Genomic DNA, 107,689 nt, shown 5'->3' with positions numbered 1-107,689 from the left:
TTTTTTTAATAAATAAAGTTCAAGCCACAAAGTCCTATACAACCCAGGCCCAGCCCACCTTCCCATCTTCGCTTTATCGTACTCACCCTGGTTATCTCTGCCCACATCTGCCAATCCTCATCCCTACAGCTGACTCACTACTAGTTATCCAGTCTTCCTTCTGTGTCTAGGGCCTGCCTCTCAGCCTTCCACTTACTAACCCTTTTTCTTGGAAGGCTGTCCCCAGAGCTGGATATTCCCAAAGCCAGCTCCTCGGCATTCAGATTGCAGTTCAGGCATCTTCTCCGAAGCCTTTCTGGAACACTCCATCAAATGTTACATGCCTTAAGTCACCCTTGATCACATGCCTCTCTCTTATTTTCTTCATGGGAGCTGGGACTTTCTTTCCTATTCACTATTGTAGCTCCAGTGCCCAGCACTGGCAAGTGCCAATTATTTCCATGAATTCAACCAACATGAAAGCACGTGCTGTGTGCCAGGCCCTACTCTAGGTAACAAAGATGGTGGTAAATAAGTCAGGGGTCTGGCTCTCGTGCAGCCTTCTTTACTGAAGGGGGGCAGGCTAACCAATGCCAACAGGGGATATGTAGCAAGTAAAATTAAGCGTAAGGAGTGAAGGAGGGGTACTCTTTTTTTTTTAATTTTTTAACGTTTATTATTTTTGAGAGAGAGAGAGAGAGACAGCGTGAGCAGGGAGGGTCAGAGAGAGAGGGAGATACAGAATCTGGAGCAGCTCCAGGGTCTGAGCTAGCTGTCAGCACAGAGCCGGACGTGGGGCTCGAACCCACAAACCGTGAGATCATGACCTGAGCCGAAGTCGGATGCTTAACTGACTGGGCCACCCTGGCGCCCCGAGGGGTACTCTTTTATGTAGGGCAATCCATAATACCTTGCCAATAAGGTGGCACTGGGGAAGAGACTTGAAGAAGTTAAGGAAATAAATCAAGTAAATCAACAGGGAAACAACATGTGCTGGCAACGTGAGGAGTCAGCTGCTGCAGGAACAGCAAGAATTCCATGTGAAGCTTACGGTGCAAGGTGGACAGTAGCAGCAGGTAAGCTCAGAGCAGCAGTAGGGAACTTTGCAGGCCATTGAGAGGACATACATTTTATACATCTGATTTGAGAAGACACTGGAAGGTTCAGGGCAGAGGACAGATGGACTTGGTTTGTATTTTAAAAGGATCACTCCAGCTGTCTACAGGAAAGATGGAAAGGAACTGAGCTGGAATGATAATGGCTTGCAGTGGAGAATGAAAAGGGACCTGGACTCTGGACATATGTCCAAAGCAGAGCAAACAAGTAGCTGGCAAATTACGAGATGTGGGAGAAAGAGAAGGCAAAGATGACTCCACAGCTGGTAGCCTGAGCTCTTGTAATAATGGAATTGCTCTTTACTTCTAGGGCAAAAGGAAAGGGTAACCAGTTTGGGACGTGTTTAATTTGGGATGTCTATTAGCCATCCAAGGGGTAATTTCAAACAGACGGCTGGATATCAGGAGACAGATCTGGCCTGAAAATATGTGTATTTGTATTTGAGAGTCCTCAGTTTATAGAAAGTATTTAAAGCTATGAAGCTAAATGAGATCCCCTATAGCTGGGGACCAGTGTAGAGAAAAGGTCCTATAACTGATCCCTGGGGCACATCACAACATTTAAAGGTCAGGACAATGAGGAACAAGCAAAAGAGACTAAGAATTCGTCAGTAAAGTGGGGGAAGTCAGGCAAGTTATCCACATGTTAATCAATGTGCTCAAATTAATGTCAGATCTTAGTATCTGATCTGCCACTGAGTAAAGATCTAAATCACAAAATCCTGTGAATAAAGATAATCTCCGGGAAACTAATATTCTCTTGCCAAAAATACTCCGGACAGTTTCCTTCATGCTTAAATAAAAAGGCCTTCTATTTTGAGAACAATTTCCTCTTTACTCATCCCTTCATACATTCTACTACTACATGTCACATACTAGGTCGGGGCTGGGTGAAACGCAGATAAATAAACTCACTCCCGCAAAGAAAAAAAAATTGTATCCACATACGAAGAACTCGGCTGGATGTTGAGTAAGTTGACATCCACATGGCACCCACGTGAGTGGCAGAAGGAGGTCAGAGGGCACCTGCTCCGGGTGGAACCAGGCTGCTAATTACCGGGGTCCAAAAGATTAACAACGATCACAGAATTACCCACCCACTGGCTCCTTCTCTGAATGCAGTGGGCGGGGAACATAATCTTAATAGAAGAGGAAAATCAGTCCCTTCCCAATGGGCCCAAGCCCTTCTCCAACCATCGGGGCCCGAGCTCCAGACCCCTTTTTGCCTCCACCCCGCCCCCAAACCACAGGGCCCCGCCCTAAACCGGTAGAGCCGTCGCACTACAAATCCCACCAGGCACCGCGCTCCCACAACAAGCTGGTCTACGCTCCACTGCCGCCGCGCCTCCTGGGACCTGTAGTCTCCACTCCCCTCCGCGCTGGTCAGTACCTGGAAGCGATAAAGGAAGGCTTCGGGCCAGAGGAAGAAGTAGGCCGGGCTGATGAGACCGAGTTTGCCGACCAAGGGCACCGCGACAGTGGCGGCGAACCAATAGCGCGTGATGGCCGGAATGCTCCTGAACCAGTCCCCGATGTCCGACATCTTCGCCTTTTAGGTGGCCAGGATGCGCACAGCCGCCGACTCCCAATCCCTGGCCCCTCACGACACGGCCCGCTTCTCGAGTGGAAGGTGTCGAGGCGGAAGCTGCCCAAGCCGCCGATAAGAAGGCGGAGATCGGCGGACGTGGCGCCACCGAATTCGGACGAGCGAGGGAGCGTTCGGCGGCGAAACTTCCCCTTCCGGCGGCCGCGGAAGACGTTGACCAGAAGTCCCGCCGCTTAAAGGGCAAGCACTTTTACGACTGAGTCGCGGTTTGGCGTTAGGAGGCGGGGCGGCATGGGGCGGGGCCAAGCGGAACGAAGGCGCGACTGGTGGGAAACAGTGGTTGCCAGGGGCAACAGCAAATATTCCAGCCAATGGCGAGGCTGAACGCCTGCTGCCTCGTTCAAGCTTGAGCTGTAATCCAGGTGGGTTCTCTTGGACCCCGTTTAAGAAGGAAGGAGGAAAATAAAGTACATAGTTCCTCATCTGGTCTTTCATTTGACAAACGTTTGTTCAGGACTTAGTAAGCGCCAGGGTTCTAGGTAGGGCTCTAGACATCGGGGGTCCTGCGACTATCAGAGCCGTTGTGGTACCTTCTCTCCCGGAGCTTACATTCTAATGGGGATAGTCAACTAAGTGAAAAAGATCATTTCAGAGAGTGAAAAAAATAAGGGATATAAAATAGGGTGATGCGGTAGAGTGATGGTGTGGGAGCGGGGAAATGTGGGGAAAGATGGCTACGTTAGATGAGAATAGTCAGGGAGAACTTCGTGGGCGAGGTGTCCTTTGAGCTGAAACCCACCCCAGGCAAGGAACTGGGGAGTTTTCCTCGCAGAGAAAACAGCGACTCCAGCTAGCTTGAAATGTTGGAGGAACTGTAAGCAAAAATGAACTTAGCTATGAATGTAGTTCCTCAAGTAGGATTTAAATTACAGATAGATGAGAATCCACCTTGTTCTTTAAAAAAATCTGTAAAAAGAGAGCTAGAACTGTTCCTATTATTTTCAGGTGTAAGTCCTACAGTTTAAGCTTGTCTAAGCCAAAAGAAAAAAAAATCAATAAAGCCATCCAATAAAAACCATTAGGAACACCCCACTAGCCCAGAGTTAGCTTTATTTACTTTCTGCAATAAGGGATACTGGACTCCAGAGGAACCTGGACCATCTCATCAAGCAAAAAAGAATAGGGTCACTATTGGATTATGAGGAAGGATGAAGTAAAATTTTGGTGAAATTTAAATGAAGCACTGTTTTGATAGGCTCAAAGCAAAGCAAGGCTGTGTGTAAAACTTAAGCCTAGGCCTGAGGGGCACCTGGGTGCCACAGTCAGTTGGGCTTCTGACTTCCACTCTGGTCATGATCACACAGTTCGTGAGTTCGAGCCCCACTTTGGGCTCACCGCTATCAGCCCGTCAGGACAGAGCTCACTTTAGATCCTCTGACCCCCTCTCACTGCCCCTTCCCTGCTAGCACTCCCTCAAAAAGTAAATATTAAAAAAATAGGCTTAGGTTAAACTCCGTTAAAAAAAAAAAAAAAAAGCCTAGGCCTGAGCTGAAAAGCAGGCTCAGGGTCCTCTTCCCTTTGAAATCTCAAATTTAGGCTAGACATGGAATGTTGGGTGTAAAACCTCCTTATTTAAAGTTTTGCAACTAGATTGAAAATCATGTGTCAAGATGACCCATCTAGCTCAGATCCTTCAGGCAAGAATGGGATTTTCCATCCACACCAAAAAAATTTCAAACCATGAAGTGTGTACAACAATGTATTATTTTAGAGACTATTTCTCAGCACAACATCCCTGATGTTAATTAACAGAAACCATATTTATGGAATAAAAAGGCATTAAATATTCCACAGACTGATAAAAGTATAGATTTGGGAACCTAATGGATAGCAGGCATAATGAATATAGAAAGAAACCTCTCATTTGCACAAAGCTGGTGGGAATATAAATTAGTACAACCTTATAAGATAATTTTGATATAAAAGCTAGAGGGGCTCCTGGGTGGCTCAGTCAGTTAAGCATCTGACTCTTGATTTCCGCTCAGGTCATGATTTCATGGTTCATGAGTTCGAGCCCTGAGTTGGGCTCTGTGCTGACAGCATGGAGTCTGGTTGGGATTCTCTCTTTCCCTCTCTCTCTGTCCATATCCTGCTCTCTCTCTCTCTCTGTCTCTCAAAATAAATAAATGAACATTTAAAAATACATAAAATAAAAGCTAGAGCATTGTATAAATAACATAATATTTGGAGATACTGCCTGAGGTCCATTCTCTGCATCTCCCTATCTTCTTGTACCAACTACCTACTATATCCAAGCTACGATAAGAGAAAATGGGTTATCTAGTTTAGGTGCAAAGCTAAAGAAGGTTTCTCTGATGAAATTGTAAATACAGCTGCCGACCCTGCCCCCCCCCCCAAAAAAAACCCCACCAAGAACAAAACAACATACAATGTTTGGCAATATTTACTTCTAGGTTGTGGTCTAGAATTCAGAGTTCATGCTCTGACATTCAACTTCAGGCTTTAGAAATGCTAAAGTTTAAGCTGTGGCTACACCACTTACTAGCAATATCCTGTTATAAAAATGACAACCTCGTGGTGCCTCAATTTCTTCATCTATAAAATGGGAGGAGGAAGAGTAATAGCAATACTGCATTCAGAGGATTGTGAAGATTTAAATCAGATAAATTCAGGTTTACCACTTAGAGCAGCATCAATATTATTGCTATTCTCTTTTTGCTTCTTTTTTTGAAATGTTTTACAATGAAAATATATCGCTTTTATAAATAGAAATCTGCATTTTCTTTTTTTTAATATTTTTATTTATTTCTAGGAGAGAGAGAGAGACCGCGTGAGCAGGGGAGGGTCAGAGAGAGAGGGAGACACAGACTCTGAAACAGGCTCCAGGCTCTGAGCTGGCAGTCAACACAGAGCCCGACGCAGGGCTCGAACCCACGAACCGCGAGATCATGACCCAAGCGAAGTCGGACACTTAACCCTTCTAAGCCACCCAGGCGCCCCTAGAAATCTGCATTTTCAAAAGCCCTGTCCCTTCCCACCAGGTAATTCTGATCCAAGTTATCTGCAGACTGTTCTTTGAGAACCATCAGACCAGATAGACATTCAGGATCTTTCTGTTTCTCTTGATAAAATCACTATATATTGTGATAAACTATTCTGAGCATAAAACACAAAGGTGGTTTATTCTTAGCCATCTTCAGTAGAGGATTTCCCCAATGCTCCCAAATAGGTTGCTCTAGAATTTAATTGCTTAGCTTGGAAGGAAATCTCTGTGTTACTGCCATCAACACAAGTCATCATTTAAAAACATGCAGGTTACAATTGTGCTAAGTTCTAGGAAAAATTGTGGAGGTGTAGGGGAAATAGGCGATCTCATGAATTATTGACAAGAATATATAAATGTTGGTACAGCCTCTCCAGCAAGCAATGACAATATTCAAATGCATTTCTAGGAATGTAAGCTTTAGATAGACTCCAACATTTTTAAAATGTACAAGGAGAGTCATTGCCATATTTTTTGAAATAGCAAGAGATTGGAAATAGCTGAATACGTGTCAATAAGAAACTGATTAAACTATGGCTTATCCATATGGTCAAATACTATCAACCTTCATTAGAAAAAACTTTGTACACTCCAAAATGGAATGCTCTCTAATAACATATAGCATTAAGGACACAAGAGTTAGAGTACAAAGTGCACACTATGCTATTACACAGTTGTATTGTGCAGAAAGCACACACACAAACATACACATAGTATTTGCTTGAAATACCAGTTATCTCGGGAAATGGAAACTCAGAGGACGGGAGACAGGTGTAGGAAGGAGACGTGTTATTGCACGTTCTTTTATCTTTTTAAATTTTGTTCCAACTATGTGTACTACATTTTCAAAATACGTAGAAAGGAGGTTTGTTCGAAAAGGAACAGGTTCCGTGTCAAAAAACTTTAGGAAGATGGAGAGGTAGAAAAGATGACCTTAACTCTTTCTTTCCTGCCATATTGATGTATATTTCCAATTGTTTCTGTAAAAAAAAAAAAAGGGTGGGGCGTTAAGGAAACTGGCAAGAGACAGACATTGAGAGCACAATATTGCCTATAGCGCTGAAGATTGGTGCCGCGCCGCAGAGTGATGCTGACAGACAGGGGGCTGACAACTCAAATATCATCTGTCACAACAGTCATGCAGGAACACCATCCTCATGGGCTGCCTGCCACATAAGTGGCATCTTCAAGAAATTCAAAGCACATTGCAAAGATGTAATTAATTCTTACATTACCTAGTAGGCAGTTTCATTAGCCCCATCTTGCAGGTGAAGCTATGGCAAGAATAATAATTTATCTCTGTCATGCCTGGCAGAACCAGTCCTCTATTTTTAGTCACAAGTCTGGGAAATTTTAAAGATTTTGGCACACAGGGCTGGGAAACAAGGCAGTTACTAAACACCATAGAGAGCATTACTCATTTGTTATTTTGATGCATGTGTGTGTGTGTGTGTGTGTGTGTGTGTTCTAAATAAAGTCAGCCTTAGGGTCGCCTCAGTGGCTTAGTTGGTTCAGTCTCCACCTTCAGCTCAGGTTATGATCTCACTGTTCATGGGTTTGAGCCCCATGTCGGGCTCTCTGCTGTCAGCACAGAGCCAGCTTTGGATCCTCTGTCTTCCTCTCTTTCTGCCCCTCCCTTACTTATTCTCTCTCCCTCTCAAAATTAAATAAATAAATACATACATACATAAATACATAAATAAATATAAAGTCAGTCTTTTATATACCATAAGGAACGAATCTGGATTCCAGGCTTGCCTCTGTCTTTTGCTGATTGTGTGACCTTTGCTGATTGTATGTGACCGTGGGCAGGTCACTAAAAACAATTACACTATTACCTGTAACTACATCAAAGCTGTTTGTTGTTTGTCTGAATTGAGAGCCTGCTGTTTACCAAGCTCTGGGCTCGAGGTTTCCATGCATCATCTCCCTTAATGGGCACATTATTATTATCATTATTGTTACAGAAACTGAGAAACAGATATCATCTAACTCATCCAAGATCCCATAACTGCAAGTGGTGATTCCAATCCAGGTCTGTCTGACCTGAGTCCATCTTTTAACTGCTCTGCTGTACCTCTGTGACAAATGTGAAAGTTCTTTATAAACTCAAAAGCATCTCACAGATACTAGTTTTACTCTAGTAACTAACACAAAGAATCAGCACATGGGAGGCATTCAATATTTTATTTTATTATTTTTTTAAATGTTTATTCATTTTTGAGAGACAGAGCATGAACCGGGGAGGGGCAGAGAGAGAGGGAGACACAGAATCTGAAACAGGCTACAGGCTCCAAGCTGTCAGCACAGAGCCCAATGTGGGGCAGGGCTTCAACCCAATTGACCTGAGCCCAAGTCAGAGGCTCAACCGGCGGAGCCACCCAGATGCCCCTCAATGTTTTATAGATGAGTAAAGCAGGCTGGCTGAACCAGAGTTTATGCAGGAATTATTTGGAAGAAAATAATCCCTTTAATATCAAACTTATCTTAAGTAATAATTCCACATGCCAAAATCATCAGAGAACAATAATCCAAGCACTAATTATAGCTATTCATAATTTATATTCATCAGTCATTGTTTATATTCATAATCAGAACAATAGTGAATGATATTCATTCACGATATGCCGTGGGGAAGGCCTGCAAGGATCTGACATACTTTCCTTCTAAACCAAAGAAAAAACTCCTCAAGCTAATGTCCATGTTAGAATGTGAGTTATATTTAAATACAGGATTCTTATCACTTGGTCTTGGATCCAAGTCATCACCCATGGTGTAGACATTCCACTAGAATTAAGCAGCAAGCAAAACTCTCAAAAGCCTTTAACTGAAGACACCTCCAGAGAAAGGCATACTAGCCAGGGCCCTTAGTCATTGCAAAGACTTGGAGGCCTGACCCATCACTTTCAGGAAACAGCTTGTTACCAGTTTATGATAAAGGATACAACACAGGAAAAGCCAAATGGAAGAAATGCATAGGGCAAAACAGGCATCAAAAATAGGAAAATGGTCAAAGGATTATGCTACATTGCTAGTAGAATATTATTTAGCCATCAGAATGATAATAATGAAGACTTGAAACAGGGAAAGCCTCTTTTATCTTCTTAAATTATTTTTTATTTTTAAGTAATCTCTACACCCAACACCAGGCTCAAACTCATGACCCTGAGATGAAGAGATCAATTGGCTCTACCAATTGAGCCAGGCCAGCACCCCAGGAAAGACTCTTTTTATGAAAAAGTTAGTGAAAAGAACAGACAACAGTATGATATAGAGAAAAAAACCCTAGAAGATAGTAAATTTTTATATCCCTCCTCTTATTTTTTTAAAAGTTTATTTATTTATTTTGAAAGAGAGAGAGACAGAGAGAGAAAGTGGATGAGGGGAAGAGAGAGGGAGAAAGAGAATCCCAGGCTAGCCCTAACAGTCCACACAGAGCGTGATGTGGGGCTTGAACTCACAAACCGTGAGATCATGACATGAGCCAAAATCAAGAGTCCCGTGCTTAACTGACTGAGCCACCCAGGTACCTCTCTCTCTCTCTTCTTTTCAATAAGCATCCTCTCTCCCCTACATTCTGTTCTGCTTATTCCTTCCTACTAAAGCAACCTACCCTTACATTGTTAACTGCAAAACTCATAGTCTTAGTTACATTTTGGTTAACAGCTGGATGATACCGTGGTACAATGAGAAACATCTATTCACTTCCCAAGTGCTAGGATGAAAGGAGCATCTTTTGTTATCCAGAATCCCTTTCTAACAGACCTGAGTTTATGCTAATGAGGTGGGTCTCCGAGGCCTGGTTGCAGAACCTACCTTTGATTAGAGGAACTTTCAGCCACACCCATCTGACCTTCCGGGGGGAGGAGGTGGCTGGGAATTTATTTCGTTAACAGTGGCTAATGATCGCAAAGGGATCGCATCTGGCTCTCAGCACATCCATGGACCAGATGCCCGGCACTCTTCACATCCACTGGTAAACCATGAGCTTTAGGACACCTGCAAAGCAGGGGCTGTGAACTTATCTAGAATTTCCCAGTCCAATCATCTAGAATAAACTTTGTTTTCTTTGGATTTAAGTTTTTGCATTGTTTCTGATTTTGAGTTACAAATAAGGATAGGTACCTTCCTGGTTTTGATTAGGGCCTGCCTCTGTATGTCAGTCGAGCCTCATCTGCCCTTCTTCCCCTTCCAGCCAAAGCCCCCCCCCTTCCCTTTTCTTTCCATCTGTAAACATTTCAGATGCCTTGAGGGAATGGCCTTACAGAATCCTATGACTATATACAGTTTTACAACATCAGTGAACTGTGTTACATATGCACTAACAAGTACTGACTGCTTCCACTAAGAAGAGGCTCTCAGATTGTGACTTCTAGCTGTGAGATCAACAAGGACAGGAACTTGGTTTTGTTCACTTCTGTATCCCTGCTGCCTGCAACCTCACCTAATACATAGTAGATGCTCAAGAAATACTTGTCGAAAGGATGAATTACTCATTTCAGAAATTGTCCCTGACCCCCTCCCCCACTTCCCATCAGCACCCTCCAAGCCTAGGTTAATGCTCCCCCACTTCTTCTATATCCCTAGAACACGTCACACAAATCACATCATTGCCCTTAGCACATTGTTTTATAATTACTTGTGCATGTGGAATAGACATCTCCTCTAGAGTATAAACCCCTTGAGGTGGAAACTGCCTGGTATAACTCTTCATACAAGACTGAATAAATTTCATGAGGGAAAGCAGCCCTCTCCACATTCAAAATATATCCACAATGCAACCCCTCTGCAACACCTCCACTTCCTACCCTCTGGCCCAGCCTACCACCACTTAGTGCCCGGGCTTCTAAAACTCACTCATGATGGGTCTCTGGGCTCCCGGGGTGCCCTCTGCATTCTCTTCTCCCACAGGAGCCTCAATCAGCTTCTGCCACTCCCTTGCTCAAAGCTCCACTGAATTTTATTCTAATAAATTTATTCTAATAAATTTCTGTGATGGAAAGTTCTTACCATGACCTTCAAGGCCCCAGATGATCTGAACCCTGGCTACTTCTATGGTCATTTCTCCCACTTTCCTGCTCGTCAACAGTGTTTCAGCCTCACGGAGTTCCCAGCACTGGAAAAGCCAAGGCAGCACACATGCTTGCTGAACCCTTAGCTGGAAACATGCTTCCCCAGAGGAGTGGTGCTCAATCCTATCAGACCAAATGTCCTCTTTTAAAACATATTTGCTCCCAAGATGGAAACCATAGGTTATAAATTATAGTTCCAAAAGACACATGAAACAATGCTCAGCATCCCTCCTCATCAGGGAAATACAAATCAAAACCACATTTAGATACGACCTCACACCAGCCAGAGTGGCTAAAACGAGAAATCAGAGAACTCTAGATGCGGGTGAGGATGTGGAAAAACGGGCCCCCTCCTACACTGTNAAAACAGTTGAAAATATAATAATTAAAATAAAAACTAAATAAAAAAATGAATGGAGGGATACTGAAGTATATGTACTTTGAGAGAAATAAATATCAAGTCAAATGAAAAAATAAATAAATAAATAAATAAAACATATTTGCTCCCAAAATGAAAACCATAGGTTATAAATTATAGTTCCAATAAAATAAATGTAATGCCTAATTATCATATGAATGATCAATAAAAGGAAGTGAATTTATACCATAATGTGCCTTTTACTATATAAATGCTCAGGCCCAACTACTTTAGGAGATGTAATGAAATAGTCTGGTGCTTGCAGTTACAGTCATGTGAGTGAAGAGCTACAAAAGCAGACACCCCTGTGTTGTGTTTGTAACTCAAACACCACCATAGCCTAGCATCAGTTTGTGATTATCCATAATGGTGGATGACTGTTGGGAAAGTTCCAAATAAGGAAAGTACATCAAAATTCATATGTAACCAAATAACAGATTGAACGGGTTGAACTATGTAAAACTAAAATATATTTGCGTGACAAAAAAAATCACCAAGTTCAAAAGGTGAATGACAAAGTGGCAGAAAATAGTTTCAAGATTTATCACAGATAAAAGGCTAATATCCCCAAATATGTAAAGAACTTGTTTTAAAACAATGAGAGGAGGGGCACCTGGCTGGCTCAGTCAGTAGAGCAAGAGACTCTTGATCTTGGGGTCATAAGTTCAAGTCCCACATTGGGTACAGAGAATACTTAAAAATAAAATCTTTTTTAAAAATGAGAGGAGGGGGTGACTGGGTGGCTCAGTCAGTTAAGTGTCTGACTCTTTGTTTCAGCTCAGGTCATGATCTCACAGTTTGTGAGTCCGAGCCCTACATCGGACTCTTTGCTGACAGCTCAGAACCTGGAACCTGCTTCAGATTCTGTCTCTCTCTCCTCTCTCTCTCTCTCTCTCTCTGTGTCCCTCCTCCACTATTGCTCTGTTTTTTTTAATTTTTTTTTTATTCTTGAGAGAGAGAGAGAGAGAAAGAGCCAGAGTGGGGGAGGGGCAGAGAGAGCAAGAGGAAGACACAGAGACGGAAACAGTTTCCAGGCTCTGAGCTGTCAGCAAAGATTCTGACACGGGGCTCGAACTCACAAACTGTGAGATCACGACCTGAGCTAAAGTCAGATGCTTAACTGACTCAGCCGCCCAGACATCCCTAAAAAAAATTTTTTTTAAAGGAAAGAAACAGTACCCCAGCTGTAGGTAGCTGCCTAGGTTGCTGTGCACCTAGGCAAGTGTTATGCGGCCAGGAGAACAGCAGCCACAATGACTGGTTGGCATTCTGGGCCTGGTTCATGCCAGCTCTGTTGTTAACTCTACCAGGATGCCAGCATAATTGTTAAAAAAGAGAAGAGAAGAGAAGAGAAGAAAAGAAACAGTAAGCATATACACCTTAAATTTCCACAATGTTATATGTCAAATATATTTAAATTAAAAAACAAAATCAAACAAACAAACAAAAAAACCCAAGTATAATCTTGTCTCAATTAGTACAGCAGCTACATTCCAGGAAAAGCCAGAGTATATTAAATCCCTGTAGATATTCTTCATGTTTATATGTAAAGCAGAATTAGGTTCTAGTTCAGCTATTACAAACAAGATTTTCACTTAAAGGAATGTATTGGAAATGTTCAAAAGGATGCAGGACCATTTTATACATTGTAGGATGTCTGCCTAACATCCCTGATCCTCTTTCCTAAATTCCTGTTGTGCCCTTAGTTATTGTGATAATCCAAAACAATCATGTTATGAGTTGAATTGTGTTCCCCAAATAGAGATATTAAAATCCTAACACCTGGTCCCAGTGAATGTGACATTATTTGAAAATACTGTTTGCAGATGTAATCAAGCTTAAATGAGGTCATACTTGATTAGGATGAGCTAGTCCATTGGATTAACGATGACTTGATATAAAAGGAGAAAATGCAGACATGGACACAGGGGGAGAAGCCCATGCGAAGACAAGGGCATAGATTGGAGTGACGCATCTATAAGCCAAGGATTGCCGACGGGTACCAGGAGCTAGGAGAGAAGCATTGGAACAGACTCTCCCTCAGAGCCTCCAGACTGATTTCAGACTTCTGGCCCCTGGAACCATGAGAGAATGAATTTCACTATTTTAAGCCACCTAGTTTGCAATACTTTGTTACAGCATCTCTGGGAAACCAATATGAATGTCTTACACGGCACAATTAAGACACTGTTGAAACCCTGTCTTCGTGCCTCCTTCCTGCATAACACCCAAGTCTCTGCTCACATAAAACTTGCCAGCACTGCCTTCCCTGAACACCTTAATCCAGGCACCACCCTCCCATCCTGCTCATTCCTTTACTCTGCTTACATTTTTCTTCACTTTTCATTAACTGACATGATACAATTTATTTATTTTCTTAGCCATTGTCTGTCTTCCCAACTAGAATGCAAGTTCCAGGCAAGGGCCATTCTGTCTTGTTCACTCCCACTCCCCAGCACCCAGAACAGCCCTTTCCCACACGGGAGCTCCACTGACATTTATTGAACTAGCAAATGAGAATCTCCTTTGCAGAGAAAGGCCAAATGCAATCTTAGTATAATGAGGAATAGAACAGAATAGCTTACCTGACAAAGCAAAGAGACATAGCAGGAGCACCTGAGAGCTAGAAGACTTAGCAGAAAAGTCATTCAATGTTATAGTGAAAGTTGGATGTACAACCTCTTTTAATCACAGGATGTTATTGCTGATGCCGCAGATGTAATGTGCAAACATGCATATGCTTGACTGGCAAGGCATTGGAGCCAAAAAAGCTACATCTGTCACATTTGTTTGAAGCCAGTCCAAGTAGGCTGAACATGCATTTAGAGAGCTCTGAAAGCATTTTAGATCCGGTACGTGCTGTCAAAGGCAGTAGGAAAAAATATGTTGGCAAGGGACAGTACGTACTAAGCAGCCAAACTTGTGCGTGCATTAGGTTACATGCAGGTTTCACAGCCTCAGCACTGTTGACACACTTTGGGTCCAACAGTTATTTGTTGGTGGGGGCGTCCCTGTGCATGCGAGGATGATTAGCAGCATCCTTGGCACCACGTGACAGTAGCACCCACCTTCTCAGTTATGACAACCAAAAACATCTGCAGACATATCCAATTGTCCTCTGGGGGCAGTCACCCTTGGTTGAGATGTGATGTTTATCCACTCTCCCTCCTTCTTTTGCAACTCCCCTATGTCCCCAACACACACACACACACACACACACACACACACACACACACACACACGGTGAGACTACCCTCCCAACCCCCTAGAGGCTGGTTTATTCCTATGTGTACTCCCACCAAATGTGCCTCTGGGATTTCCTGATGTCATCTGTGGTTGACCATGACATTAGAAGCCTCTAACAAAACACATCTCTCAACGTCATGCGTGTGTCTAGTTCCGTTCTACATTGAGTCTAGCTCAGGCTAGACTACTGAATGATGAGAGGTCATGTGGACAGAGGCATGGGTAGATGAGAAGCCATCCTGGATGTTTCAGCCCCAGGTGAGCTTCAGCTGCACATGACCATGAGTGACCATGGCTATACCATGGTGAGTGGAACTGGTCAGCTGAGTCCAGTCAGCTCACAGAATTGTGAAACTTAGGAAATCATTTTTGCTCAAAGCCAATAAATTTTGAGGTAAATTTTACCCAGCAACAGACAACAAACATCAAATGTCTAAGTTGACGTCAAATGTCTAGACATTGAGTCTAGACTTGACCGTGAGACTTGCGTTAGCCAATGGGACATAGGCTGGCATGGTGATGCAAGCAGCAGCGTGTGAAACACACATTCAGGCTTGTCCTACTGGAGCATTCCTTTCTAAGAGCCCAGGGTCATGTAAAGAAGCTCAGGCTAGGGGCGCCTGGGTGGCTCAGTTGGTTCAGCGTCGACTTCGGCTCAGGTTATGATCTCACAGTTTGTGGGTTCAGGCCCACATCAGGCTCTGTGTTAACAGCTTAGATCCTGGAGCCAGTCTTTGGATTCTGTATCTCCCTCTCTTTTTGACCCTCCCCTGTTCACACTGTTTCTCTCTCTCTCTCTCTCTGTCTCTCTCTCCTTCTCTCAAAAATAACTAAAACATTAACAAAAAAAAATTTTTTTTTTTAAAAAGAAGCTCAGGCTAGACTACTGAATGACGAGAGGTCATGTGGACAGAGCCATGGGTAGATGAGAAGCCATCTTGGATGTTTCAGCCCCAGGTGAGCTTCAGCTGCACGTGACCATGAGTGACCATGGCTATACCACAGTGAGTGGAACTGGTCATCTGAGTCCAGTCAGCTCACAGAATTGTGAAACTTAGGAAATCATTTTTGCTCAAAGCCAATAAATTTTGAGGTAATTTTTACCCAGCAACAGACAACAAACATCAAATGTCTAAGTTGTTGAAATGAGTAAGGAGCGGTGCAGTATTGGAGCAGGCCCATCTTATCTCATAAGAGCCAATTGTTTAATTTTCAGGATTTTTCTGAGATAATTATTAAATACAGCCATTATTAAAAATCAAATTTTATAAACTTAGATTGAAATAAATTATATTTTAAAGGTAATAAATACTCAAAACATATCATTTTTTTAGAAAACAGATCATTTCTTAATTACTATACCAAATTCTACTATTATCAATGCTCTTGAAGTTTTCTGTGTCCATTGTATCTGTATGGTGACCATACTATGTAATAGTGTACTTTTGCTCACCTCTTTCCAATGATATCATACTCATAGCTTGAAATTGGCCTTGAATAGTAGGAGTGTTTACACCACAGAAATTACCAAGTGCTACAAACCGGGGTGGGTTTTTTTTGTTTTTGGTTTTGTTTTTTTTGTCCAGAGAGCCAGTTGTTAAATTTATCAGCACATCACTGGTACTCTCCTTAGAGGGGCTTAAATAATAGCAATAATACAATGTTTAGGGCATGTATGCATGTGTTTGTGTGTGTGTGTGTGTGTGTGTGTGTGTGTGTGTGTGTGATGTGTTAAGGGGGAATAAATAGGATTATCATGCAAATAATGAATTCCCTTCATAGCTTAGCAGAATATGCTATGAGAATACAGATGAAGACAGCACCAGAGACTTTCTGGGGGTACAAGTTTTTATTGGATTATTGTTTCTTGTGTATCTGTAGTGCTAAGTGATGGCCATGGAGCCCTGCAAGCAATTGCTGTGTGCTGTACTGCCAGTGAGAAAAGCATAATGAGGTTGCCTATTTCTTGTTTGTGGGGAAAAATCAGCAAAGTCTGTGGCACTCTGAATGGTTGAATAAAGAAAAATATGAGAAATAATAATAATAAATAAAAACAGCATTCACTGAGGACTTCTGTGTGCCAATGTTGTTCTAAACTCTTCACAGTTCTTTGGGGTTGCTCCTATTATTATCCCAATTTTACAGGTGGAGAAATCAAGGCACAGAGAAGTTAAATACTGTGCCCAAGTTTAGAGTACTAGTGAACGATGGAGCCAATGGACTCAAGCATTTATGGAGCGAACAGAGTGGACTATGTGAAATTAGGACTCCGTGTTCACAGTACAATTAGAGTCAAATTTATTTGTCCTATGGGAGATATTCTCAGCATTCTCTGACTCCACAGCCCTGTACTCAGGGAGGCCTTTGGAATAAGCCAGCATGGGCAGAGCAACACACTTCTAGGGTCTACAGGTGAAGGAGGCAATCCCATTGTGCGAACCCTCTCTCATCTTTCTCCTTCCTCATGTAGAAAGTTGCTTGCACAGGGACATCTGGCTGGCTCAGTGGGTATAACATGTGATTCTTGATCTTGAGGTTCTGAGTTTGAGCTCCATATTGGGTGTAGAGATTACTCAAAAATAAAGTCTTTGGGGAAAAAATTTTTTTAAAGAAAGAAAGAAAGAAAGTTGCTTGCAATATTTTTCAAAGCCATCAGTATAATGAAACCCAACCCACTTGGGTAAAGGGGAGAAGGGAGNGTCCTCCTCCATGCCCATCCCCCCCTCCCCTCCACATCCATCAGTCCTCAGTTTTTGTCAGCATTCAAGAGTCTCTCATGGTTTGCCTCTCTCCCTTTCCCCCACCATTTCCACCCTTCTTCTCCCCCTTGTTCCTCTGTCAAGTTCCTCCTAATCCTCCTATACGTGCAAACATATGATATTTGTCCTTCTCTGCCTGGCTTGCAATATTTTTCAAAGCCATCAGTATAATGAAACCCAAACCACTTGGGTAAAGGGGAGAAGGGAGGGAGGGATGAGCAGAGCACGGTTTTTAGGGCAATGAAAGTATTCTGTACGGTATTATAATGTCCACAGCCACAGAATATGCAACACCAAGAGTGAACCATAATGTAAACCGTGGGCTCTGGGAAGTTATGCTGTAGTTTCATCAGCTGTAATGGAGGAATCAGTCTGGTGGGGACGTTGATATTGGGTAGGCTGTGTATGTGTGGCGGCAGGAGGCATGTGGGAAAATCCCTATACCTTTCTCTTAGTTTTTCTGTACTTAAAACTTCTTAAAAAATTCTTTTATTTTTTTAAATGTTTATTTATTTTTGAGAGAGAGACATACACACAGAGTGTGAGTCAGGGAGGGCCAGAGAGAGAGACACAGAATCTGAAGCAGGCTCCGGGCTCCCAGCTGCCAGCACAGAACCCAATGCGGGGTTCGAACTCACATGACCACGAGATCATGACCTGAGCTGAAGTCAGACGCTTAACCAACTGAGCCACTCAGGTGCTCCTAAAAAATTTCTTAAAAAAAAAATAGTTGGGGAAGATGGTTTTTACTGTTGAGTAAGGCCACATAAAAATCAGAAGAGAACAAAACACTTGGTCTATTAGGTGCAGATTTCTTGCCGGTCATCTTCACTCGGCTCTGTGGCCTCTTTCCTCCAGTGCCCACTCTGGGCAGTGTGTGGAAAGAGGCCACGCTGCCCTTGAATACTTTAATGGACAATAAATGCTTTGCTCAGTCTGCCTTCCTCCCTTACAACAATTAGAGGCATTTTACTCACAGTTTATGGCATCCGGTCACACTTGATTGATAGCCTGTCCTCTGAGCCCATAAATGTTACCAGGAGCCTGTGAACTGAAGCTAGTTAACCAGTCCTGTGGGAGATAGTCCCAGCATTCCCTGACTCCACAGTCCTCTGCCCAGGGAGGCCTTTGGAATAGGCCCCCACCGACAGAGCATAATTTTAAAGGTTTAAGCTTCCAATAGAACCTTCCCAAGCTGCCTTACACTAGTTCCTACAATAGTACGCTTAGGTATTAATTTCTCCAGAAGAAAGTTTGCAATAGTACACTGAGGTATTAACTTCTCTAGCATCGAGTTTGCAAGTAATTTTTTTAAACCCAACTGCCACCAACAGAGAGATTATAAAACCATGCCAAGCCACCGCCGTATGATGGGATATGGTGCAGTTGTGGCTAAGACAGAGGTAGCTATAGGCTGTCCTTCTTGGGACAGCTGTGGCCGTGATGGGGGCCGAGATTTCCACACCCTCCTCCTCTCCTCGCCACAGGGAAGGGCTGTAAAGACTGAAAACTTGCAGCCACTGCCCATTCTGTCGTGTTATGGTCTCCTCCTTCCTGTGGCTTGCAGGAGGCCTTTTTAAAAAACCACAGTCTATGTCAGCATAAAAAATTTCTTAGCAGGAATGATCTCGCTGCAGGAATGATCTCGCTGCCTGTCAAAATCAACATCACCACCTCCCCCCCACCCCCCATCCCCGCTTTGATACTGTACAATTCCAGCTATGGTTGTCAAATCCTTTTGATTACACACGAAACACTGCCCTTGGTTGCTTTCATGTATGTTTTATGAGGACTCCTAGGCATGAATATTTATTTAAGCTACTTGGAGCATGTCTCTTTGATTTTCTTCTTCTGTTCTGAGTCATGTTAAAAGGGTGGGGCAGGTGCACCATGTCATAGTTCACCTGTTATGGCTTTTGCTGTACCCCCTTCCCCCTTCCCTACCACACCAAACAGCTGAGTCATCTACGAAATGGAAAATATTGCCCCGGTTTGCATCTGTTAGCAGCATGACACGCATTTCTGTGTTATCCATGAAACACAACTCTTTCCTTTGCAGTGTCAGCTTTCCCACACAGTATGTCAATATACCCTTGTCATTTAACTGTCACCTGCTTGGATTTCTTTTATGGTGGCTGCCTTGGTCAACCCTTCATCACTTTTGTCTCAAGTGGAATAACAGCTCCCGCCCTCTTTCTGCCTCAAGCTTCAAACTCTTTTTTTTTTTTTTAATGTTTATTTATTTTTGAGGGAGAGAGAGAGAGAGAGCAGGGGCAGAGAGAGAGGAAGACACAGAATCTGAAGCGGGCTCCAGGCTCTGAGCTGTCAGCACAGAGCCCGCTGCGGGTTTTGAATACATGAACTACAAGATCATGACCTGAGCCAAAGTCAGATGCTTAACAAACTAAGCCATCCAGGTGCCTTCAAGCTTTGAACTCTTTTTAATGATTTTTCTACTGCAGTCAGAGGGATGCGTCTAGAAACCACCAGTTTTCCTAGAACCCTTTAAATTTTTTTGGGGGGGGGGGCGCCTGGGGGGCTCAGTTGGTTAAGCATCCAACTTTGGCTCAGGTCATGATCTTGTAGTTCATGTATTCAAAACCCGCAGCGGGCTCTGTGCTGACAGCTCAGAGCCTGGAGCCCGCTTCAGATTCTGTGTCTCCCTCTCTGTCTGCCCCTCCCCCACTCATGCTCTGTCTCTCTCTGTCTCAAAAATAAATAAACTATAAAAAAGAAATTTAGAACCCTTTAGAATAAGATCCAAACTCCTTAGAATGGCATATGGGACCTTTATATTCTCAGTTTTACAGTGTCTCAGCCTTCTGCCTTTTACCCCCACAATAATAATAATAATAATATTACTTGTTATTGTTATTATTATTGAAGGCCTTCCTAGGTGCTAAGCATGCTACATGCATAATAACTCCTGTACATCCTGTGCTTTCATTACACTCAGCATTTCTAATTTCTAGAAGGTTCCATGTTGTTTCACAGATGCCCCTGCCTTTCTGCAGATGCTGTTTCCTTCCCTAACTTCTCTGTCTTATAACCCCTATTTATCCTTCCAGACTCAGCTCAAGTATCATCACCTCCTGAAGCCTTCTCTGACTCATTTTTCTTCCAATTACCTTTACTTTAGAAATAGAAGGCAATGTCCTTGCTCAAATATCCAGAGTAAAGGAAGGACAGGAGTCCAGATAAGCTTCTAGGACAATTAGAACAAGGGACATAAATTTAGAACAAGGGACATAAATGCTGCCAGAATGTTCTTTTACTATTTCTTTTTTTTTCTGCCTTTTTTAAAATTAAATTTAATTTTTTTTTAGTTTTAGCTACCCTCTCTCATATTAGCTCTCACCACGATGTTGGAGGTACTGTCTTTGGCAGCTCCCAGTCTACCAGAAAGGGAGGAAACTTGCTGTCTTTGGTCTCAACTTTAAAAATCCCCCAAAAGGACTCGGATTGGCTCAGCTGAGTCAGGCCCCACCCTTGAGCCAATCATTTGACCAGTGAGGGGTGGTCTAGAAGCATTTCTCAGAAGCCTATGTGATGGTACATTGGAGGAGCTTGGAGGTGGTGGGGGACAGGGTGGGGACAGTGCTGAAGAGACATGGATATCCATGTCTACCATCTTACCGTACCCTTCCCCAGCCCCACCTCCTCAGTGCTTTATTTGTTTTTTAAGCGCTGTCAACATCTTTGTTTACCAACACTCCTTTTAATGTGCAAATAAACCCTTTTTCCAAGGAGATAAAACAGAATCTTGTTATAATAGTTCCCAGGGTTTTTCAACCCAGGCTAGCAATACACTATTTTCTGGTCCATGGGATAGGTCTTTTGGAAGAATTCAGAACCACACCAATGTGGCGCAGGAAAGGCAGAGTAAGATAATGGAGCCAGATAGGTCTACATCTGAATCTTGACTTAATAACTGCATGGCCTTAGACCAGTAAATAAGCACGCCAAGCCTGAGTTTCCTCCTCTGCAAAACGGAAACAAAATTACTCTATTAGCCAGGATGGGCTACCTTATGCTAACAGTAACAGCCTGGCTGATCCCAGGTGAGTGAGCAGTAAATGCTTATTGTGGCAAGCCACAGAGGTTTGGTGGGTTGCTTTTTCACAGCATTATTGCAGCTACAGGTAACTGATTTGGTAGAATTGCACTTCTGGCCCCTTATGTTTGGATGGAACCACAGTTCTGGTAGTGAGTTGAGAGTAAAAGTTATAGTTATATGAGACCCTCTAGAACTCTAGAACTCTCTTTTCGACAGCAACCCAAAACTTTTGTCATGGTGGTTTCTCCATCAGCCTGGCTCCCCTAGAAACTAATATGAGCTAAACAGCTAAATACACCAATGAGTTCTTTTAAGCCACCGAGTTTTGGAGTGGCTAGTTACTGTGGCATAACTTAGTCTAACCTAACTGAACAAGGTGAGAAAGGGCACTTGAAGAAATTTGCTAAAGGTTATCTATTGCTTTCTACTTGGCGCTCTTTGAGTAATTGCAATAAATACCTGAATTGCATTTTCAGTTGTATTTTGGTTATCATCCTGGTTTGATTTGCTTGCTCACTCCTTGACTAGCTTTGGGTTGGGCGTGTTCGAGAACTGGTTGCCAAGAAACCGGGAAAGAGAAGAGCTGCCCCTCAACTTCTAAATATCTTGGGATTTTTCCCAAACAGAAAAGGCTTGCAGATGTTGAGCATTCCAAACGTCCACTAAATTCCCTCTAGCAAAGTAGATAAAGTGGGGGTGCCTGGGTGGCTCAGTCAGTTGAGCGTCCAACTCTTGATTTCAGCTCAGGTAGCCCCACATCAGTGCTCTGTGCTGACCATACTCAGAGTCTCCTTGGAATTCTCCCTCTCTCTCTCTCTGCCCCTGCCCTGCTCACGCTCTCTCTGTCTCTCTCCAAATAAATAAATAAACTTAAAAAAAAAAAAAAGGTAGACACAGTGGCATTTCTGTTTCTAGATTATATATTATCACAGCAAAAAAGAAGTCATCCTTCAACAGTGGAAGCAGGATATGCAAGAAGGCAAAAAGAAAAGACTTTGCAAAGCAAAATCCAAAGTTCCCCTGGACATACATAACTTTCCATTCCTCTGAGAATGTACCTGAAATACATACAAAGAAGAAAACAGGAGGAAATCTTTGTGATGTTGGGTTAGGTAAAGATTTCTTAGATATGACACCAAAAACACCAAAACACTGTGGGGTTGATCTTCAACATTAACATTATCTACTCATTGAAAGACATTGTTATGAAAATGAAAAAACAAGCCACAAACTGGGAGAAAATACAGGCAAAGTGTATGTATGATAAAAGGATTGTATCCACAATACGTAAAGAACTCTCAAAACTCAATAAGAAAACAAACAGACCAATTAAACAATAGATAAAATACTTGAACATATACTTCAACAAAAATATATCCAGAAGGCAAATAATCACAAGAAAAGATGCTGGTCATATCATTTATCATTCCAGAAAAGGAAAGTAAAATCACCAGGAAGTACCACACTACTCCTAGTACGGCTGCAATCACAAAGTTTCGTCATAGATGTGGAACACCTGGACCTGTCCCACACTGTTGATGGGGATGTAAAATGGCACAACTATTCTGAAAACACTTCACGCTTTCTTAAAAAGTTAAGCCTACACCTGCCATATGGTCCAGTCATTCTACTTTTAAGAATTTACCCAACAGAACTGAGAACATATGTTTACACAAAGACTTGTACGGGAATGTTCACAACAGCTGTCTTTGTAATAGCCCCAAGCTGGAAACAATCCAAATGTTCACCAAAGGTGACTAGATACATTAACTGTGTTATATCAATACCCTAGAATACCACTCCATGATAAAAACACATCAACTGTCGATATCCCCAATAACATAGCTGATTCGCAAAATAATTATGCTGATTGAAAGAAGACAGGCCAAAAGAAAGAAAAAAGAGTACATAGTTCAGGACCTATTTATATCAATTTCTAGAAAATATTAACTAAGAGACAGAAAGCAGATTAGTAGTTGCGTGTAGGCAAGGTGGGTGGGGATATAAAGGACTGAATTACAAACGGGCAAGGGGAAACTTTTGGGCCCGATGGCTCTGTTCATTATCTTGATTACGATGATGGTTTCATAGGAGTATACTTATGTCAAATCATAAAATTATACAACTTAAATATGTGCAGTTTATTAAATGTCAATTACCCCTCAATTAAGCTGAAAAATAGATGTATAGGATGCATCAGTTATTGACTGAGTGATGATTCAGGAAGGAACTAGCAAATGGCCTACAACTTGGGTTATACACATTGGGAAATTTACAGTAAGTACAAAGTTGGCAGCCATGGGTGCGTGTTTCTTCAGTTGCCAGCCTGACCTTCAGACTTGGCTCAACTAAATCCAAAGACATATGCAAAGTGGGAGTCGAGAAGATCTGTAATAGGAAAACCTCTTTGTCACGTACCTGAAATTGAGTAGGATGGTCACATGGGCTGTGACAGCCCCCATAAGCTGAACTACAGGCTTCATAGTTCAGGAAATCATTCAGCACATTTGTCTCTGCTACGGATAAAAATGTTGCTTGGTTACCTGCGTGGGATAGAAATGTGAGAAATAACCTGTGTTTCAAGTTAAGCACCCATCAGCTTAACACCCTAAGTTTCCTGAATAATAATGCAAACATTCATACACATAATGTATTATCATCTCAAATCCGATAAATAAAAATGAGGAATGTAATACTCTCTTCTGCAAAAGGTTATTAAAAGTTGTACGGTCTAAGGACGCCTGGGTGGCTCAATTGGTTAAGTGTCCCACTTCGGCTCAGGTCATGATCTCCCGATTTGTGAGTTACAGCCCCAAGTCAGGCTCTGTGCTGACAACTCAGAGCCTGGAGCCTGCTTCGGATTCTGTGTCTGTCTCTGTCTGCCCCTCCCCAGCTCGTGCTCTCTCTCTCTTTCTCTCTCTCTCTCTCTCTTAAAAATAAATAAACATTAAAAAAATTTTTTTAAGCTGTATGGTCTCCCAGAGCCACCCTTGGTAACAACACAAAAGGTTTTAAATTCTACATTGGAAATTTTTTGTGAGAGATTTGCTTTTCTGGTAAAGTTCGAGCTTTTCAAATGTGATGGTCATATAATTTGTAAAAATTCATTCTTCTGTTGTAGAAAAATATGGGGACCGAGAATGAAAAGACTAACAATCTAATTCTGGCTCTCCTAAGAACTCAATTTCCTTGTCTGCAAAACAGAGATAAAAGAAGTACCTACCTGTACTAGGTTTAACAGCGGGCCCCCAAACTCTATATCCATGACCTAATCCCCAGAACATGTGAATGTTACCTTATTTGGGAAAACAGTCTTTGAAGGGATAATTAAGGATCTTGGAAAGAAGAAATCATCCTGGATTATCTGGATGGGCCTTAAATCCAATGACAGGTGTTCTTATAAGAGAAAAGCAAGAGAGATATGAGACTGAGGTGGAAAAGATAAGGCAATGTGAAAATGGACGTAGAGAACGGAAGGACGAAGTGGAATGATGTGGTCCCAAGCCAAGGAAGCCAGCAGCTACCAGAAGCTGGAAAAGGCAGGGAACGGAATCTTCTCTAGATCTGCTGGATTGAGCGACTCTGCCAACACCTTGATTTCTGACTCTGTCCTCCAGAACCATGAAATAGTAACTTTTTTTTAAAACCAAATTTGTGGTAATTTATTACTGCAGCCTCAGAAAACCAATATATTATCTCACAGAGCACAAAAAAAATGGGAATAATAGTACTACCAATATTGTAGTTTTGCTATGAGGATTAAATGACCACTTAGAAGAATGCTTGACGCCTCGCAGGCACGATAGAATTGTTAAGTGAGATTTTACAAAAAAGAACTCTGGTGTCAATGCAACTGATTGTTGATGACATTGCTTTTCTGGTCGGTGACTGGTGGTCAGGACTCCATAATACTGGTGCCTCTTGTTAGATTACAGAATTGAAAAACTAATCATGGCGTTGGTGAAAAGGACAAGAAGAACGTACACTATAGAGGTTCTTTTAAAAGGAACACTTCTGTGGCGCCTGGGTGGCTCAGTCGGCTAAGCAACTGACGTCAGTTCAGGTCATGATCTCCTGGTTCATGGGTTCGAACCCTGTGTCTGGTTCCGTGCTGACAGCTCGGAGCCTGGAGCCTGCATCGGATTCTGTGCCTCCCTCTCTCCCTGCTCATGCTCTGTCTCTCTCTCTCTCAGAAATAAACAAACATTAAAATTTTTTAAAAAATAAATAAAAGAACACTCTATAAAAGGAACACTTCAATTCTCAATGCATACGGGTCCTTCTCTTTAGTTGTCTCTACAACCCCTTAATCCCTAAACGCAATGTTGAAAGGAATGCAGAGAAGCACAGGAGAAAATCATTTTTATTGCTTCCACCGGGAGCCTAAAGCCCCAGGACGCCCTCGAGTGCAGAATTCCCAAGCCAATTGCTGATGCCGCTGTTCCACTAGCAGAAAACTACAATTCCCAGAAGGCGTTGGGTCCCGCGACTGATAGGGTGAACCTCTAAAAGGGGCGGAATCTAAGAGAAGGTCGTTGGCCGGTTCCATCGTCCAGAGCGGCAGGGGTCGCCTGGGCGGAGTTGGGAGGAAACGCGCCTCCATATTGGCTGTGACTAGAAAGGGTGGCGTCCCGCACGCGGTTGGTCGGGTGGCGGGGATCCCGGGCGCCCGGGCCGGAGCTCAAATTTCCCGGGCCGGGAGCGCGGGGCCTGCCGGGAAGGCGCCGGGTCGGTTGTGCACCGGGCTGGCGGCGGCGGCCGCGGGGGGCTTCGCCATGCAGAGCACAGACCTGGGCAACAAGGAGAGCGGCAAGTTGTGGCACCGCAAGCCCTCCCCGGCCGCTCGCGACGGGTAAAGGCGACGGGCTGCCCAGGGGCCTGGAGGCCGCGAGGGGCGGGGCCGCGTCCTCGGGGAGGCGTTGGAGGCGCTGTTGGGGAGGGTCCCGGGAAGGGGTGGAGGGCGCCGGGTGGAGAGGCGGGTTCTGCCTCTGTCTGACCCTGCCCCAGATCCCTGGCCTGGGTGACCTGTTGAAAGGCTGGTAGCCTGACTCTCACTGTGCCCCGGACCCGAAGTCGTCAGAGACCCAGGTCCTGGGGGCGGGGGTCTGGACAGGCTTAGCGTGGATCAGGGCGCGCCTGGTTGGTGATGTGCCCCAGACTTTGTGCCAGGACCCTGCCTGCCTTAATTACCGCAGGAGCCCTGTAGCATTCCCTGCGCGCAGTAGCTGCTCATTAAATACTTGTTAACTATTACAGCTGGAAAAGAACTCAGGAAGAATGATGGAGGGGAAGGGGAACAGTGCGCTTTGACCCCTTTCAAGTGCCGCAACTTACCCATCTTATATCGTTGTATGTATTCAGACAGGCATGCATTCGTCAGCTGTTTGTTAAGCACCTATTCTGCGCCAAACTTCGAAGCTCTGGGGGCCGGCAGGGGAACAAAACAAACATCCGGTGTCCTGGAGTTTACACGTTAGTGTGTCTGGCAGGGACGACAGGGGATTACATACTACCAGTGCAAGGCGACCTTCTAGTATGGCCAGCCCTGCTGCTGCTGCTGCTGGGTGTTTGTACGTTTGTTTGTTTGTTTGTTTTATAGACTTTCATTTAAGACAATTTTAGGTTCACAGCTAAATTGAGAGGAAGGGACAGAGATTTCCTATATACCCCCTGCACTCAGACATGCATTGTCTCCCCATTATCATCCATATTCCCCATCAGAGAGGTGTTGCGGTTGATGACCCTAGATGGACACGTCATTATCACCCAAAGGCCACGGTTTATGCTAGGATTCACTCCTGGGTGTTGTATGTTCTGCGGGTTTGGGTAGATGTACAATGACATGGCCTCTACCCTTAGAGAATCACAGAAAGTAATTGCACTGCCCTAAAAATCCTCTGTGCGCTGCCTGTTTTTGCCTCCCCAGCCTTTCTTTGCACATTGGTTCCAAATACTTGGACCGTTTGAGTCCTAACCACGCCTGCCTAGCTCAGCCACACCGGTGTGACTTTAATGGAAACCTTTGTTACAAGCGGTGCCATCTTGGTTTCAATGTTCGCACACAGATTGATCGTACTGCTTTTAAGGTCCCGGGATTTCATAGCCTTTGCTGTATCACTTGGATTCACGTTTCTTGTTGTAGTAACTTTGCTGTCGACGCTTTGATTGCCCTTCAACAGATTAACAGACTTTAAGTGCCAACCATGTTTGCTGGAAGCGCGGGGCTGGCCGTTGCACTGGCCCCTCTTTTGGTTTCCGATTGCTGGAAGCCTCCTAGTGATGCTGCCTTCCCATCAACTCCATTGAAAGCAATTTTTGTTTACAGTAGGGATTATTCAGTAGGGATTTTCATTTCCAAACTTGGAGTTTACATAAAGACTCCCCCTACTTCTTATATTCTCTAAATGTTCTGGGAATTATTGCCAGCCCATAGTAATTCTGTTTCTTTCTGTTAAATATCTGGATATACACACAAGATTCAAAAAAGAAAAGAAACTAGTTTTATGGAAATGTTATTTGTTGCTTCCACGAAAATGTAGCTTTCTTTTTGTTCATTAAAGCTCATTGTTATCGTGTGGAGTGAGATGGACTTTAGTTGAAGTAAATGTCCATTTACTAGCTCTGGGGCCTTGGGCAAGTTCATCACTAACACTTTAAGTGAAGCTAATGCCTACCAGACAGAGTTGTGTTCGGGCGTTATGAAGACTTTAAAATAGGGTCCCAAGCATCTTGGTGTTTGGTAAATATTTGATTTTTCAATTGTGTTTAAGGACTGAGAAACTGTCAGGCAATTTATGAGCAATGGAAAGGCAGTTCTAAAGTAAATACTTGTCTGAGTGAGTTATATGAAAAATCAAAAGGGCAGAATGTTCCTGTTAATTGTGATTATATCTAGATGGTAGGGTTATAATCAGATTTATTTATTTGTGTTTTTCTTTACCTTCCTTATTTTTAACAACAAGCATGTAATTTTGTGGTCCCAACCCATAATAAATGTGACAGAAAAAAGAGTGGAGAGAAAAGTCATTGGCTCTGACTTTAATTGCCAGGGAATATTTTGATGTTATTACTCATTTCAATATATCTATTCTCCCTCTCTCCCCTTTGGGAGAGATGTCAAAGGAAAACCTAATCTGAACAGTAGTTAAAGTGGTAAAAACAGATTTTATTCAGGAACCATTGCAGTAGAGGAGAGGATACCTCAGTATGGAAATGGGCCCAGCTCTGAATACAGCCTGCGCAAGTGAGAATGTGCAGCCAAGGGGCAGGGTAGGAGTCAGTGGATGGAAAATTACTAAGATGAAACATCTAGGATAATGGGGGCTCTGGGTAACCCAGCCTCTAAGGAGATTCTTGATGAAGATAGGCCAGGGTGACCAGATTGATCAGGGATGATCAGGTTTTGAGGTCAGGGGTTATTTTATTTTATTTTGAGAGAGAGCGTAAGCAGGGGAGGGGCAGAGAGAGAGAGAGAAGGAATCCCAAGCAGGCTCCGTAGTGTCAGCACAGAGCCCAGTGAAGGGCTCGAACCCACGAACCACAAGATTGTGACCTGAGATGAAATCCAGTCGGACACCCAACGGTCTGAACCACCAGGAGCCCCGACGGGTCAGGGGTTCTAATTAAACTGAGCAGGGTTCTTGCTAAAATTAGATTTTACAAGGAAGTACACAGATGGAGGAGTGCCCCTGAGAAGGTTCCGGGGGGGCAGACTAAAGTTTGGGCAAGCAAAGAATCATTGTCAGAGACTAGATGAAAATAAGACCGTAAGAATTTTGCTGTTTCATCCAATGAAAAAAAATTATGTTTACACTAATTCGACTTAGTATTATACTTAATTCAATTTAGTTTTTTTTTTAATCTAAGTTAACATATAGTTTAATAATGATTTCAGGAGTAGAATTTAGTGACTCATCACTTACATATACATAACACTCGGTGCTCATCCCAACAAGTGCCCTCTTCAATGTAGTATTTTTTAATGAAGCGATAATGAGGAAGACAAATGTTTCTAATATTTACGTTCACACACAGTCAATTAAGATAAAAATTTTCATGATCATAAAACTCTTCCAATACAGAAGGGAGTTATTCTGATCTTCGTGGCCTGAATAGGCACACTTCTGTTATTTTAAGAAGTTAGTTCTTCTGCGCTGCAAGTTTTATAACAAGTTTCTTTTCAGCAGATATATGGCACATGATCTCAAAAAATGGTAACTTTAGATAAATGGAGCTGAAAATACAACTCGTGTATGCTTAATTCACTTTGGAGCACTTTATATTAAACAATCTCTTAAGATATCTTAAAATTAGGATATTGAATTGAAATTGTTCTTACATGTGGCAGCTTGTAATTTATATGAAACTACTTTTTCACTAGTTACATCTTTGCATTACATGTGTTTATTGCTTAATGTAACGGTTTGACTGTTCAATCAAAAATACATTCTCGTATCTTGTTATCTGTCAGTTAATCACAATTTATGAATCTGTTCATAAGTGTGCTTATTTAAAAATTTAAAGAAAAAAATTTTTAACATTTATTCATTTTTGAGAGGCAGAGAGACAGCATGAGCTGGGGAAGGGGAGAGGGAGAGTGAGACACAGAATCTGAAACAGGCTGCAGGCTCTGAGCTGTCAGCACAGAGTCCAGTGCGAGGCTGGAACCCACAAACCGTGAGATCATGACCTGAGCCGCAACTGGGCACTGAGCCGACTGAGCCACCCAGACGCCCCTAAAATTTTTTACTTCTAAACCTAACGCTCCATGTGGGCAGGGCTCGTGTTTATCAACTGCTTTTAGGTCCCAGCTTGTTCAGTGTCTGGCACATAGTGAGTTTCCAAGTATTCGATGAATATATGAACAGCAGCCACTTTGATAACGAATAACTTTCTGAACTGCTTTTAGAAATCACCGTAGGATTGCTTCTAGGAGAGGAGATGGAAGAGAGGGAGGAATGGGTAGGCAGGAAACTTCAAAGTGAGTGAAGTATGTTATAAAACCCATGTTTTTCATGATAACAAGTAATGCTTGCTATTACTTAGAATAGAATTAAATGTTTGTTTGTTTTTGACAGAATTATAGTGAACATCATTCACAGCACTTCTGATTACCTTCCCAAAGTCTTGCGATTTTTGAACGTGGCTTTTGATAGCTCGGGTGACTGCTTAATTGCCGGGGACCATCAAGGAAATATCTATGTTTTTGACTTGTATGGAAACAGGTGAGCAGACTTTTGATATATACCTTACTTAACAAGTTATTCACTGCCAGTTTTAGTACCTGCTATTAATTATTCATTCAGCAAGGTTCATTAAGTTCTGACTATATTTCAGGTACCTTGTAAAACACTGTCACCAGTGCTGACAGAAGAAAGTGGGAAGGCTAGAAAATACATTTAGAATTTTTTTTTTTTTTTTAGAGAATTAAAGTTCTGGTTTGAGCAGTATCTCTAGTAGCATGTTTTTCCTTAAATTTAAAAATTTACTGTTGCTAACTTATCAACATCCGGTACTTTATCAGGCAATTTAGGAAGGATGTACTTTCCTTTGTACATTATTGTCACAGTTTATACATGTAGCAGTTTTAAAGAACTGCTCCTCACTCTTCTATCTCCTCTTCCTTTGCTGAACAAGTGAGTACAGAAGCAGTTAGGTGGGATTGATCAGCTCAGAGCCTGGAGCCTGCTTCTGGCCAGAGTCAGAAGGTATCCGCGAGGGGGATGGGGCAATCATGGGAAAGGCAGAGGGCTTTGGTGGAGTGAGTAAATATGTTGAGGATAATGGGGGCCAGGTTTCTAACAATTGGAAAGGGGGGGTTACAAATATGGGAAGGTAGAAAACTAGAATGGACCCCATGGCACTGGATTGGAATTGAATATATCTCTTTGCACTGCTGGTTTTGAATATATAGGCATAGAAATGGAAATGTAGGGGCGCCTGGGTGGCTTAGTCGGTTAAGCGTCCGACTTTCGCTTAGGTCANTTAAAAAAAAAAAAAAAAAAAGAAATGGAAATGTATATGAGAGAGTGAACAAATTGTTATTTTTTGGGGTGGGGGAGGTGTGCGAGAGAGGGGGAGAGAGAGCATCCCAAGCAGGCTCCATGCTGCAGCACAGAACCTGACATGGGACTCGAGCTCACAAACCGTGAGATCGTGACCTGAGCCCAGATCAAGAGTTGGACTCTTAACTGACTGAGCCACCCAGGCGCCTCTGGATTATTATTTTTAATATATTTTTTGAGAAATGGGAGAGGGGCATAGAGCGAGGGAGAGAGAGAATTCACGCTGAACATGGAGATGGGCTTGATCCCACGACCATGAGATCATGAGCTGAGCCAAAATCAAGAGTCAGATGCTTAATTGACTGAGCCACTCAGGCGCCCCAAGAGTGCATGGATTATAGCGCTTTCCTAGCTTTGCTCATAGGACCAGGGAGCAACACCCAGCAGCAAAGAATATATATATCCAGTACTTTTGTAAATATCACATTCTGCTAAAAGTAACTGGATCCTTGTAGAAACGGCCAGTTTCAGGATGGAGGCAGGGAAAGTACAAGGTGAGCCTGGGACATTTTGTAGCCAGAAAGAAGGAATTATTTAAAGAAAGAGTATCAAAAGGACGTAACTATCAGCTTAAAAGAGCTCCTTCTTGCCATACTAGAGACACTTCAAGTATCAAAACAAAAAATGATAGTAATGGGTCATAACCCATTGAGTAAAATAGAAATCTATAAATTCATGCTATAATCAATAAACCGTTTCATGAGAAGGGATATTTGCATAGTCACGAAACACCTCCCCACAAAGTGCTTACTAATTATAGAGGAGAAAAAGGTTAAAGTGAATGAGTGGAGGGACCAATCACTGATGAGGTGCAGGGAACGCAACACAGTATCACTTCTATGGTATTCCTGTCAAAGAAGTGTAACCTGCATCTAATCAGCGGAATCAGAGAACGCTAAATTAAGGGATTGTGTAACAAGATGGCCTGTAATCTCCCCAAGGGTCGTGGTCATGAAAGTTGTAGAAAGACCGGAGGATTGTTCCAGTCTGGGGAAGACTAGAGACATGACAAGACATGACATGACATGACAAGACCTGAATCTGGACTGATCTTTTTGCGGTTAAGGACATTACTGGGGACGACTGGCAAAACTCAATGGGGTCTGAGGATTGGGTGGTGGTAACATATAAATGTGAGTTTCTTATAGTTGAATTGTGATTCTATGGGAGAATTTCCTTGTTTGTAGGAAACATGATCTTGGTAACTTATTCTCAAATAGCTCAGGAAAGGAAGAAGTCGTATATAATTAACTTACCTGTGATTTATTAGGTAGAAATCTGTTGATCATTGTTTTTGCTCTTTACCAAAAAAGTCACAGTCACTATTCTCCCACCCTTTACTCTTGCCTAATCTACCTACCCTGCCAGTTGTCAAACTTAAATCAATACAGCTGTCTCTTCTTTGCTCCCACTGCTGAAGAAAACAAAAATAGCTGTTGATTGATTCCATTACAGAATAATGGACTTGAGCTTCAGTGATGCTTTCACTTCATTTGCTCGTCCATGGTTATTCCTTCTCCCACTCTCCTCCAGGATTCCAAACCTTTGTCTGCTTCCTTGTCTCCTTGGTTTTGACCCTGCGCTTACTCGACTACCTGGGCTCCTACTCATGAGAAAACAGACACTTTCAAGCTTCCTTTCCTCCTCCCCAGAGCAGCCTCTGATGTATAACCATCCATATCTCTTTGTCAGTTTATTCATAAAAATAAGTGAACCTAATTTCTTCCAGTGCTAAATTTTGATCTTCTGTTGGCACGCCCCCGCCGGGACTTTGCACCATGAGTAGTGTTCCTCTCTTTTATTTTGTCCACTGTCCCTTTTCTGTCCATCTGGAAAGCAGAGAGGTTAAGTGGAAGATCTGGGGCTTGAAATTGGGCTTGTCTGATTCTAACACCCACTACACGGGGGTCCCTCAGAAATCTTACTTGCCTAATCTACTGGTCTCTTTTCAATTCTCATACTATATACTTTTTTTTAAGACCTTATTTTGAAATAATTTCTACACCCAACATGGGGCTCAAACACATGACCCTAAGATCATAAGTCACCATCCAGGCGCCCCCTCATCTTACTAAACATCTTCCCCTTCTCCCTGGAATTTCTTTTCTTTTGCTTCAAGGGACAACTCTTTCCTGATTTTTCTACTTGTCTGATCATCTTTGCCCTTGTTCTGCTGAATTTTGCCAGTGGCTGCCCCTTAACTGCTGCTCAGGCATCTGTCCTTGGCCTGCTTCCTTCCACGGTCCACGTATTCTCATTCATAATCTCAGCAGCAGCAAGCTCAAGCTTTCAGCTGCTGAGCAGATACTGTTAACCCAGATCTGCTTCTACTGCCTGCTGGAAAGCTTCTATGGCAGGCTGTCCTGTGCAGGAGCCATGAGCTACATCGAGCTCTGGAGCCCTTGGAAGTTGGCTACTGCAGGGGCACTCGGGTGGCTCGGTCAGTTAGCATCCGCCTCTTGATTTTGGCCCAAGTTATGATCTAACAGTTTGTAAGATTGAGTCCCGTGTCAGGCTCTGTGCTGACATCAGGAAGCCTGCTTGGGATTGTCTCTCTTCCTCTCTCTCTGCCCCTCACCCCAGTCTCTCTGTCTCTTAAAATAACTAACTAAACATTTAAAAAAAAAAAAAAAAGAAAGAAAGTTGGCTAGTCCAAATTGAGATGTGTTGTTAGTGTAAGATACACACTGGGTTTGGAAGACTTAGTATGAAAAACATAATGCAAAATATCTTAATAATTTTTTATTGATTAAATGTTGAAATGGTAATAATTAAATACATATGAAGTAAAAAATGTTACTAAGATTAATTTTACCTTTTTCTTTTTATTTCTTCAATGTGGCTCCTAGAACATTCTAAATTACACCTGTGACCTGCATTGCATTTCTTGGACAGCATAGCTCTAAATGTTTTTGCAAAGGCCTTAAACTCAACATGTTTAAAACCAAGCTTATTTCCTACCCCTGGACTTGTCCCTCTTTTGCTCAACCTTGAAAACTTGATTTTCTAGTAAATTAAACTCTAGCTATGTGCCAAGTACTCTGCTAAGCACTTAGCATATGTTATTTCATTCAATCAGCATATTCTCTCACTTAATCATCACAACAACCTTATGAGATCTCTTTTCTCACCTTCATTTTGCACTTGAGGAATTCCTGATTCCTCCGCCTTCGCCTCGTGTTTGCGGCATCACCAAGCCTCTCTCCCATCTTGACTCCTGACACTTGGGCTATTTGTCCTTTCCGTTATATCCCTGTAACTCGGACTGAGATGCTCTCTAGTGGCTCCCTTCTTTTTCGTTTTTATTATTCCTTTTGAAGTTTATTTATTTTGAGAGAGAGAATGTGCAGGAGGGGCAGAGAGACAGACAGACAGAATCCCAAGCAGGTTCCAGCTGTCAGTTGGGGCTTGAACTCATGAACTGTGAGATCATGATCTGAAACCAAGAGTCGGATGTTTAACCGACTGAGCCACCCAGGCGCCTCCTTAGTAGCTTTCTTCATGGTCTCCTTTTGTCCCTCTCTCCGTTTGCCATGGCGGCCAGAATCTTCTTCCTAAAAGCCATGCCTTTCATAATTCTGCTAGGCTTAAAACCTGGTAAGTAGAACTNATCATGATCTGAAACCAAGAGTCGGATGTTTAACCGACTGAGCCACCCAGGTGCCTCCTTAGTAGCTTTCTTCATGGTCTCCTTTTGTCCCTCTCTCGGTTTGCCATGGCGGCCAGAATCTTCTTCCTAAAAGCCATGCCTGGTCATAATTCTGCTAGGCTTAAAACCTGGTAAGTAGAACCCAGATTCCTTTTCATGGCTGATCGCACTCTTCATAATCTACTTTTGACCTACCAGAATGAGCGTTTCATTTTCTTCATCTCTAAGGACTCCTGCAACGTAAAATGTGTGATTGTTGAAAGAATTTCTGATACTAATGCAGTAATCTCTTAATAGGTTTAATCTTGTTCAGCGAACGGCACAAGCTTGCACAGCTCTGGCCTTTAACCTCCGTAGGAAGTCTGAGTTCCTTGTGGCATTAGCTGATTACTCTATTAAATGTTTCGATACAGGTAAGAAGTCCTCCTATTTATCTTCTGAGTAAGAGTAGAATTGAGACTGAAGCACTGCTTGGAATTTGCCAGTCTGTACCATCCTGGGGGCAGTCCCCACAAGGCAGCCCTCACTTCAGACATTAGCCACAAGTTTGGGGGTCCCGGGACCACCCTCACATCAGATCAGCTGGCTACAGATTCAGAGTTCACAACTATCCTCAGGTTTGATCCTTCACTGGGATGACTCGCCAGAACTCCGGCGCACACTCCACTTACGATAATAGTTTTAATGCAGCGGAAGGATACAAATTAGAACAGGCAAAGGTGGAACGCATAGGGTAGAAGGTGGGAGGCTCCCAGAAGAGAAGCTACTGCTATCCTTAGGGACATAGTCCCCCCCACCAGCATCAANTTAAATGTTTCGATACAGGTAAGAAGTCCTCCTATTTATCTTCTGAGTAAGAGTAGAATTGAGACTGAAGCACTGCTTGGAATTTGCCAGTCTGTACCATCCTGGGGGCAGTCCCCACAAGGCAGCCCTCACTTCAGACATTAGCCACAAGTTTGGGGGTCCCGGGACCACCCTCACATCAGATCAGCTGGCTACAGATTCAGAGTTCACAACTATCCTCAGGTTTGATCCTTCACTGGGATGACTCGCCAGAACTCCAGCGCACACTCCACTTACGATAATAGTTTTAATGCAGCGGAAGGATACAAATTAGAACAGGCAAAGTTGGAACGCATAGGGTAGAAGGTGGGAGGCTCCCAGAAGAGAAGCTGCTGCTATTCTTAGGGACATAGTCCACCCCCCACCCCAGCATCAGTATGTGGCCATCCACACTGAGCATTGCCAAACCAAACGTATACCTTGGCTTTCATGTCCAGGGCTTTTCTTTAGGCTCCGTTAGGTAGGGTTATTGCCCACCTCTTTGAACTCAAATTTCCAGCCCTCGTCCTCTCTCTGGAGGGGGTTCACGGTTCACATGGCCAAACGCCCCAACCTTCTAGTCACTCACGTGATTGGTCTTCCCCGTGTGGCCAGCCCAGGCTCTGAGGTTCTCTCCTCTAGCCATCTGCTGTTGTCTGAGGCACCTGCCATGAATAACAGAGACACCCTATCACTGGGGAAATTTTAGGGGTTTATAGAGTGCCTCCTAGGAACCTGGACAAAGGCCATACCTCTCTTTGAAGCCCCAGTTCCTTACTATGTAGGTCCAAGGATAATAATTTTCTTAATATAACCTATGTATTTTATACCAGATTGTATATTTTTAGAAAATTTAGAGTTCTGCAAACTGAACCTCTTATTAAGAGAAAAAGATATCTGAACTGTATTTTTTTTTCTTGTTATTAAAATACTTGATGGACATCTGGGTGGCTCCATTGAGTGTCCGACTTTGGGTCAGGTCATGATCTTGAGGTTCGTGAGTTTGAACCCCAGATCAGGCTCTCTACTATCAGCACAGANTTAAAATAATTGCTAGAGGGACATCTGGGTGGCTCCATTGAGTGTCCGACTTTGGCTCAGGTCATGATCTTGAGGTTTGTGAGTTTGAACCCCAGATCAGGCTCTCTGCTATCAGCACAGAGTCCTCTTTGTGTCCTTTGTACCCCCCTCCCTCTGCCCCTTCCTGGCTCACATTGCCTCAAAAGTAAACATTACAAAATCAGTAAAGTAATTGATAGAATATTTTAAAAGATAGTAATAACCATAGTAGTAACAGTGATAGCTAACACTTCCATAGTGTTTACTCTTTGACAGATACTGTTCTATGACTTTATACATATTAATTTTAATCATCATAGAACCCATGGAGATCAATACTCCTCTCCACTTGCAGATGAGCAGACTGAGGCACAGAAGTAACCTAACCAGGGTCCCACAACTTGTCAGCAGTGAAGCCAGGGTTCCCAGCCTGGAAGCCAAGCTCCAGGGTCCCTGCTCTTAATCCCTGCTGCACTGTCATTGTGCACGTAAGAAGACAAACTAGTCATCCTTCAGTAACGCCCAGACGCGGTCCGCGTTTCTCCAGCAGGGACCTATCTCTCTGGTCTGCTTTCTCTGCATGTGCCTCTCTTACATTCTAACAAATACATGATCATCTTCTCTATATTGTTTTGTGGAGTCATTTTTTTTTTTACCTCATTAAAAATATTCATATAGGATTTTAAAATCAGTACAGAGTATTATACTCTGTAGATGTTTGCTACGCCATGATTATTAAACCTGTGCTGTATCAGTGGACTTTAAACTGTCTCCAATTTTTGGTGTTAAAAAAACACTCCTGCCACAGAAAACCTAAATGTTTATACTCATCTGTGATTGCTTCCCTTGGATTCCACCCATTCCCGTTTTCTCTTTTAGTTCCATCTGTTTACAGTCTGTTCTATCTGTTGAACCCCCACCCCCACCAATGAAGCCCCTTCCTTCAGATGTCATCTCCACCTCCCCAGCTACCTCCCTCTTCACTGCTAAGTCCACTGGCACCCACTGGTGGATTCTGACTCTTGCTCCCCACCACCCCATGCTGCTTAGACTTCGCTAAGGCCATTAGTAACCTCTGATTGTTTAAATGCTTATTTATTTATTTTAAGAGAGAGGGAGAGCTTGTGTATATATGAGTAGGAAAAGGGGAGAGAGAGAATCCCACGCAGGCTCCACACTCAGCACAGAACCCGACATGGGGCTCGATCCCACGACCCTGGGATCACGACCTGAGCCAAAATCAGGATTTGGATGCTTAGCCGACTGAGCCACCCAGGCGCCCCAGTAACCTGGTTGTTTAAACCCTCTTTATACTTTTCACTCTGCCCCTTAGTAGCACGTAACACTTTGCTTTACGATAAGACCTTAGTTCTCATACTCTTCTCTCTCTTGGTTCTCTTCCTACCATTCTGACTGTTTCTCCACAGTCTCCCCTGTGTTCTTTCAGTGGTCCCTAGACTTGTGGAGTTTTGACCCAATTAAAAAGTAGAGGAACGACAACCCACATGGGTTGTCAACTTTTAATTTTGCCGACATTGCAAAAAACAATAGAACTTCATTCTGTAAAACAAGAGATTGTTTTTTAACATAAAGAAACTGAGAAGGACAGAATGCTAGATTAGAAGGTAGTACTTTCAATTTAGCTTTATGAAAACGTCCTGTCGTTGTCCTTATTTTTCCTCATTTCACTGAAGACCAATGAAAACTTGATCATTAACTAATGCCAGACTTCAGACTGTGTTTGGAAACCACTGCTGTCTCCCCACGGGTTTCTCTTTCCTTTGTTTTCAGTTTTGACCTACTTTGTGTCTTAATGCCTCCCAGATTTACCTCTTGCTTTCTGACTCTTCTCCTCAATTTCATCTTGCTGGAAGAAACAATTCTGTTCATAAAAGTAAAACATGTTCACCACAGCAAACTAGGAAATAGGAAAATGTAAGAGAACATAAAAATCACTTATAATTCCATGACCCAATGATAATTATGAAGTTTTTGGTGTTTTCCCTGCAGGGCTGTTTTCTCTGCTTCTGTCTCTCACATGCACACTTGCACCTCAGGATCCATTTTAAAAACCAGATTCACGATCTCTTCTTCCTGCACTGCTGAGTCTGTTTCTCCTTACGTGTTTCTTAAATCAGCTAATAGTGTCGTCATCTAGTTATATAACTAGAGCCATTAAAGTCTTAACTCGCTTTTATTTCAGTACATCTGTTTAATCACAGAGCCCTTTGAATTTCTCCTTCATAGCTGTTGAATCTGTTCCCTTCTCCATTGCCACATCTGTAGTGTAGACCTTCCTTCTCGCCTCTTTGGATTATTGTAGCAAAAATAAATTAGTTGTCTCATCTCTTCCTTCTTTCCAATGTATCCCCCATGTATCTCCAGAGTGCTCGTTCTGAAATGCACACCAGATATGATACTCTTCTGTATAGAACTGTTACTCACAAGAGAAGGCCCAAACTCCCTACCATCACATTTAAGGCTGTTCTTAAACTCCTTTTCGTTTGGCCTCATCTCCTCACATGTCCGTGACATTCATGTTACTAACCTGTTCCATTATGCATTTTATCTGCTGGCCAGCTTCCATTGTTGTACATGTTAATGAAGGTGTCTCATATAAACACCTAGCCATCAATTGAATCAGTTCTTGGACGATATATAGTGTTTTCCCTATATGACTATGTCACTTTTTACCGCAGTTACCAAGGAGTTGGTTAGCTGGATGAGAGGACATGAATCATCAGTATTTTCGATCTCTGTGCATGCATCGGGGAGATATGCCATCACTACTTCTTCTGATACAGCACAGCTATGGGACTTGGATACCTTTCAGAGAAAAAGAAAGCTGAATATTCTACAGTCTGTGGGAATACAAAAGGTCAGTGAGCGCAGGGCACATCTTGCTCTGTTGTGCTTCTCTGACTGGTTTCTCGGTCATCAGGATTTATAGATGATATGAGAGTAATGATTCACTTTGGCCCACATAGCTGTGTTCTTATAACTCAGCAACAAGCAAAGCAGAGTGGCCCACGGGATTAAAGTTGTTGCTTGTGGCTACAATTTCTAACTTACTGGGTTTTTGGTTTTGAAAAATTTCAAATATAGAGCAGATGTGTAAAAATTTCACAGGGAACACATGCACACCATGTGGGTTCTACCATTAAACACATTCCTGTACTATCCTTTACTTTTGTTATTACGCTATTATAATACTGTGTTAAGGTTCTATCCATCTTTCTGTCCCTCTATTCATTTTTTTTTATTTTAAAGTGAATTGCAGACATTAATGTACTTGCCCATCAATACTTAAGACTGAATTTAATTGACTGTGGTTCAGTATTTGTTGATGTGAAACTTACATATAACGAAATGCACAGATGTTAGTATTCATTTGTTAAATTTTGTCAAATACATATACCTTTGTAACCTGTGTGAACCTATTATTACCATCATCTCATATCCCTTCCTGGGTAAGCACTATTCTGATGTTTTTTTACTGGAGATTAGTTTTGTCTGTTATAAAATTTCAAATAAGGGGTGCCTGGATGACTCCATCAGTTGAGCATCCACCTCTTGATTTCTGCTTACGTTATGATCCCAGGGTTGTGGGATCGAGCCTCCATCAGTCTCCATGCTAAGTATGGAGCCTCCTTGAGATTCTCTCTCTCCCCCCTGCTCGTGCTCTCTGTCTCTCTGAAACATAAAATAGTAAAATAAAATTCAAATAAATACAAGTCAGTAATGGTATGTGTGAAGCTTTTCTCCTTCAGCATGATGATTTTGAGATTCACCCATGTTGTACATACCATAATTCATTCCTATTTATTTATTTATTTATTTGGGGGAGAGAGCGCAAAGCACAAGCAGGGGAGGGGCAGAGAGAGAGGGAAAGAGAATTCTAAGCAGGCTCTAATCTATCAGTGCAGAGGCCAGTGTGGAGCTTAGTCCCACAAACTGTGAGATTATGACCTGAGCCAAAATTAAGAGTTGGATGCTCAACGGACTGAGCCACCCAGGCGCCCCTATTCCTCCTTATTGTTTGATAAGTATTCCTTTGTATACATATGTCACTTTTTTAAAATATCCACTTCTTTTGCTTTTATGGTTTGATTTTTTTTTCTTCCCCATTTGATTAGCTAAATACTATTTTCAAGATTGTCTGAGTCTCCCATGTGATTCATTCTATTGCTTTAGGTTATATTATATATGCAGTATTGCTTTTAATTTCTTGGTCATTAACGTGAACAGCTAGCAGTGCATGTTAACCAGAAATTTACTTTGTGGTCTCTGTGGACATCTCAGTCTTTAGATTGCCTTTAATAATTAAAAAAAGATAAAAGTTGTAGCCAGCTTATTCATCAGGGTTTTAGGCCAAATACCTTACTTAGTAGGTCTTTTCTTCTTTAATTGCTTTAGTACTTAAATTGAATTTTAAATTCTAAAGAAGAGGGCACTGGGAGTTGAACTCACAAAGGAAACGGTTATGAAACAGGGACACAAAAACCATCTGTTCTTTTTACCATGAAATTAAAACTAGTAGATGCTGCATAGTTGCCAGTTCTAACTTTTCTTGGTCATTTAGATATTTTAGCTTAAAAGACAGGACTCCAAAAGTTAGTGATAGGAGAATAAGATTTAGAGAACATATGTATAATGTGCAGTATGCATACAAGCGTTGTTCTAGAATAATAGGACATCATGGTCTATATGTTACCTGCAAACGTCTTCTCAAAGGACTAGATGGTAAATATTTTTGATACTGCAGACCAATAGAAAAGTTGAGGATATTATGTGTATACTTATAAGACCGTCTACAGTGAAATAATTTATTATTGTTTTATAGTTTATTGTCAAGTNTGTCCTTCTCTGCCTGACTTATTTCTACAGTGAAATAATTTAAAAAAATATATATATATAAAAACCATTCTTAGCTCCTGGGCTGTACAAGAAATGAAAGTGGGCTTGATTGTTGCCACTCCTGGCTTATTCTGTTGAAAACAGAAGTAATTGTAAGCTAATCTTATTAAAGTAAAACTTTTAGTCTTACTGAGTTTTTTCTAACNAACCCACGAACCGCGAGATCATGACCTAAGCAAAAGTCAGACGCCCAACCGACTAAGCCACCCAGGTGCCCCTCTGATTCTGTATTTCTAATAGAACTTTTGGGGCGCCTGAGAGATTCAGTAGGTTAAGCCTCCAGCTCTTGATTTTGGTTGAGGTCATGATCTCATGGTCGTGAGATCAAGCCCCACAACAGGCTCTCTGCTGGGCATGGAGCCTGCTTAGGATTATCTTAAGAGTGCATGCATGCTCTCTCTATCTCAAATATAAATAAATAAATAGAACTTTTGTGGCTTTTCTGGGAAGGGGGTGATACGTGGTGACAAATGATGCTGTGAGTTTCATTTTATGATGGCTTTTTTTTTTTTAAATGTTTGTTTATTTATCTTTGAGACAGAGAGACCATGTAAACAGGGCAGGGGCTGAGAGAGGGAGACAGAGAACCTCAAGCAGACTGCAAGCTGTCAGTGCAGAGCCCGATGCAGGGCTTGAACCCATGAACCGTGAGATCATGACCCAAGCCAAAATCAGGAGTCAGACTCTCAACTCACTGAGCCACCCAGGCAGCCCTATGATGGCTCTTTTTAATCTAAAATAGTCTTCTACCATTTTTTCCTCTGACATTATTAATTAATTTATTTTAACATTTATTTTTGAGAGACAGAGCATGACTGGGGGAGGGGCAGAGAGAGGGAGACACAGAATCTGAAATAGGCTTCAGGCTCCAAGCTGTCAGCACAAAGCCCGACGTGGGGCTCGAACCCACGGACTGTGAGATCATGACTTGAGCCGAAGTTGGACACTTAACTGACTGAGCAACCCAGGCACCCCTCATTTATTTTGAGAGCAGACTAGCTGTCCTGGAAAATGCCCCAAATTCTGAATTTGTCTCACTGTTCATCATTATGTCATTTAACTTATTCTCTCATTTGTACTTCTTGTAAGCTGGAAGTTAAGTCTGAAGACTCGACTATTCATGTTCATGTTCAACATTTTTGATGAGCTGTTAACCTTACGTGTAGGATGCACACAGTAGTAATATTCACCTTAGGGCTGGCTTCAGGAGGGAGGGGATGGTTCACACAGAGCACAGTACAAGTCCTCTGAAGCTGCTGTTGCTTCTGTTATCTGGTTTTGTTACAGGGATTATCTCAGTCCAGTTAGATATCTACTTAAAGAGCTGCAAGGTAACTGTTGTATTTCTTTCAAACTATAGGAAATGTATGGACAGTACCTCATCAGCAATTCAGAAACCCTAAAGTTTTAAAATAACTCACTTGGTGACAAAATCTGATCTTGCCTGAATTCATTTGGCAGCAAAATCTGAACTGAATTGACATGAGGCTGAAATATTAATATGTTTGAATATGGAATATTGCCCCAGGTCACCCAGGAGTTAACATTTGTAATGTTAGAAAATATACATCATATTCCCTTTCTCAAAAATTCCGGAACACATCTGGCACCAAGGGTTTCAGATAAATAACTGTGGACCTTTGATTTCAAATGTTTTTAAAGAACCTGTTATTCTGAGGCGCCCAGGTGGCTCAGTCGGTTGAGCGTCCAACTTTTGGTTTTGATTTGGGTCATGATCTGATGGTTCGTGGGTTTGAGCCTCTGCTGTCGGTACAGAGCCCACTTTGGATTCTCTCTCTCTCTGTTCCTTCCCTGCTCGCTCTGTCTCTCAAAATAAGTAAGTAAACTTTAAAAATAAATATACAAATAAAAAGAATCCATCATTCCAACATCTTTCCACTGGTTTTTGTACCTGGCAGTAGCGGTAATTAATACCAGTAGCAGTGGATCCCAGTTGTTGAGTATTCACTGTGTACCTAACATTTTGTTTAATTTTAAACTTAGATAATCCTAAAAGTAGATATTGTTCTCATTTTACAAATGTGGAACCTGAAGTTCAGAAACATAAGTGATGTGCCCTGGGTCACATAGCTTACCAAAGACTTGTGGTTTGAATCTAAGCCCATCTTACTCAAAAGTCACTCCAGTACCATAACCTCTCATAACCAGTACCTCTCAGGTAAGCAGTCATGCCTCTTCATATTCGTAGAGTTTGATGGTTTTTTTGATGTTTGAGGTAGAATAATTAAATTAATATTTGAGATTTTTGAATAAATCCTAGGATTTCTGATTACTGCAGTTCGGTATGTGTCAGAAAAGGTTTTCTGACAGGATATAAGAAAACATTGACAAAGGATGTGTTGCTAGACTTAATTCAGCTTTGTGTCCAGTTGGCGCTTGCTAAATTTTTGCTCAGTTGTACATTTGACTTAATTGTACATTTGCTCTTATTACCATCCTGAACTTTCAACTTTGAAAAGAGCTCACAAGCCTCTCAAAAGTGAGTTGGACGTGGGCTCGAGCACTGCCTCGGGCTCTGTGCTGACGGCTCGGAGCCCAGAGCCTGCTTCGGATTCTGTGTCTCCTTCTCTCTGCCCCTCCCTGCTCCCTTGTTCGTTCTCTCTCTCTCTCAAAAATAAACATTAAAAAAATTTTTTCTAATTCAAAAGTGAGTTGAAAAGTCTGGATTTTCCTATTTTATAAGGAAAACTGCAGCCCCGTCCTTATACTCAGCCCTCCAAAAAGTACGTTTTGTTAGTGCTTTTGAAGTTTTCTCCAAGCTTTTTATGATTGTCAAGACATGACACTATCTAAATAATGACATGATTCATTAGGAACAATTTTATAATCATTAAAATCTGGCAATTAAAATCACAAATCTAGTAATGAATAATCATGTAGGCAATAATCTATCACAGCTCTTCCCCTAAAATAGCATTTGGTGCTCATTAACTTTAAAGCTTTTGCTTCTCCCAGTAGGAATAAACTTTATTTCTTTTCTAGAAAAATATTGCTAATTATAATAAAAATCTTAAGTTTGTTTTTTCGACATTGGTTTTGAAACGTCTCAGGCTTCATTACGGATCTCAGTGTCTTTATTGCACTTCTTCCGTAAGACCTTCCTGTTATAAATCTTCCTGAGTCTGTTGGCAAACGATGTGCCATAGATTGTCTTTGATAAAGTGAGCCAAGGACAAAAGCGAGGGTTGAAGCAGCCAAGGGCAGCAGTCGAATTAGCATTTTTTATTATGTCTTATTAGCATTAACACTGAGTAGACGGTTTTAATTAACCACTATGTCCCATAGTGCACTATGTGTGTGTATGTGTAAGTGCTATGGTTTTTTAGCTGTGGTTTACTATTTATTATTGAAAAAAGATACTATTATATGTATATCAGATAAAACAGTTCATGATAACAGCCAATTCTACTATTATAAAAATTACAGATTTCATTAAAAATAAATTTTTTTAATGTTCATTTCTGAGAGACAGCACGAGTGACAGAGAGACAGAGACAGAGGGAGACACAGAATCTGAAATAGACTCCAGGTTCTGAGCTGTCAGCACAGAGCCTGACGCAGGGCTCGAACCCACAAACCATAAGATCATGACCTGAGCTGAAGTGGGACGCTTAACTGACTGAGCCACCCAGGCACCCCGTCTGAAATTTTATGGTAATATCATTAACTATTAGAATCATTTCTTAACTGTGTGTATCTAATAGGTTGGGTGAAAACACAAATTACATGCAAGGTTACCGAAGTATTTCATATAGATGCCTTATTGATTTGTTATTTTTGTAACACTGGAGACAGCCACAGTAGATGTGACTTTGATCTTGTTTTTCCCCTGGACGTTTTTGGCCTGCTCCCTCTCATTGTGATGACAGCCATATCCAGAATGTAAATACTCAAGGGACGCTCCAATCCAGCATTAAAGACATTGAACACTTCCTCCAAAGAATGTAGCATTTCAAAAGAAAACAGGCCTCCTTCTGACACTGGTAAATTCTGAAGGTGTGTGGCAAATCGGGGATCAGAATGAGAGACTGCAAATTGTCCAAGTTCTGCCTCCCCAGTGAGTCCCTATTTCCTCTCCAACACAAGAACAAATCCTATGTTCAAACACAAAGTATTACAATAAGCTTGGATGTAGTTAAGAAGGCTATTCTTGATGAGAATCAAAGAATAGAGAGCTAGAGATGTAGCTAAGGATTAAACCATGGGAAATAGCTCAGGCTATTTGAGGAGATGTATTTTGAGAAGATAGGCAGGAATATTTTGTTCTTAGGATATTGGTTTCTCCCATTTTCTTCCCTCCTCTCTTTTCCTTCCTTCCCTCCCTCCCTTTGTGTGCTTTACACAAATGACACAAAATTATATTAGAGACCATTGAAATTCTTATGAGAAAATAGTGAATTTTAACTAAAACTTTATATTGTCAAAAGTAAGCATTGTTGGGGCTCCTGAGTAGCTCAGTGGGTTGAGTGTCTGACTTTGGCTCTGGTCACGATCTCACCGTTCATGAGTTCAAGCCCCACGTCAGGCTCTGTGCTCACAGCTCAGAGCCTGGAGCCTGCTTTAGATTCTATGTCTCCATCTCTCTCTTCTTTCCCCTGCTGATTCTCTGTCTGTCTGTCTCTCTCAAAACTAAGTAAACATGAAAAAAAATTGTTTTTAAAGTAAACATTTGTTAGTGTTTATGTAATAGAATCTAGCATAAAATGTTATTTTCAGATTTGCTATTAAGTTCAATCTCAATTGTCCATTAAATAGTCATGAATAAAATACCATGTTTTTGGTTTCAACTTTTTACTTTTATAAATAATACTCAGCAAACATTTATATACATTTATCTCAAAGCACTTTGCTGATTTTCTCTGAAGGATTAACTCTTAGAAGCTGACTGACTAGTTCAGGAGTGATGTGTATTTTCAAGACTGTTGAGATATGTCGTACAGTATCTGTAACCAGATTTTATTACATCAGCCGTATATGACGGGGCCTGTTTCCTATACTCTCACCAGCATTTAATGTTTTTAACATTTATGAGTAGTTAGTATTTCATTGTTTATATTAGTACATAGTTTGTAAATAGAATACATATGTTAGCATATGTATAATTTGTGTACATGTATATGTGTGTTATTTTTATAGTAAATTTGATGCTCATAAAATGCTATCATTGTTTTTATTTGAATCTTTTGTAAGGTTAGATATTTTAAAATTATTATGTAGCATTTTATGAATTGCCTATTTATTTAATCCCCTATTTCTTACTTTAAAGGGACTTTTCCTTTGCGTTTATGATAATATATGAGATATCCGTATTATCCCATCGTACGTTGTAAATTTTTTTTTTTTTTTTTTCAATTTAAGGAAGAGGAACTTTTTTTTTTAAGATTTTTTTTTTAGGGGCACCTGGGTGGCTCAATCAGATGAGTGCCCAATTTAGGCCCAGGTCATGATTGCATAGTTCATGGGTTTAAACCCTGTGTTGGGCTCTGTGCTGACAGCTCAGAGCCTGGAGCCCGCTTCGGATTCTATGTCTCTGTCTCTATCCACCCCTCCCCTGCTTGCACTTGCTCTCTCTCTCTCTCAAAAATAAACACTAAAAAAAGTCTTAAAAAATTCTTTTTAATGTTTATTTTTGAGAAAGAGAGGAGGGAATAGAGGATCCAAAGTGGACTCTGTACTGAGAGCCCTGTGCAGGGCTCGAACTTACAAATGGTGAGATCATGACCACAGCTGAAATCAGATACTTAAACCAACTGAGCCACCCAGGCACCCCAAGAAAAAGTTACTTTTCAAAAGAAAAATTGACTACTTGTATTATTTTATTTTATCATATTTTTAGAAAGAGAGCATGCAGGAGGGGGAGAGGGAGAGAGAGAAAGAGCATCTTAAGCAGGCCCTACACTCAGTGTGGAGTCAGACATGGGGCTTGATCCCGCAATCCTGGGATCGTGGACTGAGCGGAATTCAAGAGGCAGATGCTCAACTGACTGAGCCACCTAGGAGCCCTGACAACTTGGATAATTTTGAATTTAAAGAGGGCTGTGGGCTGTATGACCATTATATGAACAATAATTGTTTTTCTCCTTTAGGTTTTCTTTTTACCATTAAGTAATACCATCCTCAGCTGTTTTAAAGATAATTCTATCTTCGCCTGGGAATGTGATACTCTTTCTTGCAAATATCAACTGCCAGCTCCACCTGAAAGCTCCAGTATATTATACAAAGTGTTTGCTGTGACCAGGTAATGTGCATTTTACTTTTTTATTAAGTTTTTTGTTTTTAGGGGGTTTTTTGTTTTCTTTTTATTTTTGTAATCTCTACAGCACCCAACATGGAGTTCCATCTCAAGACCCTGAGATCAAGAGTCACACGCTTCTTGAACTGAGCCAGCCAGGTGTCCCCACAACACTGAGAAGTTTTAAGAAATCTCACTTCCAGTAGAATTTTACAAGTTTTCATTCCATTTTCATAACCTTACGGTCATATGAGAAAAGTTTCCTTCAAACTTACATATGATCTGTAAAACTTTTTCTTTTTACTTTATTGTGGCAAATTTCAAATCTCTACAAAAATATAAAAATACATGAAGCTCTAATTAGAGTATTCTTAGTAGTTGTAACAATCAACTAATAGCCACTTCTGTTTTATCTATAACTCCACCTATTACTGCCTCCTGCCACCTACCACATTGCCTTAAAGCAAAGCCCGTGCATGTCATTTCATCCGTAAGTGTTTCAGTGTGTGTCTCCAAAGGAAGGCGCCCTTTTTGAACATAACCATAGTACTGTTATCACACTTTTTCCCCCTACGTTCTTATTTAAATTTCAGTTAGTTAACCTATTTCACACTTTTAAAAATGAATAATTTCTTAATATTCTCATATATCTAGTCTTTGTTCAAGTCAGGAATCAAGGTTCACACAGTGTCTTGGTTAATATATCCCTTTTTAAATGTTTTCTTTGCAGCTAATGTAAGGAACTGGTCATTTGTCCTATAGCATTCTCTGTATTTCGGGTTTGCTTTTTCCATCCCTGTGGTGGTGGTTAATGTGACCCTCTCATCTGTATTTCTTATAAACTGGTTACACCTAGATTTCCTGTAAATTGGAGGCTTGGTCTGATTCAGGTTTGATTTGGGGGCAAGAGGCATGATAGGTGGTTTGTGTACTTTCATTGGGAAGAATGTTTCTCGTGGTATCAGTGGATACCGATGCTTATGACCTAGATCCAGTATTGCATTTGAGGTTAGCAAAACGGTGCTATGCTAATTCTGCCATTCCTTCTTCCCTTATTAACTAGAATCCTTCTAAAGAAAAAACTTCCTCTCATTAACTCTCTGGTTACTTATAGTTTTTAATGAAATACAGGATAAATGCTTAATTTCCCTTCTTTAAAAAGATTTTTTTATGAAGGGGTGCCTGGGTGGCTCAGTCAGTTAAGCGTCCAACTTCGGCTCAGGTCATGATCTCACAGTTTGTGGGTTTGAGCCCCGTGTCGGGCTCTGTGCTAACAGCTCAGAGCCTGGAGCCTGTTTCAGATTCTGTATCTCCCTCTCTCTCTGACCCTCCCCTGCTCACACTGTCTCTCTTGCTTTCTCTCAGAAATAAATAAAACATTAAAAAATTTTTTTTATGAAAAATAATGAATTATTCATTGGCATCTTTGAAAGGTGGCCATTGAAGGCTTTTTTGTCTTTAATCTTTGTGAATGGATGGGTTTAAATAGAACTGAAGTGATTTAACCCATTAGCATTATTCTTAGTGATGCTGCAGTTCTTTTATTGTTGACCAATGGGATCTTCTTCAAGTTGGCTTTGAACCCTTTTGATACAATCCCAGTTGTTTGTTTTGAAAGCTCTCATTCTTTCTAACCTGACAAAATGTTCTAGGCTTATCTTGTACATTTTCTGTCCCAAACCTGGTATCAGCCATTTTGCTAAAGACCCTGGGTTCGTTTTTTTTTTTCCTTAAGTTTATTTATTTATTTTGAGAGAGAGCATGAGCAGAGGAAAGGTCGGGGGGGTGGGGGGAGAGAGAGAGAGAGAGAGAGAGAGAGAGAATCCCAAGTAGGCTCTGGGCTGTGAGCACAGAGCCCAGTCTGGGGCCCCAATCCCATGAACTGTGAGATCATGATCTGTGCTAAAATCAAGTCTGACTCCTAACCTGCAGAGCCACCTACGTGCCCCAAGCCTGGTTTCATTTTTGTGGGTAATGATACTTCAAGACCCAATCTGGATGCTAGGGGGTGCTCCTCATGACTGATTTGGTCAGCATCTCTAGGCCTTTTCAGTGGAAAGAGCTAGAAAATACATAATACTTCCTCATTTTCATCTACCTTCTTCTAAATCATGAGTAAATCCCATCAGTTCCACCAAATCATGTCTTGAATTGGTCAGATCTTTTGTGCATTGCCACAGCTATCGCCCTCCTCCAGCTACCCTGGTCTCTCCCAGGCTCCAGTAACAGTCTCCTTATTCGGTCTCCATGTTGTCAATTTCATTTCCTAAAGTCAGTCTCTACATAGCACATCGAGTGGTCTTTTTAAATCATAAGTCAAATAAGTCAAATCTTGTCATTTCCCTATTGAAGTCCCTTGAAAGGCTCTCCCTGATATTAAGAATAAAACCCAAACTTCCCACAATATTCCTGAGGCCTCTGTCATCTTACCTTGGACTTCCTTTCTTTCGTCCTGTTTCCTTTCCCTAACACGGTTAGGGCCACATTTGAGTGAGGCTTCTCACTCTTCCTTAGGTACAACCTTACTCCTTTCTCAACACTGTGTACTGGCCAGTCTGGAGTTTCGACCAGCGTGGATTTCTTCCTCCAAATCATCCCGTGACTGGCTCGTTCACATTTAGAAGAATATTTTTTTAATGTTTATTTTTGAGAGAGAGAACATGAGTAGGAGAGGGGCAGAGGGCGGGACAGAGGATCTGAAGCAGGCTCTGTGTTCACAGTAGAGAGCCCAATTCAGGGCTCAAACTCTTGAACCTTGAGATCATGACCTGACCCAAAGTTGGGCACTTAACCAACTGAGCCACCCAGGCGCCCCTGGCTCATCATTTTTTAGGGAGCAGACCTTCCTACTTTCCCAGTTCTAACTCCCTTCTCATTTTATAGTTTTTTTTTTTTTTTTTAATGTTTATATTTTGAGAGACAGAGAGTAAGCAGGGGAGAGACAGAGAGAGAGGAAGACACAGAATCAGAAGCAGGCTCCAGGCTCTGAAGGAGCTGTCAGCACAGAGCCCGATGTGGTGCTCGAACTCACAAACCATGAGATCATGACCTGAGCCAAAGCCAGTTGCTTAACTGACTGAGCAACCCCAGGCGCCCTTCATTTTATAGTTCTTTATAGAACTTAGCAGCTGAGATCAAGTTCATTTGTTTGCCTTCCACTAGACTGGTGCCTGAAATGATACCTGGCTTTTATGGTATTAGTCCTTGGTGAATGAATGAGCAACACCCTTGCAAGGTGTTAATACAGCATATTGTTTTAGTACTTTTCTAAAAGTAGCTTTCTTTGAGCAGAAAAAATTTGGGGCTTTTTGAGTTTTCACATAGTGTTGTACCAATTCAATATAGTCGTACGTGAGATATAGGAAGTTGGATAGTGGTAAGTGACTTTGAGATTATGCTATAAAAGATAAATGTTACTCAGAAATCCTCAATCAAGTCATCAAACAAATATAGATTAAGCTGGTGTCTTAATACAATAGGTAAGAAAATATATGCTGTAAACCTGAGCTTTCCTATATGGTAGCCACTGGTTGTATAGAGTATTTAATAAAAATTAAATATGGGACTCAGTCAGTTAAGCCTCTGACTTTTCATCTTGGCTTATGGTTCATGAGATCAGGTCCTACATTTGGCTTTGCACTCACAGCACGGAGCCTGCTTGGGATTCTCTCTTTCCCTCTCTCTCTGCCCCTCCCCTCCTTGTGCTCTCTCGCTCTCAAAATAAATAAACTTTAAAAAAATAAAGTAATTAAGAATTTATTTCTTCAGAAGCATTTGCCACATTTCAAGTTCTCATTCACATGTGGCTAGTAGTGACCATATTGAGCAGTGTAGATACAGAATATTTCTATCATGTTGGATCATACTGACAGTGCTGCTATAAACAATTCATGTTAGGGGCACCTGGGTGCCTCAGTTGGTTCGGTGTCTGACTTCGGCTCAGGTCATCATCTCACGGTCTGTGAGTTCCAGCCCCAGGTCTGGTTCTGTGCTGACAGGTCAGAGCCTGGAGCCTGCTTCAGATTCTGTGTCTTCCTTTCTCTGTGCCCCTTCCTGACTCCTGCTTACTCGCTTGCTCTCTCTCTTTCAAAAATAAAAATTAAAAACAATTCAGGTAGTCATAAATTTTCTCCTTTTGTTATACAGAGATGGCCGAATCCTGGCTGCTGGCGGTAAATCAAATCACCTTCACTTGTGGTGCTTGGAAGCTAAACAGCTATTTAGAATTATTCAGATGCCTACTAAAGTTCGGGCCATTCGCCATCTAGAATTTCTCCCTGATAGTTTTGATGCTGGCTCTAATCAGGTTAGTAATATAAATAAATGTAGGACATTATACTTTCTGAGAAAGAGCATATCAATTTCTGAACTATATTAGCTCTCCTCGTTAACTTGTACCCTGGTTGTTATAAAGTCTTGAAATTGCTAATATTGCAAAGAGTCTAAAATTGAAAAAAAATTGAAAATATTAGGTTCTGTATATTACTGATAATTTAACCTTTTTCCAAAATCAATATACTTTGAATTTATTTCATACTTTATGATATACAGGGTGCTTTACCATGCTATTTTTTTATTTGCACACAGGCACGGAAGGTATTCTCTCCATTACATAGACTGACATTAAAGCTTAGAAACATTAAGTGACTTGTCAACATGCCTATTAACTGTAAGGATTAAAGGGGGGATAGGATTAAAATTTTCTCTTTGTTGTACTGTGGTTTACCTACCATTACTGGTTGCCTCAGTTTTATGAAACATGTTTCTTTGTATCTTGCCTTAATTTACAAAGTACTTCCCCCTCTACACCCCATTTTTAAAAAGTGGGTTTTTTTGCTTATGTATTTTATTTTATTCATCTATTTGTTTTAAGTAGGCTCCATGCCCAACATGGGAGATTGAACTCATGACCCTGAGATCACGAATCACATGCTCTACTGACTGAGCCAGTCAGGTGCCCCCACACCATTTTTTTTTTTAATAGTTGAGTAGTCAGACCTTAACTTTCTTATTTTAAATTGAGTATTTATGTTATATGTAACTCATAACCCTGAGATGAAGGGTTGCATGCTCTACGGACTAGAGCTGCCCCTAACTTCAGTTTTTGAATAGATAATGCATTCACAAGATGGAAGACATTAAAAAAAAAAACATTGAAGTGAAATCTCTTCTTTTCCATTTGCCCAGTTATTCTGCATAACCACTATTGTTATAATCACTGTTTCTGCCACTTTTTTCCCCTAAAGTTTATTTATTTTGAGAGAGAGCAAGTGAGCACAAGCAGAGAGAAAGAAAGAGAGAGAATCCCATATGGGCTCTGCACTGTCAGCACAGAGCTCAACACAGGGTTTGATCATTGACCTCAAAGATTGTTCTATGTCAGTACAGAACTTCGTTTTTTGTTTTTTGTTTTTTTACAGCTGCATAATATTTTATAGGTTTTTAACCAGCACTTTGTTATTGGGCACCTACCCTGTTTCTAGTCCTTCTTTATTACAAATAATGCTGTACCAGGGATGCCTGGGGTTGGCTCATTTGGAAGAGCATGTGGCTGTTGGCCTCAGGGTCATGAGTTCAGGCTCCACATTGGGTGTAGAGATTGCTTGAGTGAGCAAGTGAACGAGGGAGTAAATAAATAGATAACAAACAGTGCTGCACTGAATAACTTTTTGCATGAACATTTCACACATCCTGCCTGTAGGATAAAATCCCACAGTAGTTCTCAGAATTATGTACATCTATGACTTTGACAGATCTTGCCACATTGTCCTCCAGAGAGGCTGCGTCAGTTGTGAAGGAGGCGGTTTCCTACAACCTGACCCAACCGAAACGATGGTCCCCTTCAGACCGTCTCCAGCTACTTCCAGACTGTCGTCCATGTAGCAAGTGACATAAGCATTCCGTGCAGTCACATGGTGGCACTGCTTACCAGCCACTGGCACTGGGGAAAGAGCCCATCCACAGATTAGGCAGTAGAGGAGTTTATTGTGTATTTGCTTATACTTTTTTAGTACATGTTTTTAATTTTTCAAATTATGTGACTGAAAACTAAATTTTTTTTCCCTTAAAAGACTAGTTTCCTTCTTACCCTTCTACTGCCCATGTAGCCCACAGACTTTCTTTCTTCCGCCGAATGTTTATTATAGCTGCCCAGAGCTGGGAGACAGATGTCAGCTGTCATCCAGCTGCGGGTGTGATGAGCCAGGGCAAGCCCTCCTCTCCTTGCCTCTGACGGCCAGTGTGTGGGGGTCCAGGTGAAGGCCTGGCTCATCTTTTGCCATAGTCTCCCAGCATGGGCACCTGACTGGTTTTGGTCACAGCCAGGCCTACCTGGACCTGAACAGGGCAAATCTACTTGAGCCATATTAGGGATTTTGAAATGATGGCTCTTTATGAATCTCTGTCCTCCCCTCAAAAACAAAAAACAAAAAAAAACCCCAAACCCTGTATATAAATACATACACATATGTACATGTAAGTGTGTATAGTTTGACTTTCAGAGAGTTGATTTTTTTAAAATTTGAGGTATAATTGGCATAAAGCGTTAGCTTCATGATGATTCAAAATGTGTATATATTGTGGAAATGACTNACATGTAAGTGTGTATAGTTTGACTTTCAGAGAGTTGATTTTTTTAAAATTTGAGGTATAATTGGCATAAAGCGTTAGCTTCATGATGATTCAATATGTGTATATATTGTGGAAATGACTGCTANAAAAAAAAAAAAAAAAAAAAAAAAAAATGACTGCTATAATAAGTCTAGTTAACATCAGAGACATTTATTTTTTTTCTTTTAATGTTTTTTACTTATTATGAGCAAGAGATTCAAGGAGAGCAAGTGGGGTAGGGACAGAGAGAGGAAGAGAGAGAATCCCAAGCAGGCTTCATGCTGTCAGTACAGAGCCTGATACGGGGCTCAATCCCACAAACCATGAAATCATGACCTGAGCCAAAATCAAGAGTTGACATGTAACGGACTGAGCCATCCAGGTGCCCCAAGAGACATTTGACTTTTAAACAAATTTTGGGAGGTGCCTGCATGACTCAGTCAGTTGAGCATCTGACTCTTGATTTTGGCTCAGGTCATGATCCCAGGGCTGTGCGATGGAGCCCCATGTCTGGCTCTGTACTGAGCATGGAGCCTACTTAAGATTCTCTTTCTCTCTTTGCTCCTCTACCCTGCTTGGACATTCTCTCTTTCTCAAAAAAGGAAAAAAAAAAAAAAAGGAGGGGCTCAGTTGGTTAAGCGTCCGACTTCGGCTCAGGTCATGATCTCACAGTTCATGGGTTCGAGCGCCGCATCAGGCTCTGTGCTGCCGGCTAGCTCAGAGCCTGGAGCCTGTTTCAGGTTCTGTAGCTCCCTCTCTCTCTGACCCTCCCCTGTTCATGCTGTCTCTCTCTCTCAGAAATAAATAAAACATAAAAAAAATTTTTTTTAAAAGGAAAAGAAAAAAAGAAAGATTAAAATAAACATGTTTTTGGAATTCATATATTATTTCTCTCTATTCTTAGGTTCTTGGAGCGCTAAGTCAAGACGGAATCATGAGGTTTGTTAATATACAAACTTGTAAACTTCTCTTTGAAATTGGGAGCCTTGATGAAGGAATTAGTTCATCAGTAATTAGCCCTCATGGAAGGTACATTGCATCCATTATGGAAAATGGAAGTCTGAACATATATTCAGTTCAAGCTCTAACACAAGAAATAAATAAGGTATGTTTTCAAGTAAAGAACAGCAAGGTGGTTTTTTTTTTAAGATGTAAATGTTGTGTCATCAAAAATAAAATCTATGTGCTCTGATTTTCTAAATTCAGATTAGCCTGAATTCCTTATCTGTACTTCTGGGTATATATAATTTTTTTGCTCTTACCCCTAAAGCCACATCTCTACACTTGTTTTCAAGGTTTTATTTTTAAGTAATCTCTACAGCCAACATGGGGCTTGAACTTACAACCCTGAGATTAAGAGGCACGTGCTCCACCGACTGAGCCAGCCAGGCCCCGCCACACTTTCCTCAGCCATGCTCCATTCTTACGGTGCTGCGTTCCTCAGAGGCACCTGTTCGGGATCCCTGTCGCATTCACGGTGCCTCCCATGATCTGCTTCCCAAAAGAGATCTTCAGTCCCAACCTCTTCATTTCTGTCTCAGTCTTTCTTCCCATCGTATAGGCTTGAAATCTTGGAGCACGAGAGCCGTTCCTATTCCTTTTCATCTTAGATCTAGTCAATAGTAAGTCATATAATTCTTAAATTTTAAGTATCGATATACATCCTGTATATTCTCCATCTCCTCGTTAGCCATGTTTGTATCGGCACTTTGTCAACTACTCTTGAGTGATAGTAATTTAAACCAATTCACTAAAACTAGAGCCCTCAGGGCCTGCTTCTGCCCACCAATCCATCCTTTATATAGCAGCTTCCTGAAAGAATACTGTCATCATCATTTCTGAAATAGTGCTCCGTTAGTGGCTTCCTTCCTTTGGCCTGTTGCGTTAAGTCCAGACCCTTCTGCCTGTCTGCGACAGTCCTCTCTAATCTTGTCTGGTCTGCTTGTCTAACTTACTTCCCCATACTTGTAATTTTCCTCACTGTCACCCCAGAGACCCATTCTTATTTCTACATCTGCTGTCTACAGTGCTCATTTCATCTAAAATATACTTCCCCCTTCTCTTTTATGGTTATCTAGAATTTTCCCCACTCGTTGCCCAGTCTCATTGTCTATTTGCAGCCTGTCTAGGTCTGGAATTGTGTCATGGTGGCCCTGAGAGGGACTTTGATGATCACCTGGTCTGACCATTTCATTGTACAGAGGAAGAAGCTTGTGCCCCGGCCTCGTCACACAGCTAGTCATTAGCAGGCCCCGGTGTTCTGTGCTTAAAATGATAGTCTTTTTCTGTGTGTGTGCTCCTTCTGTCCTTTTTATCCTTTTTTTTTTTTTTAATTGGACAAGTAATAAATGTCTTAATGCAGACAAAAATCAAGACACAGATAAGTTGGGGTGCCTGGCTGGTCAGTCACTATAGCACACGACTCTTGATAGGGTCGTGAGTTCAAGCCCCACCTTGAGTATGGAGCCTACTTAAAAAATGGGGGAGTCAGGGCACCTGGGTGGCTCAGTTGGTTAAGCATCTGACTTCAGCTCAGATCATGATCTTGTAGTCCGTGGGTTTGAGCCCCATGTCAGGCTCTGTGCCGACAGCTCAGAGCCGACAGCTCAGAGCCTGGAGCCTTCTTTGGATTCTGTAACTACTTCTCTCTCTGCGCTTCTCCTGCTTGCTTGCTTGCTCGCTCCNTGGGTTTGAGCCCCATGTCAGGCTCTGTGCCAACAGCTCAGAGCCTGGAGCCTTCTTTGAATTCTGTAACTACTTCTCTCTCTGCGCTTCTCCTGCTTGCTCGCTTGCTTGCTCTCTCTCTCTCAAAGATAAATAAACATTAAAAAAAAAAGATAACAGATGAGCAAACAGATCAGAAACCCTCAATCTCTCCTTTCTCAGATGATTCTGAAGTATATTTTCCCAGTCCTTTTTTCTATGTTTGTAAATGTTTAGAGTCAATCATCATTATTCATGGATTCTGTAAATGTGAACTCGCCACTGCTAAAAATATACTTGTAACTCGAATCAGTACTCGGTACCTATTCATAGGGATTCACATGTCCACAGAAGTGCAGACCGGGAGCTGCCCATCACGCAGCTCCCGGCTGAGGTCGGACAGGGCAGCGCTCAGCCTTGTTACGTCAACCCTCATGGCAAGTGTCCTTTCCGTGGTTGACTTAGTGCCGCACCTTTCAGTTTTGTGCTTTCTGTTGTTGATTTTGCTCTTTTAAGTGGCTCCCAGACATAGTGCTGATGTGCTGTCTCATGTTCCTGAGCATAAGAAGGTGGTGATAAACTTAATTTAGGCACAAGTTATAGTGTTGTTGGCATGAGTTCAATGTTAGTGCATCAACAGTATAGATGAAAACAAGTGTTTTTAAACAGGGGCACCTGGGTGGCTCAGTTGGTTGAGCATCTGACTCCGCTAAGGTCATCATCTCGCAGTTGGTGAGTTCAAGCCCCACAGTGGGCGCACAGCTGTCAACTTGTCAGCGCGGAGCCTTCTTAGGATCCTCTGTCCCCCTCTCTCAGTCCCTCCCCTGCTTGCACTCTCCCAAAAATAAATAAATATTTTTTAAAAAGTGTTTTTAAACAGAAACACACTAAACAAAGTTATATATTGATTGGTTGACAGCAATGTTGTGATCACTGGCTCACAGGGACCTAACAATTTCTGCTAGGAGCAGTGATTCACTATTTACTAACTTGGTACTTGCAGCTTCTTTAGAGAACAGAACGACTACGAATAGTGAGGATCTACTCTGTGTGTGTGCGTGTGTGTGTGTGTGTGTGCGCGTGTGTGCACGTGTGTGCGCGCGCGCGCATGGGCATGCATGCACACATGACACTTACACATTTTCTTTAACCATATGGAGTTATACTCTACTGTTCTTGTAAACATTAAACACTTTAATAACATATTATTTGCTCTTAGAGTTTTCAGCTTAGCTGAACAAGTCATTGACTTCCTCTCTGGTATTTGTTAAGCATTAAATTAAGATCATATTGACCAGAAAACTAGCCTATAACAGAAGTAGGAAATTGTTTTTTTCTTTTTCTTTATGGACACGTCACCAGCAGCACTATTTGTGTCTTTGTGGCTATTCTAGGCTTTACACAAATGGTCAGGCCTGTGGTCTCTGCAAAACTCACTTGTGTCCCATTCCTTCAAGTCCTATTTATTGTGCACTGGAGAATTTCCAGCATTGTGCTAATAAGTACACTCATTCCTACTTAATGTGTAGGAGTTTGAAAACTACTAAGGTATGGCAAGTCAGGTCATATCTCGGGCTCTAACTTTCAGGAGACTATTTTGAGGAAGCACATGAAGTTCAAAAGGAAAAAATGTGGCTCTAGAATAAAAATGTTAATAAACATTTGGAAGAATGGATTGAGGTTAGATGATGGTTCAAGGATATTAAGGATGGGCAATATTTAGAAGTTAGACCTTTTAAAATTCTTTTTCCTTTTTTGGGAGAGAGTGCAAGCAGGGGAGAGATGCAGAAGGAGAAGGGGAGAGAATCCTAAGCAGGCTCCATGGCCAGTGCAAAGCCCAACGTGGAGCTCGATCTCACGACTATGAGATCGTGAGTCAAAATCAAGAATCGGACACTTAACTGACTGAGCCACACAGGTGCCCCAGAAGTCAGACAATTTTTTAAAGTTTATTTATTTATTTTGAGAGAGAGAGAGCACTTGAGCAAGGGAGGAGCAGAAAGAACCCCAACAGGCTCTGTACTGATAGCATAGAGCTTCACTACAGGGCTCAACCTCTCCAACTGTGAGATCATGACCTGAGCTGAGACCAAGAGTCCAACGTTTAACCAACTGAGCCATCCAGGTGCCCCCAGACCATTTTTAAATTATATTTTATAGAGAAAGAATTGAAAAATTAAATCATAGAATAGGTGGTGATTTTACTTTTTTTTATCAGAGCTACTGTTGTATTTTGCATTATCCTTATATTCTTTATGGATGTGAATAAATAACAACGTATCCTAGAAAAACAGTATTTAAAAAACCTTATAGATAAAACTTTAAAAGTTCCTTATAATAATTTTAGGAGAAAAATGCTGTATCTATACGTGTGTGTATATTATTTCATTACCTACTCTACACATTTTACAGTGTTACATATTCATGATACTGCAGCTTACAATCGGGAAGAATTTTTTGGACACTTACAGTAGGCTACAGGTTTCAAAAGCTGAAGTCCTAAACCTATGAAGAGAAAATGAGAAAAATCTTTGAAACCTCCAAAGTAGTCTTTTGGTTGCCTATGTTATAAAAAAAAGGTCAAGATGTTTGTTTTATTCTGTTTTTTTCTTTTAGAAATGAGAGGGGAGGAGGTCAAAAAGTTTGATTTCCTCAGGTTACCTGGGCGGCTCAGTCAGTTGAGCATCCGACTCTTGATTTCGGCTCAGGTCGTGATTCCAGGGTCAGGGGATCGAGCCCTGCATTGGGCTCTGGGCTCAGCATGGAGCCTACTTGGGATTCTGTCTTCCCTCCCCCTCCCCTGCTTGTGCGCTCATTCTCTCACTCTCTCAGATAAATAAATATTTTTAAAAGTTTGGTTTCCTCTTCAGAGAGCTTTCTTGAGAAGTGGTGATTAATTTTCATTATACATGATCTTGGTAGAACACTGCTCTGGCTTTCGTGACAGTTTGAATGCAAGGTAATGTGTATAACGTGTGTTTTTCTGAAATCTAATGTGTTCACTTGAACATGTGGGGTATTCCCTGTGTTCTTGTTCTCTGTTCTCATATGAAAGGAATTGGCACTTTGGCTTCCAGAAAAAAAATTTTTTAATCACAAATCCATCTTGTCTTTGTCAATAATGGCCTCAAACTTTTTTTTAAGTTTATTTATTTTCAGAGACAGAGCATGAGCTGGGGAGGGGAGAGGGAGAGGGGGGGAGAGAGAGAGAGAGAGAGAGAGAGAGAGAGAGAGAGAGAATCCCGAGCAGGCTCTGCACTATCAGCATGGAGCCCGACGTGGGGCTTGAACCCATGAACCGTGAAATCATGACCTGAGGCAAAACCAAGAGTCAGATGCTTTTTATCTGACTGAGCCACTCAGGTGCCCTGGCCTCAAATATTTAAATAATCTCTGGAAGTTACTGTACTTTAATAATATTTAGAACTCAGGAAGCTGAGTTACCTTATCTCCTCATTTCCTTTGAACTCAAGGAAGATCTTTTGATTGCAAAGAGGTATTATTCACAGAGAAAGTGTTTTAGTGAATCCTTTTCCCTTAAGTAAATTAAAGTTGTTGGGGTTTATTTTCCTGTTATTTTCCCATAAAAATGAGGGTTTACAGTTTAAGTGGTACTGCCTGAACTGCCTTGCAAGCTGTGGATGCAGTAGGAAACTACCAGCCGTCTCCCTGCAGATTAAAAAATGTCACCTGGGACAGAGAGGCAGGTGTCCCAGGCTTGCAGAGGGAAGTCATTTGATCGCCTCTTCAGAGGAAGCTCACTTGAGCCTGAAAAATATTAGGGGCTTTTCCTTGCATTCTAGAGGGCCCTACGTCTAACTGTCCCTTCTCTGCTGCAGATTATCACCAAACTACTCACTTCATCGTGTGGGTATAAAAAAAATGGACTGGTATACTATGATTTAAGGCCAGTTTTCAAGGGATAAGTAAATTCTATTCTTGTTGCTCTTGTTTTTATCTCTATTGTGTTCTTCTAAGGAATTTGGCAGAAACTGGATTTGATAACCAGGAAACATTTCTTGAATATTTTATTTACAGTTGTTGCTTGAAGAATAAGGATGTATGTTAAGGCACATTTACAATATTATAAAATACATTTTGTAAATCCTATGTGAATAGGTCTGTTTTCCAAGGATAGCCACTCGATTTTATTTTTCCCCCTTTTAGCCACCTCCTCCCTTAGTGAAAGTGATTGAAGATTTGCCTAAGAGTAAACTGAATTCGGGTGGCCTTAAGATGAAAGTCACATCAGGAAGAGTTCAGCGGCCAGCAAAATCAAGGGAAAACAAAATGCAAGCCAGAATATTAAAACAAGACCTGACTGGTAATTTTGAAAATAAAGAGGTAAAAATATATTATAATTAAGTTTTTGTTTGTCATGACTGCTGGGGACAGGATTTATGATCCCTTAGGCCATCCTCACTCTACCTTCTCTTAGAAGTTAAGGAAAGGTATGAAGAGAAGAAGGTTGTAACTGAAATTATAATGTGCTTTCTAAACTTTTAAATATACCGTTAGTACATGTTTATGGTTTTTAAAAAAGTCAAACAATATAGGGGCACCTGGGTGGCTCAGTTGTTAAGCATCTGACTTTGGTTCAGATCATGATCTCACAGTTTGTGAGTCTGAGCCCCGCATCAGGCTCTGTGCTGACAGTTCAGAGAGCCTGGAGCCTGCTTCGGATTCTGTGTCTCCCTCTCTCTCTCTGCCCCTCCCCTGCTCATTTGATCTCTCTCTGTTTCTCAAAAATAAATAAACATTAAAAAAATGTTTTTTAAATAGACCATTACCTGCACCCTGGAAAGCCCTCTCCTCCCCTCCAGACATTTCCCCCTCTTTCCCCAAGGAGGACTACTCTCCTGACTTGTAACACTGCGGATTAGTTCTCTTTTTTGTACTTGTATAAATCGGATCATTCAGTTTTGTACTCTTTTGTGTCTGGCTTCTTTCTTTCAACATTAGGTTTATGTCTGAGAAATCCATGTAGTTGTAAATCATTCACTCGTAGCTGTATAAAACACCATCATGTGAGTAAACCATATTTTATTCATTCTGCAGTCGGTAAGCATTAGGGTAGTTTTCTAATTTTTTGTGCCATTAGAAATAGGGCTTCCACTATTCTGGTACATTCTAGCACATCTCTGTGCACATGGGGACACATTTATGCTGGATATAAACCTAGCAATGGAATTAACTGGCTTGTTGGCAATGCATTTGTTCATCTTAGTAAGCTGTCAGCTTCCCCAAGAAGTTGATTGAAACAATGCGTATTCCCACCAAGAGCTCTGGTATTTGAGAGCTGCAGTTGCCTTATAGTCTCACCAACACTTGACATTTGTCACATTAATTTTAATGTGAAATTAAAATTTTTCTCTGAACATTTGAAAATTGTGAAACTTGTGTAAAAAGAATGTGTTTACAGGGAAATTCATTAGAGACCCAGTGCCGGGAGCTTTTACTGGAGGCTGGCCATGTAGGCATCCTCTGTTTAGTACATTTTAGAATCCCAGGTATTCAGCATACATCATAGCGTACAAACAATTCAGGCATAGTGAGCTACTCTTACTGCTTCTGGGGATAGTGGGAACTTTCTCGAAATCCAGGTTTCTAGGCACAAGACAAGGGCCAACCTTGTATGTATGCCTTTCTAAGGGTAGCATTCTCAGACCCGACATGTTAACACTTTTCCATATCCATGTAAAGAGAGTATTACCAGTAGCTTTGAAGCTCCTGTGTGCTTATCCCCACTCATTTCTCTCCCCATCCCATAGATGTAACTGTTATCCTCGTTTTTGTGTTATGTTCTTGATTGTCTTTATAGTTTTATCACCTCTACATGTAACCCTAAACAAAATGTTTAGGGTTTAATTTTTTTTATTAGAAAATTTTTTTTAATGTTTGTTTATTTTTGAGAGAGAGAGAGACAGCGTGAGCAGGGGAGGGTCAGAGAGAGAGGGAGTCACAGACTGAAACAGGCTCCAGGCTCTGAGCTGGCAGTCAGCACAGAGCCCGACGCGGGGCTCGAACCCACAAACCGCAAGATCATGACCTAAGCGAAAGTTGGACGCTTAACCGACTAAGCCACCCAGGCGCCCCAACAGGTTTAGTTTTAAAAAGCTAAGTAGCAGGCACAAATCTAGCTGCATAAAGATTGGGCACTATCGTTCCTATTAGTTGAATGCTCTAATGAGGGAATAAGCTGATGTTATCTCTGAGACGCGGTTTGACTTCAGCTTTCCTGAGAATTTACAGGAGCCTTTTCTGGGAAAACAATGGGCATGATCCCAATTGACTTCTGGGAAATAAAAGAGACATCACAGTCCAGACATCTGGCAGAGCTCTAGTGTCGGTGAGGTTTGGAAGTCCCACAGAAGTACGTCCGGGAGCACGCTGCCTCTGAGCATTGCATAGCCAGCCCCAGGAGTAGGGCAAAGGAGAGCACTCATGCAGGGTGACATGCGTCCTTCACCTGATCCGTGTCGGGACCTGGGAAGGAAAGCAGGAACTTTATCCATAGAGGTCCAGGTGAGAACAGATCAAACTCAGGCCAAACTCACCTGGACATTTTATCAGTTGCAGTGGCAGCAGGTGTCCTGCAGATGACAGAAATGAATATGTCTCTTGCATAGATCGTACTGCTCCAGTCCAGCCCAGTTGCCCTGAGCATCTGGTTGCAAGGCTCTCAAATGGGAATCTTCATTCGCTATCATCTTGGGTTTTCCCTGCACCCCTCACATTGGATTACCTGTTTTCTGTGCTAAAAAGGACAGTGAACTAAGTTAGAATATTTGGCTTTGAGTCTTTAGCCTAGACTTATTCAGCTAGTTAGTGACCTGAACTCACAGATTTGTGGCACTGAGCTCTGACCTCATTTTCCCAAAGAAAAGAAAACAGCATCCCATCTGTTTCATTGAGTTGTTAGGATCAAGTGAAGTAATCTAGGAAAATGGCTTTATAATCCAAAAAATTGTAAAGTATTTTTCCATCAANCTCATGCTGTCTCTCTCTCTCTCTCTCCTAGAAATTAAAAAAAAATATATTAAAAAAAAAAAAGTAAGAAGGGGGAGATGCACCTAGGTGGCTCAGTCAGGTCAATTTCCGACTCTTGATTTTGGCTCAGGTCACTTGGGATCGAGCCCTGTGTCAGACTCCATGCTGACAGCATGGAGCCTCCTTGGGACTCTTTCTGTCTCTCTGCCCCTCCCCTGCTTAAACTCTGTCTCAAAATAACTAAATAAACTTTAAAAAGAACTTCAGATATCCATTTAAAACAAAAAAAGATGATGGAAAAAAGAGGGAAAGGGAGAGGGAAGAAATTGACTATCTGACCATTTACAGAAAAGTTTGTCAAAATTGAATCTAGGGTAATAAGTCATGAACTTTATCTACTGTGTGTATGCGCATTGGAGAGAGAGAGAATAGAAAGTCCCAGAGGTAAAAAAAAATTTTTTTTACTGTTTTGTGTCCTAAAGTTGGAAAGCCATTCTGGGTTAGATTACCTCTTCAATTTTGAGATTATGTCACTTATGGACATTATTTTTTTCTTTAAGAATGAGATGTCAGATGGATTAAACAAAAAGCGCTTACAAATCTTATTAAAAGGCTATGGTGAATATCCAACAAAATACAGGTAAAATTTACATTCTTTCATGTTAAATCAGTTGTACCCCCTGGACTTTTCTTAGTTAAAATTATATCTTTATTTCAGAATGTTCATTTGGCGCTCTCTGCTACAACTGCCTGAAAATCATACTGCATTTAGTAGTCTGGTGGACAAAGGGGTTCATGTGTCATTTCTCAACCTTCAGAAGAAATACCCCATCAAAAGTAGGAAACTACTCCGAGTATTACAGAGGTATGATCAGTATATTGCAGCAATATGTCTCTTTCTCAAGATATCTATTAATTATGAATGGGAAGATAGTAATTTTATAGCAGAGAAACTCAGCAGATACCACCTTAACCAAGTAATCAAATTTAAAATCACCAGCAGTAACACACATCAGTACATTGCCCATCGCTTTCTTGATATTCTTGCCAAACATTTATAACGCCCATCTAAATCTTGAGAAAACATTGAAGGGCAATCTATAAAATAACTGTCTGGTATTCCTCAAAAATGTCAGTGTCCAAAAAAGCAGAGGCTGGGGAGCTCCCAGCACTAGAAAGACATATGGTGACTTAGCGAATAAATACAGTGTTACATCCTAGACTGGGGAGAGCACCAAATGGCACACAAAAATGGGAACAATGATAAAATCTAAATTTAATGAATTTATTAACAGTGATAAAGCCTGATTTAGTTAATACCATAGGACCAATGTTAATTCCTTAGTACTGGTAACCGTACTATATTTATGCAAGATGTTAACATGAGAATAATTTGAGCGAAGGAATTCAGAAATACAGGAATGCTCTACTGTTTTTGCAACTTTTCATAAACCTAAAACTATATCAAAACAAAAGAAAAGACCTTAAAAGTATCAGAAGTAAATACGGGAGGATTGGAGTCCTAGAGTAAGGCAGGCCTTCTTTAGGCATGACTTACCCAGAACAGCGTGATATGAACAGAAATCTCTACATGTAAAAAAATTCCCCAGAGACCTACATAAGGCTGAGAAAGTATGTATATATACAAAACATCAGACAAATAAAAGGCTGATTTCTATGTGAAGTATTCATGTAAATGAGCATGGAAAAGACCAACCAATAAAAACCAGAAAGGATTGAATGTATAGTTCATAGCTGGGAGTATGGTTCTTAAACATGTAAAAGATGTTGTAACTCACTTACAATAAATGCTAATTAAAATTACATTGGAAAAAAATGTGTATATATATATTTATTTATTTAAAACTACATTGAAATAACATTTCTCATCTAGACTAAAGGTATAAAAAGAAGATTGATAATAAAACACGTTGGCTAGAGTGAGAGCATGGCTGTCCCCATACTCTGCTAATGAGAATGTGAATAGACACTGTTTTTGCAGAGAATAATTTGGCACTCGCTATTGAAACTAATGTGCATGTCCTTTGACTCAGCAATTCCATTTCTAGGAATTTATCCAAATCTGTATTCCCACATTAAGAATGATGTAAATAACAAGATTAAGCGTGGCATTGGTTATAAAGGATTAGAAACAAATGCCCAGGAAGGCCAAGGTAAAGAAATTAAAGTGTATTTATACAGAACTGTCTTGTGGATCAAAGCTCCACATATACTGATAATGAACTATTTCCAAGATACTATTAAGCAAAAAATGCAAGGTGCAAAACAGTGTTTACCTTTGTGATTTTTTAAAAAAAGAATCTGTGCTTTTAACGGTGGTTCTGGGGAGGTAAGCTAGATGATAAAAGTAAGAGGGAGGATTTTCACCAAATATACGTTCTGTATCCAGTTTTTTAACATGTTAATGTATTATTTAGTCCAGGTAAATTTTAATAGTAAACTGTCCCCTGGTCTGTATTTCCTTGTCTGGTTCACAGAACGCTCTCCGCGCTAGCTCACTGGTCTGCCATCTTTAGCGACACACCGTATCTTCCACTCCTGGCATTTCCATTTGTAAAATTATTCCAGAACAACCAACTCATCTGTTTTGAAGTTGTTGCTACTCTCATAAGTAAGTAAATAAGTTTTTAATAATGAAACCAAGAGTGGATTCCTGTATGTTTTTCTGATGTCTTCACAGCTTTGCAACATTCAACAATTCTAGTGGGAAGCAAACCGATCTAGTGCACAAAATGGACAGTTTTGACATTTATACATAAACCTTCTTTTTTTATTACTTACAAGAAAATTTGGATAGTTCCATTTTAATTTTTATTTTTAGAGAGAGAGTGGGGAGAGGGGCAGAAGGAAAGCGAGAGAATCCCAAGCAGGCTCCACACTCAGTGCGGAGCCTGACACGGGCCTCGAGCTCATGACCCTGGGATCATGACCCGAGCCAAAATCAAGAGTCAGACGCTCAACCGACTGAGCCGCCCAGGGGACCCAAGAGAGCTGCATTTTGAAGGCACTGTTATAGGCTAGATTTTGGTGGTAGGAAGGAGGCAGATGCTTCACTTACTGAAAGTCAGTTATCATGCCTAGGACTGTAGGGAGAATGTAAAGCGTTGAGCACACAGTGCCCAGTGTGGCAGGTTTGCGCTGCTGTCCTCATTCTCGTTATTCATGGTGCAAATTTGAGAACTTCCTGTGTACTGGGTACCATTCTCAGTACTTTGCCTTTGTTAATTTCTTTAAATCTTATGTTAACTTCTTTAAATCATACAACAGTCCTGTGAGGTAGGTGTTACTATTTCCTTTTACAGTTGAGGAAACTGAGGCCTGGTTAGCTTAAGTTCCCCAGGATAGATTAGTGGCAGAACAACGATGTGAACCCAGGCAGGCAGACTGTAGGCTGTGCTCCCACCCACTGTGTTGCCATCAACTCATCTACACTGAAAACTGAATCCTTTCTTCATTGTTAGTGTAATGGGGTCAGTTAAACAGTTGATACACCGGATCCAGTTTACATTAATTTAACAAAAATAACCAGTTTCATTTGTATTTTAATTACTTAAAAAGGTTTTCTTTTACAAAGGACGTAAGCACTTTAACTATAACAGTAAAATTCTGAAGAACAGGAATTTAAAAATTCAAGCATATGTATTTTGAATGTTTTAGTATACTTTGTGTTTTTTTTCATTTAATTACATTGCATTTGCTTTGATAAATTTTTACTGATCATTGAGAAAATATAGGAAAATATGCAAAAGAAAAGAGAATTCGCCAGTGTTCCTCCTCTCTGTTCATAATATTTGATAATACATTGAATTTTTTTAAATGTTTTATTTATTTTTGAGAGACAGAATGAGCAGGNTACATTGATGAATTTTTAAAAGTTTTTAAATTTATTTTTGGAACACCGAGAGAGACAGTACAAACAGGGAAGGGGCAGAGAGAGGGAGAGAGAATCCCAAGGAGGCTCTACCCTGTCAGCATAGCCGGACACGAGGCTCAATCTCATAAACCATGAGATCATGACCTGAGGCAAAGTCAAGAATTGGAGCTCAACTGACTAAGCCACCCAGGCGCCCCTTGATGAGCTTCTTATAAGAGCATTTCCCCGAAATCATTAAATATTCTTGAAAAACATAACTTATTCCCTGCATAATGTAATATTTCATCATATAGGTATATCATAGTTTAGTCCCAACTGCTAGACTCTTAGTTTTTTTGATAATTTTTCCATACTTAAAAGCAGGTTTTAAATTTTTATATTTTTATAATTATAGTATTTTTATTTAATACCTACATTTTCTTTTTATAAACTTTATAAATACATTTTTGGCTGTAATATTCTTTTTTTCCCTACATGATTATAATATTCTGTACTATGAATGCACTAGTTTAATCTGTTGTTGAACATTTGGGTTATTTTTAATTTTTACCTAAAGAAGCAATGTTATAATGATCTTCACATACAAATATTGACAGTATTTTCTCTTGGTCAGAATGCTAGAATTGGTATTATTAGGTCATAAAATATGAATATTCTAATTGATTCTTCAGAAGGATTTTACTAGTTTACCCTGGCAATAACAGAGTTTTAAAAGGAAAAGAAGCAATTCAACAAAAAGACAATCCAGTTTTTATATGGGCACAGGACTTGATTAGACATTTCTCCTTAAAAGATACACAAACAGCTAATGAGTGCATGAAAGGCTGCTCTGGGTCATTAGTCAATAGGGAAATGCAGATCAGAACCTCACACCGGGATACCACTTTGTACTTACTAGGATGGCTGTAATTAAAAGACACAAGTGTTGGCAGGAATGTAGAAAAATTGGAACCTTCATGTATTGCTGGAAATGTACATTCACTGTGGAGAATTGGCAATTCTTCAGAAAATTAAACATAAAATTAGCATAAAATTACACTAAAATGGTTGGGTTCATATAACCCAACAATTGCACTCTTACGGATATACGTACCCAAAAGAATTGGAAACAGAGACTCAGGCAGATACTTGCCCGTGAATGTTCACAGCAGCATTATTCCAAACAGCCAAAAGGTGGAAACAGCCCGAGTATCGTCGTCGTCGTCGTCATCATCATGTTAACATCATCATTGTTAACAGGTGAATGGATAAACTGTGTATATACATTCAGTGGAATATTATTCCACCATCTAAAGGAACGGAATTCTGATACATGGCACATGGATGAACCTTGAAAGCATTGTGCTCAGTGAAATAAGCTAGGCATAAAAGGATAAGTTTATATGCAATATCTCGAATAGGCAAATTTATAGATGTAGAAAGTAGATTAGAGTTTACCAGGGGCTGTGGGAGGTGGAAATAGGAAGTTAGTGCTGAATGGGTACAGAGTTTCTTTTTGGAAAAGGATTTTGCAAATAGCGATGGTTGCCCAGCACTGTGAATACAATTGATGGCACAGAATCATGTACTTAAAAATGCAAATTATATTTTACCCTAAGAAAAGCTTATTATATCTAGGTAAGTGTGTAGAACTTCTTTATTTCCAGTAAAATCTTGTTACATCCCTGGAGTATGATTGTGTGCTAGGGAAACTGATTTTCTCCTCTGAACCTGAAATCTAAATCTAGAAGATCCATCATGATCAGCATGAGTAGCTGTGAATTTTCATCAAGGGCCTCAAACTAACTTTATTAAGTAAACCTTTACTGAGCTCCAGCTAAATGTTAGCATTGCTTACAATATGCCGTTGTTCTGGCTTTTTAGGTTCACAGTCTAGTTGGGACCTAGGAGGAGAAAGTTTGCTGGAATATAGTCACTTTGATGTAGAATTTGAAATGTTTATAAAAGTCACCTGTGAGCACTCTTTATGGTCTCTTATGACCAAGAGGGAGTTCTTGGGGTTTAGTCAGGTATCTCCACACAGGTATTTCTCTTTGTCCTGCTCTCCATTCTGTCCCTAGGTCCTCTACCCACACTTCTGTTGTGGTGACACCGAGCAGAATGAAAGAAGAGAAGGCAAACAGTTACCATATAAAGCAGGGTTTCCTTCGTGCCTAAAGAACACTGTTGTGTTGATGAAGATTTAGATACAGGAATCAGGGCTGTGTGTGTGTGCTTTAAAATTCCTAGCACTTGCAGTGTCTGAGACATGATAGGTCCTTGGCACATATTGCTAAACTGCATTTTCCTTTTTTTTTTTTTTTTAAGTTTATTTATTTTGAGAGATAGAGAGCACAAGCAGGGGAGGAACAGAGAGAAAGAAAGAATCCCAAGCAGCCTCTGCACTGACAGCATGGCGCTTGAGCCCACAAATCATGGGATCATGACCTGAGCTCAAGAGTCAGACACTTAACCTACTGAGCCACCCCGGTGCCCCTGAACTGGATTTTTCCTTTAAAGTTAGCTTAAAAGCAGCAGTTAAAGAAGTTGAAATAATTTTTTTTACAGCTTAGTCTTTGCAAGAGTTTATTTATGCCTTAATTATTAACTCAGAATTACTTTCTAATAAATAATTGACTTCTGGAATTAGTGGGCCCTTTATAAACCATATTTATCCCAAATTTTGCTGATCTAAGCCTTCTTTTGCTAATCTGAGAAAGAAGGAGATCTTACTGTCATAGGATGGAACCACAACTCAATGTTTAAAGTAAAAAAAAATCTGAATTAAATAATTAAGGAGGACTGTGGTGATTAGATGCAGTTTATTGAGCGAAACTTACTGATCTTATCCGGTTTATGAGGAGAATGTTTGGGCTTGTAGTGGTTACTCAGTGAGTTAGAAGCATCTTTAGTAGGATGCTTTCCATGCCACTGTCACTGGTTGGTTTTCAAAGTCAGGTTTACTGAATAAGCTGTCATTGATGGCTTAGATTTAAAAACAATTCTGGTGGGGGGTGCCCGGGTGGCTCAGTCGGTTAAGCATCCATCTTTAGCAGGGGTTGCCTGGGTGGCTCAGTCAGTTAAGCATCCATCTTTAGCTCAGGTCATGATCTCGCAGTTTGTGGATCCAAGCCCCGCGTCGGGCTCTGTGCTGACAGCTCAGAGCCTGGAACCTACTTCAGTTTCTGTGTCTCCCTCTCTCTCTGCTTCCCCAACTCATGCTCTGACTCTCTTTCTCTCTCTCAAAAATAAACAAGCATTAAAAGAGATTTTTTTAATTAAAAAAATAAAAATGAAAACAATTCTGGTGGTTACTTCTTACCACAGCTATAGAAGAGGCATTCTTGTCCTAGTAATGGAGACATGTTTATTCTCCTGTAACATTTCAAGGATGGGGATCTGATACATGCCTATTTTTTTTTTAATGTATTGCTATTGATGCATAAGAATGTAATTTTTAACATTTCTTATGAACTTTTCTAATCTTAGTTAAGTATGAATTTGAGTAGATTTCAGAAGGGTCATTTTTGTTAACCATGAGAAGCAGGAAGCAGAGAATACTTTAGGGAGTTTTGTTTGTTTAAATTGACACTTTGTCATTGACTGCTCTTAGTTGAAGAAATTGGCCAATTCCATAAACCTAAAATACTGGGTTAACATAATGAAACTTTAAAATCAATTGTTCTAGAATTTAAAGATTCTTTATTGTTTTCTTTATTAATAGGCATATTAAGGACATAGAGTGGATACATTTATGAATTAGAAAGTCCTTTGATAATACAGAATAGTAAAGATAAATTTTCCATTTTTTTCTTCATAGTCAATTGGTGTCAACACTGGTTTGAATATTTTCCTAATCCTCCTATCAATATTCTCAGTATGATAGAAAATGTTTTGGCATTTCACGACAAAGAACTACTGCAGCATTTCATAGATCATGATATAACTTCCCAGGTAAGGAGTATAAGGTTTATAGAATAACATGACTTACTTTGGAAGCTCACATTGGTTCTGGTATAAATAAGGCAACATTTTCTTGAAAGAGTATAATAAAAAACAGGTCATCTTCTGTATTTAGAATAAAGAATGGAGTAAAAAGTATTCCATTCATTTTCTCCATTCAACTGTTCTCCTAAAAATCTATAAAGAAGGGTCCGTAGTGAGGTAGTTCTTTTCGTAATTGTTTTTAATGTAACGACTTTAATAGCTACATCAAATGTAAAAGAGTATTAGCAAGGACTTACAATACTTTTCCATAGAAGACTAACAAATTTTTCCTTATTGACTGTAGCTGTATGCATGGCCTCTTCTTGAAACCATTTTTTCAGAAGTGCTAACAAGAGAGGAGTGGCTAAAATTATTTGATAATGTCTTTTCCAACCACCCTTCATTCCTCCTGATGACCGTCGTGGCCTACAACACATGTTCCAGGGCGCCCCTGCTCAGCTGCAGTCTCAAAGATGATTTTGAGGTGAATATCCTTGTTCTCAAGTAGCAGGTCTCCACTTTTGTTTATTTCCGTTGACAAATCCATTCGCTTATCGAGTACCCGTTGCATGTGCAGCGCCGGTGCCAGTGATAAACAGCACAGAACAAGTTCTACCGCATCCTTACCCTGACGTGGCTGGCAGGTAATCCCCCAGGCAGTTACAGCACACGAGCCATTTTAAATCATTGCTTCAAAAAATAAACNTTTATTTCCGTTGACAAATCCATTCGCTTATCGAGTACCCGTTGCATGTGCAGCGCCGGTGCCAGTGATAAACAGCACAGAACAAGTTCTACCGCATCCTTACCCTGACGTGGCAGGCAGGTAATCCCCCAGGCAGTTACAGCACACGAGCCATCTTAAAATCATCGCTTCAAAAAATAAACTTAGTAACATTGGAGTTTAGTGCTTGTTGCCTGTGGAAGGGATGTTACACAGTTGGGTCACTGTTAATTCTGTGCATGGTTTTATCAGCGACCCATCTGGTCTGTGACAATCTGGATGCTCATTACACAGACACAGTGGTAACTAGGAGAATTCTGAGACTTGGCCGGAAAGTTACTTGACAGCATTTAGAGGAGGTTTTTAAAGTGAGAGGGTTTTTTTGATAGGCGGGATGAATTGTTTGATACTTATTTTGTGGTTCCCGCCAAACTTTATTTTTACTTACTGTTCACCAGATAACATACATGTATGTATTTTAGAGTTCAGACCTGTCGGCAGAACAAGTTAATGTGGAAACAGTTCAGATATGTTTAATGAATCAAGCTCATTTATTTTCGGCTTTATTTATTTTGGATTTTGAAGGGAAAAGAATCCAAGCAGAAAAGTTTGCTCCATTGGTGGGTGAAGCATTCTTCCTCTGATACAAAGGAAGCCTTTGGTTTGAATTAAAATTTTCAAAGTATTATTTCAGATGTTTGGTTTGAAATTTTATTGGACTTTGAAAATACGAAATTGGACCTTCATTTTAAAAGTGAAGTTAAGAAAACCCTCAGTGAACTTGCCAAAAAAGAAAGAAAGGAAGAAGGAAGGGAGGAAGGAAGAAATCCTCCTAAAGATAAATTCACATTTACTTTTTAACTTGTGTTTTAATTCTACCTCATAATGGCTTTGTTAGGTAAATCTCAAACACAGAGTTTTCTTACAGTATTTTTTTCATCATCGGAATAACCTGGATATAAGTGTTGTGATTAGAGAAGTTTATCATCTCATGGATACCACTCCTACTGATATTCATCCAGACGGCAAGCTTAATGCTTTCATGGCGCTAACAAAAGGGCAATATCCAGTGTTTAACCAGTATCCAAAGTTTATTGTGGACTATCAGACACAGGAGCGGGAACGGATAAGGAACGATGAGTTGGACTTCTTAAGAGAGAGGTAATCATAGAATAGTTGTTCTTTGTGTGATAGAAGCAAAATCTGTTATAAATACAGACAAGAAACTTTTTATAAGGAAACATATAAATTAGCAAGTATTTGTGTAAAATCAGAGTTCGAAGGCTAGAAATATCTTTAAAGATATTTAATTATTGCACATAGAAGTAAAATAATGACATTAATCAGGTATACATCTTGTGTTTTGGTTGTTCTTGGATTTTAAATTACTCAGTTTTGTATGAATTTTTTTGTGAGACTTGTATAGGACATCCTTTTCAATGCTTTTTTTTTTTTTTAAGTTTATTTATTTATATAGAGAGCGCATTTGAGAGAGAGTAGGGGAGGGGTAGGGAGAGAGGGAGAGAGAATCCCAGGTAGGCTCTGCACTGTCAGTGTGGAACCTGATGTAAGGCTTGAACTCAAGAACTGTGAGATCATGACCCGAGCCGAAAACAAGAGTCAGACGATCAGCCAATCGAGCCACCCAGGTGTCCCCTTCTCAATGTTTTCTACTATTTTAATGAGGTAAAATTTTTATTTATCAAAGTGAAAGGCAATAGTTCAAGATCTCAAGGGGAAATAGCAGTATACCCTTTCATAACCACAAATGCATATTGGGGTCTTGTGTGCATCTTGATATAACAATAAACATTATCTATTTAAGGCAGATGGTTGAAGATATGCAAGCTGAAGTAGACCAGCAGAGAGTTGAAGATGAAGCTTGGTACCAGAAACAAGAACTGCTTCGTAAAGCTGAAGAAACAAGGCGAGAAATGCTCCTACGGGAAGAGGAGAAGATGGTGCAGCAGAGGCAGAGGTATGTTTTCATCGTTTTGAGAAAATCTGGGCATGTGAGTTAGTTGGATAATTTTTATTTTCTTTTTTCTATGTATAGCATTACCCAGCCATGGCATTTCCATCAGGCAAATATTTAAGTTAATAAAAAGAAAGCTGCATATACCACATTTCAAAAAAATTGGCATATAGTGAAATGTAATTCTAAAACTGTATTGAATATAACTTTGCACTGATTATTCAGAAGTAATTCAAGATCTAATGTTCTTTGGAGGACATTATTAGAAACATCATTGTCCCATAGGCAGAAATGCGCCGTAATACGGTGCTGGATAAATCACCTTGAGGGAGCATAATTTTTAGAATTGTGTTTGAAACATATCTGTATGACTTGAAAATTGAAATATAAAAGGATTATCTCATCATGCATTTCATGCGTTGGAGGCCAGGGGAGGAAGTATGAAATGCTTATTGAAAAGTATATTCATAAAGTAAAATGTTTAAATTAAGATTATGGGATGGGCGTTGAGACTCTGCCAAATTGTGGGGAAACTCCCTTCTGTAAGTGATTTTTACTCTTGGTTGGGGCTTCATGAAACCGATTTCTTGTGTGGGTTAAAGAGAATGAACTGAGCAGTGACCTGCCCCTAAAATTCTGGAAGAATAAGCATATGTAATCTTTGGTAACCCTGGGGTGTGTTCTGGTGTGCTTCCTTCAGGTAAAGGATGTCGATTATATTGAGATGATCTGAGTAGACCTGTTAAGAACTTCTAAATATGAAAAGAATAGCCAGTTGTGTTTGGAACGCTTGTCATTTTCATGACTGCAGACACGGGTGTCTTTCCCATGGGTGTGTTACTTCTGCAGCGTGAGTAGCGCAGCAGCAGCTACGCGGGGGAAGTCGGCCAGAATGGGGGCCCGGCCTTGCGCTCTTGCGAAACGTAGCATTTTTCCATTTAAATCTACACTGGGACATGTTTTTATGTGTTCCTCTTGACATATTTTGTGTTTAAGACTAGCTTCTGTGAAAAGAGAGCTGAAAGTGAAGGAAATGCACTTACAAGATGCTACCAGAAGGCGCTTTCTGAAGCTTCAACAAGATCAGCGCGAAATGGAACTGAGAAGACTGAACGATGAAATCGAGAGAAAGGTTTATGAGTCTTCTCTTAGTACCCACACATGGTCTCCATTCACTCTCACTCAATGTCATGACCACCTTCAAGTTAAAGGCTATTGCCAGGATCCAAAGGGAATGCTAAATAGCCCCTTTGATTTTATTTACTTTTTCCCTCAGCTTTTCCCAATATTTCATATTTCATTAATAGTTAAAGATTTCAGAAATGTCAGGAAAATTAGTCAGTTTGACTGGTGTCCCTAACACCAGTCTTCTCTTTCTCTAAGAATATAAGAATCCGTTAACCATTAACTCTGAAGTAGGGGAAGTACTCTTTTTTAATATAAAAATTTGCACATGGCCAGTATCAGAAAATTTCCGTTATTAAATACATGGAGTCAAAAACGGACCTTTCCTACTCTTCTCTCATTTTGTCCCCAGAGATAAAATAAGAATATGGAAATGTATCTTTTTCTTTTTTCAAAGACTTTATTTTTAAGTAACTCCCGTACCCAGCATGGAGCTCAGACTCACAAGCCCTGAGACCAAGAGTCTCGTACTCACTCCACTGACTGAGCCAGCCGGCCACCCCCTGTCTTTCTCCTTTCTTACGGTATTCCACTGTGTGCCTGTGTCAGAATTTATTTAATGAATCCTTCGCTTTTGGACACTGACGTTGTTAACAGCACTGTGCTCTACATCTACAAGATGGTGCTAGGTTGTGTGTTCTCAGTACAAACCTTGACTTGCACACGTAGTTTTGTTGAGTGAATTCTAAGGCATACCAAATTATCCTCCAACAGTGAACTCCCCCTAAGTTATTTTAAGTGTATATGTAAGAGTGCCTATACCCTACTCAATTTGGACTGCATCAGTCTTAATATTTGCCAATCTGCTAGGTGGAAATTATATATTCTAATTTGCCTTTTTTTCCTTGCTAGTGAGGTTGAATAGCTCTCCAGTTGCTTGTCTTCCATTTGTGGAAGAACTATAAATTGTATTTCCATATCATTTGTCCACTTTTCTATCAAGTTTTTTCTTATTAATTTATATGGGCTGTTTTTGCCATTTGGGGAAGTACTATCTGGTAGAAATACAACATGAGCCACATATGCAATTTTGTTTTCTAATAGCCACATTAAAGAAGAAGGAACAGGTGAAATTAATTTTAACAAAATTTTATTTAACTCCATATATTTACAAATTATTTTGATATGTAATTAGTATAAACACATTATTAATGAGCTGTTTTACTTTTTGTTTAAACTAAATCTTTGAGGGGTGCCTGGGTGGCTCAGTCGGTTAAGTGTCCAACTTCAGTTCAGGTCATGATCTTGCAGTTCATGGATTTGAGCCCCATGCTGGGCTCTCTGCTGACAGTTTGGAGCCTGGAGCCTGCTTTGGATTCTGTCTCCCACTGTCTCTGCCTCTCTCTCAAAATAAATAAACATTTTAAAAAAATGTTAAATCTTTGAAATCCAGCAGTCAGCTTATAGTACACTCAGTCCAGACTGGTCACATTTTAGTGCTCAACTGACCTGTGTGGCTAGTGGCTGCCAGTAACCAAACTTTTGTCCATTGTAAATGTGTTCCTCACATCAGTGTTGCATGTTTCTTAAGAGTGGCTATCTTGTCCTTCTTTAATCATGCAAAATACTTTAGTTTTTTAATAACTTTATTTTTATGATTTCTAGGTTTCATGTCCTATTTATTTATTTACTTATTTTTTTAAGTAGGCTCCATGCCCATTGTGGGGCTTGAACTCATGACCTTGGGATCAAGAGTTGGATGCTCTACTGACTAAGTCAGCCAGGCACCCCCTGTGTCCTATTTAGAAAGACCTAGCCATTCTAAGATTACATTTTATATTATATTTATGCATATTTTTTTCAAATTTTATGGGTTTTTTTTATGTTATTCATTTTTGAGAGAGAGACAGACAGAGGTGTGAGCTTGGGGTGGGGTGTGCAAAGAGGGAGGGAAACACGGAATCCGAAGCAGGCTCTAGGCTCCAGGTTCCGTGCTATCAGCACAGAGCCCAACATGGGGCTTGAACCCACCAACTGTGAGATGATGACCTGAGCTGAAGTCAGCCTCTTAACCAACTGAGCGACTCAGGTGCCCCTCTGTTGTGGTTTTGTTTTGTGTTTTTAGTGAGTTTTTTTGACCTTTGATGTGTCACAAGGGTCAGCAAATTATAGAGCACCACCTGATCTGGCCTGCCACCTATTTTCTAAGGACCATGAGTAAGAATGGTTCTAATTTTTTAAGTGGTTAAAAGAACTTAAGTAATTAATAATTTCATGACATGGAAATTATATGACATCTTTAAAAACATGAAATTGATACCTTAGTACCCTAAATACAGTTTTACTGGCACACAGTCACACCCATTGTGTGATTAGCAGAGGCCCTTGCCGGCTGCTGGTTACTAACTGTGCGATGCCCGCAGCGGTATCCCCTCTGTGGCCCGCCCTGCCTTGAGCCAGCCCCGCCCCGGATGGTAGCTGTGTAACATTTTTCTGACTAGCGGACCTAAGTCCCACCATTAGCTTGCCTTTTCATAATTTTCTTCCATATTCTCAAACGTGTGTCATTTCAAATGGACTTTGAGAATGTTACTTCTCTTTCTTTCTGAATCCTTCCCTCCCCCAATCCCAGCAGTGTTTTTATTATGATTGCATTGAATGTATAGATTGATTTAGGGGAGTTTTAAACCTAATTTTGGTAAGATACTAAATAGCTTTCCAATCTTTGAAAGTATTTTTTTAAGTTTGTTTATTTTTCAGAAAGAGCATGAGTAGGGGTGTCAGAGAGACAGAGAGAGACAGAGGGAGGGAAGGGAGGGAGAGAGAGAGAGAGAGAGAATCCGAAGCAGGCTTCATGCTGTCAGCAGAGTCCGATGCAGGGCTCAGTCCCATGAACTGTGAGGTCATGACCTGAGCCAAAATCAAGAGTCGGGCACTTAACCGACTGAGCCACTCACGTGCATCTGAAAGTATTTTGAATTCATATATTAGAAATCTGTCATCTCTTTTTTACAGCATCAGCTAATTTTGTTTTGTTTAAACCCAACTAATTTTAACTTGATTTTTGAAAGCTATCATTCCTTTTATCTCATCTAGCAAATGAGGTTGATAATACATTAGCCTAGAAAAGTGTGTGTTCTCCAAAAGTAATACAGGCTTAGAACTCTGACCTCTTTATTCCAAACTCTTTGAGATGGTGAAGGCAATTTTTTTACAACGTCCTGGAAAGTCCTTTCGGTTTGCATGATCTGCTTCTGCCTCCCCTCCCAGCCTCCTGTCCCTCATCTCCTTATTCCAAAGATGAGCTCTGACCCTGCTAACCTGCCAGAGCTTTTCTACTTGAAGTTCAGGCACCAGCAGGGAGACTGGGTCAGCGCGACAGGAATGAGTGACTGCACATTCGTTAGGAGTGAGCAGAGCTGACGTGCGTTTGCTCTGGCACGGAGCTAGGTGTGTGTCTAAAAATTTGTATACAGAAGAGCCTCCCTAATTGAAGGTCCTAAAAGGCATTATTAACTGTGCCAAACCTCTCCTCCACCTATCGACATTTTTACTACTCTGGTTTCATAAATTCAGGCATCCCCACCTTTGAGCGGCTGCTTTCCCAGGAACCTCGTTAAGTTGACCTGGTTGCCAGTCAGTGGTTTATTTACTTCTCAGGTGTATGTCCTGCTTGTATATCCCACCGTATTTTCATTTTTACTCTTTGTTTCTCCAGTGAGAGGTATCTGTTGGTGTGTCTTTTATCTTTCCAATGTCTAACACTCAAGGATACAAATAGTAATGCAGTCATTAAATGTTTACTGAATAAATGAATGGGCTGAGATGACTGATAGGTGGTTTGTTTTGTTTCTGAAACACACGTCATGCCTAAGAAATGGGGACTTTGGGCAGCCAAGTATTAAGACAACTCCTAAGTTTCTCTGTCCACCTCAGGAAGGCCTTATTCAAACCCTCTAGTGTAGAGGAGTGAAAAGCTCCCAAGTTATCAAAATTTGGAGAAAGTAAACTTAAAATTAACTAAGTCCAAGGAGCGCCTGGGTGGCTCAGTTAAGCATCTGACTTCAGCTCAGGTCACGATCTCACAGTTCATGGGTTCAAGCCCCACATTGGGCTCTGCGCTGGCAGCTCAGAGCCTGGAGCTGCTTTGGATTCTGTGTCTGTTTCTGTCTCTGCCCCTCCCCTACTCATGCTCTATCTGTGTCTCTCTCTCTCAAAAAAAAACATGAAAAAAAATTAACTAAATCCAAGCAGGGCACATTTAAACTTGGAGTTCCAAAGTGAATTTATGAAAGTATAGACATTTAATCAAAAAGAACATTAAATAATGTTATATTTAATAAGATTAAACATTCTATACTTTTAGCTACTGCAAATTTAAATTGCTCAAGTTTTTCTAACACATAATATTGGCTGATAGAATATGATAAGAGCTCCCATTGTTCTCCCAGTCTGGGTAGATGAGCATATGGTAATTGTACTTTGCTTTTTAGAAAATTAAGCTTAACTTTAACTCAGACATTACTCCCACACTCTACACTGAGTGTTAATATACTGTCAATTACTCTGATATCAAAAACCCAATACTTCTTATTGTAAATACTTTTAGTGGGTTGCTGGTTTTCAAGATAACCAAATCCGTTAAACAGAAACTATCTTGTAAATTCCTTTCGGTGTTCATGGTTTGTTGTTTGGCCACAGGTACATATGAGAGATCAAGAAATTGCTACTACAGCGAAAGACCTAGAAATGAGACATCTGGAACTGGAATCACAGAAGAGACTTTATGAGAAGGTATAAATCATCTGTTCTCACTGTAAGAGCTGCAGGGTTTATACAAACTCTCTTTAGATTGTATTTATTCATGATTTTTTAATGTTTTATTTATTTTTTAAAATTTATTTTTTAAGCAGATACAATGTCATCCAGGTTTGTAAGATAGAATGTCTGAATGTACAGTTTGTTGTAATTCTTTAATTCACCTTTCTCTTAGTAACTTAGTTACAGCTTGAAGCACCAGCTGTTAGCCCCAAATTTGGCCTCAGGATTTTCTGTCAACGTACTAAGTTTCCCTCTATCTGTGTAGTAGTACCTACAGAATACCCCTGTACTTCACACAGATTTTACAAGGTAAATCAGACAAGAACTGTACAGTACTTTATTTATTTTAATGTTTTTTATTTATTTCTGAGAGAGAGAGACAGCATGAACAGGGGAGGGTCAGAGAGAGGGGAAGACACAGAATCTGAAACAGGCTCCAGGCTCTGAGCTGGCTGTCAGCATAGAGCCCGACACAGGGCTTGAACCCACAAACCATGAGATCATGACCTGAGCCGAAAGTCGGACGCTTAACCAAGTCACCGAGGCACCCCATACAGTACTTTAAATTAGAATCTTCTGGAATCAAATTGTCAAGTATCTACTTAGAATATATAATTTCGTTTCCACAACACTGGATAAAGGAATTTTATTAATATAAATATTTGTTATTTGGGAAAAGCATTTTGTTATTCATTTATTTAATGTTAAAACCATAAGTTTTCACTTGCCTCAGTCCTCTTAAAGTGAGACTATGAGTTTGAAATTAGCGATAACTGCAAATATGTAGCAGGTAATATGACTGTTATTCACATTAAATAAGATTTAAAACATATGGCATCCATTCGTATCTATAACACGTTTAAGTACCACACTGCACTACTTCTAGAACCGAGCCAGGGAGTCACACTTTGGCTAAGTCTCCTATGATTTTAATTCATTTGGACTAAACCTAAATTTCCTTTTTACTGTCCTTCCTTTAGGGGAGCTGGGTGGTGGCACACAGGGGCATGATTTCTGAATTAACAGGAAATTTGCAAGAAAAATACTAAGAATTTCCAAGTCTGTTTCTCTCAGATTCTCAAATATTAACAGTTTGCTAAATTGGCAGTCTCCTTCTCTTTCTATCTGTACACAAATACACACATAGATGCATTTTTTTTCTAAACTTTTTTAAGACAAAGTTGCAAACAAGATACCCTTTTACCCTTAAATACTTCAGTGTATATTTCCTAAAACCAAGGAATCCTTACCCTTCCACAAAGGTGTGTCTGTAGTTCCCTGTCTTTAGACAGGTAAGAATTGGAGGAAAAGAAACCTGGATTTGGAGAAGTCTGGGGTCAGCTTGCTCCCTGCAGACTCAAGACCAACCATCCAACAGAGAAGAAGAAAAATAAATAAAATAAAATAAATAAATAAAACCAAGGAATGCTTATTACATGATCACAGAACACTTAACAAAATTGGGAAATGAACGTATCATTATCTGTTGCATAAGCCTTATTCAGATTTTATCAATTGTCCTAAACATGTCCTTTTATTTTATTTTATTTTTACAAATAATTTATTGCCAAGTTGGTTTCCATATAACATCCAGTGCTTTTAGAGCAGGGGCGCCTGGGTGGCTCAGTCAGTTGAGCATCCAACTTCCGTTCAGGTCATGATCTCATGGTTCATGAGTTCGAGCCCCGTGTCAGGCTGTGTGCTGACAGCTCAGAGCCTGGAGCCTGCTTCAGATTCTGTGTCTCCCTCCCTCTCTCTCTGCCCCTCCCCTATTCATGCTCTGTCTCTTCTCTGTGTGTCTCTCTCTCTCAAAAATAAATAACCATTTAAAAAAATGTTCTTTAGAGCAAAAGGAAGTCTAAGATAATCCATTTTTTTTCAGTTGTCCTGTCTCTTTAGTCTCCTCTAAGTGAGCACCACTCCCAAGTTCTTCTTTACTTCTTTATATTTTACAGCAATGATATTTTTTAACAATTTGATCAGATATTTTGTAGAATGTCCCTCAACATTTGTCTGTTGCTTCCTCACATAAGGTTCACTTGCACACTTTTCACAGAAATGCCTAAGACATGATGGCTGAGTTTCTTTCCACACATCAATGTATCCATACCATTTTTGCCCTCTTTGGACATATTTATTAAGCAAACTAATAGAGTTAGAGAAGACCAAACCTATTCAACAAGACTAACATAAAATCATGAATTTCATCTGGTCCGTTAGATTCAGACATGAGGCTACTGCCTTTTTCATCGACTTAGTGATTAGTACTTTACCTGCCAAACTTAGCTCTTGCATTAGGTTGATTAGCTGTGTCTATTTCTAAACCAATTACATCTAGAAAACAGATAATATTGTTTTGCCCTCTGCTGGAAATATATGCTCAATATCCCATATATATCTAATTTGAATAAGAAACGTTTTAACAAAAGAATAAAAGCACAAACAAGTGAATACTGACCTCTGATCCAGATTCCCTCCCCTTCATCTCCTAGGACCTTGTTACATCAAATCCATTTTCTGCCTCTGTCTTGGTCTCTCTCTCGTGTATGTGTACCTTCTCCTTGGCACAGGCCCACCCTCGTCAACATTGCTGTGACAATGAAATGAGTTAATATCTAGACGTCAATGATAGGAGTCCCCGACACTACCCTCAGGTTCAGTGATTTGCTAGAAGGACTGACGGAACTCAGAAAAGCTGTTACACTTGTGATTATGGTTTATTACAGTGGAAGGAAACAAATGAAATTCAGCAAAGGTAGGAGGTGCCTGGCTGGCTCAGCCGATGGAGCATATAACTCCTGAACTCAGGGTCATGAATTTGAGCCCCACGCTGGGTGTCGAGATTACTTAAAAACAAAACAAACAAAACAAAACAGAAACCTCAGCAAAAGTAAAAGGCACACAGTGTAGAGTCCAGGAGAGACCAGACACACGGCTCTGGTCGTCCTCTCCCAGTGGAGGCGTGCTGGGAGCACTGAATTTCGCCAGCAAAGATGTATGACAACACATGTAGAGTATTGCCAACAGTACAGCTCACTCGAGTCTTGATATCCAGGGTTTTACTGGGAACCAGTCACACGGGCAGTGAGCGCCACTGGCTGAACCTGGGTACTTGCTCTGCAGAGGTCACAGCCGATCTGCTGTGGCCCGAGGCTCCTACCGTACGTCACATTATTAGCGTAAGCTGTGTGGGGGAGCCCCAGACCCCAGCTGCACAGAGATACTCTTATCAGGTACCATATTCCCAGGGTTTAGAGCTGGTCAAGAGTTCATCTTTGCTTTGGAACATTCAGGATTTGAATAACTCTGGCTACTGAGTTGCCCTTTTACTGCACAGTGTCTGATATTGGCACATGCTGGATAGGTGTTCGTTTCCCATCATCCCCTTGGCTTAAGATGCTCTGACATTTTACAGAATGAATTGACAACTTCCTTCCCCCACTCGCTTCTTCAAACCACCACCTTGTGGTCTTTTCACTGTTGTAGATTCCCATGGTTTTCCTCCTAATCCCTAATTTCTACACATACACTGTTTTGCCTCTTATGGAGTATCTAAGATTCTATATTCTGCTTTTCTATTTTACTTACTAAGATCCTTTTTCTGGGGCGCCTGGGTGGCTCAGTCGGTTAAGCGTCCGACTCCACTCAGGTCATGATCTCGCGGTTTGTTGGGTTCGAGCCCCACGTCGGGCTCTGTGCTGACTGCCAGCTCAGAGCCTGGAGCCTGTTTCGGATTCTGTGTCTCCCTCTCTCTCTGACCCTCCCCTGCTCATGCTGTGTCTGTCTCTCTCTCTCCCTCAGAAATAAATACAATATTAAAAAAAAATTTTAAGATCCTTTTTCTAAATGACTGCATATCTCAACAGTTGCCATTTGTTATAGATATTGATGAACCAGAACTTAAACTTTTTTTCTGTTGTTGGATGTTTAAGTGGCTTACAATTTTTGGCAATAAACTTCTTCATACATCTATCTTCTCTGCATATAATTGGAAAACATTTTTATTAATTACGAAGTTAATTATGTTGCCAGTAGATAATCAGAACAGCGGGAATAAGTCCCTGAATTAGGAAATAACTCCTAATGTCATCAATAAGGATAAGTGAGATTATTTGGTACATACAGTTGCTATTCTGCATTTTTTTAAACTTAAATCTTCATGAATACTCTTTGCCGTCCTTCCCTACAACACTGTACTTAGCACTCACTCCCCAGGCCCCTGGCGCTGGCAAGCACTCATTCACTTTCTGTCTCTATGGATTTGCCTATTATGACATTTCATATAAATAAAAATCATACAATGTACAGTCTTTTGTGACTGGTTTCTTTCACACAGCATAATGTTTTCAAGGTTTATTCGCGTTGTGGCATGAATTATTACTTCATTTCCTTTTTACAGCTGAATAATATTCCAGTGTATGGATAGACCACCTTTTGTTTATCCATTTATCAGTTGGTGGATATTTGGGTTGTGAGCTGTGATGAGTAGCGCTGCTATGAAAATTCATGTACAGCATTTTGTTCGAACATATATTTTCAGTTCTCTTAGCTCTGTACCCAGGAGTGTAGAGTTCTCATTTCTCTACATTCTTGTGAACAGTTGTTCCCATCCGTCCTTCTGATTGTAGCCTCAGCAGTGGGTGTGAAGTGGTGTCCTGCGGCTTTGATTTTCATTTTTCCAAGGACTGGTGATGCTGGGCATCTTTTTGTGTGTATATTGGCCATTTTTATATCTTTTTTGGAGAACGTGTGGCTATAATGACTGTTCAGAGTACACACAGCCATACTTTTGGTTTTTATTATCTCCTGTCATTTTTTATTGAAAACTAGATCTGTTAAATCATGTGATATGACAGTTCTGAAAATCAGATTCTCCTCCCTCTTCAGAATTTCTTGTTTCTTAGCGACTTCACAGAGTTGATTCAGTAAAGCTTAATTTACAGAACGAAATTAAAGTCTTCACTCAGTTTTAGTGACTGCACAGAGATTTCCTTAAGTTTCCTTGAACCAGGAAAGCCTCTAGGTCTTTGCCAAGGGGCTCTCTGTGCATTATGTTGGGGCAGGGCTTCAACACTTAGCTGCACAGCTCACAACTCTTGAGAGTTCCCCTCCTGACTGTGCAGAACTTCCGCTCACCAGCCACTAGAGCCTCGCACTTCCTCAGTCTGAGCATTCACAGCCCTGGGCGTGTGCCTAGCCCTCCACATGCGCATGGACTTTAGGTCTCCAGGAATCTATCAGCTTTTCAAAGGGCCCTGCAGACATCTAATTCTTCAACTTTTTCTATAAAACTTTTTGATTAACTTCTGGTTTGCACTGCGATAGGCTGTCTCCGGCAGCCAAGATATTCACCGGCTTCCTCTAATGTTTTTCAGCAGATGTGCCCACGGGGAAAAGGCAGTTCAAAGTAGTGAGTTCTGAGTCACGACCAGTAAAGACAGCTTTGGGAGTAGGCTCTTCCAGAACCACCTATCGGTCAGATGGGGACTGTCAGTGGACAGTGGGAGTTTGAAGGAGCCCCACCTCCATTTTGCCCCTTCCTTTGGCTGCCAGGTCCCTGGTTTTCAAGGCTAATGCCGAGCTTAGGGGCTGGGCGGGACTAGGGATAATGCAAGTTAAAAATGCCCTAATGCTTTCTGTTCTTACCAGGATTCAGCCATTTTTATGAGTAAATGTTCCTCAGATTGCTGCAAGCCTTTGGTTAATTTCCATAGTTCTGAAAGACTTGCTTTCCCAAGCATTCTCAGGGCTCTTGTGGACAAAAGTATTTTCAGAAGTCCCTATGATTGCATCTTCAGTGAGGTCACTGCTGTTTGCTTTTTACTTTGAAAATTCAATGGCTACAGTTTTTATCTGTGTGCTAGAATTCTGGGGGGGAGGTCATTTTGTGTTCTAGCATTGTTATATAGATTTGTGATTTCTCTCTTCTGTTGTAACAAATGGGTTTGTTTTTTTTAACAGAATCTTATTAGAAATCACGAAGCTGTCGCAAAAGAGATGAGAGAAGATGCAGATGCCTACAGACGAAAAGTGGATCTTGAAGAACACATGTTCCACAAACTGATAGAAGCAGGTCAAACTCAGAACGAAAAAACTCAGAAGGTAAAAATATGGTGAACTTAGTGTATGTAGAGAGGGGGAAGTTTCCATCTGGCTTGCTTTTCCGTTTATTTTTCCCTGTCCTGCCTCCCGCGTCTGCCATCCTTCCAAAGGGAGAAATTCAAAATGGAACTCTGTGAAGGAGTTAATTCATTTCTTTGCTTCAGTTATCACAGCTCTTAGAATCTCACATTATTTTATTTATAGGCTACTTCACTGCCAGACATATACCAGTATCTTTTATATTTGTTGAGAATTTTCAGACCTAGAAGAAGATACAAGGGAAATAGTAACTTTATAAATATTAACCTACTGTGTTATGTCTCAGAAATTATCGCTGAGCAGATTAGTTTTTTTTACCAGGCAAAGCATCAAGTCTTTTACTGGTATATAAGCCAAGGTTTCCAAAGTATATTCTGTAGAATATTAGTAACTGTCATTCAGTAAAATAGAGGGTGGCAAGTAAGTATTAGAAGTGCTATTTAAAGTTGGGATTTTTCAGGCCACCTGGGTGGCTCAGTCAGTTAAGCGTCTGACTCTTGATTCTGGCTCTGGTCATGATCTCACGGTTCATGGGGTCCATCTGTGCTGACAGTGCTGATCCTGCTTGGGATTCTTTCTCTCTCCCCCTCCCTCTCTCTCTCTACCTCTCTCTCTCTACCTGTCCCCCTCCCTCTCTCTCTCTCTCTCTCCTTCCCTCCCTCTCCCTCCCTCCCCTTCTCTGCTTCTCCCTTGCTGTCTCTGTCTCTCTCAGAATAAATAAATAAACTTTAAAAAAAGAAGTTAGGATTTTTCATGCCAAATTTGAGGATATGGTACATTGTGAAGCTTTAAGAAAATTTCCCAAACTTATTTTGTAGAATTTCTGTGGAAATGCTGGCTTCAGTGAATTGAAATAGAATTTGAGAACTTCAAAAAAGAACGTTCTGTATTATCCAGTCAACAAAATGCTAAGTAGGTCTGTGGCCAGGCCTGGCCCTCGTCCAAAAGCCAGGAATAGTAGAAGATTTCTCTGTCTTCTGTTCAACAACCATCCCTTAGCTGATCCCATCAGAATAGCCCACCATTTATTTTTCCTTACAGGCTTTTGTTCAGTCTGTAAGAATGGGCTCTTGTGACTCCTTTTCACAGGTTGAAACATGGAAATTGTTTAATCGCACCCATTCCTGAGCCTAGAAATTCTCAATCTTAGCTATGCACTAGGATCACCTTTGTAAAAGTTCCAATATCTAGCCGCCCCAGAGACTGATATAATTGGTTTGTGCTGGGTCCTGGGCACCAGTTTATTTTAAACACCGTTAGGTTACAAACAGGTACCCTACACACTTGGTTACATTGAATGGATATACCATATTTTATATACAATCTGACCTTGTTTCTGGAATTTACAAATATTTCTTAGTTAATTGAAGAAAATTTGGCAGAAGCTGAACAAGCATGTCTAAATGCCGACTGGCGAATTCAAGCTTTACATAAACAAAGATGTGATGATCTACAGCGGAACGAATGTTACCGGGAAATGGCCAAACTCCTTCGGGAAAACAGAAGGAAAGAAACAGAAGTATTGAATGCAATGGTGGGGGAGGGAGCTAAAAAGGTAAGAATGGGGTTACAGATTTTTTGCTACTCATTGTTTAAATTTTGAAATATCTGGTTTGATGCTTCTGTTGTTTGATTATAATTTTTGTTGGAAAAGCTAACCTAATTTTAATAGGTATATGCAGAGAAGAAATCTAATATGATGCCTAAAAACTGACTAGGCATCTCTCTCATTGACATTAGTGCCTCTCAAGTTCTCAGCTTCCTGGAGTGGACCTGTTCTGGCTAATTGGATAATATTATTACTTTAATTTACCTAGTTTTTGATTCTTACAATGTAGAGGACTTTAAACAGGTAGGAAATATATGTAGCTACTACTAACAAAACCTGAAATAATAGTGACAATGAGCAAGATAGAAGTGTTTCTCTTTTTCATGTGAAAGAAGCCTGGGGGTAGGAACCCAGGGCTGGTTTCCTGGCTGCAAAGTCATTAGGGAAAGGGGCTCCTTCAGTCTTTTCTGCACTACTTCCTGGTGCATGGCTTTCCTTCTCAAGGACCGCTTCCCATCCAAGATGACCGCTGGTTTTCCAGCCATCACATATGCGTTCCAGACAGTGGGAGGAAGAGGGGGCAGAAGTAGGAAAGGGCCAGCTCCCAGCTGAGACAACTCTGTAACTCTTTCCAGAAGTCCCATGTCACATTCTAGCCACATCTGTCTGCAGAGGATGTTGGGAAATGTCGCATTTTTAGCAGGGAGCATTATCATCCCAAGTAAAAGTAGAATTCTATTCCTAAAGAAGAATCAGAGAATGGATTTCGAGGCGGCAGCTAAGAGTATATGTCACACAGACGAATCCTTCGGTTGACCCCACCAGCAGCAGCATCCATGCTCTGTAGATATTATCGCAGGCACCGTGGGCTTCCCCGAGGACACTGCAGAGCTACGGAGATCATGCACTAGATAACTGGCTGCTGCTCATTCCTCCTTGTGCCGCTCTGTCGTGTTGTCTGTTCTGAAAGCTTCTCATAATGTATTCATGTCACTTCAAGTCACTATTCCTATTCATTCTCCTCCTACCCCATCTAACATGGCCCTGTCTGGGAACACTCTCAATCAAGGACGGGGGGGTGGGGGGAGTGATGCCCTCCGAGGCTGTTCTCCTCAGGAAAGTTATGGTAGAGGCCCACGTCTTCGAGGATTGCTGACCTTGGCACTAGACTGTGCTCTGTTAGGTGCTGCTGTACTTTGGGTAAAACGGTACATTTGAGGGTGGGCTCAGAATCACTGTAAGGGCTTTCCATACCACCCAGAGTTCCTCCTGTGTATATGGTGTCCTGGGCTCTAAAGTTCGCTCGACTACTGAGTGGCCTTGGGAAATCACTAGGACTCCGTCTGCTCATCAGTAACGGGAAAGGCCTGGATATCTGTGGTTCCTCCTGGCCCTGATGAGTCTCTCAAATTATGTCACTTCATGCATATTTAATGCATTAGCATTTCTATAACAAAAATTATATGTTAACTAGCTTGGATTTAAATTTTAAAAAATTATATGTGTGTTTGCATATAAGAGCTGTAGCACAGAACACTGATGAACTTTAGGAGTTGTAGAATATCTTAAATGTATTGTTTTTAGTTACCCTTGAGCTAATTTTCAGATAACTGTTTTCTCACTTTTCCTTGACTTCCATGGCAGAGCTGGGCAAAGAATTCATTCTCTGAACTTTGTAGAGCTTACTATTAAGGGATAGCATGCAAATTAAGTAAGAAAATTGTCATTAATTTTAAAAACTATATCCCATAAAGTTTGACACTTGAAGCATGTTGGTATGACTTATTATTTCAAAGGCAGTGGGTACCCGTGTGTGTGCTCTGTGGCACATCACACGTGCCTGCACCTTCGAGACTCTTCAGCCTTGGGCCAGGACTGGCACCCAGATTACCCTAAAACCAGAGAGATCCTACACACCATGGGAATCCCTAAGGAAGTGGAGTAGAGGAGATGGAAGGGAGTTACTCCACTGTGGGAACTGACATTACCCCAACTTTTAGGTGATTTTTATTTTCTTTCATTTATTTGCACATAGTGGGAGGAAGCTAAAGAAAAAGACTTTCATTTGAAGTCAGAAAAGAAAGCTTCGACTCTCTCAGATGCATCTCGAAAGTGGTTTCTGGAGAAGGAGCTAGATGATGCTATAGAACATGCTGAACACCCATACAGGACAGGTGAGTGGCCATGAGTGCCTTTCTCTTAATGATACTTCGGAGTCATTCATCACAGGTGGTCTCTTTGCTGTCATGAACAAATCCGTGAGCTGTGTTCTGACACTTTACTCAAATGATTGCCCAACTAAAAGGCGATCACCAGTCATCATTTTTGGGGTTGCTGGGGCTTGTTAAGAAACAAAACAAAACAGAAAAAAACAGCTCCAGTCAAGAAAACTCTCTCAGCCATCTTGTAGAAGTCTGTTTCATTCTGTGGTTCCATGGTCCTTGGCATCCCTGTAATCCATCAGAGTATGATTTGTTTTCAAAGTGCTATTTCTAGTTTATTTTGGTTAACTTTGTGCTTTGCCAATAGCTGGTCCTCAGAACAACAGTGCGGTAAAGTAGCACAAGGAAACTTGTTACAGCCAAACATTAGGTTTGGGGTTACAGGCTCACAGTGCCAGCAACCGAAAATCTCGATTACTGTACTTAGAATTCTAAAGTAGGGGCACCTGGGGGCTCAGTCGGTTGAGCATCCGACCTCAGCTCAGGTCATGATCTCACAGCTCGTGAGTTCGAACCCCGCATCGGGCTGTGCTCAGAGCCTGGAGCCTGCTTCAGATTCTGTGTCTCCCTCTCTCTGCTCCTCCCCAACTTGTATGCCCACGTGCGCTCGTGCATGCGCTCTCTCTCAAATATTTTTTTTAAAGAATATTTTTAGTGCCTCCAAATAAGCCCTGTACCCATTTGCATTCACTGCCCACTTCCCTCACTGCCCCCCAGCCCCAGGTTCCCACTGATCAACTTCCTGGTCTTCCATAGATCTGTCTGCTCAGGAAGCTTCATCTAAATGGAATCCAGTGATATATGGTCTTTGTGTCTGACTTCTTTCACATCATGTAATGTTTTAAGGTCCAGCCACGTTGCAGCATGCATCAGGATTTCATTCCTTTTTATGGCCTGTATTGCTTTGTGTCAGTACTCCACATTTTATTTATCCATTTAGGTTGTGTCCACTTCCTGGCTTTTATGAATAATGTCACTATGTGCGTAACTTTTAGAATTCACAAATTTGAAAAGTAGAAATGTAGGTCAGGTGCATCATCATTTAATTATGCCTACTTTTGAAACTCCTCATTAGCCCTCATGCTTTAAAAAAAAATTTTTTTTTTCATATGTATTTATTTTGAGAGAAAGAGTGTGAAAGCATGGTAAGGGTGGGCAGAGAGAGAGGGAGAGAGAATGTCAAGCAGGCCCCACGCTGTCAGCACAGAGCCCGACGCGGGACTCCATCCCACAACCGTGAGATCATGACATGGGCCAAAGTCAAGAGTCGGATGCTCAACTGACTGAGCCCCCCGAGCACCCCAGCCCATGAGGAAGGAGAGAGGAGTGTCACTCATTGCACAACGTGAATATTTACAACCGGCTTACAAAAGACAGTAACCCATGGAGCTGCTCCCTGCCCCTAACCCTCTCACACTCCTTCCTCCTCTAGGAAGAAACAATTCATGCGACTTTGAGAGAACCTATGGGTTTGGAAGTAGAAAAAAGGAAGAAACCGCAAAAGGCTTCTTCCGCTTCCCTCATCAGGAATCAGGAGTCCCCCTGCATGTTGGCCCCTCTGCCTTCATGGGCTCTTCCTACCATGCTCCCTAAATTTTTTTTTTACCTTTCCTAAATTTCACCAGTGAGAGATAATTTGGTTAAGAATCATCCATTTTTCAAAAGGCAGACATGTAAGGATTTGTTATTTTCTTAATCAGGGTGTATAAATGAAATCAGAGTCATTTGATCTTAACATTGGGAGATAATCAGCTGTAATTAGGAAAATGGCATTTTGATTGGAGGTGCTCAGCATTAGGTCTGTCACTCAGGGCCTAGAATAAAGGCACCGTGAAGTAGGAACCAGATAAGAGTGTGCCAGTGACGGGTCGTTTATTTCAAATTTTTGCATAGTGTCAAATCTTTATTAGCAGTGGGGAGGAAATTCTCATTATTTTCTAGAAAACAGAACCTTCTGGACAATGTGAACCTTCTGAACCTTCTGTAACCCCTAAAATCCTGGGTCCATAAATTTAAATTATAGCTGAATAGTCATGTCCTATAAAACAGTATTGGTCCAGAGTTTTAAATGAGCAAAAGATTTGAATATACTGTTCTCCAAAGAAGATACAATACACACATGAAAAGATGTTTAACTTCGTTAGTCATTAGGGAAATACAAACCAAAACCATATGAGGAAAACATTTTTTAAATACGAAAACACAGTGAGATGCTGTTTCACACCCACTAGCATGACTGTAATCCGACAATAACACATGTTGACGAGGGGCAGACAACAGTTGGAACAGTGCTAGAGGGGATGTGACATGGTGCAGCCACTCTGGGAAACGGTCTGGCAGCTTCTGGGAAGGTTATACGTAGGGTGACTATATGAGCCCACAGTCCCGCGGGTCGGCACGTGCCCAGGACATTCGGAAGCACGTCCCCACAAACACCTGTACGTGATGTGCACGGCATCGTTCTTCATAAGAGCCAGGAAGTATAAACAACCCGGATATCCGTCAGACCAGGAGTGGACCAGCACAATAGAGCACATCCATGCGACGGAAACTTCCATAGCAATAAAAAGTGGGTGAACCTTGAAAACCTTAGGCTAAGTTTAAGGAGCCAGACATAAAAGCACACGTAGCCTATGCTGTTACTCATGTGAAATGTTTACAACAGGCAGATCCCATTGAGATAGAAAGTGGACTGGTGGTTTCAGGGAGATCAGGGGGGTAACCCCTAATGGCCATGAGGGGTTGGGGTTTGGAGGTGATGAAAATGTTCTAGGTTAGTGGTGATGGTTGTACAGCTCCGAATATGTGAAGAACATTGAATTGTCCACTTCACCAGGGTGAATTTTAGGGGATGTGGATTAGATCCCAATGAAACTGTTATTTAAAAAAAAGACTGTAGTAAGTGCTGTTATCGGGTGGGGCCTTTGACCAGGTTGTAAGGTCCTGGGCCTTTAAAAGGGAGCGGGCTTGGAGCCACCAGAGCGCGCTTGAGAGGGAGGGCTTCCAGCAAGAGCCCCTCCCGCGCGGCCGGCACCTGGGTCCTGGTTCCAGCTTTATNGTGGGGCCTTTGACCAGGTTGTAAGGTCCTGGGCCTTTAAAAGGGAGCGCGCTTGAGAGGGAGGGCTTCCGGCAAGAGCCCCTCCCTCGCGGCCGGCACCTGGGTCCTGGTTCCAGCTTTACGCTCCGTGAACCTGGCCGGAGTTTCTGAGCTGTGGACCTCGGGGCAGTTTATTTAGCCGCTTGCGTTTGTTCATTTGGATTTATTCAGAAATGTTGACTGGTCTTCACTTTCCTCATTTGTAAGATGAGAACATTAGAGACCAGGCGATCTTTCGCTTTGCTACAGCACTAGCACGGAGGTGCACCATTTTCTGTGGCAAAACCCTTGCCGGTCTGCGGGCCTCTGAGACTCTTCCCAGAAACATGCGCATACACACATACACACAGTTTCCCCTTATGTTTGTGGATTCACCAAAGTCCCCATGAATTCCACTCACACATGACAGAACGTGTTAGAGGTAATGAATCCATGGGAGAAGTTAGACCAGCTGGAGCAGGGAGCTCATGCACAGGAGTCACCGAGACCACTGAAGACGACAGAAGATAGGGACGGTCAGGGCCGGGCTCAGGGGCTGGGCCACATCCTGTTTGCCAACCTGCATAGACAGCAGAATGACCTGGAAACACTAGTAGGGCCTAACCTCCTGGGTAAGAAACTTGGTGCCGCGGTTACAAGAAGGAAGGAATTGTGCTGTGTACCTTTTATTCCTTTTGAATTTTGTGGTACTTGTAATCCAGATTTGGTACATAAATACTGATTTAATATGAATCCCCTTTGGGGCTTTAAAATATATTAAGTGAAGAAAAAGAACAAGTTGTGGTATAAAAAGTACAGGAAAGGAACTTTCTGACTTATTCTTTATGTGTTCAAATTTGTTATGTTTTTTTGTTTTTTTGGTAAGTTACAGATTAAAAAAATACTCAGGACCTCACCTACAGTGATTTAATTTGGGAGAATTGGGATAGAAGCTAGGAAGCTGGGTTTTTGTTGTAAAATTTCATAGGTGAGTCTGCTTAGCCAGTGAGTGGAACATGGCTGTAGGCAAAGTTCAGCGCTGCATCAGATACCTCATGTTTACACCATGGCCCCTCGTGAAGGAGAAGTGAGGTAAACAGCTGTTGGCCCACTGGGTTTTAGAGGACATATGGTAGGCCAGGCACAGTGGGGCCTCAGATTTGGAAGGATCTGGAGGACCACCGTCTGCTGTGGGAATCCTCTGTGACATGACAGTAGTGAAGAGTGCGTATCTAGCTCATGCCAGAAAATTACAGGGCTCACTACCTGATTCCACTTCTGCCAGTATTTTATTTAAAAGCTGTGTCTTCCTTCTGTAAAGTTGAATAGGCTTTTTCTTTTTTTTTTTTCTTGTAAATTCTCTCATTAGAAACCATTCTTTGGAGCAAATGCAGATGACATCTACCACTACCTCTGCCACATGACAGCCCTTCAGATATTTTTTAAGAAAACCCCATGGTTCTTTTTTTTTTTACATTTATTTTTCAGAGAGTAAGACAGAGTGTGAGCAGGGAAGGGACAGAGAAAGGAGGAGACACAGAATCCAAAACAGGCTCCAGGTTCTGAGCAAGCATTCAGCATAGAGCCTGACACGGGGCTTGAACCCACAAACCGTGAGATCATGACCTGAGCCAAAGTCAGACACTCAACCAACTGAGCCACCCAGGCGCCCCCCTTCAGATATTTTGAAGATGAGGCTCACACTCCCTTTCCCCATACCAGTTCAAATTAGACATTTGGTAATTAGCCCCAAATAGTCTTAATGACTCATTGAGCTGAATCCATGAATTTAGAACCATTAGCTAAAGCCCTGGAGACCAGGTAAAAGGCAGGCATCTTACTGAGTCAGTGTAACTCAGCCACTGTGGGTGGGCTTGACTCCTGGAGGCCTGGACTCCAGAGATGAGAGTAGAAAGGAAGGAAGAGCTGTGACTCTTGTTAGGATGAAAAATCAAAAAAAGACCTTGGGGTCTTACCGGATGAAAGGCTGTAGGAATCGGAGAACAGAAAAGACACAGCTGAAGGGCAAGTGTAATTTTTGAGGTGAGAGTGGCCCAGGGGAGGCCCCAGGTTGGTTCTCTAACATTGCTGTGCATGCTGCTCCAGAAGGTCTGCAGCACCTGCCTCTCGTGGTTTCTCATTTGCTCTCTGCTGCTGAGACTAGGCCGCGCCTGCAGTAAGCTGCCGGAAGTGGGCTCAGTAGTCCCCGGGGAAGGCTCCATCATTACAATTCATAACCTCTTCCAAGAAATGTTTGGATCTCTGTCCTAACGCCGCCGCTTTTGAGTTGTTTGTTGGCTTTTCACATTAGCTAAAGGTGGTTTTTTTAATGTATTTATTTTGAGAGAGAGTGAGGGAGGGGCAGAGAGAGAGAATCCCAAACAGGCTCTGTGCAAGCAGAGCCCAAAAGGGGCTCAAACCCACAAACCACGAGGTCATGACCTGAGCTGAAATCAAGAGTCAGATGTTTATTTTAAAAACACCTTTAGCTAGGGGCACCTAGCTGCACTGCCGGTGCGCAGCCTGCTCGGGATTCTCTCCACCCCCCCACCCCACCCCACCCCCCGTCTCTGTCCCTCTTGTTATGCTCTCTCTCCCTCTCTCAAGAATAAATAAATTAAAAATAAATAATGTCACCAAAACTTCCGTTCGTTGATGAGCTGCACTCATCCGACCATCACAATGGTGACGGCACTCCTCTCAATGGAAATGTGAGGGGCTTACCTCCTTGGCAATTGTGATTTCCTAGTGACCGTGTGCAATTAAGAAAGGCTTTCTCCTCACTCCCAAGTGTCATCTTTAACAGGGCCCAGATGCCGAAGCAGACAGGCTTCCTCAAGCTCTCTGCCCAGAACCTCACAATTAAATGACACTTCTGAAGTGGATTCCTCAACACACAGTAAGTTGATAAGCAAGAAGTATTTCTTCTGTCATTTATTCATTTAAAGTTGTATTAATTTGAGAGAGAAATAAAGAGATCACATGAGCTGGGGAAGGACGGAGGGACAGGGAGAGAGAATCCCAAGCAGGCTCCTTGCTGTCAGCACAGAGCCCAATTCAGGACTCGATCTCATGAACTGTGAGATCATGACCTGAGCTGAGATCAAGAGTTGGACGCCGGGCCTCCTGAGCCACCCAAGTGCCCCTCTTCTGTCATTTAAACTTTAGTATTAATTCAAGGAAGATCGTGGCTTGACTTGTATTACAGCACATTGATACCATTTTCCTAGTGCATGGATAATGGCAATCCTGAAACAGAGGTAGCAAAATTCTCAAATTTCTAATGGGTTAGAACGAGATCGGACTGAAACCAAGTCCAGAATGTTTGCCAGGTAACATTGATGCGATTTCAGTTCTTCAGTGCCAGCGTCATCGTCCAGAAGCTATTGCCGGCTCCTGCAGAAGTCTGTCAGTCACTAAAGTAATGATATTCATAACTATTTTTTACGTCCTTGTGGAAAGAAAATCTGAGCATTAGACTTCAAAGCCATCATAGATTTGGGATTTTCTCTCTCTCTCTGGGCTGGGCTCCATCCAGTAGCCACTGAAAACGCGTGTTTGCTCTGGGCACCGTGACGGACCGCTGCGGCCACTGGTGTTGGAGCTGGACACCGTCGGCTTCATGCTGATGAGCTGACCTTTTGGGTTTTTTTGAGAAAGAATGAGAAGAGGAGCAGGGGAAGGGGAGAGAGAGAGGGAGAGAGAGAATCCCAAGCAGGCTCTGCACGGTTAGCACAGATCCCGATGTGGGACTCAAACTCCCAAACCATGAGTTCATGACCTGAGCAGAAGTCAGGAGTTGGAAGCCTAACTGACTGAGCCACCCAGGCACCCTGATTAGCCGACCTTTGATCCCTCCACTTGATTCACTGGAAGTTTTATTTTTGGAAGGGGCAGAGTGGAACAGAAATATGGTCACAGCATTAACTCATAAAGGAGCTGAAAGCTTTCCCAATAAAGTATTTGATTTCTTTTTAAATGAGAGAGGGAACAAGAAACCTGTTAGACTGATTTTCACCAACTTTTTCAATAAAACTCTCATACAGAAGAAGCAGAATTTAACAAGATCTTTTGAGTACTTGTAGAAGAACAGATTTTTAGGGACGCCTGGGTTGGGTGTCTGCCTTCGGCTCAGGTCATGATCTCATGGTCTTTGAGTGGGAGCCCCGCATCGGGCTCTGCTGACAGCTTAGAGCCTGGAGCCTGCTTTGGCTTCAGTGTCTCCCTCTCTCTCCGCTCCTCCCCTGCTCATACTCTATCTCTCTCTCTCTCAAAAATAAACATTTAAAAAAAAAAAAAAAAACCACCAGATATTTATACAGTGCCCTCTAAAGACAAACAAGCTTTATAAGAAATATACCTAATAAGTCATGGAATCCCAGTGCCGTGTACGTCTGCTAACTCACTTCACATGCATCTGTAGATTCTGCATCAGCACATGAATTAAACCAAAAGTCATGCATCAGTGAAAGTACATGAGATTCTCAACTGTTCTCCATTATGACATATCAGAACTTAAATTTTTAGTTAATTCTAAATTAGAAAATCAAGTCCAAGACATATGGTAAGTTTAGGTTATTTAGCAGCAAAATAAGACAAAAAATGTTGTATTCCTTTGGAGGAAAATATAGTTTCCTGGAATTGGAGCTGTTTGAATATGTAACTAAGTTTTAGAGAAGTATATATTTTTTTAAGTTTATTTTGAAAGAGCGTGCATGTGGGGGAAGGTCAGAGAGAAAGGGAGAGAGAGAATCCTAAGGAGGCTCCACCCTGTCAGCATAGAGCCCACTGTGGGACTCAAACCCATGAACCGTGGGATCATGACCTGAGCCAGGGTCAGGCACTTAACTGCCTGCACTTCCCAGGTGTCCTGAGAGAAGTGTATTTTTAAGGTGCTTTTTTTTCCCTTCAGATTCCAGTGTTTACTAGCCCTTCTAACTCAGTATGAATGGCTGTCCCACTTGGTTAGACACACTGTGATATTTTAACTTGACTCTCCCTGTGTTGGCCACTATTAAAACCATTTATTTTTATTTAGTCATTGGGAAAGTAGTCTTGGTATACATTTCTAAATATTAATTTTGGCAACTCGGAATGCTTTTTCTCACTCTCATTAAGCATCATAGTGAGGGAACTTACTGTTGCAAAGAACTTACTCATCCTCTCTTGGACAAGATTTGTCCTAATTTAAAAGATTGATGGGGCACCTGGGTGGCTCAGTGGGTTAAACATCCGACTTCGGCCCAGTCATGTCTGAGAGAACTGTCATGATCTCTCTCAGTTCATGGGCTTGAGCCCCACGTTGGGCTCTGTGCTGACAGACAGCTCAGAGCCTGGAGCCTGCTTGGGATTCTGTGTCTCCCTCTCTCTGCCCCTCCCCATTCACACTCTTGTCCCTTTCTGTCTCTCAAAAATACGTAAACATTAAGAAAAAAAATTTTAATTTTTTAAAATACAGATTGTCTATATCCCCCCAATGAAAAAATAAAGGCTAAGTAACCAAAAGTAGATGAGTTCTCTTTATCTGATAATTCATTCAGTTCACAAATAAATATTTGGCTTGTAAATGGAACGACATAGGGAACATGTTAGGCTTTTTGTTAAAGAAATTGGGTTTTCAAATTTCATTTCATGACTAATTTTTTGCAACAGATTTACCCTTAAAATCCATGCTCTGTCATTGCTAACATCAATCATTAAACTATTGTTAATTTAAAATTTTGTTTTCAAGTTTCTTTAAACCAAAGAAGAGTACAGTGGGACACCATGGAGCAGGATCTAATGGAGAGAGTGAGAAATCTCCGCCAGAGGCTCGCCGCCCAGGCTCGTAACCCACGTCGAACACCTCATCTTTTGGCCGCGTAGGAGGCTGGTCACCTTGAGATAGAGAGATAGCTATTTGGCAATCAATGACACTGATTTTTACATTATTTATTTTATAGCCCTAGAGAAATCAATTTTTTGTACAGAAAAATGTATGTATAAAAATTATGTGGACTATTTCATTCTGATGCTTTTTGGCTTGTAAATGTCTTCTTGTACTTTTCATAAAATCTGTGAAGCTATTAAAGCTCGTGTTAGGATCTTTCAGGTTGCAAGGACCAGCATAAACCTCTAACTTTAGTTGATAAGAGTTTATATTAAAGATAAACGGAGAACAGCAGGAAACCATCTCAACAGCTGCCCGACCAGAACTGAGAAGCCAGCAGGAAACAGCACCGACGGTGCGCGCGCCACAGCGCCCTGTCCCCGGCGGCCGAGCCCACCTGCTCATAACATCGGCGTCTCTCTCTCTCCTTCTCCAGACAGCACTGGCTGCCCTTAGCTCCATAACAGGGCTCCTCACATCTTCGTCTTGGGCATATTACTTCCAGAACCTTACCTGAACTTTTCTTTTTTTTAAAGTTTATTTTGAGAGAGTGCATGTGCTCACGCAAGTTGGGGAGGGGCAGAGGGAGAGGGAAAGAGAATCCCAAGCATCCTCAGCATGGAGCCTGATCCCACAACCTTGGAATCATAACTTGAGCTAAAATCAAATGCTTAACCGACTGAGCCATCCAAGTGCCCCTCTGAGCCCATTTCTAAAAGGAAGGCAAAGGGGCGCCTGGCTGGCTCAGTACAGCATGCAACTCTTGATCTTGGGGTTGTGAGTTCGAGCCCCATGTTGGGTGTAGAGATTATTTAAAAATAAGGTCTTCAGGAGGGAGGCAAGATGGCGGAGAAGTAGGAGTTCCATACATTTCACTCGCCTCCATCTCTCAAACGGAGAAGGCTTGAAGTCATAGGAATCCTTACAGATTCCAGGAGTTTGGGAGGAAAAGGAGACAGAGTCCACTGAATAAACCTTATAGCAGGAGTGCAAACTGGGGAAGATAAAATCGGGCCAGGACCAGAGACACGGAGGGGAGGGAGCCCCCTTTGCGGGGAGCCACAGTGAGTCAAAAGAAAGAGCGGCTGAAACTGCTCAAGGAACTGTCCCTGTCGCTGGAGAAGGGAAAAACCTCGGCTCGGGACACATAGGGACCCAGTTTCCCGCTGTCCAGCTGACCCTGAGCGGCTGCACTGATCCCAGGTGACCCCAGGAGAAACTGCTCCTCACTCACCAGCCTGACCTGGAGGGGAAGCGCGCAACTGAAGCCAGGCTTCTGTGCTTCTGGCTCTGCTCGATCCCCAGGGGGGAGGCGAGAGGCTTGAAACTGCTCAGAGGGACTCGGCCTGCGGGTTTACATTTCGGGTGATATCAATGGGACTCGTGGACTAAGGTCTGGAAACGAGGCCTGGCTTGGGACATAGAGCATGGCCCACCTTGGCTACGTCCGCGGAACAGGGAGATCAGACGCAAGAGAGTGAGTTGCAACACTTGGTTTGAGAAGGGACTGGGGCGCCACCATTTTTCTCCCCACAACCAAGGGGGGACCTCAGGGAGCGGCCCAGGGGACGCAGTGGAAGCGAGACCTGCCTACACCAAACCACGCCCATGCCTGCTAGAGAGCTGTTTTTTTTAACCAAGGCCCAGGGCAAGACCAACATGGATACACTGCCATGATTAATTCCAGATCAATTCTTTCTATTCAGATAGATTTTCCCTTGTCTCATTCGTAACCCTCCACTCCGCTGGACTCAGCACTCTGGTCATTGGTTTGCTTAAACAGTCACATTTCATCCATTCTCTAGATGTATATTCTACCCCTCCACCACTACCTTTCTCTCTCTCTCTCTCTCTAATCAGACTGTATAGTTTCTCTGAGTAACATTATCTTCATTTCTTTCTCCTCGCCTCTAACCATATTTTCCTCTTTCTCTCTCCGAATTAAGGTTCTTAGTCTCTCTGCCTGGTCATTTCCAATTTCGCTTCCTCCCACCCTGTCATTTCTCTCTTTGTAGATGCTCTTCCATCAGCACTGCATACACCCGGCTCTTTATTTGAAGCTGGGAATGCTGGTTTTATGCTTTTAGACTGTCCTTTGTCTTTTGGGTTTTCTCTTTTTTCTTTTTTTTTTATTTATATTTTTATTGTCTTCCCTCCTTCCTCTTCTTTTTGGTCCCTTCCTTTTTTTCTTTTTCCCTTTCGGTTTGCATGTTTGTTGGATTTGGNATCCAAGAGGCACAGAGAACTCCCCTCAGACGTAACGTGAATCGATCTTTTGCACGACATATCATAGTGAAACTGGCAAAATACAAGGACAAAGAGAGAATTCTGAAAGCAGCCAGGGAGAAAAGGGCCCTAACATACAAAGGGAAACCTATCAGAGTAGTTACAGACCTATCTACCGAAACGTGGCAGGCCAGAAAGGAATGGCAGGAGATCTTCAGTGTGATGAACAGAAAAAATATGCAGCCAAGAATCCTCTATCCAGCAAGCCTGTCATTCAGAATAGAAGGAGAGATAAGTCTTTCCAAATAAAAAATAAAATTGGAAGAATTCATCACCACTAAACCAGCCCTACAAGAAATCCTGAGGGGGACTCTATGAGGGGAAACATTGCAAGGAACACAAGGTACCAGCGACACCACCACAAGCATGAGTCCTACAAAGAACACAAAGACTCTAAACCCATATTTTTCAATAATAACACTGAATGTAAATGGGCTAAATGCTTCAATCAAAAGACACAGGGTAGCAGAATGTATTTTTTAAAACATCCATCTATTTGCTGTCCACAAGAAACTCATGTTAGACCTGAAGATACCTTCAGATTGAAAGTAAGGGGATGGAGAAATATCTATCATGCTACTGGAAGTCAAAAGAAAGCTGGAGTAGCTACACTTATATCAGACAAACTGGACTTTAAAGGCAGTAACAAGGAATGAAGAAGGGCATTATATAATAATTACAGGGTCCATCCATCAGGAAGAACTAACAATTATAAATGTCTACGCACCGATATCGGAGCACCTAAATATATAAAACAATCAGAAACAGAAACAATCTTATGGATAAGAATGTGCTAATAGCAGGGGACTTTAATACTCCACTTACAGCAATGGATAGATCAACTAGACAGAAAATCACTAAAGAAACAATGGACTTGAATGACACATAGGATCAGATGGACTTGACAGATATATTTAGAACTTTACATCCTGAGGCCATGGATTCACTTTCTTCTCGAGTGCGCATGGCACATTCTCCACGATAGATCACATACTGCGACATAAAGCAGCCCTCAATAAATATAAAAGAATTGAGATCATACCATGCATACTTTCAGATCACAATGCTATGAAACTTGAAATCTACCACAGGAAGAAGTCTGGAAAACCTCCAAAAACACGGAGGTTAAAGAACACCGGACTGAAGAACACCCTACTGAAGAACAAATGGGCCAATCAGGCAATTAGAGAAGAAATTTTAAAAATATGGAAAATAATGAAAATGAAAATACAACAATCCAAACTCTATGGGATGTGGCAAAGGCAGTCCTAAGAGGAAACTACATTGCACTCCAGGCCTATTTTCAATAAATTAGAAAAAGCACAAGTACAAAATCTAACAGCACACCTAAAGGAACTAGAAGGAGAGCAACAAGAGCACCCCAAACCCAGTAGGAGAAGAGAAATAGTAAAAATCAGAGCAGAAATAAACAATATAGAAACCAAAAAAGCGGTTGAACAGATCACTGAATCCAAGAGTTGGTTTTTTGAAAAAATAAAATCGACAAACCTCTAGCCAGGCTTCTCAAAAAGAAAGGAGAGAGCACCCAAATAGACAAAAATCATGAATGAAAATGGACTTATTACAACCAACCCCTCAGAAATACAANGCTAGAACTACCCTAAAATTTGTATGGAACCACAAAAGACCCCGAATAGCCAAAGCAATATTGAAGAAGAAAACCAAAATGGGAGGTATCACAATCCCAGACTTTAGCCTCTACTACAAAGCTGTAATCATCAAGACAGTATGGTAGTGGCACAAAAACAGACACACAGACCAATGGAACAGAACAGAGAACTCCGAATGGGACCCACAAATGTATGGCCAAAAAATCTTTGACAAAGCAGGAAAGGGTATCCAATGGAAAAAAGNTGGAGAAGGGGAAAAATAGTTGGGGAGAAGGAGGGAGGCAAACCATGAGAGACTTTTGAATGCTGAGAGCAAAGGTAGGGATGATGGAGGTGGGGGGTGGGAAAGGGAGGTGATGGGCATGGAGGAGGGCACTTGGTGGAATGAGCACTGGGTGTTATATGGAAACCAACTTGACAAACTATTATAAAAAATTAATTTAATTTTTAAAAGTCTTTAAAAAATAAAAGGAATAGCTCAAGGACTTGATGTGAGGATTAAGATAATGTCAAGTTCTTGTATTGTGCTTGACATATAGTAAGCATGCAGTACGTAATAGTAATTCTTGTTTCTGTGGTTATAAAGCATAATCTTACAGTAAGCCAAATACTTCAGTAGGCAAAATGCTCTCTCTTGTCCAAAGGTAAAGTCCTGATGCAAGGCATTGGTTTCCCAAGAGCCATTTTCAGGTAGCCACAAACATGCCGTCACAGGCCAGGCTGGCGTGTGTGGCAATACGGAAGTCACAGAATATAAAATGTATAATGATGTGAACTTGGGTGAACTAGAAATTGCTTGCTCACTTAAAAACATTCAAATTTTAAAATATTCCTGATCCTGTGGCACCTGGGTGGCTTTGTTGTTAAGCGTCTTTGGCTCAGGTCATGATCTCACGGTTTGTGAGTTCAAGCCTCACATCAGGCACTGTGCTGACAGCTCAGAGCCTGGAGCCTGCTTCACATTCTGTGTCTCCCTCTCTCTCTACCCCTCCCCCATTCGCACTCGCTCTCTCTCAAAAATAAACATTAAAACATTTTTAAATATCCCCTATCCTGCCGGCGAGAATCAGCTGGATAATGCCCATTTTTTACCTCTACTTCAGATCCCCTTCTATGAGAACTTACACCTACTCAGACCGCTTTTGCAACTACACACACCTCTTTCATAGTATTACAGTATTTCATTTTAAAAAAGCTTCCATTTATCCAGTGAATGTGCCTACCCTCAACCAAATTAAGTTCTTGTCACATTCTTAATCCATTTTCTCTGAATCTACAATTCTCCCAGTGATACTCTTGATAACATGACTGCTGTGGCGGATTTCAGACATGTGGCTGACTCTGGTCATATGTCCTTGGTTGGCATTTCAAAGGCTATCGTACTTAATATAATACAGAATGAAACACATTTCCGATAATCTCTTCCTGCTTCTTGGCATATCTTCAACTTAACACCAATTTCTTTACAGTGTGAATTCTCTGGGAATTGAATAAAGTTGAGTGCAGCAAAAATTCTTCCCACTCCAGGTATTTTCAAAAAGCTTCTCTCCAGTGCTCCCTTGAATCCTTGAATTTGTGAAAGCAGAGCAGTTTCTAAAGTCCTTTCCCTATTTATTACATTCATAAGGTTTCTCTCTGGTGTAAATTGCTCAGTGTTGGATAAATCTGGGGCTTCAGCTAAATTCTCCACGTTGGCTATACCGCAGCGTTTCTCTCCAGTATGAATTCGGTGGTGGTAAATTTTTAACCCGGTTCACGTTTATTACTTTCATCTAGTTCTTGTCTGGTACGAACTCTCTGATGTTGAGCGAGACTTGGGCGTTTGCTAAAGGCCCTTGCGCAGTCGCGCCACCTCGACCATTACAGCAGCAACAGCCACCACAAGGGCCTGCCAGCGGCGTGACTTAGTAGTAGGACTGCACCTGGCACAGCCTCCGGAGTCACTGTCCGGATCCCGTTAGCAGACACACCACACCATAATTTTAAACAGGACAAGTTTCAGATTATCTTATCACGAGTTCTTAAACCGTGATAAGGGAGTAACTGACTTAAAGATGGAAAGGGTAGCCAGGGCTGAGGGAGAGTAAACGAAGGACTGACTTGGAAAGGAGGCCCCTGTCGCTCCCCGCAGCGTGGGGTGCTCTGCACGGTCCCTGTGGAGAGGGGGCCCCGGGAAACCACCTTCAGGGCCACAGGCAAACCAAGGCTGGGAGGCAACTGCGAGGAGCGCGTCGCGTGCCGCTTGCAGGCACCAGACCCGGAGCGTGCCCTCTCCGTGTTGGGAGGCCTGTGGCACAGTGGTCGTCGGGCTGAGGCCGCGGAGTCACTGAGATTGTGCACCCCGGGCACACGGCTGGGACAGAGTACCCTCAGCCGTCCCCACACACCCGCACTGCTGATGGACCGCGAAGCAGGGGAATAAGCACAGCACCTGGGAGCTAGGAAGGGAAGGCGCGTTCCTCCCGCGCCGCCCCCCCAGCACCCCCTGCCGACGGCTTGCGGTCCTGCACGCTGTAGAGGGGGGCTGGCGTCCAGCGGGTTATTGCAGAGCAGGCAAGAAAGAGTGAAACTGCAGCCGAGAAGCAATAAACTGGTAACTGGCATTCCCGCGCAATTAAAAGTGGTCCTCACACTTTACTTCATTGGTTGAGAGCAATGTGGACTCAATGTTGGCCTTTTTTTAAATCAAATTAAGATGCCAAAGTCTGCCTGGCGTGATGTGAATGATGGAATCCAAAAGCTTAGGAAGGTAGGAATGTAGGAGTGGATTTATCACATATGAACTTCTGGCTCACTGCCCAACTACACGCTCAGCCCCAAAGACACTCCCTTCGTTAAGGCACCGGGCGAAGGGAGCACCTGTGAACTTGAAAAGCTCTGGCGGCATTCTGAGGGTGATGAGGGAGGGTGAGGTGCCACTGTTGATGTGCTCCCTGACTTCAGAGGAGGTGATGGGATTCCGTAGTAGCAGAGGCCAAGCCAAAAGGCAGCATTCAGCTACCAAAGACAAGCATTTAGAGTAGTGGGCTGCACAGAAGCTGTGGCAGTAGGGGGTTTGGGGCTACTGGTAATGGATCCCACTGTCCCTAAGAACGAAAGCGTTGCCAGCCTACTAAAACGTTGCTTGATACATGTAACCGGAAAACTTCAGATCTGGTGGCTGAAAATCTGACTTGAGTCATCATAATAGAGACCCCATGCCTGTCACCCTTTCAAGACCTACACTCATTTCCAGATCCAAAGCCATCTGACTAAAGGGGGGTGGGCAGGTCCCCTTGAGGAAGGGTCCTGTAGCAACGAGTGCCACGTATTAGGCTATAAACAATCCCCCAAGCTTTTCCAAAGGGACCCGTTGCCATTTACTTGAAAGACTGGAGTAAGGAAAAGAAAACACCCAGCCCTTTCAGGGGTCCCTAGATGTCGGCTCTGAACGGACACTAATTCCTATGTTCACCAAAGTTAGGGCTAATGGTGGCAGGTGACAGGGTCTTGGGACGAGTCTGAATCCCAGCGGAGGCAGTAGGGCCATGAAGCCAACTGTGGTTATTTTCTGAGTACCTGAATGCACACTCGGAGTAAACATATTTGACACATGGCAGAATCTCGGCAGTGGCACTACGACTCACTGACTAAGGGTCCTTACGGTAAAAAGAGCTAAGTGAAAGCCTCTGAAAGGTGCTCCCTATCAGGATAGTAAACCAAAAGTACTGTCGCATCCCTGATGGGGGAACTTGCAGAGGTTAGTGCCGCTATCAAAGCCTTGAACGGTGAAGGGGCGATTGCAGCTATCACATCTCCATCTAAGTTGCTCTTTGATCCGTGCGGGACACAGAGTTATCAGAAACTTCACCGGTGACGCCTGCAATTGCAGCACGTGTTTTCGGACGCAGTCGCAGCACTGCCCCTGTCCCGCAGCGCCAGCTCAGCAGCCACCTGCACGACCTCCCTAAGACCTCCCCTCCCCCCCCCCCCAGGCGCTGCCCCCTCCCAGCTCCGCAGCCCACACCACACGGTGGTGCTCTGTGCTCCCCCGGCCCAGCCGCCTCCCGGGACCCCCTGTGCCGGCGGGCGCCACCTGGAGCGA

At 41.6% G+C, this 107,689-nt stretch overlaps 2 protein-coding genes and 1 non-coding gene across 6 annotated transcripts in view; 2 read left to right on the top strand and 1 right to left on the bottom strand.

Moving 5' to 3' along the window:
• Positions 1 to 2,865, bottom strand: part of DERL1 (derlin 1) — a 33,135-nt gene extending 30,270 nt beyond the window's left edge. Inside the window, exon 1 of the mRNA XM_077764821.1 lies at positions 2,485 to 2,865. Within this exon, the coding sequence (XP_077620947.1) occupies positions 2,485 to 2,637 (153 nt within the window). The 5' untranslated portion in view covers positions 2,638 to 2,865. The remainder of the gene's footprint in view (positions 1 to 2,484) is intronic.
• A 22,992-nt stretch (positions 2,866 to 25,857) lies between these two features.
• On the top strand, positions 25,858 to 99,824 carry TBC1D31 (TBC1 domain family member 31). 4 transcript variants are annotated; one of them, XM_077764454.1, is made up of 22 exons: positions 25,858 to 26,108; positions 30,334 to 30,480; positions 35,267 to 35,382; positions 39,553 to 39,731; positions 47,878 to 48,029; positions 52,170 to 52,329; positions 55,537 to 55,737; positions 61,503 to 61,679; positions 64,886 to 64,965; positions 65,044 to 65,190; positions 66,824 to 66,957; positions 72,020 to 72,153; positions 72,491 to 72,670; positions 73,839 to 74,071; positions 74,736 to 74,888; positions 75,882 to 76,017; positions 80,712 to 80,804; positions 86,793 to 86,933; positions 88,333 to 88,527; positions 90,557 to 90,695; positions 96,626 to 96,718; positions 99,551 to 99,824. In XM_077764454.1, the coding sequence occupies exons 1-22, from the start codon at positions 26,032 to 26,034 to the stop codon at positions 99,682 to 99,684; spliced, it is 3,201 nt and encodes a 1,066-aa protein (XP_077620580.1). In that variant the 5' UTR covers positions 25,858 to 26,031; the 3' UTR covers positions 99,685 to 99,824. The 4 variants fall into 4 exon arrangements, with proteins under 4 accessions (XP_077620580.1, XP_077620598.1, XP_077620587.1 ...); XM_077764461.1 differs by lacking the exon at positions 25,858 to 26,108 and adding an exon at positions 26,740 to 26,826; XM_077764472.1 differs by lacking the exon at positions 61,503 to 61,679.
• LOC144232158 (small nucleolar RNA SNORA38) lies at positions 82,081 to 82,211 on the top strand. The gene has a single exon (XR_013335320.1). It is a non-coding gene; the product is annotated as a small nucleolar RNA SNORA38 (small nucleolar RNA).
• Positions 99,825 to 107,689: the final 7,865 nt, after the last annotated feature.

Source organism: Crocuta crocuta, unplaced genomic scaffold (assembly GCF_008692635.1).
Source record: "Crocuta crocuta isolate KB4526 unplaced genomic scaffold, BGI_CrCroc_1.0 scaffold260, whole genome shotgun sequence".
In the NCBI taxonomy this organism is placed as follows: Eukaryota; Metazoa; Chordata; class Mammalia; order Carnivora; family Hyaenidae; genus Crocuta; species Crocuta crocuta.
This window is presented reverse-complemented; position numbering and strand designations above follow the sequence as displayed.

Bases quoted from the DNA above. Each gene is read 5' to 3' on its own strand.
- TBC1D31 (XM_077764454.1), top strand. From the start codon at position 26,032: ATGCAGAGCACAGACCTGGGCAACAAGGAGAGCGGCAAGTTGTGGCAC. The intron at 35,383-39,552 runs GTAAGAAGTCCT...TTTTTACCGCAG, and splicing joins TATTAAATGTTTCGATACAG to TTACCAAGGAGTTGGTTAGC. The intron at 52,330-55,536 runs GTTAGTAATATA...CTCTATTCTTAG, and splicing joins TTGATGCTGGCTCTAATCAG to GTTCTTGGAGCGCTAAGTCA.